This window comes from Microcaecilia unicolor, chromosome 11 (genome assembly GCF_901765095.1).
Source record: "Microcaecilia unicolor chromosome 11, aMicUni1.1, whole genome shotgun sequence".
NCBI classification, from domain to species: Eukaryota; Metazoa; Chordata; class Amphibia; order Gymnophiona; family Siphonopidae; genus Microcaecilia; species Microcaecilia unicolor.
Window position 1 is genome coordinate 31,377,848 of NC_044041.1, and position 144,179 is coordinate 31,522,026.

The 144,179-nt window shown below is 42.2% G+C and overlaps 2 protein-coding genes across 2 annotated transcripts; both read right to left on the reverse strand.

Moving 5' to 3' along the window:
- Positions 1 to 2,573: 2,573 nt before the first annotated feature.
- Positions 2,574 to 81,098, reverse strand: LOC115479556 (tyrosine-protein phosphatase non-receptor type 11-like). Its single transcript, XM_030217526.1, is given in 18 exon segments — positions 2,574 to 2,715; positions 4,727 to 4,827; positions 8,409 to 8,521; positions 8,919 to 8,932; positions 8,935 to 9,069; positions 18,785 to 18,852; positions 20,263 to 20,417; positions 31,084 to 31,215; positions 39,446 to 39,604; positions 39,830 to 39,909; positions 41,018 to 41,114; positions 57,657 to 57,770; positions 58,229 to 58,345; positions 64,097 to 64,289; positions 70,994 to 71,188; positions 75,100 to 75,222; positions 80,464 to 80,565; positions 81,004 to 81,098. Coding segments are annotated over 16 exon segments (1,779 nt in total). The 5' UTR covers positions 80,478 to 80,565; positions 81,004 to 81,098; the 3' UTR covers positions 2,574 to 2,715; positions 4,727 to 4,757.
- Positions 81,099 to 96,731: 15,633 nt separating this feature from the next.
- On the reverse strand, positions 96,732 to 116,254 carry LOC115479937 (60S ribosomal protein L6-like). The gene is made up of 6 exons (XM_030218271.1): positions 116,059 to 116,254; positions 115,872 to 115,967; positions 114,821 to 114,964; positions 114,197 to 114,245; positions 110,257 to 110,441; positions 96,732 to 96,932 (listed from the first exon to the last, which is right to left on the reverse strand). The coding sequence occupies exons 1-6, from the start codon at positions 116,233 to 116,235 to the stop codon at positions 96,780 to 96,782; spliced, it is 804 nt and encodes a 267-aa protein (XP_030074131.1). The 5' UTR covers positions 116,236 to 116,254; the 3' UTR covers positions 96,732 to 96,779.
- Positions 116,255 to 144,179: the final 27,925 nt, after the last annotated feature.

A 144,179-nucleotide genomic window follows, 5' to 3' on the forward strand; every position in this document is an offset into this window, starting at 1 on the left:
TCCTATAGGCCCTGCTGTAGATAACGGAGTTAAGCTTTAGTAAAAGACCCCCAATGAGTTCTTATTGAAAACTGCCTGTGACAGTTTTGTTAATGGTAAGAAAAGTGTTGGTGATTCAGCGTTTTAGAAAAAGGCTCAATGAAGGCTTGAATTGGACCTCTGGAATCAGTAGGAACCCTAGAAATAAATTAAAGGTGTAATAAATGACAGTACCATTATAGTTTCTCTTCCTTCTTGAGCCCTAGCATCCAGCCAGGTGTTAATACCCTCAATAAAACCAGTGGATAAGCCAAAATACTAGACTGCTCTGCTGCCAGAAGCAAGGTGAGTGAGTCCCTCAGAGTTTTCAACAAGAAATATAAAAAATAAAAAAAAGGCCACCTCCAAACAGGGAGGTAAATAGCAACCTCACTGGTCATTAGGGTTGACCACTGAGGCAAAACAGACATCCTGTAAAATGATTTGTAGTGTCCACTTTTACAGGATGTCTGTGGACACTACCAATCACATTCTACTGGCATCCAGAAGCAACTGAGCCTCAAAATACTTGTCCATTATTCACCGTACTGGTACAGGAAACACAGGACATTTTCTTCCTAACTACCAGTGGGATCTGCAATAAGAATGTACATAAAGCCCTTCTCTGTTGGAAATTAAAATATTTTTAACATGATTCTCATAAATTTATGAAATTGACATTAGTAAATACTGAATCTATTAATCTTCACACATCAAGGCATTCATGACAAACTTTATAAATGAGCGTTTCCCTATTCCCCCCAGGGACTGCTACCTTTTCTCTTAGAAGACATCACCCCCTCTAAAAGGTAGATCAATTTCAATTGATGTACCTTACTTTTCTAATCATTAATACTTGATCCAAATATGTATGGCTTAAAAACTGTCTGCATTTATAAACTATGAAAATATATCATTAACATGTTTTGCATATCATATAACAATTAGGCCTAAATATCCGCCTTTACTGATATTGCCAATTGACACTGGCAAAAAGACATGATCAAGACATCTAACAAAAAGACAAAAAATGTAAATCAAACAGTGGCAGCTAATAGTCAACCATTTTGATGTAACACTCATAACTAAATAGAGCTGTCCAACTCACACCTGTATATCTTCTAAGTAGCCCAGGCGTTTCAGGTAGAAAGAATAGGCAGGTCATATTGATTGTATGCTACAGTGAGGTTAGATGAATTGACTTAGGTAAAAGAAAAAAAAAACATGGTATATGGGTGGCAAAGAGTTCATCCTTAAACCACATGTCCAGAATTAAAAGTAGTGTTAATAAGTAAAACGGCATTGTGACAATGACCTGTAAAAAGTCAGGAGCAAACAATAAAAAAAAAGAAAAGTTGATGTAATCAAGCACCCACAAGAAAATTGCTGGAATTGTACTGTTCAGTGTGTAGACAGGACTCTCTAATGCTTTTGCAATGACCCTATTCTTGGTCTTCAGTATCATACGTGGCTCAAAATTGTATGTAATTAAGCAGATACTGCATGCCTCAATAGCTATAGTGACTGAATATAGATTGCAGGTAAACTGTGGCTCTAAAAAGGCACTTCAAAGTAGAACATCAGCAAAGGTTCTGCCCTATGAAACAGACAATATTTTGCTTACCGGCACAAAAGTGCAGAGCTGCTGTCTTGTAAACATAGTCCTTTGCAACAAGGCATTGCTAAGTGCTAGCAGAAAAGAAAGGATCGCATGTCCATAAGCAGCAGAAGATCACCTAGGTTAATATAAGGCCTTATTGTGAACCAAACAGCTGCTATAGCTATTGGCAAATGCGGATCGCACTAAAATAACGGGTAACTAAGGGGACTATATTAGTTTGTTGCCAGTAAAGATAGTATATTAAGCCAACAGCTTGCTGAAATGCTCTCTTTTGCTTATGTATGTCTAATTCCCTACTCAATGGATTAATATCGACACATAAAAATAGACAATCTCTAGAGGCAGCAGTACCTGCTACTTCTGTAAAGGGCTATTATTGGTTTCTTTACTACAGATTCTTAATTAGAATGTTTTTTATATTTCTTCTATATCCTTTTTAGCATCCTTGTGTAAAAAAAAACAAATCTCTTGGTTGATACCAAAAGAACATGTCCAGCTCCCCCGTCCCAAGTGGATATATCTACCACCACTATTTCAAACTGGTCAACCAAGCAGATCCTATCCTGTCTTCTTGGCTTTCCTTGAATTTTATTTAAAATCACCACATGTGAAAAATGTGGTCAATGTCCCACCTGTCCGCATAACAGATTTTAAAATTGTTCCCATTTGTTCTGTGAATCACTAGAACATACTCCGAAATATAACTACCCCTATGCTCAAAGAGAGCAAAAGAAAAGAAAAATCATCTCAGAAAAGAGAATGTTCTGAACACTAGAACATGAGATGCATTATCTGCAAAAATAGACAAGCCGTACTGCCAAGACTTTGGGTTTAAAATTAATTTCTACAAAATATTTGTCTACATTGTAGAAATGAATCTGACTTTATCTGCAAAATGAAATAAGCAATTGTAAATCAGGCTTTATAGAGAGATTATAGTGATTTTTATACGGTCTCAAATTCTGTTTATGATGGATCAGTTAAACGCCATACACAAAAAAGGTGCCAAGTCTTCAACATTCACTCTTCCTGTGAAACTTCACATCTTCTCCTTGACCTTTTTATAATATTCATTTCTGAAACAAAAAAGTTTAATTTTCAGACACGTACACAAGACACTTTAGAATGCTTGCTTGTGTATTCTGCTTCCATGGCAAAGTTTAAAGTTCAGAACAGAAAGACTAGAGCTACCCTGAGATACCCAGAGCTAAGCATCAAATGAAAAGTGCAAAGCAGAATGCCAGAATTTTTAAGAGATCCGCATCAAATACGTTTTCTATTCTATTGTTTTTATACATTTGATCCTGCCTTATCAATACTGATGAAATCCCTCAAAATGGCCCTACAATGAAACTGATAAAATGTAATTAAAATCTAAGGTGTGAATGAATTTCAAACTACAGCACATTAATACAATTCAAAAATCAAAATACAATTCATGAACAAAATTCAAAGCAAATCAAAAAACAATTTGTGAAATAAAAACAAAAAACTGAAATCCCATTACCTACTCTCACGAGTAACGAGAGCCAGTTAAGGTACAATAGTTTTACTAAACAGCATAAAATTTACAAAAACTACATTTAAAACACCCTGCCTATTTGCCTAAAGGTTCAAATTGAAAAAAAAATCCTAAAAGGTTCAATACATGCAGTACATTCTACTCCAACAGTCTTACAATGACTGCCTAAAATATGTCATAATTGATTTTTAAAAATATTGTAATTACAAAGATTTATGAACGCAAGTTGGTAGATAAAGTAATAAATCTTAAATAAAAAAAAAAAAGAATGGTGTAAGCATAAGACGAAAGATGTACTGCCCCCTAAACTGAAGTACAACTACTTTGTATTTATACAAGGATCTCACTTTACATGTCTCCTCTAGTGAGGAGTGAAGAGTAACATAGTAGATGACGGCAGAAAAAGACCTGCACGGTCCATCCAGTCTGCCCAGCAAGATAACTCATATGTGCTACTTTTTGTGTATACCTTACCTTGATTTGTATCTGTCTTTTTCAGGGCACAGACCATAAGTCTGCCCAGCACTAGCCCCAGCTCCCAACCACCAGCTCCTTGATTTATATCTGTCTTTTTCTACCTTGATTTGTATCTGTCATTTTCAAGGCACAGACTGTATAAGTCTGCCCAGCACTACCCCAGCTCCCAACCACCAGCCCCTTGATTTGTATCTGTCTTTTTCTACCTTGATTTGTAACTGTCATTTTCAGGGCACAGCCCATATAAGTCTGCCCACACTAGTCCCGCCTCCCAACCACCAGCCCCTTGATTTGTATCTGTCATTTTCAGGGCACAGACTGTATAAGTCTGCCCAGCACTAGCCCGCCTCCCAACCACCAGCCCCTTGATTTGTATCTGTCTTATTCTACCTTGATTTGTATCTGTCTTTTTCAGGGCACAGACCATATAAGTCTGCCCAGCACTAGCCCAGCTCCTTGATTTATATCTGTCATTTTCAGGGCACAGACTGTATAAGTCTGCCCAGCACTAGACCCGCCTCCCAACCACCAGCCCCTTGATTTGTATCTGTCTTATTCTACCTTGATTTGTATCTGTCTTTTTCAGGGCACAGACCATAAGTCTGCCCAGCACTAGCCCCAGCTCCTTGATTTGTATCTGTCATTTTCAGGGCACAGACTGTATAAGTCTGCCCAACACTAGCCCCGCCTCCCAACCACCAGCCCCTTGATTTGTATCTGTCATTTTCAGGGCACAGACTGTATAAGTCTGCCCAGCACTAGCCCCGCCTCCCAACCACCAGCCCCTTGATTTGTATCTGTCATTTTCAGGGCACAGACTGTATAAAGTCTGCCCAGCACTAGCCCCGCCTCCCAACCACCAGCCCCATGATTTGTATCTGTCATTTTCAGGGCACAGACTGTATAAGTCTGCCCAGCACTAGCCCCGCCTCCCAACCACCAGCCCCTTGATTTGTATCTGTCATTTTCAGGGCACAGACTGTATAAGTCTGCCCAGCACTAGCCCCGCCCCAACCACCAGGCCCTTGATTTGTATCTGTCTTTTTCAGAGAGAATTGTGCTTTACTTCAGAAATGGTAATACTGTACCTGCTTTTTAATAAAGGTCTTTTATCTCTTCTCATCTAAAACTTTTCTGCTGTTGCATCAATCCCACATTTTCATATACTCTAGCATTATCTTCTCTCATTCTGAAAAGAGACAAGTTGGTCCCCATTATGAATGTACTACTTATATGTAGATCACAGAAACGTCATACATTTCTAGGTAATTTTCAGAACATGCAGGAAGCTTGCAGGGCCTGAAAGTCAATTTTGAAAGAGAAACAATCTGCAAAGTGACTCTTGGAAAATCCAAATGACCACTGGGATTCTTTTTTTCTTAAAGCAACATACTTTGCAAATTCTAAGAGTATGGTTTAACCCATATGGTTTTTCCCAAGCCTGCTTTGCCTCTGCCCTAAAGAGGTGAAAGGACAATTTTCAAAGGGCATTTTCAACAGGAATCCCTTTGAAAATTGCTCTCTAAGGGCTCCTTTTACAAAGCTGCGCTACCAGCTCATGAGAATAGAATGGGCTTCTTCGCATTCAGTGCACTGCTAATCTGTAGCATAGCTTTGTAAAAGGAGCCCTAAGATCGTAAACTAGTCAACAGAAAGAAAAAAAGTATAGTATAAAATAGTTCATATAAGATGCATATTTTCTGTGTTTCAAAATAGGGCAGAGTATTCAGATTCCAATATATGGAAATCTTATGCCCATGCAGAAAAGAAAATTTTCAGAGTAGACTGTTGGACAATATTGCGTAGGATTCTCAAAGGACTGAACAGAAAATATTCTCTCCATCTCTCAAAGTGAAGTATTGGAAAGACTCTGCACTAAGGAAGCTTGCAGTTTCACCTGCAATGCGTGTCACTGCAGAGATCAGTGTACAGAACCAGTACAGCACAAGGAAGAAAAAAAAAGCAAAAGAAAAGGTTTACATTTTAGATACTTCACAGCTCTTCTTCAAATGTACCAGAAATGCTTGGAAAATCTTTTCAAATATAACTGATTACAGCAACTAACATGATTTTTTTTGTTATTCATTCACTTGGTTTCTCTTAGGCTACAAACGTCCAAAAGACAGCAATTTTCAAAAGGACATTTATGCAGGTATAAAGCAATTTCTATGTGCAAACTTACCACTCTGAAAATTGCTCTCCTTCAATATTGCTAAATGTTTGCATAGTGTTCTAAAACAGTGGTTTTCAACCCAATCCTCTGGGCCTACCTGACTGGGTTTCAGGCTATCCACAATGAATATGCATGAGATAGATTTGGTATGCAAATGTCTCATGCATATTCATTGTGGAAATCCTGAAAACCCAACTGGCTAGGTGGTCCCTGAAGACTGGGATGAAAACCACGGTTCTAAAATATATGTACTTTTACTGCCTCAAGGGGTGGGTGTTACTGGAGATGTCTTTAGTTCAGGGAAGACAAAACATACACAGATTGCATTTCCAAATATATGTGCATTACTTCCCCTGAAAAAAAGAACGTGCAGAAAAAGTGGAAACAAGACTATGCCAAATTTCAAAATGAAATTAAAGTTAAAAATACACTCACAGATTTGTTGGATTTAGCTTATACTTTTCACTGGTAACTTGAGATTTTAGGTACTGTAAGAATTTCCTTATCCCCAGGGGGGATTACAGTCTTAGGTAGGGGTGGGCAACCCGGACCCTGCAAGCAGATCTTCCCTTTCCGTTCTGGTCCCACAGGACCGAAGAAACATACTTGTCTCAGCCCAGCTGCAATTCCTCTATTTCCCTTCCTCCCCTTGGTTCCAAACATCGCCCCTGGTCTCTCTCTCCCTCACTCATCGAAAGGCTCGAGAAAAGTTCCTGTCTCAGCCCAGTACCAGGGATTAGCTTCAGTGCAGAGGAGCTTTGCCGCCACATGCATGAAGGTTCAGATTCATTTTATTTGATATACCGCTAATACAATGAAAATCTAAGCAGTTAACAATACATCTTTTAAAAAAAAAAGGGGGGGGGGAGGGGAAAAATACAAAATTTATCAAATGTACAGTAAACCTATGACTAGGCAGGAACAAAAGGAAGAAACATTTAGGAAAGAAGTACAAATTCTGAAAACAAAATGTAGGTAAACAAGGAAGGAAAGAACTAAAGGATAGGGTAAACAAACCTACTGGCTGAGGCAGTGACTTTTGCCCTAAGGTATTAACTGGATCATAATAGAGCCAGAAAATTAAATAACGGTTACTAGAATCAAGGAAAAGTAATTAAGCTTTTAACTGGGATTTAAAATTCTAGAAGGAACTTTGCAATCTAAGGTAAAAAGGAAAACCATTCCAAAAGGGGGGGTGACCAGTGGCGTAGCAAGGGGGGGGGGGGGGCGGGAGGGGTGGTCCGCCCCGGGTGTCAGCTCAGGGGGGGTGCTCCCTGCCAGCTCCCCCCGTCGGCAAATCAACACCCCCCCCCGACCAGCTCCTGCACCCTACCTTTAAAAAGAATATGGGGAGGCGAGGCGCAGCGCCTCGCGCCTGCCCTGCACGTAAAAGAAATGTGGACTGTCGGGTCTTCCCTCCCTCTATCTGTCCTGCCCTCCGCTGACGCAACTTCCTATTTCTGCAAGGGCGGGACAGACAGAGCGAGAGAGGCGACGGTCCACATTTCATTTACGTGCAGGGCAGGCACTGCGCCTCGCCTCCCGATATTCTTTTTAAAGGTAGGGTGCGGGAGCTGGTCGGGGAGGGGGGGAAGGGGGTGTCATCGTGCTGCACCCGGGGGGTGGGGGGGTGCAACGGCGAACCGCCCAGCCCCGGGTGGCAGCCCCCCCCCTGCTACGCCACTGGGGGTGACTACACTGAAAGCAGGTTGATATGGTAACATTATAAACAACTGACCAAAGAAGATATGCATAAAAGATGCTGGGGAAAGCGAAGTACTCTAGTGGTAAGATATGGAAAAGACTGGCCAAAAAAAAGAAGAAAGACCAGAGGATTTAATCTGATGACACATAATAAGGATTTAGTAGTGAATTGTACAGGAAACAGGAAGCCAATGTTCAACGATGAATTGTGCTGGTCCCACCCCCTCTGATGCATTCCGTATATGATGCTTATGCATCGGGGGGAGGGCCTAACCAGCCAGACCTTCACGTATGTGGCATCAAAGCTCTGAAGGAACTTTCACCCGGATCCTGAACGGAGAGGGAAGATCTGCTTGCGAACCTTACATTGAGTGAGGAAAAGCGCTGCAAGGGCAATGTTGGAATCAGGGGAGATAGAAAGAGGAACTGTGGCTGAGTTGAGAAAGGTTCTTTTCTGTGGCCCCACAGGACTGGAATGGAGAGGGGAGATCTGCTTGCGAAGCTTGTGGTAAGGGAGGGAGGGAGACACAAGGGGCAATGTTGGGATCAAATAGCAGAGACCATTGTGGTAATAAAATTATGTTCTTTTGGTCCTCACAGACAAAAGTTATATAAATTAGCCCTGGTAGTCAAACCCATGCAGAACATATCCGAAGGACATATATGGGTTTTATGTGTGAAGGGGTTTTATGTGTGCGGAGCCCTGGGACAGTGCTTTACACAACACAAATTACCCTTCCAGGGCACAGTGAAGGAGTCTGCACAGCAGATACTCTAAGGTCATCCTATTTATACTTCCAAGGATCTGCCTGCAGTGCACCAAGATACGACGTAGTCATGTCACACAAATAATATAAGAATGGTAATATAAAATTACTGTGAAGCCCACTTACTCTGAACAGGTTGGGGTTGGAGTACATGGTGGAAGGGGACTCTGATCCCCAGCTGTCTGGTCTGATAAAGAATATTTAATATTGGTATATTCGTGCCCTTTTCTCTTGCTTTTCTGAAAATCCAAAGAAAAAATTTAAAAGACTGTAAACATTTTAGAAAGATACATTTAAAATAATCATTTAATAAAATACAATTAAAGATTTTTTAAATGTTACACTTTTCTGAAGGGTCTGGGACATAACTATATGCACCACTGGCTCAAAATGAAAAGAGAAAAAAATACTGAAACTCCCAGGAAAAAAAAAAAAACAAACAGCCAGTGACTAACCTGCTACATAATTATGTTTAAACACGGATTTCCAGTTGTAAGTGTATACTAAGTTCAACATATTAAAACATCAGCAAATATTCCAAGGTTTCCAGACCATCTGCGTCCAAAAATTGACTTCAAATAATTCAGCAAGGAATATACCAACTCAAAGTTTGAGTTTTAACAGGACAAACTATACCTGCTCTTCTTCATTCTCCGTTGCAGTGTTTCGATGTAGTGCTGTACTGCCATATAAATAAACCTATACTGTGCTTCTGTCTGAACCATTCCTGACCGCTGGGATCTCACCATCTGGATGGTCTTGGGAACATCAATATCACAGTCTACACCTGAAAATACAAAAATTGTTGAAATAATTTAGCCAAAGATAAATATTGCTATTAAAGGTATAGAAGGTTAAACATTTCTGTTCTGCCTTGTGACACCAACTAATATTTCTGTGACCATAAAAAGAAGCCATAGCCATTCCTCAGGCAGAGGGATAAGTAATAACTAATGGGAAGAAGAAAGGGAGGAAAAATGTTTTTATATTAAGCTCGGGCCTTTTCATTGGTAAAGCAAAGTGAGTTATAAACAGTGTAATAAACACAGAGTCTGCCCTTACATGAGGAGGCCGCCAGAGGGTGCTCTCCCATGGAAAACCTAAAAATGCCCATTCTGGCCACTAGAGGGAGCCCAAGGGTATAGTCCATGGTAGTGACCAGAAGGAACAGAAAGGGGGTGCTCGTGGCATAGGACCTGTACTTCCCTGGGGAGGCCACCAGGGGGACTCTCTGAGTGGAAGCTGGAAAGGTGGAGAGAGTTCTGGGTGCAGACCTTTCTGGAAGCAGGGGGAGAGGCCTAAAGAGAGGTGGGATGGATTATTGGGCACCCTATAAAAGCCTCCTCTAAGCCTAGGGAGGAGAGAAGATGGGGGAACCTGCAACACCCAGAGCCTGAGGATTACTCGCAGGAAGACTGAGAAAAGAGGCCTGCTGAAGTAGAGCTCAAGAGAAAGGTTAGGAGAAGGTTCCCTCCAAACCCAATGAGGTACTTACCTGGTGGGGACCAGGCACTGGGTACTAGGGGTTCTCTCCTCCCTAGGCTTAGAGGAGGCTTTTATAGGGTGCCCAATAATCCATCCCACCTCTCTTTAGGCCTCTCCCCCTGCTTCCAGAAAGGTCTGCACCCAGAACTCTCTCCACCTTTCCAGCTTCCACTCAGAGAGTCCCCCTGGTGGCCTCCCCAGGGAAGTACAGGTCCTATGCCACGAGCACCCCCTTTCTGTTCCTTCTGGTCACTACCATGGACTATACCCTTGGGCTCCCTCTAGTGGCCAGAATGGGCATTTTTAGGTTTTCCATGGGAGAGCGCCCTCTGGCGGCCTCCTCATGTAAGGGCAGGCTCTGTGTTTATTACAACAGGGACAACAGGGTCTTTACCTGTCCCCAAAGGGCTTACAGTCTAAGGGGTCTACTTACTAAGCAATGATGTATGTCTCTCTGTTCCCTGTCTAGAGTCTAATACAGTGCGGAATATAACATTTTGTGGATAGATAAAGAAAGAAAGAAAGAAAGCTGCATTAGGGCAACAGCACATATTATTTGCCAGTTAATAAGCTGTGTTACTTGCCACTGATGTAGTTTAACAGAAAAATGTCCCTCTATAAACATGCATTAAATTAATAAGCCGCAAATCATGCAGAGAAGCTCATTATTATGCAAAAAGAGCAACGCAGTTTGCAGTGAACCTCAGCCTGCATTATTCATTGAAAGTTACCTCTGCCTCAGCACTGGCCCACTAACATGTAAGCTAATGTTCCCAGGGATGCACTCAAAGGGCCATCCCACGTACTTCCAAAAAAAAAAAAACTTCCCACCCCGATACTTCAAAACAAATGGAGGTTCTCCCCCACCAGACCTACCTCTGATAACTAGTTCTTTAAATAAATTGGAAGTCCGACCCTCCACCCCTACCCTGAATGCTACTATTACTACTACTACTATTAAACATTTCTATAGCGCTACTAGACTTACGCAGTGCTGTACAAATCAACATGAAAAAGACATTCCCTGCTCAACAGAGCTTACAATCTAAATTGGACAGACGAACAGACAGCTAGGGGTGGGGAAATTGCAGTGGTAGGGGTGATAAGTGAGGGTGTTGAGTAAGAGAGTCATGGTTAGGAGTCGAAAGCAGTAGAAAGGAGGTGGGCTTTAAGCCTAGACTTGAAGACAGCCAGAGACTGAGCCTGACGTACTGGCTCAGGGAGTCTATTCCAGGCATAGGGAGCAGCGAGATAGAAGGAACGGAGCCGGGAGTTAGCAGTGGGGGAGAAGGGGGACGACAGGAGACATTTACCCAGCGAACGGAGTTCACAGGGAGGAGTGTAGGGAGAGAGATGATGAGAGCGGAATGCTCCCCTCTTGATGTCACCTACACCTCTAGTGATAATCTCATGGCAGTCTGACTCTAGTGTAGTACCATAATATTACACATTGTGCTGCCTGGACACCTAGCTGTGAACATGGAGCCACCAAGGGCAGGAGAGTATGCCCAACCCTCCCCCCCCCCCCCCCCCCCACAGTGACAGGGATGGGATTTTGCATTAATTCAAAGGCCTGAGGATCGCAAGGGTGGGGAAGAATAGTATGTATGTTCCTTTCTGTTCTCCACCCAGAATTGTAGATGGCGCGGTCTAAAAATACTTTAAATAAATAAATAACAGTGATGTGAAAGTCCACTTTATTCAAAAGGATGTGGGGTTGGAATGTGGCCACCATGGGAACCTACATATGTTTTATTTCATTACACTTGTACCCTGCTAAATCTAAAACCTTTGTTCATGCAAATACACACACACACACAAGGAGAAATTAGATCTTACCTGCTAATTTGCTTTCCTTTAGTCCCTCCGGACCGGACCAGGATTGGACTGATGGGTTGTGCTCGCCTACCAGCAGGTGGAGACTGAGAAAAAACTCTGACTCTAGAGAGCCAATAGGAGCCCTGGCCATGTGACCTTAGCCTCAGTATTTGAATAACAAAGCAGGAAAGAAAGAAAGACCTTCTGTGCCGTATGGAATCCTAGCAGCCACAAAGCACTCGGCAATGCCAAGTATCAGAGCTCACCAGCAACTCTCACCAGAGAAGTGGTATGGCCCGATATGTATTACAGCTCACCAGCAACTCTCACCAGAGAAGTGGTATGGCTCACTTGTACTATAGCTCACCAGCAACTCTCACCAGAGAAGCGATATGGCTCACATGTAATATAGCTCACCAGCAACTCTCCCCAGAGAAGTGGTATGGCTCACGTATAATATAGCTCACTCGCAACTCACCAGAGAAGTGGTATGGCTCACTTGTCTTATAGCTCACCAGCAACTCTCACCAGAGAAGTGGTATGGCCCACTTAAGATTTTATTATATATTCCATCAACTGAGCTTACCAGCAACTCTCACCAGAAAAGTGGTAAATCATATTTAAGGTTTTATAGATATTCCAGCAACTGAGCTCAGCCACAACTCTCACCAGAGAAGTGGTATGGCGTATTTAAGGTTTTATAGATAGATTCCAGCAATTGAGCTCACCAGCAACCACCAGAGAAATGATATAGACCACGTAAAGTTCTGTATATATATAGTATTGTTCCACGAATCGTAAAGGAATGAATACACTTCCTACTGAATACACTACCTAATAAAAGAAGCTAAAGAGTAGAGAGAACATGGGAGGGGCCTGGTCCGGTCCGGAGGGACTAAAGGAAAGCAAATTAGCAGGTAAGATCTAATTTCTCCTTCCTTAGCGTCCCTCCGGACCGGACCAGGATTGGACTGATGGGAAGTACCAAAGCAGTAATCTGAAGGGAGGGACCCTATGAAAACTGCAGAGAAATGTTCATGCTGCATAGGCCACCTGGCGACAACTAACATGTAGTGTGTCCCAATGAGCAAAAAAAATGAAACTAGGACTAAGTTGCCAACTTACCAATGTGCACCGAGAGCACCAAAAATCGCCGTAGTAAGAATAGAGCCCGCTTCTGAAGTTGTGGAATATGTTGTAATACGCTGTGGAACTGCCCTCTCAGCAAGAAGAGAAATAGACATTCTCATTTCCTTGATCCTTCGCGATATAGGGGTTAGAAACAATGAAAAACTTTTACGCCTACTGGCTAGAAGGACAAAACCAATAAGAAAAAACCGATTGGGAAAGGTGAAAACTTTAAACTACAGCAGACCGAAAGAAGTTACCAACCGTAGAAGTATTCCACACATAGATCTACTTGCTGCAATGGTTACTAGGAAACACTGCTTGAAGAGGAAAACTTTATAGAAAAGTTATGGCTACTAGAAAACAGAACTTTAAGAGTCTGTTCACCTAGTTCACCTAGCTGGTGGACGAAGCGGGGGGTGCAGGACTCCTTTAAGAAACCGCTTTGACAGTGGATGCTGCATAAGCGTGCGGTTGTCAACAGTATCATGCATCACTGATAGAGCTGCCAAATGAACTCTAATGGATGAGTAAGACAGACAAGATTTCGCAAGATGCAGAAGACATTCCAAAACATGCAAAATGGGATACTGTTTGTGGAATGAAGTGGCGAGAGGAGCACCACAGAGTGAACTGTCACCACTTTGATTCATAGGACTTTAATGTAGATTTCTGTCTGGAAGCAATTAAAACTTGAAGTACTTCCTGCGAAAATATCAAAGATGTTGCGGACCCAGTAACCACGCCATAAGTTTGAGTGACTGGGGGTCCGGATGTAGAAGGGTGCCTTGGTTCTGCGTAAACACCTAGTGAGATGACGGAAGAAACGCATAAAGAAGGTTGAAAAACTCCTGCTGGACGTTGGCATCTGTCCCTGTCTCCGTCAAGACTGTTGCTGAACGGAAGAAGCAAGAAATGTTCGTGAGCCTGAAGGCAAAAGAGATAGCCCTGAAGTGTCGCAGTGAGGAAGTAAGGCTGAAAAAATGAGAGTCCATTCACCTAAATGCAGGGTGACACAACTAAGAAAAAATGAGTACAAACTCAAGAGTATACTCTTAACTCCTCCTTGGCGGATGACATAACCCATTGCCATGGCAAGGACCAACATAGCTCTCTCGCCTTGTTTGTCAGTAGGGAAAACAAATTCACCCGAAGGTAAAACAAATTGCTGAGGTCCCCCAGAAAAAAAAAAAATATATACAAACAAGCTTCTGCCAAAAAGTGTACTGCACGAAGCATCCCAATGACAGAACTAAGGTTCTTGAGATAACTAGATGACACTTAATAGCGCGATTGATGACCCTGAGATTCGCAATAGGATGAAGGAAAATTCCTTCTTGGGCATTAGAAAGTAAAATTGCATTCTGCAGAATAGAGCGAGGAAATGGCCGAAGGCCCAAGGTCACCAAGAAAAATATAAACTGGGATGTTTGCAGAGGAGACAAAAGACTGTGCGCCAACCTGACTAAACAAAGAGAAAATCAGAGATATCTGATGAGAGATCAAATGAGAGATCAAATGAGAGGGCTGGCTACAATCACCACCCAACCTAGAGACTGTAAGAAATGCACACCCGGTGCGTGACCTGAGAACTCTGCTGATAAGACTTTCTCCAATTAGGCAGTCGTCTAGGTAAGAATGAAATGACCCTAAGAGCGCAATGAACATCCTCTTAGATCTATAAAAGAACGGAAGAGAGAGTACTGCTGAAAATGACCGGTTAATGCTAAGCAAAAAACTAGCCATTCTCTGGATCCTGAGGAGAAGAGGAAGGGTGATCAAGGACACCAGTTAAATAGGGCTACAAACTCCAACCCTATCTCTATGGCGTTCCATAGTTGGGTAAGTTCTGAATATAGAAAGTTCTGAATATAGGAGTCCCCCAGCTATGGTAGTCGCTCCGGACAGAAAAAAAAAATTGTCCCAGTATGAACGTACTGATTCACCGGCCTGTAATTTCTTGGATCTCCCTAATCCACATACCACTAATCCACGTACCACGGTCATGCGTCCTCCCTCACTAAGATGTAGATTGTAAGCTCCTTTGAGCAGGGAAGTCCTTCTTTGTTATTTGTACAGCGCTGCGTAACCCTAGTAGCGCTCTAGAAATGTTAAGTAGTAGTAGTAGTAGTACCAGATTCACACCCCAATAGATATATGAATGTTGAGCTTGTTTCAGGTTAAAACACCGAACCTAGGCCCAGGGTCCCCAGTGTTCCTAGTGGTGAACAGCCATGGCAAATATTGTATGCGTTAGTTTGCAGAATTACTGCAAAGCCTTGCTTTTGGAGCAGATATTTCTGTTCGATACTCTCGTGCGAGGTTTTTTTTTTTTTTTTTTTTCTTTAATGCTGTTCTGGCTGTAGAAAGGTGGACATTTGAGCTTCCCCAGAATGGCAAAAACTTATGTACCTATGCCCATTAGATAAGAATGCTGGACTTGATGGACTTTAGGTCTTACCAGCATAACCATACTTATGTACCTATGGCATAAATACACAGGAAGTGAGTGAATCCCCTTCCAATTGAAAGAACACTCTGGAGTGAAGGCGCATAGAATGACAATGAAAAAGGACCAACTTGGAAATTACCTGTAACGAAAAAAGTGAAGTTGTGCCACAGCCACTTGGTGAAGGCAGTGTAGACAAGACCTGTATCTGAATTCAAGAAAGCTTGGATATAACCATCAGGTCTCTAAGGAAGAGGAAGAGATAGCAGATGGTATGTATAGGCATACTGGACCAAACCAGGATGTTTATAATCTGCCAATGCTGAACTGATAAGAGTAAAGACAAACACGAGTAGATGGTTGAGGACCGTCCACTATCTTTAGTGAAAGGATGACTTTATTCTCCAAGTGACCCTATGTCCTGTAAAAACCAGAAGAAAGCTAAAATGAAATATGAGAGGCTTCAAGGCAGTTGGAAAAGAAGGGAAGACATGAATAAAGCATGCCTGCTAAGGCAGCTGAGTGATTGGGAGCTTGGTAGACAGGACTGTCCCTCAGAGAATATGAAGAGCTGATATATCCCCATGGCATCTGAACAATATACTGTATGCCTCTAGAGAAGGCTTCTTAAAGTCGGAAAAAGAAAACACTGTATAACACTACAGCCATTGAGAGTGATTGTCTGTTAAGTTCTTAAAACACTATATAACATCATAGGCATGGAGTAAATGCTTGAAAGGAACTAAGATATTATGGTCAGAATTGCAAAGTATCAATCAATGACTCTTAGACAATGTAGTCCTATTCACCAGGGAATGAGAAAGACAGAAATTACTCTATGCCTATAGAGAAAGTTTCTAAAGTTCTTAAAACACTGTATAATACTACAGCTATGAGGAAATGCTTGAAATGAATTATGATATTATGATAAGATGTAGATTTTCCACCAGGCAATGAAAAATGACTGAGCACCAGAAAAACTAATGTTAACAGCCCCGTGATACATAGAAATTTAAAAGAAGAAAAGCTTGTTATATATCCATATATGAAAGGAGCCCCCCTTTCAACCAAATATTGCCTGCTGATGTGAAGAGCATTTTAGAATACGCCGTTCAGCACATACAAAAGTGTACACATCTTGGAGCCGAACTGCTCTATGAACTGCAGCCTACCTTCAGCAGAGAGATCCCTGACTGATAAGATGGAGGGAGAAACAAAATGGCCGCCGTTCGCGCCACTGGCCCCGTGGCGATCGTCGACAGCGCACCAGACACCTCCGAACAAGCGGAACCCAGTGGAACGGCGACGAAGAAACAACAGCCGGCGGAAAAAGGCCCCGAAAAAACGGAGGCAGCACCGGACACGAAGAAAACCTTGAAGGGAGAGCAAAATTACACGTTCCGGCTGCGTGAACTGCGCGACGCTGACCGACAGCAGCTGTTTGAACTTTTAAGCCATATCGGAAAAAAACAGGTGGCCGCGCTTACGCGGTTCGCACCTTTCTTTTTTTTTTTTTTTTCATTTGTTTAAACTGCCGCCGCCAAAACGCAAGAAAATGGAGGAAATTAAATCTGACGAGAAAAATCGCTGTTTAAAGTCACAGACACTGAATTATTTTCTTCTGTTTTTTTTTTTTTTTTTTATAACCCCTCAATCATAATAAAACACTGGAGCTGCCTGCTCGTTAGAAGTCTGGGGAAAGAAAGGCTGCTTCTTTGAATTTCCTTTTATTTGATTTATTTCTTTTAAAGCAGCTGCCTGTTAAAAGTGGCTGCCTCTCCCAAAGACGGTACACCTTTCCAGAGAAAGGGACGGCCCTTCCCTGCTAAGCCAGGGAGATGGGGAGGAAGGGGGGTGGACTCGAGACACCCGAGTTTAACACCCCCGAGGCTGTCAAAGAAAGAAGAGAAAGGAAACCCTGTCAAACCTCTAAATAAGATCCAGGCACAGAAGAATTATCAGAAATATCTGTAATATCTAAAGAGAAAAGGAGAGAGACTAATGGGCTCACTTCCTACCTGCTGGGAGACTGAGAAAATACTGAGGCTAAGGTCACATGGCCAGGGCTCCTATGGCTCTCTAGAGTCAGAGTTTTTTCTCAGTCTCCACCTGCTGGTAGGCGAGCACAAACCCATCAGTCCAATCCTGGTCCGGTCCGGAGGGACGCTAAGGAATATATATATTAAAAAATAATAATAATAAAACAAAAGCAAAAGCGAAAAAAAAAACCACCACTACAGGTAGACACAATCAGAACTACGATGCCTCTCTCCTTACATAGAGAAGGTAAAACTTATCCCAGTTGTGCATGCCATGGTAACAATAAGACTGGATTACTGCAATGCACTATTACAATGGTCTGACTACAAAGGGCCTGCACCAGCTCCAGTTGATTCAGGAATGCAGCAGCAAGACTCACAGAAGGTTGCAAGTGACGTGACCACATCACACCATTTTTTGCAAAAACTTCATTACCTACCAGTACAATACAGGGCTAAATTTAAAACTCTATGTCTGATCTTCAAGGCCCTGAAAGGAAATGGCCCCGAGTATCTGAAGAATAGAATGATCCTCCACACACCGCCAAGGACACTAAAGTCCTCCCAAGAACTTTCACTAACTACACTCTCTCCAAAGACATTACACGATGTGATACCCGCAAGCGAGCCTTCTCCGGAGTAGCCCCCACACTCTGGAATGCATTGCCTGAAAGGCTCCGCTTAACACAAGACTATCTCTACTTCAGGAAGCAGGTGAAATATGGCTCTTCAACCAAGCCTTTAATGGAAGAAGTAACTAACCTGTTAGTCTCACTCACACACACAAGGATTGACTCGGGCTGCACATACTGCAGCGGGACATGTTTATCCACTCCTAGACTGAGATAATATTTAACCATGTCTCTGACCTCATGTGCAACTTCAAATCAGTCACCTTACTTTCAAATTCTTCCTACCTTCTTACTCATCTATATGTTACAACTTTGCCTTACCCTTCATTACCAATTATGTCGTATTGTGTTGTCATTGCAAGTAGTATACCATGCCATATTTTGTATTGTTACTTGAATATTTTTACTGCTGTAATTGCCTATTGCTCATGTTTGATCTATTCTTACTGTACACGCCTTGAGTGAATCCTTCAAAAGGCGGTAAATAAATCCTAATAAATAAATATCATGCGATGAATGCCAGTGCAAATAAGTGACCTTCGACTGTCTTTCTGAATTTCATCATATTACCCTCAAGCCTAATAACCTCAACTGAAGGGGAATTCCATAAGAGTGATCTAGCAACTGAGCAAACAGGGAAAGGCGTTAATGATAAATGCAACACCTTCATTGAAGTCCACTATCTTGTGTTGCTGTGGCCAGGAAAGCATGGTGTTCTTGGCCACAGTGATGCAAAAAATTTACTGCAGGATTCCCTAACCTGTGGTACTGGCCTCGGTATTTTTAATATTCTGAACACGATAACTCTTATAAGATTTATGATACTGGCAGAGTAGACCTGAGAAACAGAACAGTTCTTCCTAAGAGCAAGAAGCACACAGTGAGCTACCCATGAGCTGCTTAGGTTTGTACATTTCATTAATGGTTACGACCACAGCCTGAGGAACTCACCTTTCTCTCTAATGATGTCTATTAGGATATCGATGACAATGAAAGTTCCCGTTCGTCCGATTCCAGCACTATTAAAAAAAATTGAAAGATCTATTCCTTGGTGGACAGAATATAGTAAACATGACAGCAGAATAAGCAAAGAAATTAATATTTAACAGCAAAATACTGCAGTAACTTCCAAGTCTTGATTGAAAAGGAATAACTTATTGTACTAAAGCAATATTTCAATGTCACTCATCAAAGCTGACAAGGCTAAAATTCTCCACCACTGATATAAAGCTTTATTATACCTTAAGGGTGTAATGCTATAAATCATTTTGCAGAAAATAGCTCTTGAAAATTGCATGTGGGGGTTATACTCCTAGAAGACATAAGTGCACAGAAAGAAGTGCCTCCTTTCACAGAATATGCACATAGACATTCCTGGGGGGATAGTTTGGGCAAAAGCTGACATGTATGTGTGCTTTATGAATCATCAAATATAAAACGTTACTAAATATCATAACCCCTTGATTCAGAACTTCCTTCCCACTGAAAATAGCTCCATTTTTGTTTATTTATACCTTTGAGGTATTTAATGTTTCTAACATATCCCTGCTATTTTGGTAGCCCTTCACTGAACATGCAGTGCCTCAGAATTTCTTCTGGTGATCTCTCCCCACCGTACACCCTAAAGTTCATCTGGCTCTGGCTACGGCTTTCTTATACCAATCTGCAACCTTTCCATTCTCAGAAAAGATGAGCCTGAGATCCCACTGTTGTTGGATTTACATTAGTACCTACAGGGCTTTTATCTGTAGACAAAATGAAGTGGAGCTGAAGTCAGGGATGGGACAGGTGGGCCTGGTGCAGGATCAAAAGGAGAAAGGGAAGGGTTTTGGGAGGGGATGGACAAGGGACTAAGGATGCAGCTACATGAGGAACACTGTGGGAGGGAGGAGGGGAGGTTGGGAATGACAGGGGGGGGGATAAAGTGAGGGGAGGGGGAAGGGGGGAAATAAAAGGAAAAATCAGATCAAGGGGGAGTTTATATGTTGATGTTACATCTTTTGTATATTACAAGAGGCTAAGACTCTCTGAATTTGTTATCTTGAGTTGCTAATAAAAGTATTTTACAAATGGAAAAAAAAAAGGAGAAAGGGAGGAGAGTGACTGTTCACTACTCTGGTCCAGGCTAACCCCCTCCCCTTTTCATCCCTGCAGGCTAATTGGCATACACTACCCCTGCTGCTCTAGCTCTGGAGTTTGGAAAGAAATAGCAGAACTGCGTTCCAGGTCACTCTACAAAGAAATTAAGTCCTGAACACTTAACCCCATTAATTACTGTTCTCTTAGATTTCTAAGCCCCATACACATGATTCTACAAAAGTAAAATATCATAAAACATTAAATAAGACTGTTCATTTTCTAGATTTTCTAGCCCCGGTCTGTTCTTTAAAATGGCACATATGTTGCAACTGCCAATGAAATGGAATTACCTGCAGTGTACCACAACAGGTCCCGGTTCATTGATGCTGTCCTGCTTATGATGAACCTCTTCCAAAAAATCCAGAACGCCACCAGGGTCGGTAGGTACACCATGATCTGGCCAGGTTTTAAAGTGGTATTGCCATACTGTTCTTTCAGTGTTGCCCTAATAAAAGGCAAATAGCATTAAATCAATACTCAAATTCTCCCACTTAGAATAAGCATCTCCGAGCATCTTACTCAGAATATGAGCTATTTGAAGACAATGGCATAACAGGAAGAATAACTATCTATCTACCCTTGATTATACAAAACCGATTAACAATCTGCATAGTATTTTTCAGGAGTGTACCATTGAGTTGTTGAGGGAAAACCCAGGATCAGAAATAAAACACAGGGCACCCCATATTTCTTTTTTATTTTTTTGTTACATTTGTACCCCGCGCTTTCCCACTCATGGCAGGCTCAATGCAGCTTACATGGGGCAATGGAGGGTTAAGTGACTTGCCCAGAGTCACAAGGAGTTGCCTGTGCCTGCAGTGGGAAATCAAACCCAGTTCCCCAGGACCAGAGTCCATCACCCTAACCACTAGGCCACTCCTCCACTGTTGCTATTATTTGAGATTCTACATAGAATGTTGTTATTCCACTAGCAACATTCCATGTCGAAGTCGGCCCTTGCAGATCACCAATGTGGCCGCGCAGGCTTCTGCTTCTGTGAGTCTGACGTCCTGCACGTACGTGCAGGACATCAGACTCACAGAAACAGCCTTCTACATGGAATGTTGCTAGTGGAATAGCAACATTCCATGTAGAATCTCCAATAGTAGCAACATTCCATGTAGAATCTCCAATAGTATCTATTTTATTTTTGTTACATTTATACCCTGCGCTTTCCCACTCATGGCAGGCTCAATGCGGCTTACATGGGGCAATGGAGGGTTAAGTGACTTGCCCAGAGTCACAAGGAGCTGCCTGTGCCTGAAGTGGGAATCGAACTCGGTTCCCCAGGATCAAAGTCCACCACCCTAACCACTAGGCCACTCCTCCACTGTTGCTACTATTTGAGATTCTACATGGAATGTTGCTATTCCACTAGCAACATTCCATGTCGAAGTCGGCCCTTGCAGATCACCAATGTGGCCGCGCAGGCTTCTGCTTCTGTGAGTCTGACGTCCTGCACGTACGTGCAGGACATCAGACTCACAGAAACAGAAGCCTGCACAGCCTTCTACATGGAATGTTGCTAGTGGAATAGCAACATTCCATGTAGAATCTCCAATAGTAGCAACATTCCATGTAGAATCTCCAATAGTAGCAACATTCCATGTAGAATCTCCAATAGTATCTATTTTATTTTTGTTACATTTGTACCCTGCGCTTTCCCACTCATGGCAGGCTCAATGCGGCTTACATGGGGCAATGGAGGGTTAAGTGACTTGCCCAGAGTCACAAGGAGCTGCCTGTGCCTGAAGTGGGAATCGAACTCGGTTCCCCAGGACCAGAGTCCATCACCCTAACCACTAGGCCACTCCTCCTCTCCATTTCAGTTGCTACTGTAACAAGCAGTATTTGAAGATCAATTATTTGTATGCATACAAATGATAAACATCAAAACAAAAAAATAAAAACACTAAGGTGCTCATTTTCAAAGCACACAGACTTAAAGGTACATAGCAACTTTGTAAGTCTATGTGCTCTGAAAATGAGCCTCTAAACAATTATATTCAAATATCCATGCATTATTTACATTTAGTTTTTTTGGATTTAGATTACACCTTTTTTTTCAGTATTAGCTCAAGATCAGCTACATTCAGGTACACTACAGTGCTCATTTTCAAAGAAGACGGACTTTTCAGAATGCCCCAAAAAACCAATTCATCTGCCAAAAACATCCAAACCTCGATATTCGAAAGGCAGAATTTTGACATCCTACACTGCATTCATCCAAATAGCAAGGAGGTATGTTTAGGGTGGGATTAGGGAGGGCTCAAATTTAAAATGTCTGACAGTGAAAATCGAATGGGAAGAAACGTCCAAGTCAAAAAAGAAGGCATCCTAAGTTAGACCTGTTTCAATCGCGCCTAAGGTATAAAATGTTGCTCTGACACTGGAGGGATAACGGTATGACCTCTTCTTTATCCTCCAGTGGTTACTACCCCCCTCCCTCACCACTGAAAGTAACACCAGAAAGGGAAACTAGGCTCCCTGACAACATCAGGTATTATAGGCATTCTGGACACAGCAGCACACAGGTCTGAAGGGTAGCCAAGCGGTCAGTGCAGTGGACTGTAAACCAGGGGACATGGTTGATCACCATATCTTACAAAGAATACTCGATAAAATTGGCATCAGAGGAAAGGTGCTTGAATGGTTCAATGGATTTCTGAATACCAGGTCCTACCAAGTAAAGATGAATTCCACAATCTCCTCTCCGTGGAAAGCTGATTGTGGGATCCCCCAGGGCTCACCATTCTCACCAATACTATTTAATCTAATGATGGCACCCCTTGCCCGATCACTGTCCAACCAAGACTACAACCCTTTCATCTATGCTGATGATGTGACAATATTCATCCCTTTTAAGAAGGATCAGAAATCACTACCAAGATCTCAGATAGCATAAATACCATGGAAACCTGGGCCTCAAGTGTTCAAACTAAAATTTAAACGAGGAAAAAAACATATTGCCTAATACTAACATCACCACACAATACTGAACGCTTCAGTATTGTGTGGTGGCAATGCTTCACAAACATCAACATCATGGGAACGCCCATCCCAACAGTAGACAAACTAAAAATTCAAGGAGTTACCATCGACAGCAATCTATCCTTCGATGACCTGGTTACAAACACCACTAAGAAAATGTTCCACACCATGTGGAAACTCAAGCACAGAAAAAAAAAAAACTACCTACCCAGAGACATATGCTACACACTTGTCCAAACCATGGTCCTCTCCCACGTAGACTACTGCAACAGAATCTACACAGGATGCACAGAACACACACTGACGAGACTACAAATGGCACAAAACAAAGCAGCTAGACATATTCAGAAACAATTTGAAAGAGCGAGTCCTCTACTCCAAAATTTACATTGGCTACCTATCAAAGCACGCATATCCTTCAAGATATGCACCCTAGTCCGCAGAATAATCTTCGGTCTCACTCTAGTATACATGACTGGCTTGATAGATCTACCAATATGCAACAAACAAGAACACAAGATCATATCTAACTCTTCATTATCCCAAATGTCGAGGCCTAAGATACAAATCTACACTTACAACCAGTTTCACATACGTCTGCACCAAAATCTGGAACTCTATACTGAAACACTTAAAAGGCATAAATAACCATCTCACATTCTAAAAACAAATGAAAGCTCATATCTTCAGGAAATTCCTTTCTGACGAAATCACATAGCCAAGGAGATCCCGGCCACCACAACACAGCACACGATCACAGACATAACTGAATCAGGCTTGCGTTGACCCTCATAACTTGATACCGGTCTACCTAAGTTAATTGTAAGCCACATTGAACTTATCACTAGGTTGGAAAATGTGGGGTAAGAATGCAGAAATAAAATAAAGATCTGTTTCATTCAAATCCAGCACCCCTCCCATCTCATCTCATATCAAACCAGCAGGTCCACAATAATCCAAACAGCCACCAACACAGCTGTTACTCACATGCAGCCCCCAGAGTCTCTGCGGGCTTTCTGGGCTGTATCCCAGCATCACTAATCCCAGCACACCAACCTAGGGGACATAGGTAACCTGCCAGATAGACTTGGCTATGGCTGCATTTGCATTTCCACTGGGATTTCTAGATTATTAGTGCAATGACAAAACCAATATCAAAAATGAGAGGAAAATTAATAGTCTCTGGGATAAATGCTGATATACCACATATACTAATAAAATCACCAGAGTTTAAACCAAACCAAACCATAAAAAACTGTTCACAAATAATGTTTATAATTTGTATGTGCTCATAATTTTTCAAGGGACATTCACAGACCCAACAGGTCTAAAAAACAGATCCTCATAGTTATAATCATCGCACATTTTCATTGTATATATCTATCACCCAAAGTGATCACAACATTTAAATCATCATAATAGTGTAAGACACATTTAACCTGAATAGCTCTTTTGGATCCTGACATGGACCTTGTTTTGCCACAAAGGCTGTGTCAAGGCATCCACTATTACTAGGCTTGGGCAGTGTGAACTCTCTTAATGGTGTTCTTCACACACTCATACAACAGGCCAGCGGTTTATGTACGAGTGTGTGAGCTAACTGAAATATGGATCAATTATAACACTAAACATTTATTTACTTCCTAAAAAGTACCTGGGGAGATCAGGACATATAGCTGCTCACTAGTTATCAAATATAACTGTTTTTACAGCACTTCAGCAAAGAGTTTTTCTCTCTTTTCCCCCAGGCTGAAACTGAAGCAACAGCCAGCAGTAATTTCAAACTCCAGGTCAATCAGAGCCCAGAACAACAACATTTGAAAAAAGCTGGTTACATCCCTGCAAGGCACTTCCTATTATCTGTGTTAACTAAAGAAGGAATCATTCACATCTGTAATAACTTTAGGCATAAACATGCACCACCTGCCAACTAGAGAAATGCACTTCAGAATTAATTTAGGCAGTTTATAGGCTTAAAACTCGCTGTTCTGTCACAGCTACTAACTGGGTTTCTGCAAGGTACCTGTGGTCTAGATTGGCCACTGTTTGGAAGCAGGATACTGGGCTAGATGGACCACTGCTCTGACCTGGTATGTCTGTTCTTATGACTGTGATAGTCAAGCCCAGTCTGAGGAATGCCAATAAGTCAGGTTTTCAGGATATCCCTAATAAATATACATAGAGCTCTATCATGCACATTCATTACGGATATCCTGAGCAATCTGACCTGTTGGTGGCCCTCGAGGATTGGGAGTGAAGACCAAGGCAATAGGTGTACTGATGTTCTAGGGCTCAATGCAGTAATTATGCTGCCACCTTCTCCTAGGTAGATCCTTCTTGGTGATGTCATGGAATAGTACATTTGTTCAATCCTGAGTGACTTCTGTAGGGCTTTGCATTACTTCACAACATGCCTGGTACTGGAGAAGGTTCATGTTGAGACGAAAGCAGAATCAGATTTTTTTTTTTTTTGTGAGTTCTATGGGGAAACGTCCTTTGCTCTACATCCATTGTTGGGTAACGGACACTTCTTTGGATGTAGAATATATGTTTGCATTTAACACCAAGACAGTCTAGTGTGCAGGGTTGGGTCTGTAGTTTTGGGCTGAGTATAAGCAACATTTACAAAAAGTTTTAATTTTTGCTAATATATAGTTTGGCAATATAAGTTACATTCTTTTTTCCTTTGGGATACTGTCTGACCAGTGTTACTAGTGAAGGGGCCTCCCCACATGGGGGAGGGGGAGGAACCATCGCATTCATCACCTCAGGCAGCATGAGGTGCGCACACTACTGTGTTTGCTTAGATTCACAATTATGAAGGTTAAAGGTCTTTCAAAGACTAGAAATCCCGAGGAAATTTTCATTTAAAAACAAAATCTTCTTTCTTTGCGATATTATGTTGTCCAGTGCATCTACCTGGTCTTCCTATTGTTGAGATACTGTTTGATCTACCCTTACAGTACTTTCATGATATGTTCACTTTCAAGGTAGATTATTTCAAACGTTGGCCCATCAAGTAACTGATACCTACATAAAATGTTTATTTTATCTTCCAGTTGAATTGTCTGAAAACTAGCAGACACGGCATCAAATATTTGTGGAGGCATGAGGATTTGCATGTCCTACTCTGTCCAGTCCCAGCATTCTTTCCCACCAGTGTTTCTCAGTCAGTCTCTGTCCTATTGTCGCTGCTTTCTGCCTGCCTTCCTCCCTCCTCTGTCGATCTGAACAGTCTGATGGTGTCGTCACAATTGTTTGCTCCATGTAGAGACTCATGTGGGTGCTACACCACCAAGGAGTCTGAATCTTCTGGCCAAATGGATTGGAACCACAGCCTGAACCTACTTGCAGGATCTGTGGCCGCTGGAACCACATGGGTGATCAGACTAGAGTGAACAAACCACTGGTGGTATGTCCTTTGCGATATTAGACATAGCCTCCTGAAGCAGGCTCTTTAGCTGAAACACAAAACCATGTCGAGTCTTGAATGTTCAAATTTTAGAATAAAGATTTCTTGTTTGCATGTATTCTCACTGCACCGTCGCCCATCGTTGAGTTGAGAACTGTCCTGTTGTATACATTACTCCTCTGCTTCTTATCTTATCTCATAGTGTTTGTTCTTCCACTTCGGCGGTTTCTCATCTATATATGTATAAAGTTACCCCATTATATTAGCTGTAATCTGCAAAACATTTGTGGCAGGTTGCATAAATGTGAATTTTTCAAAACATTTACTTCAGGTTCACCTATCTTTTAGAATGGCTGCCTCCTAGAGATGATCAAAGCCTTACCTAAATCTATTATATGGTGGCTATGCCGCTTGATAGTCCCACAAAAATATTTATGTACGAGTAGATCTGTGATAGTTTATTAGGATTTATTTACCGCCTTTTTGAAAGAATTCACTCAAGGCAGTGTACAGTAAGAATAAATCAAACAATAATCAATTACAGCAGTAAAAATATCCAAATAACAATACAAAGTATGGCATAGTACACTACTTACAATGTCAACACAGAACATAATAGAACATTTTAATAGATAGCTTAGGGTATAAGCAAAGAAGAAGCATTCAGCTAGGTAAGAGAGTAACAGAAGTTAGAAAATATGTCTAGGGAGGTGTCAAGGATATACATTATGTATAAAGACATCTCTCCCACCTTCACACACACAAATAATGTATCTATATCTAGAGAAAGACACACACACAGAGACAGTTACATATTTTATTTTTGTTTGGCTGGTGGCTTTCAAACTGAGTAACAGTTAATGAAAAAGCACAAAAATGTCATTTTGTGGTTACTTCCTCTTCATTACATATAAAGCAATCAACTGAAAGAAAATTGCTTAAACAAGTGGCTTTCTGCCTGTTTCAGTCTACAGTTGCTTTCTGAACAGCTGACTCACAGGTCAAGGAAAGGCTATTCTCAAAGCCATTCATCCAGGCAGAACACCTTAATAGGAGGTTGATCTTCTCTGTTTGGCTTCCATAACACATGTACTTTTAAGCTGGGTTAAGAAGAAGCATTCCTGGAAGCATGTTTAGGTCAGGAGAGGAAAATAGTCTGGCTAATATTCAAAGTGAGTTAACCAGCCGGTTGTGTCAGAAGAGCAAAGGCCCCAATGACATGGAAGGCTGCCTGTGAGAGTCCACGCGGGAGCAGATTACTAAACCAAGAAAGGAGGACTGCGAGGAGGAGCTACGTGCAGAACAGGAATATTCTATAACACTGCACATAAATTCTAGGAATGCCCACCACCCACCCATGCCCCTCCCTTGGCCACACCTCCTTCTCAGATCTGCATCTTAAAATTTATGCTCATCACATTATAGAATACACTTAGAAAGTTGTCCACGTAAATTCTAAGCCAATTAGTGGCAATAATTGCTTAAGTGGCAATTATCGGCACTGATTGGCTTGTTAAGCCAATTAAGTTGCACACGCAAAACAAATATGACCAGATTTCTATGTGCAACTTAGGTTGTACTACATAGAATTTGGCGGGTAACGCTCAGGGAGCTGTCACGGTTTGTAAAAACGCATATAATGCGCATGTTATATGCAAGAAAACATTTTCTCATTTTTATTTATTGTAAGGTGTATTTGTTATGGAGGTTGATTATATATGCTCATTGTAAACCACCTAGAACCTGGGTGAATGCATAGTCTAAAAATGTGCTAATTTAATTTTTTGAGAAGTAATAGTAACATGATGCTGGAAAAACAAGGAACAGTAAGTACGATGGGAAGGGATGTGGGGAACTGACAATTGGGAGACAATTGGAATCTCTGACAGCATAAATGGGAGGCAAACTGGTTTAAATTTATACAGGGGTATTTTAATGTTACAATGTTATTAATAAACCGACCTGGAGAGACTGGAGGGTTTTGACTCGGTGACACATGAGACTTTCTCCCCCATCCATCTATGTATATTTAATAGTGAACTACTAGTTCATTAAGTGTTGAATTGACTTTCGATAGATAGTATTCTTAGATTACACCTTGACATAGCCTGTTTGGCAAAAACTTTGGCCACAGTCGGTGTGAGTTACAAGTGGAAGGACAGTCATACAAGTGCAAACGTTAAAATTTGATTTTTTATATTAACGTCACGTTTTCTTGACCCATGAAAGCTGATTTCACTGGAGCTTTAGCAAATTGTTTTTCAAGGGGATTTTTATGTCTGTGAAGTTAAACTTACCCTCGTTAGTCCTACTACATTTTTTCTGACATACAGAAGTGGAAGGAGGGTTCTGAGGCAGCAGTTTGGTATTTGAAAGTATTGCAGGCTATGGTTTTGGAGTTAATATTGTGTTTAGTGTTTCTTTCTTCCTCTATTAAATAAATAAAATAAAGCATATTCTTTGCACTTACTTATTTTCAAAGGTTAATAGCACTTGTTGTTACCCTCTGAGATCTGACTTCAATGTGTGAAGGCTAAAAGTGCCCATGTATAGTGGAAACACACACTACTCACACTTGCCCGGTTATACTACTACTATCTATTTTACAGTGCTACCAGACATATGCAGCGCAGCACAATGATAAATATTCAAATACAATATTGTCCCTGCCCCAAAGAGTTTACAATCTAAATGAGTACCTGAGGCAATGGGAGATTGTTGACCTTGGCAAGGTCAAAGAGTGCTAGTGGCAGAAGCAGGATTTAAACCCTGACTTCCCTGGTTCTCATCCTAACCACTAAGCTATTTCCTCTGCCTTAGTGTGTGTCTTCATTATTGTAACCACCATCAATAATTTTTTAAAAATGAAGTATGTAGTACTATCCTCATTCTCCCAAAAGTACTAAACACTACACACTTTTGAGGCAGACAACAAATTTCCACTTACACCGAGAGTGCTGCCTTATCTTGTATACTTCTAGTCCACCTTCACCCAATCAAAGGTCCAAAGTGGATCATAAAAGAATAAAACCAGTCACTCAGAAGAAAACCCAGTTATTTAAAACACTTAAAATATTTAAAATATTTTAAAAAATCGTAAGTCTTGAATAAGATATTTGTGAAATAAGAAAGTCAAGCTGCCTACAAGGAAGTCTATAAAAGTATAACTGTCTAATACTCAAAGGTATAGAATTCCAAATAAAAGAAGGCCTAGTACGAGAAGGATTTTTCCAACGCTTGCTTATATCTCATACCCTTAGCAGAAGAGTATTTAAAATAGAACAAGGTCTGATATACAACACGTACAATTCAACTTTAGTATTTCTATAGTACTAGATAAATAATCAGCAGTATTGCCTTGCAGGGTTTTAATAAATCAAACACAGTTTTCAAAATCAACACAAGCTCTCACTGGCAGCCAATGCAAGGGTAACACTATCATACTTTTTTTTAAAACCAAATATCATCCTAAGAGCTATATTCTGTAAAAGCTGGATCTGTTTAAATAGCCTGTGCAGATTCCGTAATATATAACATGTTACAGTAAAATAAACCAAATGAGGGAGGATTAGCAGCTGTAATTAAAGCAAAACAATCACTAGAAAAGTGGAAGCAAATTAATCTTAACTGTTTAAAGGCTGAAAAACACCTTCTTTAAAAGGTTATTAACCTGATGTTCCACTGAAAAGGAGGAGTCCAACACTATCCCCAAAACTTTAGAACACTTTTCCACTGGCATTACTCAGCACAGTGGCGTAGCAGGGGGGGGGGGGCTGCCACCCAGGGCGGGGCGGTTCGCCATTGCACCCCCCCCCCCCCGGGTGCAGCACGATGACATCCCTCTCCCCCGACCAGCTCCCGCACCCTACCTTTAAAAAGAATATTGGGAGGCGCTGCGCCCTGCACATAAAAGAAATGTGGACTGTCGGGTCTTCCCTTGCTGTCTGTCCCACCCTTGCGGAAATAGGAAGTTGCGTCAGCGAAGGGCGGGACAGACAGCGAGGGAAGACCCGACAGTCCACATTTTTTTTATGTGCAGGGCGCAGCGCCTCCCAATATTATTTTTAAAGGTAGGGTGCAGGAGCTGGTCGGGGGGGGGAGGTGTCGATTCGCCGAGGGGGGGGAGCTGGCAGGGAGCACCCCCAAGAGCTGACACCCGGGGCGGACCGCCCCCCCCCCCCCCCCTTGCTACGCCACTGACTCAGCATGTCCCATTGGAATAGACACAGGTATACTGTTAGGAGAGCTGCTAAACCACAAAACCTAAAGTCTTCTTATTGTTCAATTTCAATGAATAGGAAGAAGCCCACCTGCTTACCTTTCCTATAAAGTTGTTTATGCACGTTATAGGTTTGATCTAAGGTTCTTGAAGAAGGAATTAAAACAAAGATATCTACACAGGAGAGGAAAACTTCACCCGATTGAAGTGACAAGGATCTCAAGGACTCTTAAGCAAGAAAACATGACCAGATATCATCAAGGGGAGCCCCTCGAAACCAAGAAAGATGATTTCCCCTATTGTTGACACTGTTTGGGAATTCTTGGGGGTTTCCACAAATTTTACTGGGCTAAAGCTAGAAAAGTAGATATAAATGTGTGTGGGTTTTTGGGGAGTTTTTATACCCTATTCTTCCAGCCTCTAAACTCCGCTACTTAAAAAACTATCACACAGGTTCTAGAAAGACAAAAAAGGCACTAAAGTACTTACTTGTCCAACTTTTGATAGCTTAAGTTCTCTTAGTATATAGTCATGAGTTGGCGTCTCTTTAACGTTCCTGACCCGCATCACTCCATATTCCTTTAGTGCTAATTCATCAGGCCAGTATTTAACACACTTACTCTGGGAAACAAAACAAAAATGAATTAATTCTAACAGTTTGTATCTTTTTCTAAGCTCTCTTTCTTAAGTGAAAATTAACATACAAATGCCACCGACAGTCATTTGTTCTTTTCATCTCGGTTTATTCTAATTAAAGAGCAAACTCTGTACATCTGTTTTTCACCTCACCTTCCCATCCAAAATACCCACCCTTTCCCTTCCTCCTCCCCCTACCTTGGGTCACAGCCAGTACAATTTGACAAATAACTGAACATCAAAAACAAAGTTCAAATTTAAGCAAAACAATATCATTGGGTCAGCAAGAGACTATTCACCTTGTGTGGCAAAAAATTCCAATAAACTTCCCATGTGAACTGGAACATAGTCCATTGCAGTTGCTGTGGTAATCTTGCAATCCTCCTTTCCATCATAGCTAGGTTAAAAAGAATTGCCCGCCATTGATCAACACTTGACAGGCTCGCAGATCATCAGTTATCCAGAATGAATTTGCAGACTAAGTGAAAGGCCTACCAGAGAATAGCATATTCCCTTTCTCAAGACAATTAACCTCAGAAAAATCATCAAACTGGACTTCCACTTCATTCGCTAGGGACCTGCCCACGTTCAGAATTGCACAACAGTAGGGCAAAACCAAAAAAAATAAGCCCCAAGAATACACAACCTTGCACACACTTCAAGCAACCTGCAACACATGTGAATCCAGCATTGAAAACTCCCTGTAGCGATATATAAGCTCCTAGTAAAAACTTATATGGTATTTCCTACAACAATCGTATATACAAGCTTCCAATTTAAATGAGAAACTCCAATCTCACAGCTCCAAGGCTGCAATTGTACTACTGCTTGCAATACACCTGATGTGACTCCACAGACACCACCCAGCTATTAGAAAGTGGAGAAAAAAGCCTCAGTGATACCACCCAGCCAACCTGAATACTCCAGCTATAAGGCATGGGCCCGGTAAACCATCATACAGCTCCAAAAACAACTCCACAAATTCTTATGCTGAAGCGTTTACTGAAGAGTCCGAGTAACAAACATGTGTACATGTGTAGATAGTCAATTCAATTCAATTTAATTCAGTTCAACGCTCTGTTCATTTCAATGTAAATATACAACTCAGGTGAGACAACCCTATAGCACTTATCTGAAGATCAGTTCCGTATCTGCTATTCATCCAGCGCTTCGGTGCCACTTCACCATCCGGTTGATTCATCCAAATAACCCAAAATGGTGTCCCCATCTCACAAAAAGCTGCATCAGGGGTTCTACTCCTGTGTCAGTTCTGCTGAGTTGAAAACCTTCAGATCTTCAGATAAGTGCTATAGGGCTGTCTCACCTGAGTTGTATATTTACATTGAAATGAACAGAGCGTTGAACTGAATTAAATTGAATTGACTATCTATATTCTGTGTTCTGTACATGTACACAGGTTTGTTACTCAGACTCTTCAGTAAACGCTTCAGCATAAGCATTTGTGGAGTTTTGGGGGGTTTTTGAGCTGTATGATGGTTTACCGGGCCCATGCCTTATAGCTGGAGTATTCAGGCTGGCTGAGTGGTATCACTGAGGCTTTTTTTCTCCACTTTCTGGGTGGTGTCTGTGGGTTGGAGTCACATCAGGTGTATTGCAAGCAGTAGTACAATTGCAGCCTTGGAGCTGCGAGATTGGATTTCCTACAACAAGACAGACAAACCCAAATAAAGAGACAAACTACCCGAACTGAAGTCAACGCCCAAAGTCGAACAAAGTAGAAATGGACCACACGTTTCCAAAAAAGGAGAGAAGAGGCACTAGAGGTAAAATGATGTAAAAAAAAAAAAAACAATAAAATGGCATAGTTTGCTTGGTTGCTTAATTCTCTAGTGGACTTTAAACAGCAGCTGGAAAACCACAAGCTTGACTGGAGTCCCTCACCAGAGAAAAAGGATCCAAGAGTTTCCCATTTATCCTAATTGCTGCCATTGGGTCTCAAAAAAAAAAAAAATTTTTACTCAAGTCATACCACACTACAGACAAAAATGACAATGCCACTCTTTCTCAGCCTCAAAACCCACAATAAGTGTAGGGGTTTCTGATAGCTGACAATATTCCAGAGAAACCTGTAGCTTTCTTAAATTTACCACAGCCTGCCTCCCTTCCCTCTGAGAAACCACATTTGCTCCTCTTCTACCAACCTGGCAGCTATTTAGCGAGATGGACATCCATTATCTTTGCCAACAGCTTCACACGGAGTCTCAACAAATAAATAGGTTGATATGACTCGGGGAATAAAGGACTCTTACTTGGCTTCAATAAGATAGTGATGACAGCCTGGTGGCTCTTAACAGGGACCACCTCATCACTTCTACAAATAGGATTCTAGTGACCTTGAGATACAGAACTGTATTATTAAAAACCTGCACTCAGGCCATCTGGGCCAGGGGCTTTATATGGTTTTTAAGCCCTTAATAGCAGCTTGAATTTCAGTTGGGGTAACAGGGGTATTCAGATCTTCCACCCCTTCACTTAAGAGCCTAGGCAGAAGTATATCATCTAAGAACTTATTAATTTCAACCTCAGGTCTGTGCTTTGGCAAATAGATGCCAGTGTAATAATTCCTAAAAATCATCAGTAAATTTCTTTTACAGTTGACACCTCGCTCCTCTGGATCTTGTAAAACTGGGATATACCTAGAACCATTGCCTCATCAAGTTGGCTAACATACACCCAGCCTTATTGCTGTAATTTTACTTTGTGCACATTTAATGCACTCTGTTTCCATGTTGTGAGCTCTGTTCACTCGGGAAGGCTGCGTGCAAACTGTCACTTGTCCCTCTGTGGCTAAGCCTCCAGTTTTAGGATGCTAGCACCCAGTTTTTTTTTCCTCCTGCTAATAGAAGCTGTGATCTCCCCTCTTTACACCACTTCTGTGGCCTCCCAGAGTAAAACTGAGGCATCTACATGTTCCCTGTTAGTGTGACAATAATCGTTCCATTTATTTATTAATTGGACTTGGAAATCTTCATCTAAGTATAAATATTCAGGGAAGCGCCAACAATGAATTTTCCCCAATCTCTGAAACCCCTCAAGGTCCAACCAGAAAGAAGTGTGATCCAAGATCTCTAGCGGACCAAACTGGGTATTAACCACCTGTGCAAAACAAATCCCATGTTTATGCCTATATTCAATGTGGGACACAGTGTCATGTGTCCGGGTTACACGGGTATAGACCCTCTCAATGGGGTATAACACTCGTTAGATACTCACCAAATCTAGATACTTACACAGGTATGAGACTCCTTTAAGCGACTCTCACTATAAGTGCACTGCAAGATCAGTCCACTGACAGGTTTATGACTGTACCTCCTACCATAATGAGGGTCCCACCCGCTCCACAATTATGCACCAATGTTTCTAAAAATGCTAACAGCCATTCAGGGCTTACACCGATGCTAATACACATTCTCTCCCCTGAATCATAGCCCTAACAAACAGGAATCTTCCTAAAAGATCTTTCATCATCTAGTGCATTGTTGCCATGTCTTAACTAGAACAGCGACCCCTGCCTTCCAGTCATGTGCTGGTACATAATAAACCTCTTTAACCTAGATACATTTCAACTTTAAGTGTTCCACCTCATTTAACTTGGTTTCCTGTAAGCATGCCATCTGTGCTTTAGAACATTTTAGGGCCTGCAATGTTTTATACCATTTCACAGGCATGCCTATAACTGAAACATTCCATGACACCAATTTGTCATCCACCTTTATAGATCCTGAAAACATCCTGCTCCAATAAATATCTTATAGCATTAGCCTAGCCTCTGTCTTGACTAGATTGCAAACACTGGTCCTAAAGCTCCTAATATCCTTTCTGTACCAATAACCCTGAATGCAACTTCATGACTCGCCCCCACCCAGCATCCCACCCACTCATCTGGCCACCCCTCCTTTCCTACCCTTCCTTCCCATATCAAGTACTCTCTTTTCCCCACCTAACCACACCTCCCCCATGGGCAAATGATCACACTTAAGATGTGCAGTAGCTTCCTCCCACCTGGTTCCTCCCCCTCCCCCAGTCTCCCAAATGCCCCCTCCTAAACACTTATAAAAAGGCCTTTGCATCACATCAACGCCACAATATAAGTGTGAGCAAAAATACTTGAAATTCTTAAATAGAAAGAGAAAAGAATAGCATTCAGTCATCCACTCTCTTAATCCTATGGCCCTTATGTCATTTACAACACAAGAAGGTCCCAGATTTTAGAAGATGGGAGAGAAGGACTGCTGCCAGGTGCACAGTACTTTGAGAACAGATGAAAGGCCTCCTCCAAACGATATTAGCCCGAGGTCACTGTTCCGGTTATGCAGTCAATATGGTCACAGCCTTGTGATCAGCGAAGACTTAAGTTTTCCGTTCATGTCACTTGTGATGAGAATTTTACTTTGTTAACCACCTGTCACTTGCACATGCTTGAAAATTCTCTTCATCACGTGGCCAACCTGGCGGAATAATCTCCGATTCTGGTATTCAGTTCCTGGTTGTAAGATACTGCTACAACACCGCCATTTTATGGGAGAAGTTCAGTAAGTGGGCTATTACCACATGAGGACTCGTGGAGCCTTCCACATGCTTGCCAATGCGACTGGCCCTTTCTATTCATAGTTCATCCTGTTTGTCCAAAATAAGCTCATCTGTCAGCCAGTGTGCTACACAACCCATCAGCTCTGCCTCCAATAAGGATTCAGGAAATGCTATACAGCGCAAATTGTTGCGACAGGATCTATTTTCTAGATTGTTCTCTTCATACTGATTACTTTAGGGCTGCCAGTTCTGATAAAGGTCTCCTTGTGTTTACATGCCATCACTTAACCTTGCTCATAAGGCTACCAATGCCCAGTACCACGTTAGACACTGTGGCTGTTCTGAAATTTTATCCAGCTTACCATGGCATCTGCTGGCATGCTCTCACCTGCTGCCATCTTTACCTCGGGAACTTGTGTGTTCTCTTCTTTCTTCTTAGATGACTTAGGTGATGTATCCAGGGAAGGTTTCACTATATAGCTTTCCATATTCTGCCACTTTCACCAATTCAACCAAGTATATTCAAAACAAAATAATTACAGCACCAGGGCACCCTGGAGCAGACAGAATATGCATCCTCCTCCACTCAGCACATCAAAAAAATCTCCCGCTCGGTTTGTCATCTTTAAGCTTTTAAATGCTGCCTACAGCATACATTCAGGCATTCTTTTCTCAGCACAGTAAGAGATGTATTAAGTCATGCTGTATTACATGGCAGCCTGGTAGGTAAATACAATGATCACATGTACAATTACCACCAAGAGCATGGGCAAAGGTTCATCAAATGTTTTGTTAAAGCAAATAATAGGCTGTTCATTTAAAACCACAGAAAGCAGAGAAATTTTATTCATACAACTAGATGACAGAAACAATGTAGAAAGCAGAAAGGACCCATAACACATTTGGAGAAAAAGGGGCTTTAGAATCACCACTTCTGCCATAAATACAGCACAGGAATATCTCATAAGGATTTACAGCTCACCTTGTGTAAGAAAAGCAACTTATAACATGAACTGAGTTCTTCAGGGCCAAAAGAGAAATTACATGCAGAATATGGATCACAAGACAGCTCTATCAAGCAAAATTTCAAGAATGCTCAACCTGAATTGATAATCATTCAAATGCACCTGCATTTTATTTTTTCCCCCTACTTTTCACTATCATTTCTCAGTCTAATGTACACCTTGAGGTGTATTTTCAAAGCTCTTAGTTACAAAGTCCCATAGTAGCCTATGGAACTTTGTAAGTCTAAGTGCTTTGAAAATAAGCCCCCTAGTTACTTCACCAGTTAAGCTGTCACAAATAGATTGTTAGGCTAGTTAAATGGCATCACCTGAAACTTGTTTGTTGACCTTCATTTTAAACAAACAGTTGCACTGTAAATTGAATGGTTTGGGGATATTTAAAAAAACAATCTAATTGACCAGGCATAATTGACCAGAGGCCACATGATACCTTCTGAAGATGTCATTGCATAGGACACTTACTCCACAGCTGCTCAATAAAGGTTTTACATTGCCAAGCGCTTAACAGCTGTTGCCTGCATCATCATTATAAGGATGGCAATATAGACAGCCTCTCTGTGGCCAGAAGAAGAATCAGAGCCAGAGAAAGGTATGTATTTGCAACCATGTTTATTGACGCTTTATAAGAGTTTTTACTGTAGAGTTGTCCAAAAATGAAGAAAAAGGATCACAGGTAAGTATAAACAAAAATGTAACAAGGTCAAATAAAACAGTCAAAGAGTCCAAGAGATAAAATCTGTGACCCGATTGAGGTCACAAATTTTCTCTCTTAGGCTCTTTAACTGTTTTATTTGACCTCACTACACTTATATGAATAAAAACTCTTAATATAGTTATTTTAAAACACACACTGTGAACTATACGAAGAAAAAAGTCTTCAGGCCTCTTTTACAAAGCTGCAGTAAAAGGGGCCCTGTGGTAGCATCAGTTCGTGGATCTGCCACGTGCCGAGGCCCCCTTTTACCGCAGTGGGTAACAGACTTTTTTTTTTTTTTTTTTTTAAGGAAATGATCGTGTGGTAAGTGACCCGCTTGCTGCACGGCCATTTTCCAGAGGAACCCTTATTGCCACCTATTTAGGAGGTGGTAAGGGCTCCAGCACTAACCCAGCAGTAAATAGACAGAGTGTGGGGCTGCCCGATTACCAACGGGTAAGCCCCCACAGCGCTAAAAGATAAAAAAATATTTTTAAGCACCAGAAACGGAGCACGCTGGGGTAGGCACTATCGCCGGGCTACCACAGTGCTGAAATGACACGAGGCAAAGCGGCAGTAAAAGGGGCCTCTTAGTGTATGCAGTCAGCTCTATACCATATCAACATTAGACTCTCCCTTTGAATGAGATCATATGAAGGTTAGAACTGAATATTTCACTTTCCTTTGCAAACCTTAAAACTGTTAATTAACACAATATTGAACATTTGTCACCTATTTCAGTTGAACTTCATTATGTTCCTAACAGTTTATTATTTTAAAAAACAACCCCTCTCCCACTTCCCGCTGTTCTGTAGTACAGCTATAAACCCACACTGCCAAGACATATTGGTTTGCCGATTTGCTCCTTTGAGAAACCTCCACTAAGTACAGCAAAAAGAGAACAAGGAAGCAAAGTACACAGTGGCATCGAGGTGCTATTTCACTGTTAAAAATAGACATCAGAAGTTAATGACTAGGCCCTGCTTTCATTCTCACTTTCTTTACAATGTGTTATTCACCTAAAATAAAAAGTTTCATCATCAGCCCCAATGTCTCATATTGTAGAGCTTCAACTACAGAACATAAAACAAGCCTGATCATGAATGCTGCAAAATGTCTTTTTTTTTTTTAACCACTTCCAGCACAGATCTGCCTTTCCGCCTGATTAAAACTATGGCTGTCAACCCAATTTTCACTTCTCTTGGAATAATATTTTCTCTCTCACTGGATCAATCTTAATCTCGAAGTAAAAAACAAAAGAATCACAGAACAATTCTTTAAAAGGTGCTTTCCTTTTTCTCAACACAAATTTCTTGGGAACCCCTGCTATCCAATTGCCAATTGCCTGTGTAGAATGCAGCGTTCACAGTGGACACAACATGTCAATACCATCTATTATAATAGTAGAACAGTGCCACATCTGGCTACAGCTGGTAATGCAATTTCTCCTCCCCATGTTACTGCCAGTTACACATAACTTAATTGTTAAATTAGATGTCAACTGGCACTAATTTACAGTTACACATGGAAGTCAGTATTCTATAACCATAGCAGGTAAATCTTTAAGAGCACAACTGATGGGGGAAGTGTGGATGTGGGAGGGGCATGGGCAGGTCAGGGGTCTGCCCAATACTAACACTACAAAGTTATAGAATACTGTCAGTTACATGTCTAACCAGCCATTGAGCCAGCATAAGGTGCTCATGTCTAATGTTGTGTGTGTAACTGCGGACTTGCACAAGTATTTTATAACAGCAATTAGGCGCCTAATTACCATTACAGAATTTGCGCTTAGCGCACACACTTCAGGTGCCTAACTTTAGGTGACCTTTGGAGAATTACTCCCTAAATGGGTCAGGAGATAATGTGTGCACAAAGCAAAAACATAAGTAATTAATTTTAGCAAAAAGCGCATCAGAGAGATAAGGAATAAAACATGCAGTACCTTTCCCCTTTCCACTTCTTTTGTGGTCATTACAATAACTCGAGAATTCTCCTGAAAAACCATTCTCCAGAAGTCATTTACTGTGGTCTGCAGGCAGCCCTGAGTAGCAATATAACGTTTTTTTGGCTTTGAATTGTTGCATTTACTTTCAAATTCAGGCTGAAATACAGAAGTAAAAAGGTGGTATCAGTAGACATCCTTTTCTTTGCCACACAGACTCTCATTTTGAGGTGTGTCCTTTCTCTCTATAAGACTTCCTTTATTGCACTGTAACTACTTAACTCCATTACTGCTCAGATTTCTATTTTTGACATGGTATGAATGCAATACTCTGCAGCAGATTTTATTTTTAAAGCTAAGAACACATATTAGCAGCTCACTTACCATAATTGTATTTGCATTAATATAATCTGAAACGGGTTCATTTGGATCACCATCATGTAAAACAACCCGAGTATGATCAACTAAAAAAAAGACAAATATGATGTTAATATCCTGTACACTTGGTAACCATCCAATTAAATCCTCAGTAAAGGACAAGAGTGTAGCCTGCACGGAGTCGCAGGGACAAGTACAGAGGGGTGGTTACCTGTATAGAACAGCACATACAACTCCAAATAAAGGCACAGCAAGTACAACTCTAGCCACCTTACCGGGCAGACTAGATGGATCATCATTTACTATGATACTATGTGGCCTTTAACTAAAGCTTAGCGCATGCTAACGGACATTAACACTCGCTAATTCTGCATCTCCTTTTTTTTTTTTTTATTTATGCTTCAAAAGAACAAGATCATGGAGAATAAATCTCCTATAGATATCTAAAACATCAACATTCAATCATTGTCAACATTCATTTTTCCCCCTCCCCTTTACTCCCCAACCCCAACTTCCCATCCCTCCTCCCTAGCCCTTCTTCTCCCCTCTCCCCCCCCCCCCCCAGCCCGTGACCCCCCTCTATTGCCATTCTGAATCTATATCTTGCATCTTCTATTTTATACCAATGGGCCAAGTGGAATTTAGGGCATTCCAATGTCTGTTCACGTGCACTAAGCTTCTTACAGGAACTGATATCACTCTCCTTACACTGTAAAATCCCTTTGTTTTAAATTTCCAATAATATCTGGTATGCCTTATCCCTGTCTAAATTATCCAGCAAACTATGATATGGTTTCCAAATAACCTTTGATACTTTGCTTTTGCAGTTCTGGGGTATTCAGTATACAGTGGAATTCAGATAGAATGACAAAAACTAGCAGATCAGATCCTCAGCATACTTGTGAACTGAGCACATAAGAAATAGAAAAACCATTACCAAAGCAAACTACACAGAAGTCTCAGATCACACCTACGTTATCACTTAACACCCACAACAGAAATCTCAGCTCAGCTCATTTTCCTATACTGAGCAGAGAAGCAGACCTGAATGGAAACCACTAAAAAGGGGGAGGAAAAACCTGGGGGGGGGGGTGACACTGCTCCACTAGAATAGCATGGGCACTGACACAGACTCTAGTGAACATCTCATGTCAGCAAGAAGGACAGAGGCACAAGAAAAAGTCTAATACTTACAGGGCAATATATTTTTGTATCGGTTTTTGTTTTTGTTCTCTTGTCGCTGTCCTTCTTTACGACTATACAGGAGTTTACATTCTTGCTGCTGTAAAGTCTAAGTGGGGAAAAAAATTGATCAAGAAAAAGATTCAATGGAACTTGTAACAACATCACAAACAGTTCATTAAACATGTTTATCCACTCCTGGCCTGGCTGAGATGACATTTAACCATCTCTCTGACCTCATGTGAAACTATCTTCAAATCAGTCACCATCTTGTCAAAATCTTCCTACTTTCTTACTCATCTATATGTTACAACTTTGCTTTACCCTTCACTACCAATTATGTCGTATTGTGTTGTCATTGCAAGTAGTATACCATGCCATATTTTGTATTGTTACTTGAATATTTTTACTGCTGTAATTGCCTATTGCTCATGTTTGATCTATTCTTACTGTACACCGCCTTGAGTGAATTCCTTCAAAAAGGTGGTAAATAAATCCTAATAAATAAATAAATAAATAAATAAATAAATAAATAGTCCAACGTGATAATTTAAAATTCTTAAGGCAGATAATTTTGTATCATGTAGAAAGTGAAAACAGACAAAGGGAAACAGGACTTGATATACCACCTTTCTGAGGTTTTTGCAACTACATTCAAAGCGGTTTACATATATATAGGTACTTATTTTGTACCAGGGGCAATGGAGGGTTAGGTGACTTGCCCAGGACCAAAGTCCACCACCCTAACCACTAGGCCACTCCTCCACGCCAGTCATTGAAGTGATCTTCTCTGACATGAGGTATGGTGCACCAGAGCAACCTCTGAGTCCCTGAAACTGTGGTCCCCAAGTCTGGCCACCAGATGTCACTACTTTGCAATGAAGGGGGCTGTAGGCACTGCTTCCGTAGTATCCCCAGGCCCATGAAATAATGACACAGCTTGGAAATGTAACCCAGGCAGCACATGACATTTAGCCAGCCCAAAATGCATGTCATTTTAAAATAATTTCAATGGTCTTATGGGATAAAAGTGTTAAAGCTACAGAATGACAAAAATTAAATAACTATTAGAATAATTTTCAAAGCCATTTACCCAACACCCTACTCAAAACTCTCTGCACTGTTTCACGGTTGTGGACACTTATCCATGAGAAAAAGGAGCAGATCCAAGAGTGGGTGGAAGACAGGCAATTTCAGCTACAGACTTTGTTCTGGTTACAAATCAAGTACAGTATCTGCAGGGGGAAATCCACAGGGAGTTTTCCTGAACATATACTTGAAATTCCACCCCCCCCCCCCCCCACACACATATATATACTTGAGATATCAAAATTACTTTCAATATGTTTCTAACCAAAGGCTCACAAGCACAAACTGTATTTACAATGAAAAAACAAGCAGTAATATATATGACCTGTAGATTATTTTCTACCAAGGGTCTCAGAAACAACCAAAGAATTGCTATTAAAAAAAAAATAATAATAATTCATGAGTAAGGATTAAGATTTACACACACATACTTATACTGGTGGCTACCGCTGGTCTCTGTCAGATGAATTGAAGCATAGGATGGCTGATTCTTTTATAGTGTCCACTGCTACACTGGCATCTCTGAGCTGTTCAAAAGGACCAGGTCTGCTTTCAGTCCCTTGGCACAGCTCCACTACACCCTGTGCTCTTTTCTAACAAGAGCGAGCAACCTTTAAAATAAGGGACATGTGACGTGAGAGTCTACGTTCAGTCTTCTGACTCTAGATATGGCCAGTCATCCATAAATGCAGTAAGAAAGAGAGCAGAAGCAGGACTTTCCATCCGTCTTCCCTTTACAGGAACCTTTTTAAAAGTACCATCTATGAGGTCCAAGTCCCTGTATAGGTAAATGACTCTGAGGGATTTTCCCTTTGGAGTTCTCTACGGTAGGTGGTGCACAACCAGAGCCTTTATGTAATGCAGAAATTCTCCACTGCCCACCAACCCGATCCTCACTGCTGCATTCATGGCTTATGTGAGGCCATAAGTGAACTGCAAGAAGTGACCAGGAACAGTCTGTATGAAGAAGCTATAGTTTTATCAACCAAAGTGCCAACACTGAGTCTTAACAGACAGAACTCTCTTTCTTTGAAGGAGAAAAGCTTCAGAAGAAAGAAGCACTTCCCTAATGTTTCGGAACAGCAGCAATTGATCTTGCTCTAAATCTCATTAAGTGATTGTGGAAAATTTCTGAGGACTCTTAACAAGGAATTTTCTACATGTGGCTGGTTGCTGCCTTCTCCTCTGGGGTATCCAACAGAGCCTGAATAATATAAGTATTTAAATGAGGAAATGTGGTGACTGAAGTTAGAGCAGGATTTTTTTGTTCTTTTTCCAGTTTGTGCTGCCTTTTTAATTTCAAATAATTGTATTTATTATCATAATGTCTGCCATGAGTGGGAAAGCGCGGGGTACAAATGTAACACAAAAAAATAATAACAACCAGAATAGCAGCAATGCAGCAGATCAAAAACTATATCAAATAATGATCATTGTAAAATGTACAAGCATTTTCAGGAAGGCTGCAAAATATAATCAATAACCAATTCCATATATAGGAACAAACAGTAACGGACAAAAGAAAGAGCAGGGCACGTGCAGGGCTACACACACTGGGACAATTATGGGATGAGGACAAAATGGTAGAATTTCCAGAATTGCAGGAGGAGTATGGGCTGCAGGCCAGAGATCAAGTATTTTACTGTTGTATTCGTAGCTATATGCTTAGTAAGGCACGAGAGGAATTGGAATTGGGGGAGACAGCTCTGGAAATTGCGTTAGGAAAGGGAGGGGGTAGAGGAAGTATATCACGTCTTTACCTAGCCTTGTTAAGTTGCGCTGACCCTCAGACAGTTTATGTTAATAGATGGGAGGCAGCCCTACAAACCACAATACCTAAAGAGAGCTTAGAAACCTATTAGATTGTAAGCTCTTTGAGCAGGGACTGTCTTTCTTCTATGTTTGTGCAGCACTGCGTATGCCTTGTAGCGCTATAGAAGTGATAAATAGTAGTAATAGTAGTCTCTTGTAACCAGAGCTAATATTGTGATGTCATAATGCCTCAGTCCACCAATAAGAGCCAACCTCATCAGTGATGTCACAATGGCTTGATTGTCCTATACTTGGCTCACTTTTATTACATGGCTCTTTGAGCAGGGACTGTCTTTCTTCTATGTTTGTGCAGCGCTGCGTACGCCTTGTAGCGCTATAGAAATGCTAAATAGTAGTAGTAGTAGTAGAGCTGGAAGAGAGGGTATTGTTATCTCTTCAAACCATCTCTGGCTCAGAGTGCAATTGAGAATGGCTATAAAATCTACTACTGGTGGTATTATACACCAGAGAGACTGCATCGCATTTACCCAGAGGTATCAGCAGAATGCTGGCGGACTTGTGGAGCAAGGTGAACATTTATGCACATTTGGTGGGACTGCCCCAAAATAACAGACTACTGGAGGGCAGTTACCTCACTGATAACTAAAGTGATTCAGCAGCCCTATCCCTGCAAGCCAGAAAATTGTTTGCTACACCTCAAGCCGGCATCAACGACAGGTCTGCAGCATAGGCTAGTGACGCAGTATCTGGTTGTAGCCAAAATAACAATAGCCAGAAACTGGAAACAGCAACAGCCTCCGGATATACAAAGAGTGCTGCAGAGACTGGACAGTATGTATCAAATGGCTAAATTGACAGCCATCAGAAGAGGGCGAGTGGGAGCCTTTGGCAAACTGTGGCAACCTTATGAACAATATCAGGAACAGCAAATAGCACCACCATGATACGGGGGGGGAGGGTTGGATGGGAGGATGGAATGGGAAGGGTTAGTTTTGGATTAAGATGTTAATGTGGCAAGCTGTAATGTGAAGTGTCATTGCAATGTATGATAAAATTATAATAATAAAAAAGAGTTTAAAAAAAACAAAACAAAAGAAAGAGCAGATAGAAGAAATATACTCCAAGTAAGAGAACCAGGTGGTCAGGAAGGGAAGCATAATCCACAAAACAATACAGGTATATGTTATAAAACATATAATGTGCAGTAAAAGAAAAATTTATACACAAATCCTATCAGTTGATGCCATCAATGGGCTAAGTTAAAGGAGTGTAAGAGCCTGAAAAAGAGGGGCCCAAAGAAAATAGGATCCCAGGGTTTGCGCTTCTGTAGCCAGACTACTCTTTCCAATGCGGAAATTCTTCAAACTTTATCTAACCAGAAACGTTTGGAGGGCAATGCTGGATCTTTCCATTTCTGTGCAATGCAAACTTTGGCAATAAGCAACAACTGTCTGATTAAATCTAAATGTTTATGAAAAGCTAAATGGACTCCATTTAGCTTTCCATAAGCATTTAGAATTAATCAGTTTGTGCTACAGTTTTCTTTTTTTTTTTTTTTTTTTTTTTAATTTTTATGAAGTCTTTATTGGTAAATAATACACAAATTGTGAAACAGGACATATCATTCGATTCATGATATAATCAATGAAATAGCACACAATTCCAATGCTTCATCAAACAAATATTAACATAATGGCGCTCTAGTTATAAACCAAATGAACGCCTCTTCCTACACTAACACACCTATTAAACTGTTCAGAGTAGCCAAACGAATACTTCAGTCTTTATCATTTTTGAATTGTCCCCCATTACACCCCCTCAGACCTCTCGAGACCCCCCCGTCCCACCCCTCCCTCCCTCCCCCCCAATCGAACAGCAGCTTAATCTATGGTGTCAATCAGATTATACATGAAGAATAAAAGGGTCCCAGATCAGGTGCCATCTACACAGCTGGTTGCGCCTTTCCGCTAGCAATCTTTCCATCTCACAAACATGCCTCAATTTTTGTATCCACCGATTTATCGGAGGGGTTGTGGGCTGCTTCCAGTGGGCTGCAATTACAATTCTAGCGGCACTAATAGCCTGCTTCAAGAAGATTTGCTGGGTATGAGGCCTACCCGCAGCACCCCCAGAGAATAGAAAAAAGGCCGGGCTCCATGGTATCTGGCTACCCGTCCATCTCTGCAGCCTGCTACGCACAGACCTCCAATAGGCACCAACCTTCCTGCATGCCCACCATATGTGACCCGCTGTGCCCTTTACGCCACAACCCCTCCAGCACAACCCCGTCATTGTGGGGTAGATGCGGCGAAGACGCTCAGGCGTCAAGTACCATCGGTACAGCACCTTCACCGCATTCTCCTTAAAGGGTACATGAGACGACACTCCCACCACAGCCCGCTCCAATCTCTCCCAAGTCGCGTCCTCTAGCTCCATGCCCAGCTCTCTCTGCCAGCTCTTCCAATGAAGTGTGTATTTCGGGGTCTGCCTATTTACAATTTGATAAAGGCGTGATATCAGTCCACTTGTCCCGGGTGGACCTGTGCAAATTACCTCTAGGGTTGATTGTTTGTGCTACCGTTTTCTTAGTCATTAAGGCCCCAATGCTCAGAAGCAAACGCAAGCGCTAGAGGCCATTAGCACCAGAGTAGCGCACGCATTAGTGAGTGCAGAATCCTCAGAGGCTCTAGCACAGAACGAGCACACCAAAGATTAGCGCAAATAGCATGCTAATGTAGTCAAACAGATTTTAATGAGGTTGTTTCCTATTCCCTTCCCTTCAGAGAACAGCACACTAAACAAAGCGACCCTTACCGCTGAAAAAATAACACCAGCTCAGAGCAGGCGTTATGGTGTTTAGAGAGGATTTCTCATGATTCTTTTAAAACTGCCGGTTTTTCTTTAATTTTGAAGCAGAAGGAAGCCCGTGCATGTCCCCCCCCCCCCCTTGCTTTCGCTTTAACAGCGTGCATATAATTTGCATACCATTTCGTTTACACATTGGCAAGCTATTTTCTGCGCTGTTCTGGCAGTATAGTTTCAGCGCTGTTGGCTTACAGCAGGAGTTCTGAGCATCAGGTCCTAAGGAGCCCTTTTACTAAAGCCTAGCATGCGCTAAATGCTGCGTCTCCTACTTTATATCTGCTGAATTGTATGTAATTCATCAAAAAGGTTAACCCCATCACCCTAGTCTTAAGAACAATGGCTTCATGGCTCATTACTAGGGGTGGGCAATGATTACAAATTTCAATCATAATCAATCGTGCAATTAATTGCGATTAATCATGGCATGCATTTTGGGCTTTTCTCTCACCCTTTCCTACTGGCTCAAAGAACACAACCATTTCTCTCTATTTCTTTCACCCTCTTTGTTTCTCTCTCTCATGCCCTCCCCCCCCCCCCCAGCCTTCACCCAGATTCTATGAGGTTTTCCCACTTGGAGTCTGCGAGAACATCCATGGTTCCGGACTGGGGTCTGAGGCTTTTCCTTCTATTCTTTAAAGTTTTATATTTCAACTTTTTTATTATGGAAAATCAAGGCAATACAATATAAACTTCAAGCATAATGTATACACAATTTGTCTCTCTTATTGCTCTATTTTAAATACAACATTTACATTTGACAATTTTAAGATAATTGATCCCCTTTTTTTCCCCCTACTTTCCCTCCCACCCACTGACCCCTCCTCCCTCCCTCCTCCCCCTCATCCCTATCTCTAGTCCCCCCCCTCCCCCCCAATTATCCGATGTTGTACTCCACACATTGTAGTTCTTGTCTATTATTCTATGATAAGGTATTGACAATGAGACTTCGACCTTTCTGGGTCATTTTATCTAAGTAGCATCCCCATATTTTAAGAAATCGAATTTTCCTTTTGCAGTGCCCTTTAGCCTCTTTTGCTTCCCATACCAGTAATTGATGTACCCGATTGCGCCAATGCCAAAAAGTCGGTGGATTGGCTATTCTTTAAAGTTTTATGACACCATTATATGCTTGTATGGTTCATTCACAATATTTTTTTTTTTGTTTTCCAGTTGTTAGTATAACCACAGTGTCTGTTTTTTTTCTGGAAGACTTTTTGGGGAGCCCTGTTTTTAAACTGACATCCCAATTCAGTGTGCTATTTGTTGTCCCTGATTCTACTCACTGAATCAGTGCTTCAAGTCCCATAATATACCAGGATAGGGCTGTCAGAAATCCAGGACTAGCCTAAAATTTCCCTGCTAGACCTGGGGCACTCAGAAGCTCTCCAGTTCTAACCATTAAGTCACTCCATTTGAAGCTTGTATCTACCTAGTGCCCTTGCATTGTCCCTTATATTTCCGGAGAGGTGAAATGTGTATGATGTGTGTGGTGGGGGGGAGCCATTAGAAGGAGGGCAAAGAAAATTAATTTGAAGTGGAAGTGGAGTTGGAGGTAGGGAAGAAACTAATACAGGAAAAGCCATCACAGTTTTAATCCAGCCCTGGTTAGGATTGTTTATTTATAACATTTATATCCCACTTTATCCCAGCAACCTGAGTTCAATGTGACTAACAAAACAGTGAAATCACATCATAAAGAACGCAAAGTAAACATACTACCAGACTATAATACATAGTAGATTGCAATAGAAAAAGAAAGTTTTAAAAAATCCAACAGAGAATGAAAACAAAGATTCAGTAAGGAAAAACTGACTAGGCAAGGAGATCAACATCTGCATCTAAAACGCTCCCAGAGGAAAGTTTTTAACATTTTACGGAATATCATGTAATCACACTGACCCCTTCCCCTAATTGACTTCGGCAAGGAGTTCCAACATTTCATGCCCTGATAAGTATTAGTAGATATACAAGGCTGGCCTAAAATACATGTTCTTCTACTCTACTGCCCTTCTCTAAATTTGGCAGAATGGGATCTTGTGTATCAAACTCTGGCAGATGCTATTGTTAAGTTTTGTAACTTGATTATATTGGCAGATTTCAATGTTCATGTTGATTTTTCAACTGACCTGCAATCTTTACATTTTCTTAACTTTCTCACTGACTTCAGCTTATCTCAGTTTGTTAGTGAACCAATGCACTCTGCAGGACATAACTAAATCTAGAGTATCTCCAATCTCATTACAATTCCATCTCTTGGAAAGTTTCGAACAGTCCCAATCTCATGGACTGACCATCATCTCCTCCTTTTTTCTCTCTCTCTCTTGGCACATCTGTCATCTTCACCCCCCCCCCCCCCCCCGACCAGGCCAGTGGAGAAGGAAATTGCATTCTATTGATCAGAGTTCCTTTCCAACTTTCTTGGACCTCTTTTCTGTGACTTTGCAAACCTATCCCTTAACCAATAACTGCAATTATAGAATTCTCATCTCCATGTTAATTTTAAATTGACAAGGTAGCCCCATTACATTCTGTAAAACTTCCCCAATCCTAACCATAAACCTTGGTTTCACCAAGGCCTCATTCTCCTCAAGCGCCAAGTGAGGAGAGCAGAAAGACTCTGGCATAAACACAAAATAACAGACACTTATCTTGCCTGCAAAAACCAACAGCATTATTACACAGCACAACTGCAAAATGTCAGAAGGAATTTACACACTAACTTGATCCAGAATATATTGGACTCTAATAAGAAACTGTTCTCAGTTTTCAATGACCTTACACAGCCACATTTAGAACCAGATTCATTTGCTGTTCCTACTGCTGATTCACTAGCTCAATTTTTTCTTTCAAAGCTCAGTTTCCTACAATCATCGTTTCCTATTGTAGATAGCTGTGACCCTATTCGGCTAACACCAACTCCAAGTTCTCAGTGGTTTTCCTTCAACATACCCTCTGAGGAGGCTGTGACCAAATCTATCTCTGTTTTAAATATTACATCAACCATTTTATATCCAATTCCTTCATCTTGGATTCCTAAGTTTGGCTGAAGGAATTGTCCCAGATTCTCTTAAGACTGCGATAATATGTCCAACCTTCAAAAAAAAAAAAAAAACAATCTGCAGATCCCTCTGTTCCACCCAACTATCACCTTATGTCAAATATTCCAATTTTGGCAAAGATCATTGAAAATACTGTTTTCCAGCAGTTACGATCACATCTTGAATCTGTATTAGCCTTACACCCTTGACATTCTGGGTTTCAGAATGGGCTGCAGTACGGAAACTGTCTTGGCAGCTCTTCTAAGTGAGATCTACAGTAAACTGGAAGGCTTCATCACAGCCAGTATCACTCAACCTATTTTCTGCCTTTGATGTCATTAACAGCATTTTTCTCTTTCAAAGGCTCACCTCTGTTGGTATAAACAACACAGTCTCTATAATTGTTTTGCATCTTTTTTTCAAAACCATTGGTTTAAGGTAGCCATGAAGGATAAATTATCAGCAGGATTATCATCCCTCATGTGGGGTCCCACATGAGGGATTATCACCAATTTTTAAAATCTTTTGCTCAGTCCCCTCGCTGTTCTAATTCAATCTTTAGGCTTTGGTGCATACTTTTATGCAGACAGCATTTTTATTATTCAATACACCGCTAATACAAACCTTGATCTTGGACCTCTGCAAGTCTGTCTACGTAAGGTTGCCAGCTGGTTGCATGAACATCATTTCATACTACACCCACAAAAAACAGTAGCATGCTGGATCATAGGTCATGCTTCCCCTCCTTCTGTGTTCCCATCTGTATTCACATTGACAGATGACAAATACTGTCCCCAATCCTTCTCAGAAGGAATCCCAGTTGTCACTAGCATTTCCAGGCACAGTAATATCAGCTTCTAGCAGCCTCAGGACAGCAGTCTCTGCGCCTTCAACCCTTAGCTCAGTGACAGAGAACTATACTTCCATCAAGGGCCATCATTTGCCAGCCCTCTCTTCTATACTCCAATCACACCCATTGACAACACTACACTCCTCTAGCTGTTTGCTTCCTCTCCTCCCTCCCATCCCAATTAGACGATTGGGGCACTTTGCTTTTCAAATCTGCTTACTTCCAGCAGATGACCCACCTTCATCCCTTACACAATCAGGATGAGAATGGATATCGTGTTGCTGCCAGTGCCCATGGGACATACAACAATTGTCATGGCTGCCATCAATATCATCACTATTGTCAGTACACCCAGCTTGTCCCTACCTCAGACATTAGGTTTCATAAAACAAACAAACGAATTGCACACTAAGGAAGTCGTAGGCGATATCTTTCTTAGACTAATTTAATATATGCAATACTAAATTTTATAGTTATTTAACTGCATTTTTTTCACCATTACAGCAATACTAAACAAACCTTTAAAAAGCCACCAACCACAAAATTCAGCAGTCAGCTCTGTAAATGAGGTGCAACTGTAGAATGAATTAATGGTGAACAAAGACAGTTCTTTATTAAGTACTTCTGCAGTGAAAGTATACATAAGTAGAATGAATATTTTCCATCATTACACTGAAGTGTTGATGGCTACCGTGGGGCTGGAGCATACACAGCAGTGCAGCACCAAGAAACGGTGACACACATTCATTTCTGCCAGTACGACAAATTGTTATTTTTATAGCATGACGATATATGCACAGAACTGGCCAGATACACATAAGAGATAATCCTAGACACTATGCATGTAACAAAAGAGCAAAAATGACAGAGAAAAAAAAAAACATTTAAATATGCAGAATAAGTAGCCTAACTCCCTGATAGTGGACAGAGGGCTGTCATACATGGCGCGTCCTTCCTCACCGTTTCCGTCAGACCTGACCTCATAGCTAGAGTGAATTTTGACGGCAGCTTCAAAGGTTGGGAAGACAATACCAGACAGACTTCTACAGTCTGGGTCCTGTAAATGGTAAAGACGGATCAGGATCAAGGCTGAGGTGGGCTTCAACAATAACATAGTAGGTGGCGGCAGAAAAAGACCTGCATGGTCCATCCACTCTGCCCAACAAGATAACTCATATTTGCTGCTTTTTGTGTATACCCTACTTTGATTTGTACCTGTGCTCTTCAGGGCACAGACCGTATAAGTCTGCCCAGCACTATCCCCGCCTCCCAACCACCAGCCCCGCCTCCCAACCACCGGCTCTGCCACAGACCGTATAAGTCTGCCCAGTACTATTCTCACCTCCCAACCACCAGCCCTGCCTCCCAACCACCGGCTCTGGCACAGACCGTACAAGTCTGTCCAGCACTATCCCCGCCTCCCAACCACCAGTCCCTGCTTCCCACCACGGCTCTGGCACAGACCGTATAAGTCTGCCCAGCACTATCCCCGCCTCCCAACCACCAGCCCCGCCTCCCGATCTTGACTAAGCTCCTGAGGATCCATTCCTTCAGCACAGGATTCCTTTATGCTTATCCCACGCAGTAACTCCCATACTTGGAAATTAGGACCAGCGCCGGGCAGACTTCTATGGTCTGTGCCCTATAATTGGCAGGGAGAGATAGAGTACCAATGTTTAACCATGAAGAAGTAGAACCTGTGCAGTGTGTCTGACACAACTCTAGACACCTTGGTGGGTAGACTGCATGGACTGTGCAGGTCTTCATCTGCCGACATCTGATATGTTAATATGTTACTATAACAGATACAACATGCATACTGTAACCTGCAGAGAGGACAAACTCATCGTAGTGATCCACAGTTTATGCAGGGCATGGCCCTGTAGGAAATGCATAGAAACACCAAAATCATTTTCCATTCGATTTCTTCCTTCAACATTCCCAAAGGATGGGCCACCACGAAGACAGCCTATGAAAGTGAAATCAATCACCACATTTTGCAAAAAGTCATGATAAATATGCTTTTGCCAATGTGACAAAGTGTGTAACCTAGCCAGAAGGGTATCGGAGAAAGTGGAGACCCCTGTGGCACTCCACATTCCGATAGCCATGGAGATGGCATGTTTGTAGGCCCTTTGACTTGGTAGGATCTTGTAGTGATGAAGCTTTTTATCCAGTTAATGATGTTGCCACTGTAGCCGGGTCACCCTTCCAGGACCCGACTGGGGCTGACCCTGCTTAGCTTCCTTCCAAGCACAGCGACTGTTCGGTCCCACACCTCAATGGACGTCTCTCCGATCTGGCCTCAAGCCCCAGGGAGTCCTCTGTTTGTCCAATTTCCTTCTTGTTCCTTTCACAAATGCTCACCCAAAAGCCAGTGTTCTTATAAAAAGTTTTTATTTTGTCTTTCTTTTCTCAATTCAACATAATACTCTTCCCTTTAATTCAAGCACAACCGGAAGCATTTACTTTGTGTCTTCTAATGAAACACTCTTCAGGCCCCAGAGCAGTTCATACAGCCTCTTTCATTTCCCTCCCCTTTCCCTTGCTGGGGATGTTCTCAAATGGTCACAGTTCAACACAGCAAACAAAAAACAGTTTTCCTCACATCCCCCCTCAATTCTGATACTTGAACCGGGCGGTCTTTCTTTCTAGTTTCAGAGGCAAGTGTACCTGTCATATTTTAAACAGAGTCCTTCCCTCAGTTTTTCTCCTCCAGTCTTCCAACACCGGAGGTTTCAGAAGAGATTTGAATGAATCCGGCACCGGATAGAGACGAATCATAGACTTAGTGGATCTAAAAGAGGAATATGGCACATTCCACTGATCCTGAATGATGTCTCTGATATCCTGGTGCATAGGAAAGGTCTTACCTGGCCTTTAAATGCTCTTCACTAGAAGATCCACCTTCCGTCCTTCTACAACAGGAGACTCCTCTTCCTCAAAACGTAAAGTAGTGGAAACGAAAGAGATTAGCTCCTGTAAATCCTCTTTGTGGAAAATTCTAACCACCAAAAGATACTCCCCCAGGAGGAGAAAGTCAGGACCTAAGTCTACCTGACTAGAGTCATCAGCTACATGTTCTTCACTTAAAAAAAATCTTGTCCCTCGAGAGAGAGCATGTTCTGGTCTGGCTCAGAACCCACATCCTCATCCATATCCCAGGATGCTTAGCAGAGACCATCGGACCTGCTATAGACCTTCTCAAAGAAGTTGAAGGAGGGTCTAATTTTTATAGGAGAAAAGCCTTGAACATTTGCAGGACGAATTCAGGAGGGAAACCCCCTTTTGACCCTGCAGGTAGAACAGGCTGCTGTGCCAAAAGAATGGGCAGAGAAACAGACTGCTCTGCTAACCCTGACGGAGCAGAGAAAATGGCGGCATTTCCCGCCAAAACCGGAGCCGTCGGCTTATCTTTATAAAAGCCCAAATCCATACCTCCCAAGACCACCGCCGAGACTGAAACAGCGGGACCTGTCTCCAGTAAAATTTCTGAAGCAGTGCAATATTTACAGCACTCACTCACTCCTAAATCTCACTGCTGACAATCCGCAGTGGCAGAGTTTTTCCGACATGACATTAAGAGGCACCAGCACGACCTCTTTTGTTTTGTTCCTCTTTTAAGTCAGTTATGTTTCTTTTAAAAACGGTAACTCCTGAAACGCTGAATCTGTCAATGTAACAACCGAGGCTAGCTGCCACAAACAGAGGAAAGGAAGCTGCCTTACTCGCTTGCACCTCACATAAACAGCTGTTCGATTTTTTTTTTTTTTACGTGGCTGCCTCTCCCTGCCTTGAACAGCTCTTCCCCAGAAGAAACTGAGGCAATTATAATTGAAAGAATAACCAGAGCATCTCGCTGACACTAGGGAGGACTTGGGGAGAGGGAGCCGGCCACCCAAGTATGACACCCCCCAAAGCTGAAAGAGACCCACGGGCCTCAGCCTCCACAACCAGGAAAACACCAGATGCACAGAAGAAGAACCATAAAACACAACTATATATATTTTTTGATATCAGCTAAATCAATCAAGAAAAAAAGAAAGAGAAAGCATTAAATAAGGAGACTGACGGGCTCACCATCTTCCACCTGCTGGAGACTGAGAATACTGAATCTGTCTCTAGCTGGCAGGGCTCTTATTGGCTCTCTCTAGAGTCTAAGTTCTCAGTCTGCACCTGCTGGAAGGCATGCCAGTCACATTCTGGGCTGGTCCGGAGGGACTCTAAGAAAATCTGTGTTGAAAACACCTGAAATTTTCATAGGTTGCTCACATTGGGTTCCAAGAGCACACTGAACGCTTCCCTTCCTTTATCGGCACTCCTTCTCTCATCACGTCTCCACCTCCTTTCATATCCTTTTCTTCACCTGTCTTCTTCTACCGGCACTCTTTCTCCTCTCATCACATGCTGGTAAAGAGAGGAGAGGCTCTGCATTCACAAATACCCTATCTTCCCCCCCCCCCCCCCCCCAGCAACAGGCACAAATCATAACTAGCACATTTTTTACATGGAAGTTACCTTGTCCCCTTAATCCTCCCCCCCCCAAGTCCAGCATCTCTCCTGTACCTCTTCCCTACATGTCCAGAACCTCTCCCTCCCTACTTCCGTTAGGGGGGTCCAGTGCCAGCATCTCTCCCCTCAGCTCCCACACGAGGCAGCTTCTCTCTCCCTTATCTTCCCTCAGCCCCACCACCACCTCTTCTGCCCTGAGCCGCCACCATCCCACACTCGCAATTCCAGCATCTCTGCCCTCTTCTGGTCTTAGACCCCCTGCAACTGCTGCACCTCTCCCTCTCCTTCCCTTAGCACCCCCCCCCCCCATAACGACTCCAGCACCTCACCCTCTTCTGCCCTCAGGCTCCCCCACTCCCCCGCAACTCCACTGCCTCTTCTTCACCAGCCCCATCATCCTGTCATCAAGCTGTCTTCGCCAGCTGCAACAGCCATAATGAATTTCCTGGGCCAATATGTAACTTTTCCTCTACAGCATCCCACCTGCACATAAACATGAAGTTGCAGCAGAGGGCAGGACACGGCAGAGGAAAGGATCGAGGTCGGCCCAGGCAGTTCATTATGGCTGCCGCTGCTAGTGAAGATATAAGGTTTGATGACCAGGGGAGGGGGCTGGTGAAATAGAGGCACTGGACTCATTGGAGGGAGGGGGTGAAGGCTGAGGGCAGAAGAGGAAGAGGCTCTATATTCACAGCAAATGGGAAGAGCAAGGAAAGGAAAGAGGAGAGACCACGTTGCAAAATTAAAAAAAAAAAATGCTTTATGTGCTGGCTCCCCAATGCACCTTTCAGGAGCTCAAAACACACACACCAATCAGGGCATATTTTTCTTTACAAAATAAGAAAATTATTACATGGGATTAAAGTTGATCTTGCCAGTTATTTTTCATTTAACAATTTTGACTCATTTGACTCTCCTATTTTGGTCTAGACATGAGAAAGAAGCTGTACCGCTTCTGTTACAACCCTAGCTGCAGTGGTATGGCCACATCAGGCTTTCAAGATGACTAAGAAGGCTGCGTAGAGCAACTGTGGTTAGCAGACAATCACCAACGAGTGGGGGCGCCAGGTGTTAGGACAGCAGCCTCAAAGGTCTTGATGGATGTTTGGATTATTGGAGAATGTGGGGGGGGGGGCAGGGGGCTAAATGTTGGACTTATGGGAATCAAAGAAGAATATGACAAAAGCCTATAGAAGAAGAGAAGCTGGCATAAACTGACGCATGGGAAATATTCAGGAGTGAATCCTATTTGGGTTGACTAGGTAGGCCAACTGGCCTTTTGCAGCCATCGTCTACTATGTTAACTTCTAGTTTCAAGTTTAACATTTATTTGATATACCGTCCAAAGGTAAACCCATCTAGGCAGTTTACAAAGGTGTCTAATTATTGGTACAACATATACTAGTACAGACAGAAAAAAAAAGATAAAGGAGAAATACAACTTAGGAAGATCAGCAATAATGCTTTCCTACTGTTGATTTTAAAGCCCAGGGTCGCCACTAACTCAAATCCTAAGAAGTGACTCAAAATGGAAAGCCTACAAAATAAAGTAAAAAAAAAAAAAGTATGCTTTGAGACAATTTTTTAAACTTCTGGAAATAAGTTTCTAATCTTAAATGTAATAGGAGAGAGTGGGACCAGTAACACTAAAGATGGAGCGACATAGGAACTGACAGCTTATATGGCTTATCCATACTATCTTTTCTTCTCCCTTAGAGATCCTTTGCGCTTGTCCCCAGTCTTCTTAAACGCAGATACATTCTTCATCTCTACTGGAAGACTGTTCTTTACGTAAAGAAGTATTTCCTTAGATTACTACTGAATCCATCCCCCTTCATCTTCAACCTATGTCCCCTTATTCCAGAGCTTCCTTTCAGATGACTCTATGCATTTATACCATAGAGGTATTTAAATGTCTATCAAATTTTCCATCCCATCTTTATTCCAATTACATCCAACCTAATGTGAAGAAAGGTAGGGATTACCAAAACGTTCTACTGAGAGAATCTGGTACATGCAAAAAAAGAGTAGGGGATTAGAAATTATGACAAAAGTTGTACCACATAGTAAGAGTGACAATTGGATAATCATAAAAACACAAGGCCACTCTTTTATGTTTAAATCTTTTTTATTGAGCAGTCACAGCGACAAGAACCAGAAACATACATAATGTAAACAACGCTGCTATAACAGTGGCTCTGAACGATCAGCTGAATCAAAAAAAACAGTTTTTGCCATAAACAATTTTATAACCCCCCCCCCTTCCCCAACCCTCCCCCCCCTACTACCCCAACTCTTATTCCTCACTTGTACACATCTCTACCCAAACAGTGATACCAACACAAGTGAAGTTGTACATCAATTCTGCATCCTACTCTACAACCCCCAATCCACCCTCTTCTAAAAGGCCACTCTTTTAATAGTAAAAGGGTCTCACAAAGCCTCATTCATATATTTTCACACAGAACATGAGATGCTTCAGCTGCCTTTCAAATGTCAACAAATATTAACTAGACCAACTTACCTCAAATTCTTCCCAAAAGCCTTGTTTTACTTTGTCTGTGGTCTCAGCCAATTTGCTGAGTTCTCTCACCCGGCTCTCAATCTCTGCTGCATTAATACGGGTTGTATTCAGAGGCTAGACAGGGCAAACAGCAAACCATTTTAAATATCAAGTCAGCAGAAAGTGTAAAAAAGGGAGTTAATGTATATCCAACAGATAAACAAGTTTTCTGTTATTCAAAATCCTAACCTATTATTTTGCCAAAAATTATATATTATCACTTATTAAAAATGCTTGAAAACTACAGATCCCTTTACTTGTATAAATTTCAATTCAATGATTATGCATCAGAAATCAATGCTGCTAAAGTGCTTTTCTGAACATCAGAACTACGTACAAGGAAAAAAGTATGCTAGACTTTTTAGAACAGACTTTCCTCAAAAATCACAATTCCGTTGTAGCTGGAGAGGAAATCATCTCTAAAATGCAAAGGACACCACCTTTGAAGCACATGGAAGACAAAGTAGTACTAATTCTCAACAATAATATGTTTAACAAGTCAATTCTTATGCTGAGACACTGCTTCCCCTTACCTGTTTCAACTGAAGTACTGTGCCCAATGTTTCCACCATTGGGTTTTTTTTATAATGTTCCACAAGATCTGTTAGAGAATCAAATTTCTCCCCTCCACCAACATCATATTTCAGATCCTTGCAAAGAAAAAGAGAGGGAAAAAAAGTGAGAACCCCAAGTGACACATGAGTCTCAGAGAGCAATTCTGTAGAATATTCAACATCCAAAACGGATATGTTAATAATCAATACTATAAATTTGTTCACTTCTACATTCCAACAAGTACAATGTATTCATATTTGTACTGATCAATGAAGCACTACCTTCTGTAATCACAACTCCCCTTGGTACAGGATTTAGTCATTATTCAAGGGTGACATCATAGAGGTTGGATTTAGGTCCCAGAAGGAACCCTGGTGCACAGCCCTTTGTTTCAGAGTTAAAAAAAAAGTATGTATATATATATATATATATATATATATATATATATATATATACTAAATGGAGCTGTGAACAGGAGCACAAAGGAATAGAGGATGACACAATGGTTTCCACACACAGAGTATCCACTTTAACAGTCTTTATTCAGGTACCAAGATGAGACACGACAGAGGGCAGTGTTTTGGCGGGCACAAAAGAACTGCCAGCGAACATATAACTGAAACACCAGGCACCACATACAATGCTGAGCTATCAAGAGTGTTTTATGTGACCCCCAAACCAGGCGGTTGTGACTGCCGAAACAGGGCCCTGTGTTGGGTCTCAACTTGGTGCCTGAATAAAGACATTTTAAGTGGCTACTCCATGTGTGGAAGTCATTGTGTCATCTTCTACTCCTTTGATACTCTTTGGAGTTTCGTGAGGTTGTTTCCTGGCTGTATTGAAGACCACCATGCTCAAAAAGGCATACCTTCCAGACTCAACCTAATCTTAATTATTGAAGACCACCATGCTCAAAAAGGCATACCTTCCAGACTCAACCTAATCTTAATTTTTTCTGTTTTCAGTAAAATCCATGGACCTTATTATCTTGTATTACCCTGTAATACCTTTTGTTATCTCTGTTGTTTTATATGATACCTATACGCTTAATAACCTACTATTACATTGTTCATTTATACTTTCTGAACTGTAGCCTACCCTACGGTTATGTGTAAGCCACACTGAGCCTACAACTAGTGGGAAAATGTGGAGGTATAAATGTATTAAATAAATAAATAAAACCATGCTGTATTACAGCTAAAGGTTAAAGGCGACAACAAACAGGAAACAGGAAAACAATGAGCCACTAGGTGGCATCAGCATAAAATTCAAATCTGTAACATCTCCCTTTTTTTTTTTTTTTAAATCTTTGAGCTATACACAACTTTCTATGATATATGTCTTACAGATCAAGTTGAGGTGGCTTTGAGTGCAGGGCTCTTCTGCACATGCAAATGCTGGTTCCTGCCTGGTATCACTGTGCTGCTGATAAGCATGGCAGGCAAACTTGGTACTTCTGACAGGTGTGCCCACTGGCTCAGGATTCTCATCACTGCCCTTCCTGCAGGTCCTGTGCTCTCTGTACTTGGGAACGTACTGAAGCATGGGGGCATGCTTAACCAATCTATTAACTGATGTGTGTGCGGCCCTTGTGAAATTGGTTGCTTAGCCACTCGCAGGTCCACATGATTATGATGATGGAGTTCTTTCAATGTCTACTAGACATAAGAATGGTGTGACCTTTTGCACGCAGGTATCCAAATGCCAATGGTTCATGCGGACTACAGGAAGTCCCTAATATTCAAATCATGCAAATCTCTTGAACCCTGTGTGATACAAGGTGTAATAAGAAAACCAACACAAGAGGCAAGTAACTTACTGGTTATTGACAGAGATGTCTTCGGTCTCCTTGACCTCAGACACTGTGCTGGGCTTCTATCCTTGCCCTTTTGTTTGTGTGTTCCTCCAATGCAGTATAGCTTTCCATGGGTCTTCACCATCCCATTATGCTTTCTTGCATAATCTCACCTCCTGATTTTCAAATAACTGTCAAGAAGATCAATTCTATCTTCATCTCCCATCAATCAGTGTTGGGCAGGAAGGGAATGGAACTACATTTTTCCTGTGAGAGGACCAAAAAATGGTTCCTGACAACACCTGCAACACTGAAATTCTCCTAGCTGAACATATAGCCACCAGAAATACCGCCTTCAATGTGACATTCTTCACATTCTCCTTAACGCACTCAAAGGGTGCTCACGCTAGAGCCAAAATAACCAAGTTCAAGTTCCATGGGGGTACAACCGGATGCCTCAAGAGCCACGACAGCTTCAAGCCCCTCATAAAAAAATTGTACCACATCTGGATACGACCACAAGGATCTCCTCTGCACCAAGCCCCAACACCTGCATCTTCTGGGAGGCAAGGCCAACCCCTTATCCATGCCATCCTGCAACAATAAAAAAAAAAGAAAGAAAAAACAGATTCTCTAGAATGGACAACTGCAAAGGGACCATCTGCCAGAATTAACACTATGCCTGTAAAATCCACCATACACAGATCTACACTAAGTAAGTTGAAGTCTTTCTGGAATGCAAAAGGGTGGCAATGATCCAAAAGGAATATCCTCATTTGCGAAACCTCTTCCTCTCAATAGCAAGGCCATTAAGACAAAACAGAGACAGGTCTTGCATCTGAACCAGCCAACACAGCCTCCTCGCTGCATAGGTCTAGGAAGTCCCTGACGTTCAACCTCATCAGATACTTGTACAAAGGTTTCCAATACCAATCCAGAGCTACTTGACACTCCCTCCCGGGGTTGCTCTTAATCCTTTGAAGAGCTGTCCAGCAACGGCCAAGGTGGAAACATGTATAGAAGACTGTCCTGCAACCATCGCTGATTCAGTGCATCTATACCCACCAACTGCCACTCTCGCCTGTGACTGAAGAACTGAGCTCTTGGCCGTGGCCATGAGATTCATAGATGGACTTCCACACCACCTCACAATGCACGTGAAGACCACCTCTGACAAACTCCATTCCTCAGGGTCTAGGTATTTCTGCTTAGGAAGTCCACCAAGATGTTCTCCACTCCTGCCACATGCACTTCAGACAGATCCAGAAAATGATGCTCCACCCAGGCAGTCTGCTCACTTCCTCCAATACTTGCCAACTAAGAGTGCCTCCCTGTCAATTTACATATGCCATTGCTATGACGTTACCCAAAAACACTTGAGAGCGTGGTCCTCCAAAATCTCACCAATAATATAATATAAACACTTTATAAAAGGTTCGTCTGCATCTCAACACAGAATAACCAAAGATGCAGCACCTATGATGTTTCAAAGCTCATGTAACATCATCTTTATTCTAGTCTCACAACCTACAGGGACACAAGTGATCCCTAACCATAAATAAACCTAGCCATAATCAACTTAAGAATAGTTGCCTTATAAGAGAATGAAGCTATTTCTTTAAAGCTAAATATAATCAACTGCATTGTAAGTCACTGTGCACTTCGAGGAGCCAGGCAAACACTGGACCCAACTTCTGGCCTCCTCTGTGACCCCCTAGCTAAGAAACAGAACTTTTGCATGTCACTCACTTTCCCCAGCCTATAAAGTACCTGATAGACTCTTCATGAGTCTCCTAGTGGCCAGTGCCCAACTAAATACACTAGGACACTCCAGGAGTCTGGTTTCTTAGTAATGGCCAACATAAGTGCATCCACCTTTGGCAAGTGCAGCTCTTCTTTTCTTCCAAGTAGATAGGATAAAACCTAGTCATGGAAAGTCCCATCTTAAACCTTGCGTCTGTGATGTCCCATTTGGCCACAATCATCTCCTTGACAGCCCTATGTATATGGAATTCCCTAGAAGACTTCTTAATTCCCTTTAAAAAAGGATCCTTTGATTCTTTGCTATCCTTTCACACACTCTTCCAAAATCTTGGGGGCCATGAGCAACATATCAAATTGGGTAGTTGATCCCAGTGAAAAATCTTCACCACTAAGACATCCCCCAAAGAAACCTCTTCCTCAGCAAGGAGCTCCCTCTTGCCAGACCACCTGGTCCTCTGAAGAGCCTCTGGCTTGATCCAGAGACCCTTCGGACACCACAGACATTATGCTCCTCCTTTGCGGTCCTAGGCTTCTTTTCTGGCATCTGACTGGCCTTAGAGGAAACCCCTGGATCCCCTGCATTCCGGCCACCTGCTACCAAGCCTCTCTTCATAAAAAATTATTAAAGCAATAAAAACACAAATTTGGGGGAAAAGTCTTTCAAGAATCCTGCCGCCAGAGCTTCTCAGTCATCCACCCCTGCAGAAAACTGCACCTCCATGAGATACAACTCAGTGAGGCCCTTCTACCAGCTGCTGGTACTGCTGCTGGAAGCAAAATGGATTTTGGTGAAAACTGTCGCAAATCCTCTACTTCTACCACATCTAAATAATCTCTAGGACCATGGTTCACATGTGCCACATGCATACTGTCACACCTAACACCGGCCCTGCTGGAACCAACCTGGCACAGCCTTCCTCGCAGCTGCAGCAACGCCTACCCACAGCTATGCTGGATGGATGGCTGCCACACTGAACATATAATAGTCAACTTCACTCTGCTGGGGCTGTCATAATCAGGGAACTGACTTCCTACTAGATGTGAACTGTGCACCTCAGACAACTGTAGCCCCTTACCCCTCCGCACTTGATCCTCTTCTGAGGACCTCTCCTGCTGCTGACTAGGCCTTCACCGGTCAAGTATCCTTAGTGTAGCTGTACGCAACTTAAGGAACTGGATTTGCAATTTTTAAAAAAAATGCTTGTCTGATAGATGGGTGCTCAAGCATTGGGGGAGAGAGACCAAGGTACAGGCACCCAGCCTCCTGCAGATGCTAGGAGAGTGTGTGGGGGGGGGGGGAGGCCACCCAGGGGTTGCACCCCCAGAACTACTGAAACAACACTGCAGTTTCTAGTCTCTTTTGCTCATGGGTTCCACAGAATTCTTCTTACTCAAACATCCCTTCATTTGTCCTTCTCACCCCACATCCAGGCTGCACAGGAGAGCTCACCTACCACCTGCTAGAGACTGAAAAAATACTGGCTGGCAGAGGGCTGCACAAGATACTTATAGGGTGGTGTCAGTCTCCAACTGCTGGAAGGAGAGCATATACCCATACGTCTAAACAACAAGGAAGTAACTTATTTAGCACATAATGATTATATGGAATGAACAGCCTATTTTAACTAAATTTCCCTCTAGTCATTCTGAATCACTATAAATTGGACATGTCCTCTCAAATTAATTGATTCCTGTTAAATGTTGTGCAATTATCACAGCTTCATACACTTTGCATAAAAGTATATAAAACTGATGTCTGCCAGTTAAGGGAAAAAATGCTCTTATATGTGAATTGGAAGGAACCTGATTCAACTCAGTGACTCAGGTGGCAAGTGCTGGGCACTGCCACATGGAAGGTCCCCAAAGTTGGGGTTTCCACTCCCTCAAACAGCTGTGGATGTTGTCATTCATGGAAGAACAAGGTAATAACTGGTGGCTGGATTCAGGACTCTAACACCCACTGTCATGACCAGGTTAGGTATGTTTTTTTGGTTTTTTTTTGTGGGGGGGGGGGGGGGGGGGGGGGAGAAGAAGAGGATATAAAAATAAGGAAAATTTTCATATAGCTGAAAATGAAGCTTTATGGTGTGAGAGTTACCAGACCTTGCTCTGATCTGTAAAAAAATAATTATTTATATATATATATATATTTTTTTTTTTTTTTTTTTTTTTAAAGTAGGAAGAAGGAACTACTGGGTCAGAAAACATTGCATTCTGTGCTTTGTGGTTCTTTAAGAACACTTACTTGCCATCTAACACAACAAAGAACTTGGTTTGTTGGCTTTACCTGGCACCGTATCATCACGTGTGTCACTTTTGATTTCCCTTCGTTGATTTCTCCCTTATCATCCCCTGTGCGAACTGAAAGAACAAAGTCCCCTGGTTGGCTCTGACTCTCCCGTACAAGAAAGCTTCCATGTTTTCCCTTTTCTGTCAACAGTTTTTCAGCCTCTTTTCCTGAGAGGTGCCCATGGAACCACCTTCAACGTGAAAGACAAATACAGTTTTCTATCAATGTCCCTTCTCATTCATAGTATCTTACTGTTTGCCCATTTGCCACGTCTGTAATCCTGAGAGATAACCAAAGGAGAATTAGCACAAACTAGAGACAAGAAGTCAAAGAATAATACCCTAAATTAGTACCTCTCATTGTTAAGCATGGAAAGCTTCAAGAAAAACTCTGCTGTGAATATTACCGCTATGAATATTATCACTGTGCTCCAGGGCTGGCCTACCACATGGAGGGACTTGAGTTTGATTCCCAGATCAAGTCTTTCATATACTGGGTTAACTGAGAATGCTGTTGGCAACACCTGGTAGCCAGGTTCAGAATGCCTGATATTGGGCTGAGTGAGGAGCCCTGGTGCATGGCTTGCAGCCTCAGGACTATTGCCACAATGATCAGACTAAGAACAGAGGGGGAATGCATCTATTAAAATAGGAAGAAATCCACAAACAGTTCTGAATGAAAGCTCATGGCTGTAGAACTCTATCATTAGTGTTGAGTGAGTAAAAGAGAAAAGGAAAAAGTACCTGGCCAAACCACTGTACTCTAATGTGGACGCAAAGCTGTTTAGTAGCACTCTGCATCCTGTAATTTGAAATTTTGAGGAGAAAATAATAATTACCACTTTAAGTTCTATGTCTCAGCACAGCACACCAAAAGAAGCAGCTTGTAATGCCTCAAAAGCTCATGTAACCGTAGCCATAAATAGCGCTAGTTATAAGCAACCTGTTATTTTATAAACAGAACAAAGCTATTTTTATGATCATCTGCATTTTTAAGTCACAGGCAGGATGATAATCAAAGGCATTACACAGATGTCATGGTATGCGCAAAAGTAATCCACATGGAGAAATTGCCCTTGTGACACAGTGAAAAAGGGGGTATATTCATTACTGCCCATCCCCAATGGAGGGCAAATTACCCGGCAAGAATTGTTGCAAACAAAGTGGGAACAAATTTCTACAGGTAAGCTGATTAATAAAACCCAAAAGAAATCAGATAAAAAGTCTTTACTACAATCATACTACCAAAATTAATTTTTAATTTACTAATATATTTCATGCCCAAACTCTAGTACCATCAACTGGAAACCATCTACTATACTGTAATTGCATCATTTGTGTAAATCAGCTTGTAGCATCAATAAATAATCAATAAGAGCAATCTAACTGCAAAACACGTTACAGGCTGGTTTATACTAATTATGTCATTACAGTATGGTAGATGGTTTCCAGTTGATGGTACTAGGGTTTGGGCATGAAATATATTAGTAAATTAAAAATTAATTTTGGTAGTATGATTGTAGTAAAGACTATTTTTATCTGATTTCTTTTGGGTTTTATTAATCATTGTGAATAAAATAGTAACTACTTAATATTTCAGGCACAGTGGGGGCACAAGTTACTGGAGTATCTCCCATTCAATAAATAGCTCCAAACACCTTTTTTTTTTGCTGTTTGCTATTTCTTATGCCTTTGGTTGACTCAAGCTTTCATCTGAAAAGTCAAAAACATTCTATATGTTATCTGGCCAAATTCATTATTTCTTCACTCTAAGGTTAAACTGACATCTATTAGCATGGAGGTCGTACACCTGAAAGGGGAGTTATAACAATTTGATTTTTGTTTACCTTGGCGCACTCTCATTTTTACTGAGATTACCTTTGTTATACTGGAACAGCAATACGCACAAAAATAAATTTATGGACATGATCCACCCTGTTCTTCCTTCTCTCATAACATAGTCCAGTCTGTGGTTTGGGTATGGGAGTGGGAACTTATTCTCAAATCCTTTCCTTTACTTTGGATCTCTGTCACACGTACAAAGGATTTCAAGACATGTATTTAGAAACCGAACTGCCAACCAGACACTGACTGAACTTAACTTTCATTATCTTTTAGAGCCACTTACAGAAGTTTGCTCAGTCCCCATGGGTACATACACATCGTCTGGTTATACTATTTCCTCTGGTATACAGTCTCAGGAGCTGAACACTTTAGGGATCATTTTATAAAGCATGTCCACATAGCCAGAACAACAACAAAAAAATCCTCAAAACAATGCCCCATGAAGAGGGAGTGTTCCACCAAGGGTTTATCCTGAGCTGATCTTTTGAAAGTGCTTTTGGTTTTTCCAATATGTATGCATAGAAGTACATATACCAACAAGAGCATGCCTGCTTTTATATGGAATGTACTGACGCGTTCCTGAGCGTAGTCTGCATTGAGTGATGCAAATGCATGCTTTAATCATGTAAATAGAATACATGTAGATGTAAATTCTTGGAAGAGAATTGTGCACTATTTGAGATTATTGTCTTATAAAAGCACACAGGCACCTATGTTGCTTTTGTAAAACGGGTATAAAACAGGTACACATAAGGATTTTTATAGAAATTGTTATAAAATTACCCCAGCAAGTCATTCTCTTTACCCCAATTCTAACCACCCCCTCTACATTCTCTCCTCCCAGATGTTGTTCCTGCTCCTTTGCCCTACTAGGCCTCACCAGACTCCAGAGTTCTCTCTATTCATCTCCTTGGGATTTATTACAGATTCTGATGTTTCCTTAGCTTCAAGCTGAACATATTGCCTTACACTGAAATGCATCTTAGCTAACTACAGCAACTGAAGTATAAAGGTAATTAAACATCATAATTGAGGCCTCAGCCAGTCAGAGGCTGCCATCAATGTGCCTATTAGATACTGGCTGAATGAAGATATCCATTGCTGAGATGGTCCCCTTTCCTACCAAAATCCAACAAGCAAGAGAGCAAGAAAAGAGCATCTTATATTACAATCCAGATAGATAAAAATGTTCAAACAGCCCTTCTACCCAGGTAAGCAGCTTTTGAAAACTGACCTCATAATAGAACTATAATAAATTGCCATGCAGAATATATGACTTCTCTACAAACCTTCCACCCAACCACCCATCTATGACTCATTGCTGCTAAATAACCCATAGAAAAGGCCTAGATAAATAAACATCCCTTAATTTTCCAATGCAATCCATCTCCTTGCTCAGTTCAAAAGATATTTTATTCCAAAACAACGGATTTACAAATGCAAATGCACCTGATCTGATGCTTTGCAACCTAGATCTTATCTGATACATACTCATGGCTCTCTAACATAAGGGAAAAGTGCACTAAGAGACTCTGAAAAAGAGAAGTCATGCAAAGTGAGACTGGGATAACCTTCCAAACAATGGACTGGGTTGGCAAAGCTTTACCTACCCCCACCCCAACCCAGAACAACTTGGCTTTCCCAGGATTGATCTTGAGCAAATTTTAACTTAACCAGAATTTTATACTGAAAAAAAAACAAAAACCAGAAAAAATTAAGTACCCTCCCCAAGATCCCCAACTAGTTCAATTTTTAAAACATGAGCTAATGACCAATAAGATAAAATACAGCTGACAAATCTACTTGCCTTACCAGGGTCTCATGGCTTTTGTATAAAATCCAGCAAAGAGCATAGGCGTAGACTGGGGGGGGCGAGGGGGGGCAATGCCCCCCCAAACGACGCGAGGCGCGCCGCACCATTAGTTTAAAAAAAAAAAAAACCACATGCAGGCACGCGCTCCTCTCGGTCCGCTTGGCTTCCCTGCCCTCTCTATCTGCGTCCCGCCTTCCTCTGACGTCATTTCCTTTCGGGCGGGACGCAGACAGAGAGGGCAGGGAAGCCAAGCGGACGGAGAGGAGCGTGTCCGTCTACCCCTCTCTCTTCCTCCCTCCCTCCGGCGCAGGCAGCAGTCTTCCAGCGTTCCTGGCAGCGGTAGCGTTGTACACGCTGCCTTTGGCTCTGCCCCGAAGCCTTCTCTTCAAGTTCCTGTTCCCGCATAGGTGGGAACAGGAACTTGAAGAGAAGGCTTCCGGGGCAGACCGAAGGCAGCGTGTACATCGCTACCGCTGCCAGGAACGCTGGAAAAGCTGAAGACTGTTGCCTGCACCGGAGGGAGGGAGGGAGGAAGCGAGGGGGTAAACGGAGTCACCATCTTGGACCTCGGGGGGGGGGGGGGGGGCAGAGGGAAGATGGAGGGGACTGGGAGGGGGGGGAAGCAGAGGGAAGGAGCAAGAGATGGATGGGACTGGGAGGGGTGGGAAGCAGAGGGAAGGAACAAGAAATGAATGGGACTGGGAGGGGTGGGAAGCAGAGGGAAGGAGCAAGAGATGGATGGGACTGGGAGGGGTGGGAAGCAGAGGGAAGGAGCAAGAGATGGATGGGACTGGGAGGGGTGGGAAGCAGAGGGAAGGAGCAAGAAATGAATGGGACTGGGAGGGGTGGGAAGCAGAGGGAAGGAGCAGGAGATGGATGGGACTGAGAGGGGTGGGAAGGAGCAGGAGATGGATGGGACTGGGAGGGGTGGGAAGGAGCAGGAGATGAATGGGACTGGGAGGGGTGGGGAGCAGAGGGAAGGAGCAGGAGATGGATGGGACTGGGTGGGGTGGGAAGCAGAGGGAAGGAGCAGGAGATGGATGGGACTGGGTGGGGTGGGAAGCAGAGGGAAGGAGCAGGAGATGAATGGGACTGGGAGGGGTGGGAAGCAGAGGGAAGGAGCAAGAGATGGATGGGACTGCGAGGGGTGGGGAGCAGAGGGATGGACCAGGAGATGGATGGGATTGGGAGAGGTCAGGCACAGCAGAGGGAAGGAGCAGAAGACGGATGGAACTGGGAGGGATGGTGAGCAGAGGGAAGGAACAGAAGATGGATGGAACTGGGAGGGTTGGGGAGCAGAGGGAAGGAGCAAGAGATGGATGGGACTGGGAGGGTGGGGAGCAGAGGGAAGCCTACTGGAAAGAAGACACTGCATAAAACAGAAGACACTGGGATCAAAGCGAATAGAAAAACTAAATGATCAGACAACAAAGGTAAATAAAAGTATTTTATTCATAATTTATTAATTGAAATGTGTCAGCTTTTTGAAATGTGCATCTGTGATATTTTGCCTGTAAATTTCATTTCCTTCCTCCATATTAGCATATTCATATATGCAAATGATATGCTAATATGCTCCGCCCATTCTTTGCCCCCCCCCCCCCCCCCCCCCCCCCCCCAAATGAAACAGTCAAACTACGCCTATGGCAAAGAGTATTAGATAGTAAAGTGGTCATCAATTCTTTGTACTAAAAGGGCTCCTAAAGGCAAACTTAGAAGAGCACAGGAGCTCAAAGTGTTTCAATGAGGACTGTAGAGGACTCAAAGCCTTTACTTTACGAACAGTAGGAAAATCTAACAGAGAAAGATTTCTAGTAACTTCCACGATTCCAACCCGGGGAGAGTCACATGACGCTATGAGAAGACGCTGATTTGCAGCTCTCCTACTCTCCCACCCCAAAAACCCTAATATTTCCCTAACCTATTAGTCCTCACGTTCAACCTCACCATAATCATACTTCTGTAATCCGGGCGGAGCAGATTTCAGCAGCGAGCACTTACTATGTCAGCGAAACCGGCAAGGAAAGGGCTTGAGAGGACCCGTCTGCAGAAGACAAAATGGCAGCAAGCCTGGCAGACTCTGCACAAAATTCGCTTTGGGTCTTGGAAGTGGTGGCCAAGTGGCAACATTAATGGAAACGCTTTTAGATAAACGTCTGGCCTCACTGGAGGGGAAAATTAGCCAAATTCATGCGGTAATAACAGAGCTTGGTAAAGCCACGGCCAATACTAGCAGTGGGTTGGTGATTTCGAGGAGCACATGGAAGCTGGTGAAACTATTAATGCCCAGCTACGACAAGAGCTCACTACTTGTCAAGACAAAATTCCCAAAGAAGCAACCTCCAGCTGCTGTGTATCCCTGAATCTGTAACGAGTGCTGAGCTCATGGGCGTTTTTGGGGCGCTGTTTACTAAAGAGTTGGGCCTTCCAGAACACCTGGGACCACTGTAGGTGGAACGCGCCCACAGACTGGACCCACGCAAACCAGACTCTGTTAGACCCCGGGTAGTCATACTGAAAATATTGAATTATCCACATAAAGTGGCAATCCTTCAAGCACTTCGAAAGGGGAGGAAAAAACTCCAATATCAGAACAAACGATTATTTTGCTTTCAGTACACAATGTAAAAGAGTTCATTCCACAGCTCTCAGGGAGTCTTACTCTCACTTCTCCAGCTATGGACTGGTATTAAGGTAGGATGTGGCACTTAGAAATAATAAGCTTGATGACCTAATCATAAGCCCCATTGTTTACTCACATTTGCAGGGAGCCGCAGTAAAACCTTTATCTCCTTCTAAGTTCCAACTATGGAGAATATATATTCCTGATTATCTATGCTTAATCTAGGCTCTGACACTTAATTCTCTGAAGTGAACAGATATATCGCTCAGGATGTGCGAGCCATCTGTTTTGCAGTAAACCAAATCTATTATGTTTTCTTGATAGGGCTGCAAAAACCTATGGAAAAAAGTCGAACTACATCAGTGCTTTGAAATATATGCTGTGTACACACTAAAAAAAAAAAAAAAAAAAAAAAATCAAACCTTTTATCTTAGTTATAGATATTACATTAAAACAAAAGTTTTGTAGAAAAGCATGATTTAAATCCAATCTACCCTACTCACTATAAAAAGAAAAACTGAGGAAGCCCTACAGCCAAATTATTTCCTCCTATCATTTGCAGATGTCATTACAACGTTGAGCTATTTAGTGGCATTTAGAAATATTTCACTAACCTCTCAGAGGTCGGGTCTGCACAGTTCAGCGGATACTTTAGCTCAATGACGTCTCCATTCTTCTCTTTCAGTTGTCCATGGTGTTCCATGTAATACTGGACTAACTCAGCCAATGTAGCAAACTTTTCACCTCCATACAAGTCATAATAATCCCCAGTGTTCTGTATCTTTATGTGTGTGACAGCTCCATTTCGCCTAAATTTAATATAGAAATTAAAAAAAAAAATTATATAGGTCAAATATTATAACTTTTACCCTCTGAAAATACTACACATCTCTTGGGGGTTGTGTTAGCGCCTATCTTTAATATTTTCTTAATGCCGTTGCTAGACCTTATACAATCATTAGAGTTAATTCCATATGCTTATGTGGATGACGTTCAAATATTACTTACTCTCTTGGATACTTCCATCATAGAATTACAATCACTTAACACTAAATTATCACATATGGTGCACTGGCTTGCTTCTCGTCAGCTTAAATTGAACCCTAAGTGCAAGGTGCTCTTATTTCATTGTACAGGGCACTGCCCGCTAACCATGCCTTTCTATTTCTGGTACTGCCTTTCCTCTGGTACAATCTAAAGGGGAAAGGGAACTTCACATACCACCTTTCTGTGGTTTTTGCAACTATATTCAAGGCAGTTTACATAGTATATACATGTACTTATTTGTACTGGGGCAATGGAGGGTTAAGTGACTTGCCCAGAGTCACAAGGAGCTACAGTGGGAATCAAACCCAGTTCCCCAAGATCAAAGTCCACTGCACTAACCACTGGACTACTCCTCTGGGGGTGATCTTTGATTCAACACTTTCATTTCATGATCATATTACTGTAGTTGTTAGATTTTGTTTTTATAAATTGCAACTGATTTATCCTGTTCGCCAAATTTTGACCCTGTCTGCTCTCTGGGTAGTCATTCATTCTTTAGTTATATCTCGGCTAGATTACTGCAATTCTCTTCTAGTTGGCACTCGGATAGTGGAACTTTGAAGACTTCAGTTTGCTTACGGGCAACTCTAAATATGAACATATGACTCCTAGTTACAGAGCAGAACACTGGCTTCCACTTCCTTCTAGACTCGTTTACAAAGTACTGCTTCTGATTTTTAAAATTCAAGTCCATAATATTCCAATTTGGCCCAATATTTGATTCCTTATGAACCTAGTCATTCTCTTAGATCATGGCAATCTTGTTTATTGGTAGCACCTACTCATGATTCTAACTATCTGTGCAATGCACTTACATAAACTCCCCCCCCCCCCCCCCCCCGAGTTGTTGGGCCTCAACTTTGGAATGAACTTCAACTGGCTCTTTGCTTAGAATCCTCTTTAACAAGATGATTGCCCAAAATGCGGACAAGTGGGAGCTTCTTTAGGACACATGTTCTGGTTTTGTGCGGTAGTAACCTCTTTTTGGACAAGATTAGGACAACAAGTCTCACAAATGTGGAAAGTGCAATGGCACCCAACACTGGGGCAGTTCTTTGATGTTTACAATGTCTGTGGCAAATCGCCGGAAGGACTAAAAGCTTTTTTGAAAACAGCAGTATTGATGGGTAAAAAGATCATACTACAGTTGTGGCTACAACCAGAACAACCTGGAGTGTCACAATGGCGAGGAGCCATGACGCAATGTTGTATGCTGGAAAAGAAGAAAGTGGGAGACCTGGCCTCAAGGAGAGGACTCCAGTTTTGCAAAACTTGGTTGCCTTTTTGGGACACCTTGACACCCGTAGCGAGAAGCAGGATTTTGAACTGTTAAACGGAATGGGCGGGGGGGAGGGTAGGGGAAAGAGGGCGAAAACGATGTAAAACTGATGACATTTATTATGTGATGTTCACCTACTGGCATGTCACAATGTGATGTGAGATATTGTTTGATGTATTGTGTGCATGTGTCATCAATAAAAACTGATTAAAAACAAAAAAGAATCCTCTTTAACAAAATGTAAGGAAGGATTCAAAACTTATTTACTTCAGTTTTTCAGCATTGACTGTCTGCTCGCTGCACAGGGTATGACTGTGCATGTATATGGTGGGGAGGGGGCGTATGATTTTTTTTAGTATAGAGTATGGGTTTTTTGTTGAATATTGTGTTTGCTGCTATTTCTTTGCTAATCCTTGTCTGTCCTATTTATTTTGTCGTTACTTTCTTTTCTTTTTTGTTTAAATTTGTTGTAAACCGCCCAGAAGGTGGTGCAGAATATCAAGACATACCCTTGGAAACTCTTGACTATTAGTTTTATTGGTTGCTATATGTATTACCAAACATCCACTGCCCTGAGCAGATGAAGCCATTGGCAAACTTTGCACATACTTTCTGTATCCACATGTGTAGGGAGAGCTCTGAGAGATGGTTTGCCAACGGTCAGCTTTGAAAAAAAACATAAAATAAAATAACCACATTTTACTTGAACTTCCAGAAAGTAGAAGGATGAGTAATATGTCTGAAAATGTTGCTGAGGTTAAAACCTCTATCTGCAGTTCTCTAGTCCTCGCCCTCCCACCCCACCCCCAGTGAGTGAACCTTCTCCGCCTTATTCTACTACAAATAGCAGCTGAGGCGTAGCTAGAATCCAGGTAATGGGAATGCAGCTATAGTCACAGAAGCGAGGATGTGATCTGGAGGAATTTCTGTATGTGGCAAGGTTTTTTTTTTTTTTTTTTGGAGGGGGTTAATGTCTTATGTCTCCCAACATATTTATATAGGAAAAGCAGTTCCAACAGTTGCAGCATACTACTACTACTACTACTACTATTTAGCATTTCTATAGCGCTACAAGGCATACGCAGCGCTGCACAAACATAGAAGAAAGACAGTCCCTGCTCAAAGAGCTTACAATCTAATAGACAAAAAATAAAGTAATCAAATCAATTATTGTGTACAGGAAGGAGGAGGGTAGGTGGAGGCAGGTGGTTACAAGTGGTTACGAGTCAAAAGCAACGTTAAAGAGGTGGGCTTTCAGTCTAGATTTAAAGGTGGCCAAGGAAGGGGAAAGACGTAGGGGCTCAGGAAGTTTATTCCAGGCGTAGGGTGCAGCGAGACAGAAGGCGCAAAGTCTGGAGTTGGCAGTAGTGGAGAAGGGAAACAGAGAAGAAGGATTTATACTACACTGATTCACTTTAACACAGCAATTCAAGAACTGACCCTTCAAATTGCTTTTCCCTTTCATCTCCTCTCCTGATCAGAGACGCATACCAACCTACAGACACACGCACCCACCAATCCTTCTCCCCACTACCAACATACACACACACATACATATATATGCAATTATAGGCAGAGGGCATTGGAAAGAATTCCATGAGCCATGATCTGTATGCTTTCTCCATTTGTTTTGTATTGTGGATAAACTCTTCAGTTGCCAAGGCAGTCACCAATCTAGCACCTTTCAGGAATGCTAAATACGTTTTGACATGAACCTTTTTTACAAAAAAGTTTTTAAGGCAAAATTTTGGAGAAACTCTTTCTGAAATCTGTGTAAGTGCTCAGACATTGTATTTCTTTGTGCTTTGCATATAAACAAACATTTCAGACCATCTCAACTTTAGGAAACTTGAATAGACTCTAAAGTTATGTCAAGCCTAGATCGTCTCTTATGTGTCTGTGTGTCTTGTACCACTACAGAAATCATTAGTAATAAAAACTGGTTTATTAGCCAAGATTAACAATTTTATTTATCAAACTTGATAGACCGTTTATGCCTACAAAAGCTACAATGCAATTTACAGCATAGTTAACAATAAAAATATTAAAACAACATACATTTTATGATTATTTGGAGAACTTACACCACCTTTTCTGGCAAACAGGTCAACGAAGTTAAATACTACAGCATTAGCTTTTGAAGCTATATGTATACAGACATTGTATGACAATCTTGAGATGAAAACAGAGTGAAAGGAGTATCTTTGTATTTTCATTAAACATCAACAATGCAATAGCCTTGAAACAAAGAGAGCTTTATATCCAACAGCCCAGTAAAAGAAGAGCATTGTTAAACAATAAATATGGCATAGCTCAAGAATTTAGTTACTGTACTGAACATGAGTTGGGAAAATATTTAAAAATACACATCGTTTCTTCTAATAACAAACTTACCGAACAGAAAGTGTGAAATCCCCTGGATTACTTTTACTTGGTCGAGCCAAAAAACTTCCATCAACACCTCTGGTCAGGAGCAGGTTTTCTGCCTCCACTCCAGTGATATTCGGATGAAACCACCTACACACATTTAGAAAAAAAAAAAAAACACAACAGAAGCATTATGAACCTCTGCAAGGGTAACTTCAGCTTCTGCTGCGCTTCATATAACAAAGCTGAGAACTAGGAACTGGACCTCAAGTAACTGCCAAGCAAAGCCTGGTATTAAAAATACTTTTTTTGTGCAATAAAACATTCTTGTGCCCATTTACTAAAGTGCACTGAATGAAAATGCCAAAAGAATGCAAAATTTAAAAACATAGATTTATGAATGCTTTTAGTGCAAAAACTCTAGAAATTTAGTTTAAGGGTAGCATCAATTAAAGTTTAGTTGAACCTATTGATATCTATAAGCCTGGAGTTGCTGAACGTAGTATGATGATTTTATAACAGCAAGGCAAGCGATCCGCAAACTCCAAGATGGAAGACAGAAAAGCAGATCAATAGTAGATATATATGAACTTTATTATTGATGTTTCATACACAAGTATTGCCTGACACAGGCCTCACCCCATGCTTGGAATAAACTCCCTGAGCCCATTCGCCAGGCCCCCTCCCTGCCCATCTTCAAATCCTTGCTCAAAGCCCACCTCCTCAATGTTGCCTTCAGCACCTAACCACCATACCTCTATTCAGGAAATCTGGACTGCCCCAACTTGACATTTTGTCCTTTAGATTGTAAGCTCCTTTGAGCAGGGACTGTCCTTCTTTGTTAAGCTGTACAGCGCGGCGTAATCCTTGTAGCGCTCTTGAAATGTTAAGTAGTAGTAGTTTCGCCCAGCAGGGATGCGTCAGGGGCTATTGAACTGTGGACTGTCTTGTGCCGTTTGCTGAAATTAAGGTCGCTCCTTATTAGTAGGATTACAATCAATGCTGGTTTTTTATGATTTTGGTGAAGTTATTCAACATCAAATTGTTGGAATAAACTACAATCCTTACACAAGCATTCCACAACTAAATAGCCCCTGACGCAGCCCTGCTGGGCAAAACACGGCCTGTGTCGGGCAATACTTGTGTATGAAACATCAATAATAAAGTTCATATATATCCATTATTGATCTGCTTTTCTGTCTTCCATTATGATTTTATAAGAAAGATGTATTTGCAGCTGTAGAATATCATGTGTTTTATTCCATACCAATGACCATTAAGTCTGCAAATTAGGGCAGCAGAAAATCATGTGTGAGAGTGAACTAATAACCGAAGAGCGAGACCAACATTTGTTAGAAATGCTGCCAGGTAATTCAGCAATTAGGCTCTGGGTATAAAGAGGATTGAACCAATGATACCGAGAGTGATGGATGGATAGATTTGGTCCAAAGCAGATTTCAGTTAATCCATTCAGCCTCAATGCCAAGATCACTTTCCCAGGTTTTTATCCATTAATAAAGTAGTAATTTTGCCAGAGAGCTATAGTAACTTGTAAATCTTAGATACAGTTTTAGATTCTCTAGTCATTTTTTACTTAATTGAGCTATGTCTGGCTTGGTAGATAGATGATGTCTTTAAGTGACTGTATAACACAATTTCAAATTTAAAGATGATTGATGTGAGAGGTTTAAGCTGTATGTAGAATGCAAATCATCAATGGTGTCAAGTTCCCTCATTATAGAAGAGTTGAAGATGCCTGCAGCTTGCCCATTCAAATATGACTTACTGACTTTAAATAAATAATTATCCCATAAAAACAGCTAAGGAGTTAGTCCATTTAAGGATTTTTTCACAATGATGATTTATAATACGAAAAAAAAATTTAATTATAGAAAATTTGTCAGGAAAAGAGTATCTATTCATTATAGGGAGAACATGAAGAGGGAACTTTAATGCCTCTAACGTGTAAAAAAAATAAAGGTATGCATTAAACGTAATTTTGGTGATTTATGCTCATAAATGAACTCTTGTCCATACGGTGGCACATACTTGATACAGGTGTGCTCAGGGGCAGAGCAATCTACATGCATATCGTATTGTAGGTACACCCATTTCCATCTGCTTTTGAGCAGCTATAGGGCTAGATTCTATACATAGTGCCTGAAAAATCTACGCGAAAAAAACTCCACCTAGGCATATTCCCTAAAGCAAGCCTATATTTTATAGAATAGACTTACATTTCCATGTAGTATATAGAATAAACCGAGCGTCTCTCCATGCAACTAAATTTAGTCACGGCCATTTACACCATGTTTTACTTGGTGTAAATCCTGATGCCTAAATTAGATGCAGATTGTGTGTATTCTATAATAATGCACATGGATTTTAGAAATGCTCAGGCCCCTTTTCAACTGTGCACCACTTTATAGAATACACGTGAGTTGTACACGTAAATCTCAATACCAATTAGTGCTAATTGCTTGTTAGCATCCAATTAACAGCACTGAATTTTTTTTTTTTGTTACATTTGTACCCCGCGCTTTCCCACTCATGGCAGGCTCAATGCAGCTTACATGGGGCAATGGAGGGTTAAGTGACTTGCCCAGAGTCACAAGGAGCTGCCTATGCCTGAAGTGGGAATTGAACTCAGTTCCTCAGTTCCCCAGGACCGAAGTCCACCACCCTAACCACTAGGCCACTTAACCAATTAAGTTATACACATTGTTATAGAATACGCTTTGATTTCTGTGTGGATTCTAGATGCCATATATCGAATCCAGGGGATAATGTCCATGCTTCTAATCTAGATGCGATTCCTGCAGGATTTGCAGTGTTTTATTAAGACACATGAGCATCTGTGCTTTTATTAAAGAGGCTCTAATTACTAATAAAGCTCATGCTAATATGGAAGCACAAGTTAGTTTATTGATTTATTGGGATTCATTAATCACGTTTATGAAGAGATTCACCCAAGACAGTGTACAGTTTGACATAAAACTTACAATTTTGATTAAACAGCATAACAGTGAAATGATCAAACATAAGCAAAAATACAATCAATGAGGTAAAGTTGGAGATGACAAATTGAATCCTTGATATGGATGAATCATGGTATAATACATTAGAACATTTATATAATAGAAATATAATAAATGTCAGAAGAGAAAAAAATGATAGATCATAACAGGCAGCATGGAAAGAACATTCATATAACATAGATATGATATAATGTCAGTACAATACAAATGAAAACGCATTAGAACAACAGATATAATGCTCATCATGAAACATACACTGAAACATGTTAATAGGCAGATCATACAGCTCCAGCTAATAACCTTCATCAGTTATGCCTGTTCCCAAATTAACATCAAAATACAAAAAAAATTCAGACTGCACCGCTATTCCAGTATGCTAAAAGTAGTTGCAAATTCAGTGCTTTGTTTTTGCACACGTCTAGCACCACAAAGATACTCTTATCCAGGTAAAAACACAATATTTTGCTTCAATATAAAAGTGACTTTACATCATAATCCTAAATGTACTACAAAATCATATCACTTAATTGTGGGGGGAGAGGTGGAATATTTTAACAATCTAAAAAAAAAATAAACCCGAAGTGGTGGGAACATCAATGTCTCACTCCATAACCCAGTAGCAACAGCTCCTGTCAGACTTGAGATAGCATCAGGTGCCAGGCCTCAAATTCTAGGCATCCTGACAACCTGATACCTGAAATGTTTCCAGTTCTGATTATTTTTATGGCACTCACTACTAAAATATCCATAATACCAAATTGTCTTGCAGTGAACAGTGCTGGTGGCAAACTAGCTAAGGAAATCTAATTTTCCTTTTGGACTAGCTCATCTGTCAGGGGATCTTCCAACTCACTTCATTTCATACATTTTAAATCAAGTCTACCTATCAAACTATTGCTTTGGCTGTACTGTTCCTTATTTCAGGTTTTTCATATTTCCTAAAGAGCCAATTGATTCACTAAAAAGTGATTCTTACAAGAATCTTAAAGGATTAAGAGAGGAACCCATGCATCAAAAATTGTGACCAATTAAACTCAACTCAATATTCAATGTGAATGCAAGTAATCAGTTAATAGCCTGCATACTTTGGGCATACAAGGGTGTTTCATCACATAAAAGCCATCAATTCAAGCTCAGAAAGATAATAAAAATTCTGTCAGCTTCACCTTGGCATTTTATCTCTGCCACATCATTAATGCAGCAGTAAACCCTTCATCCATAATTATTCCATTAATATTGGCTAACAAATTATTAAAATATAAATGTTTTATGAAAGGAGCAATACAATTCTACTCATGTCTTAAAAGTTGTTCATGAAAATTATAATTTGTGAAATTACTAAATTTTCAACTTGCACTTAAAACTTGTGAGAACTACAGCAATATACTTAACAAATAGCCTCCTATGTTAATGTTTTGTGCAATGTTATTGTCTGGACAAATAACAGGATTAACTAGGCTAGTCAAGAAGTTACAGAACAAATTGAGCTGCCAATTACTTTATTTACAAAATATACTATGGTCAAACCAGCCAGGAAAGTCAATTTTAACAGTGGCAACATAACCATTAGTTTCACTGGCTAATCACTGCTGGTATTTCCAGCCACAATACAGAATACAGAGAAAAGCCTAGCTGGTCTTAAACTTTTATCTGATTATGCAGTAAGGCTAAATATCTGTTTAAAATAGCATCATGAAAAGCACAGGCCAGGGATTGAAAGAAAACTAGCAACACTCCAAATAATTAGCTGCAATTAGAACACTATCTACACTACCAGTCTCATTAAAACCTATTAAAATCAAAGTTTTTGTGTCCCTAGCTCATCATTTAAACAATAACCCTCAATTTTGTATTTTGATTACATACAAGCACTGATAAGTGCTCTTTATAGCCTATGGACTGGATGCTATAAACTGAACTGAAAAATGTAAACGCTGAGTGCTATTGTATAAAGGATCTGCACCCTTTATTGAATAGCACTAAGCGCATAAATGGTGACTAACTTAAGGCACTAGCAATTATGCCTGCTAAACGCAGGTGTAAATGACCAACTAAATTGGGCACTGATGGGGGTGTCTATTCTGTAATTTTTATTACATTTGTACCCCGCACTTTCCCACTCATGGCAGGCTCAATGTGGCTTACATGGGGCACTGGAGGGTTAAGTGACTTGCCCAGAGTCACAAGGAGCTGCCTGTGCCTGAAGTGGGAATCCCTATATATGTACAAATAAGGATAGGGTGACCTCCTACATCCTCATGAAATGATGGTTATCATTTCCAAGTCCCATTTTAGTAAGAGCACCATCCTTTCAGATCAAAAGCAACTTTTAAGTCCAATTCATCAGCCTCACCTCCTCGACGTCATTTTTTTCCTCTATCTGTCCAGTCGCTCAATCCGCTTACACTTTATATTTTCCAGATCCTTTTCCTCTTGACTGGAACCACATCGAACCCTAAACCGATCGGACAGACACACAGAATGGTTTCACTCCACCAAGTATGCAAAGATAGTAACCAAGAGGCATATTTTCAAAGCACTTAGCCTTCCAAAGTTCCATAGAAACCTATGAAACCTTTGAAAGGCTAAGTGCTTTGAAAATATGCCTCCAAGTCATACCCATTTAACTGCCCTCACATGACGAGCACCCCTCTTCATACACATGGAGGGAGCAGGGAGTCCTCTACTTCTCTCTCTTCCAATCTCCCCGGTCCAGCATCTCTTGTTCTGTTCTCCCTCATCTGCGGGCCCGCTTCTTCCCTCCCACCTCTGCCCGCGGTACGGCATCTCTCCCTCCACTCTCCTTTCCCGGCCCAACATCTCTACTTCTATTCTCTTCCCGCCGGCCTGGGTTCTCTTTCTCATTCTTAACCTCTCCTCCGTCTTACCCTACCTTCAAACTTGCCTTCGAAGTTGCAGACAGCGGCAGCAATTCATACAAACTACCTGCAGCAACCACCAAGCATCCCTATTGCCGCGTCCCGCCCGCTCCGGCCCTGCCGGAAACAGGAAGTTGTGTCAAATGGGGGCGGGACGCGGCTGGGCAAGAAATTGCGTCAGAGGAGGCGGGATGCGCCATAGGGAAGTCTAGTCTACGGGCATGCGCAAAGAGGTTGGATAAAACAGGAGACGAAGTGAACCTATGTAGGCCACTGTAAGAGCTGAAGCCAGTACCCAGTAGGCGGAGCTTGCCGCGGGTTTAGTACACCCAAAACAAAAGCAAACGCTATTGATTAGAAATAAGGGACTGCATATGCGTGGTCTCTCAAGTCTAAAGCTCTTTCAGCTGGATAGGCAGTGCCTTAAAAGGTGGAGGAGAATTTTTTTTGTTTTGTTTTGTTTTTACTTATTGGACAGCGTTTCAATTTATTTGAAAGCTTCCCATATCTAGATATAAATATCATTAAATGCAAATTTAATATCAGCTTAAAAAAATATTGTAGCTGGTAGCAAAAGAAGTTATAAATTCTGTATTTTGTGCTCATTTTTCTACTACTACTTATCATTTCTATAGCGCTACAAGGCATACGCAGCGCTGTACGTCATACACAAAAAAGAGCTTACAATCTACATAAGACAGGTAAACAAACAGAACAATTAAGGGTAAGGGAATAAAGAGGTGAGGATAAAAGGACAGGGCAAGCGAGTAGGGTTAGGAGTCAAAAGCAATGGTAAAGAGGTGGGCTTTAAGTTTGGGCTTGAAAACGGCCAAAGACGGGGCTAGATGTACATGCTCGGGAAGTCTATTCCAGGCGTGAGGTGCAGCAAGATAAAAGGAACGAAGTCTGGAATTAGCAGTAGAGGAGAAGGGGACAGATAAGAGAGGTTTATCTACAGAACGGAATACTCGAGGGGGGGCGTAGGGAGAGACGAGTGGAGAGGCACTGGGGAGCGGCAGAGTGAATGCACTTATAGGTTAATAAGAGAAGTTTGAATTGAATGCGTAAACGGATAGGAAGCCAGTGAAGTGACTTAAGAAGATGGCTAATATGAGCATAGCAACTTTGGCGGAAAATTAGTCACACAGCAGAGTTTTGGACTGATTGAAGAGGAGAGAGATGGCTAAGAGGGAGGCAGGTTACAATAATCAAGACGAGAGGTGATAAGAGTGTGGATAAAGGTTCTGGTAGAGTGCTCAGAGATGAAGGGACGGATTTTGCTGATGTTATATAGAAAGAAACGACAGGTTTTGGCAATCTGCTGAATGTGAGTAGAGAAGGAGAGAGAGGAGTCAAAGATGACCCCAAGGTTACAAGCTGATGAGACAGGGAGAATGAGAGTGCCATCCACAGAAATAGAGAAAGAGGGGAGAGGAGAGGTAGGTTTAGGGGAAAGATGAGAAGCTCGGTTTTAGCCATGTTAAGTTTCAGATGACGTTGAGACATCCAGGTAGCGATTTCAGATAGGCAGGCTGAAACACTTGTCTGGATGCTGGATGAGATTTCGGAGGTGGAGAGGTAGATTTGAGAGTCATCAGCATAGAGATGGTATTGAAAGCCATGGGGTGATATCAGAGAGCCAAGGGAAGAAGTGTAGATGGAGAACAGGAGAGGACCGAGAACAGAACCCTGAGGTACACCGATTGGTAGAGGGATAGAAGTGGAAGAGGATCCACCAGAGTGTACACTAAAGGTGCGAAGCGAGAGGTAGGAGGAGAACCATGAAAGAACAGAGCCCTGGAATCCAAATGAAGACAGCATATCAAGGAGTAAACTGTGATCAACAATGTTAAAAGCGGCAAATAGATCGAGAAGGATGAGGATAGAATAGAGACCTTTGGATTTGGCCAATAACAGGTCGTTGGAAACTTTTGTAAGTGCGATTTCAGTTGAATGAAGAGGGTGAAAGCCAGATTGGAGTGGGTCAAGAACAGCTTGAGATGAGAGAAAGTCAAGACAGCAGCGGTGAACGGCACGTTCAAGTAACTTGGAAAGGAAGGGGAGAAGGGAGATGGGTCGATAGTTGGAAGGACAGGTAGGGTCAAGTGAAGGCTTCTTCAGGAGTGGTGTGACCACAGCATATTTGAAGGCATCAGGAACGGTTGCAGTGGAAAGAGAGAGATTGAGGATATGACAGATAAAAGGGGTGAGAGTAGGAGAGATGGTGTTAAGAAGGTGGATAGGAATGGGATCAGAGGAACAGGTAGTAATCTGCCTTGGGAAGCCTGGTAAAGATGGAATATATTGAAATTAAATGGAAGTAAAATTAAACCTACCTTTCATTGGGGCACATGGGGGCTTATTTTCAAAGCACTTAGCCTTCCAAAGTTCCATAGAAACCTATGGAAGTTTGGAAGGCTAAGTGCTTTGAAAATACACCTCATGGAATCACATCTTAATCTGTTTTGTAGAATTTGACATTCTAGATGCACAAATGAATTATTATGTTTTTAACATGTTTCAGAGGCAAGTTAAGTCAAAATAATAATAAATATTTTGTTTCATGCAGATCTCTTTTGTTTAAACATAACTAAATGGGCTAGAAGCCCCTAATGCAGTCCATTGGTTTTCTTGTATTTTGTTATTGAGACTACTTATACTGTGCTAAAACTACAAACTTTTATCTCTATCTGGTCTATAATAACAGGAGCTCATTGTGAACACTATCCACCCTAAAAGGTTGTTTTGTATCTGTACATGAGGAACTGTGATATTGAATAAATAAATGTATGCTTCTGTCCCTAGTCATGCATCCAAAGTTTATATAATCCTTTGTGAGAAGGGAGAGGCTGTCCTACCCTGGTTAGGCCCCTAGAGGGCGCTGGTCCCCTAAAATGTCCAGGGAGAAGGGCTGGGTGAGTCAGTAAGGGGATGTATAGCGGGAGGTCGCTAGGACCGGGGAGAGTCCTGGAGGTGGAAACAGGTGCAGCAGGTTATGGGCTGGGTCCTGTTTGACCATTAAACACTTAATACCCCACCTGAGTGGTGACGGGGAGAGGAGAGCTAGCAGCGGAAGAAGAGAGCTGGTAGCTGAAGCAGGAGGTCCCCATGTGAAGTACTGGCTGTGCCCTTTGGACTGGTGGTGAACTGGGTGCAAAACAAGGAAGTTGGCTGGGGTAAGAAGGCCCTAGAGTGCCAGGTATAAGAACTGTGTGTTACAAGGACGGACTGGGTGTCCGGGTTACAAGGAAGGACTGGGGTGTCCATGTTACAAGGAAGGACTGAGTGTCCAGGTGCTTAAGCTGGAAGATTGAACTGAGTAAGAAGAAAAGGTTTAAGCTGGAAGGACTGTTTAAGCTTGTAAAGGTGTTTTAAGCTGGAAGAAGTGTGCCCCAGGAAGGGGGAATAAAAGATTTGTATGAGAAATATCCTGTTGGTGAGACCTGACTGTGTTTGCCTTTTGAGAAGCAGGTCACCCTGAGCAGAAAGGGGTAGTAGAATAATTTGCATAAAATCTGCATACTGTGAACCAGCTCACCCTGAGTGAAAGAGGGACCTGGGATCCTGAGGTGGGAGCTTCATCTTCACATCTTTCAAAAAAGCCAGTTAATAGTTTAATTTATTAGTGGAACATAACCACAGAGATCACATGTTCAATATGGTAATAGTAGGGTCCAGGTAAGGAACAGGTTGCTGTTCACTGGATCAACTTGCTTTCTTTGTGCCATTACCATAGGCAGTGCCTTAAAAGGTGGAGGATAAAGGATTTATTTGTTTTAACATGTATATTATTATTTATTGTTTACCCTGTCCTTTATCCTCACCTCTTCATTCCCTTAATTCTGTCTGTTTACCTGTCTTATCTAGATTGTAAGCTCTTTGAGCAGGGATTGTCTTTTGTGTATGGTGTATAGCGCTGCGTATTCCTTGTAGCGCTATAGAAATGATAAGTAGTAGTAGAAGAAGTATTGCATTTGTATCCCACAATTTTCCCACCTATTTGCAGGCTCAGTGTGGCTTACATAGTTTGGTTTTGATGCTGTCGTTCCAGGATATCAGATACAATTATTGATGTGTAAAGAATAAGTAAGGGAGGAAGAAGGAAGTGATAGGGTGGGTAAGTTTAGAAGGTAGATTGTCATAGCTGGAAGGATCGGTGAGGTGGTTTGTTAGGGTTATGGATTCTCTTTGTAAGCCTTGTTGAAGAAATATGTCTTCAGAGATTTGCGAAAGTTAGTTATTTCTTCAATTGTTTTCAGGTCTGTGGGTAATGCATTCCATAATTGCATACTCCTGTAAGAGAAGGTAGTGGCATACACCAGCTTGTATTTTAGTCATTTACAGCTGGGGAAGTGTAGATTGAGAAATTTGCAGGACGATTTTGTCGTTTCTGGGAGGTAGATCCACAGGGTTTAGCATGTAGATTGGGGAGTCTGCATGAATGATTTTGTGTACAATCGTGCAGATCTTGAACGCAATGCATTCCTTAAGTGGGAGCCAGTGAAGTTTCTCTCTTAGGGGTTTTGCACTTTCATATTTAGTTTTTCCATATATGAGTCTGGCAGCAGTGTTCTGGGCTGTTTGGCGTTTTTTGATAGTCTGTTCTTTGCAGCCAGAATACAGTGCATTGCAGTAGTCCAGGTGGCTTATTACTATTGACTGTACCAGGGTTCGGAAGACGTGTCTCGGGGAAAAAAAGTTTTACTCTTTTGAGTTTCCACATAGAGTGGAACATCTTTTTCGTCATGTTCTTCACATGGGCATCGAGAGTAAGGTTTCGGTCAATGGTAACTCCAAGAATTTTAAAGTTTTGTGAAACAGGAAGAGCACAGTATGGTGTGTTTATGGTGGAGAAGTTTTTTGTCACACATTATCCCAAGCAAAGTCAGATTCAATGTGGCTTACATTTGAAAATATAGTGTGACAGAAAAATAGAATTCAGTTATATCATAGAAGCAAATAGATGGATGTCTGAAACATTTAACAAAGTGCAGATTAGCATATATACCCAACTGGGCATTTAAAAGTCTGTCCTTTAATGATGCCACATGTTCAGAAATCATACCCATATGTATAGACTTATTCAAATATGATCACATGCATACACCAGAACAGGCATCCATACACATATTACAAAATGTAAACAACTTCTACAGAGTACATCCAAAACTTAGGGTCCTGTTTACTAAGCAGTACTGAGGGTACACTTGTAGTTTTAGCGCATGCTAAACACCAGACACCCATAGGAATATATGGGTGTCTCTAGCGTTTAACATGCGCTAATTTTAGGCACGTGCTAAAAATGCTAGCGCATCTTAGTAAACAGAACCCTTAATTTTTTATTTTCTCATTTCCATTTTCCAAAAATTCCAGAGAGCAGATGTACAGATCAATAAGACCCAAAGCAGTCCAAGACAAGTAAAGTCAGAAACAACACAGTTTATACCAAATTGTTCCACCACCCTTAGGATTCACCTTTGAGTTTAAAAAGCAAAACTGTGATGGAATACTCACATAGCAAGCAGTCTGAGCCAACAGTTTTATTCTCCATTGACATAATTAACTTTGTATGAACTTGGCTGCTAATAGTGTGCTGAACTGGACAATGTTGGCACATTTTAATGCTGGTACCCAGATAACCAGCTGGCCAAGAAGGACCACATAAAATGTGGTTTTAACTATGTCTGCTTAGGTATTTGGATACTGCCACTGAATTTTGGCGCACCTAGGTGACTTCAAGGAGCTTGCCCATACCTGGATAAGGGCCCCACAAGGCTTCCCTATCCCCTGCCCGTTCCTCCAACCCCTTCCAACAGTCATAACAGTCTGATCACTAAAAACGTTTAACTCCTAACCCTTATTCACTGCTGCTGCACGTCTCATATTTCGCCAGAACCGATATACTCATATCACCCCTCTGCTCAGGTCACCTCACTGGCTTCCAATCAGATACCACATTCAATTCAAGCTTCTCCTTCTTACCTACAAATGCACTCAGTCTGCTGCCCCTCACTAGCTTTCTACCCTCATCTCCCCTTACGTTCCCGCCCGTAACCTCCGTTCACAGGACAAATCCCTCCTCTCAGTACCCTTCTCCACCACCGCCAACTCCAGGCTCCGCTCATTCTGCCTCGCCTCACCCTATGCTTGGAACAACCTTCATGAGCCCCTACGCCAAGCCCCCTCCCTGCCCATCTTCAAGTCTTTGCTTAAAACCCACCTCTTCAATGCTGCATTCGGCACCTAACCCTTACCATTCAGTGAATGCAGACTGCCCCTATTTTGACTGCCCCTATCGGTCCGACCGTTCACGTGTCTATTAGATTGTAAGCTCTTTGAGCAGGGCCTGTCTCTTTGTGAAATTGTACAGCGCTGCGTAACCCTGGTAACGCTTTAGAAATGTTAAGTAGTAGTAGTATTTAGACTGACTCTGGACTTTGCATGAAGGTAGCTCTGCTCTCATTATTCAATACTAGGAAAAAAGGCCCTTTTCTGAGCGCAATGAAACGGGCGCTAGCAAGGTTCTGTAATGGTAATTTTGTCCCCCCCCCCCCCCAGGGCCGTTGCTCAGTGCCCCACCCCCCGGAGGTTGACGGAGGCAGCGCTTTAAAGTAATACCAGCTGAGAGGAAGAGAAGCACAGTACAGCAGCCTGGCGCCAACTGCAACCCCTCACACCCACCCAAACACACACAGGGTCAATGCGCAGTAGCTCCCACACCCCCCACCAGGGCCGTCGCTCACTTGCCCCCCTCCCCCCCCGGAGGCTGCCACTCACCCCCCAAGGTCGACGGACGCACCGCTTTAAAGTAATGGCAGCTGAGAGGAAGAGAAGCAGAGTACAGCAGGCTCGCGTTCACCTTTCCCCTTCTCTCTCTGCATCCCGCCCTCATTTCCTGTTTCGCACAGAGAGAAGGGGAAAGCTGAACGCGAGCCTGCTTCACTTCCTCTCAGCTGACATTACTTTAAAGCGGTGCCTCCGTTGACCTCGGGGGGTGAGTGCCGGCCTCTGGGGGGGAGGGGGGGCAAGTGAGCGACGGCCCTGGGGGGGGGGGTGTGGGAGCGACTGTGCATTGACCCTGTGTTTGGGTGGGCAGGAGGGGTTGCAGTTGCCGGGGTTCTGTGAACTGTGAGGGAGTGTGGGATGCGGGTTCCATATATGAAATGGGCGGCAGGGGGAGATCGTGCGTCGTGGAGTGTCAGTGCTCCGCCCTCGTCATCACGTAGTGACGTGAGGGTGGGGCACACAGTCATGGGCAAAAAGGATATCTCGACGCCTCACACTTCCGGTTGAGGCTTCATTTAGAATGTTGGGGTTGCGAATTATGTGAGGAAGGGGCGTGGCTGAGGGCTGGTCTATGAGTGACAATGAGTGGTGCATGAGTGACAGTGAGTGGTGTTGACAGCCTAGACTGCAGAGCTTCAGTGTTTCCCTGCCACAGAGTGAGCTTCAGAATGTTGGAGGTGAGAATTATTTATATAGATATGTATTTTAAATAATAATAATAATAATAAAAATATAAAGTGCATTTTTATAATATACCACTGCAATCCACAAAACAAAAGGAGCAAGTTCCCACATGCCATCTTTTTCTTTTGATGTAGGCACAGGAAAAAAAATTTCAATGCTCCCAAGTTTCAACCTAATTCATGTCTAATGTGGGACATAACTGCCATAAATAAGTAAATTAATGGATAGAAAGGAGAAATTAGACCTTACCTGCTAATTTGCTTTCCTTTAATCCGTCCGGACCGGCCCAGTCTCCAACAAGCTGGAAGGCAGCACAACCCATCAGTCCAATCCTGGGCCGGTCCGGAGGGATGCTAAGGAACTACTGATTCTCATAACATGTCTGGTTTAGTGGCCCTTCACATGCTAGGATGTCCCTATAATCAGCCCCTCCAAATGACACACTGATTACAATTTATAACTTACTACTCTACCTATATTTATTTATTTGGATTTATTTACCGCCTTTTTGAAGGAATTCACTCAATGCGGTATAAAGCAAGAATAAATCAAACAGAAGCAATAATTACAGCAGTAAAAAAATTCAAATACAAAGTATGGCATAGTATGCTACATTATAATGCCAACACAATACACAATAAAACATTTTAATAGACAGCATACCTCAGGGTTCTGTTCTTGGTCCCCTCCTCTTTTCTATCTACACTTCTTCCCTTGGTTCATTAATCTCATCCCATGGCTTTTCCTATCATCTCTATGCTGATGACTCCCAAATCTACCTTTCTACCCCTGATATCTCACCTTGCATCCAAACCAAAGTTTCAGCGTGCTTGTCTGACATTGCTGTCTGGATGTCTCAACGGCACCTGAAATTAAATATGACCAAAACTGAGCTTCTCATTCCCCCCCCCCCCCAAGCCCACCTACCTGCTCCCCCCGTTTTCTATTTCTGTTGATGGCTCTCTCATTCTCCCTGTCTCCTCAGCTCGAAACCTTGGGTTATCTTTGACTCTTCTCTCTCCTTCTCTGCTCATATCCAGCAGATCGCCAAGACCTGCCGTTTCTTTCTTTACAACATCCGTAAAATCCACCCCTTTCTTTCTGAGCACTCTACCAAAACCCTCATCCACACCCGTCACCTCTCATTTGGACTACTGCAATCTGCGTCTTGCTGGCCTCCCACTTAGTCACCTCTCCCCTCTCCAGTCGGTTCAAAACTCTGCTGCCCGTCTCGTCTTCCGCCAGGGTCGCTTTACTCATACTACCCCTCTCCTCAAGTCGCTTCACTGGCTCCCTATCCATTTTCGCATCCTGTTCAAACTTCTTCTACTAACCTATAAATGTACTCACTCTGCTACTCCCCAGTATCTCTCCACACTCATCCTTCCCTACACCCCTTCCCGTGCACTCCGTTCCCTGGAAAAATACTTCTGTTCCCTTCTCCGCTACTGCCAACTCTAGACTTCGCTCCTTCTGTCTTGCTGCGCCCTACGCCTGGAATAGACTTCCTGAGCCCCTACGTCTTGCCCCATCCTTGACCATCTTTAAATCTAGATTGAAAGCCCACCTCTTTAACATTGCTTTTGACTCAACCACTTGTATCCACTCGCCTCCACCTACCCTCCTCTCCTCTTTCCTCTACACATTGATTTGTTTGCTTTATTTTTGTCTACTAGATTGTAAGCTCTTTGAGCAGGGACTGTATTTCTTCTATGTTTGTGCAACGCTGCGTAAGCTTTGTAGCGCTATAGAAATGCTAAATAGTAGTAGTAGCATAAGGAGTAAGCAAAAATGGAACATATAGATAAAACAAAGTAATTCCATCTTACTTCCTCTGTGTACATCCGTATGCTGCACAAGCTGAAATGTTTGAAAATATGAGATTAAATTAAAATGCTATCAACAATAAAAAAACAAAAACATGAATGCAGCAGCTCATAGGTTTGTTTGCTTTGTTTTGAGTGTATGGGGACGATAGCTGCACAGGCATTGGAAACAGAAATTACCCTAATTGGTTTCAACATGTTGACATCACTTCATCTCCTGTTTTATCCAACCTCCTTGGGTATGGAGTTTATTTGACTTACTGATGATGGTGATTAGCTGAAAGATATGTTGGGTATATCGGTTCATAAAGGTGCTTAATAAATCCCAATAAATATATTGAAAGGAAGCTCTGGAATGAGAGGGCATAGAATGAAGGTGAAAGGGGATAGACTCAGGAATAATATAAGAACATACTTCTTTACAGAAAGGGTGGTAGATGCATGGAATGGTTTCCTGGTGGAGTTGAAGACTGAATTCAAGAAAGCTTGGGACAAGCACATAGAATTTCTAAGGAAGAGGAAGGGACTGTAGCTGGTATGGATGGCCAGACTGGATAAGCCACATGATCTATATCTATTGCTACTTTTTAATAAACCTAAAATTTTTGTTTTGTAAAAGTTTTTTTTTCTTAGGTGCATATAGCCCCCAATCATTGTATTCTTGTTTTAAGGGTTTGGTTTACCAAAGTTCTTTATTTCTTATTTTGTGAGGAGGGTCAGGCCTTAAACCTTCTCTTGGCTGGTTTGCCTTGTTGTATTTTTAAATTTGATGTTGGACCAGTGTCAGTAACATTCTTAGGCAATTCTTAAAGAGCTTTTTGTGCATCGTAGTTGTCTTTCTAGGTGCCAGTTTTTCATCCTTGCTCATTAAAAAAAAACAGCATTCTGCTTCATTTTAATACTTTGCGTTTCTTACTCTTTTTAATGTTCAGAACAGGTTTGTCAAGAGGGAAGGTTCCCCGAGTGAGTTGTTTCCTACAACTAGCTAGACAAAGTGTCAGTGGAGAACACCAGATTGAAGAAACAATGCTTGCTTTCCCTTTACACCATCCTCCATCAGAATACTGGGAAATTCCACTGCAATAAGGAAGGAACCTATTCCGTTAGAAGTGGAAACACAAGACTCAAATTGTGACTTTGAGTGTACTTATCTGAGAGTATCATTGGATGAACTTGACAGGATTTTAAACAAAGGTTATGGGAGATTTCAAAATAGAGTTTCCCATCTGTGCAATCAGGTTATGGGGACCCATTACACCACTTCACTTGCAAACATGCTCATGAACTAAACCCAAAACAGAATGTTAAACTAATGAAAATTGGAAAAGCCTATAGCAGCACATTGGCTAATTAATCCTTTTTATACAACAAACATGTTTTCTTCAACATATATCAAAACATAATAAACATATTTTTTATTTTTGGTTATTAACTTTGCCATGGATTATTGTTACTGTTTCTTTTTGGTTGTTTTGTGTTATACTTGTAAAACCTTAATAAAAATATGAAAAACAAAACAAAACATAATAAACATATAATAGGAATAAACAGCATCCAGCAGTAAGAAATGCTTTTTAGCCTTGCTAGAAACAATCTAAAATGACCAGATTCAATTTGAAAGCGCCGCCGCCAAAACGCAAGAAAATGGAGGAAATTAAATCTGACGAGAAAAATCGCTGTTTAAAGTCACAGATACTGAATTATTTTCTTCTGTTTGTTTTTTTTTTTTTATAACCCCTCAATCATAATAAAACACTGGAGCTGCCTGCTCGTTAGAAGTCTGGGGAAAGAAAGGCTGCTTCTTTGAATTTCCTTTTATTTGATTTAATTCTTTTAAAGCAGCTACCTGTTAAAAGTGGCTGCCTCTCCCAAAGACGGTACACCTTTCCAGAGAAAGGGACGGCCCTTCCCTGCTAAGCCAGGGAGATGGGGAGGAAGGGGGGTGGACTCGAGACACCCGAGTTTAACACCCCCGAGGCTGTCAAAGAAAGAAGAGAAAGGAAACCCTGTCAAGCCTCTAAATAAGATTCCAGGCACAGAAGAATTATCACAAATATCTGTAATATCTAAAGAGAAAAGGAGAGAGACTAATGGGCTCACTTCCTACCTGCTGGGAGACTGAGAAAATACTGAGGCTAAGGTCACATGGCCAGGGCTCCTATTGGCTCTCTAGAGTCAGAGTTTTTTCTCAGTCTCCACCTGCTGGTAGGCGAGCACAACCCATCAGTCCAATCCTGGTCCGGTCCGGAGGGACGCTAAGGAATAGTCATTTGTATAGTAGGCCAGAAATCCAGCATTTTGTATATTAGGACATTGTGTTATCTGTCTTATGAATGAGTCAAAAACTAGGAATTTAGATAACTGGTATTTTAGCTCCAGCTTTGTACAGTACTTTGAGGTGCGTCAAGATAACCTTCAAAGCCTTCCGTTTCAATTGGAAAATAACACATTTCAGCACGAAATTATATATCGAGAAGGGAACAAGACTGGGAAGCCCTAAAATGTTCCATCCATGTGGATAGTGAGGAGGGTATTGGCTTCACCTCTTGTTAACTGGTTTAGCAATAACAGCACTGAAGTTATTGCACTTCAGGATCAAAAAGTTAGTGCATGTTGCTGATTTAAAAGCCAAGGTTCAAAGGAGGAATTGAGAACAAATGCTAGATGGATACATTTAATAATGTTCAAATCACCGCTGATCTATGTAATAACATAGTGCTTCTGAGCTCTTTACCATGAGAACCGATGTGCAGTAGGGCTGTGTCTTGGCACCTACTTCTTGCCCCCTCACTTTTCTTAGAAGCTAAGTAATAATTTGCAGTGAGTTGTGTCAGGGTACTGGCATTCAATATGAAGCTGGCAATTAACCTAGTAGATGACGGCAGAAAAAGACCTGCACGGTCCACCCAGTCTGCCCAACAAGATAAACTCACATGTGCCATTTTTTGTGTATACCTTACCTTGATTTGTACCTGTCGTTTTCAGGGCACAGACTGTATAAGTCTGCCCAGCACTATACCCACCTCCCAACCACCAGCCCTGCAATTGTTTTTAATATTTCCAAGTTTTAATGCTAGAAGTGATAAAAACATAGAAAATGTCAACCGCTTGTTTGGCCCACAGTCTGCCTCTTTGCACCTGCCTGCTGTTTTGTTGTGATCTCCCTCACTCTCCCACTATTGAAATGAGATAGGAAACATCAAGGACATTTTTCATATCATTTCCTGTAGTTTTTAAAACAAAGAATGACAGGATGATAATGAAATTTCAGGGTTTTCTTTTTTTCCTTGAGTCATAAATATTAAATAAAAAAAAAATCAAACAAATGAATTCCTCTTGGCCAATGTTGAGAACATATACATTAATAAAAGTCACCCACTCCCCCTGGCAGTTCCATTTAATCATTAAACACTCCCTTTTCCATCCTTCTCTGCCCCCCTCCAACTGAAACATAAAATCCATTCTAAACAACATAGGCACCCTGGCATCCTTAGCCCCATGGACATAGCCACTTGAGGGCCTGAAACCTCCACCCCACCCCCACTTTGGACTCAGGCCGCTAAGCTTGCAGCACCCCCTTAAAATGGCTGGCAGCGATGCTGAAAACGCGCCAAAGAAATGTGGTGCCAGACCTACTCCCCTCCTCCCTGCGCTGGTTCTGTAATGCAGAAGTCCACAGTGTTCCTCCTGCCACTGATGTAGGGACTTCATGCAAGAAATGAGCATACTTGGGGAGTCCTCGGCTGGCAGGGCTTCAGCATCTCCACCAGCAAAGGTATGTTTGGGGAGGGGGAAGAGAGGAAGAACATCACCCCCACCACACAAAAAAAGAGCTAGCTACATCCCTGCTTAGGTACCCCCCCCTCCTACTCCAATCACAATATATTCACCCATCTTCACTATATGTCAAAAGTTTCTTGTCCCAAGCCCTCAAATGTCTCGCCTGAAGTTAATTACATGCCATTTCATCATTTAAACCAGTGGCTCCTAAACCCATCCTGGAGAAAGTCAGGTTTTCTGGACATCCATGCTGAATATATGCATGAGAGAAATCTGCATGCAAATCATCTCATGAATACTTGGTACAGATATCCAGAAAACCTGACTTACTGGGATTGTCCCAGGACAGGTTTAGGAACCACTACCTTAAACACTAGGCTCATCTTTTTGCATGTAGGACAAGGGCTCTCAGCCAAGTCCTCGGGACACATCAAGCCAGTCAGGTTTTCAGGATACCCACAAAGAATGTGAATGACATAGATTTGTATACAAGGGAGGCAGTACATGCAAATTATCTCATGCTTTATTGTATCAAACACCATTCATCAGCAACTATGACCATATACAAAAACTTTATTACATATCATGAATCATCTAATACATTTTTTTTAACACATAACATTCATCTGGTACTACTGCTCATCCATATTGCACTTTCCTCTCAAATTGCGTCTTTTTGGCTTACCCGTTGCATCACGTGGAGCCTGATAGTTTCCCACTGCCAGTTTTGCAGAGTACTGACCCGATGACGCTTTTGTAGTGAAACACGGATTGTGTAGGGTCACGGCTTGATGACAGCATCAGAGCTCTATGGATTACTTAGATATAAAATGCTATTGCACCTGGTTGGATACAATTTTGAGAGACTATGAGTGTGTGATGATTCTGTGGACAGTTCTATGGGATTGTTTCAGCTGATCACAAGGGACAGCGATTCACCTTGAGGATTAGATGAACTGTGCAGTTGGCTGTGGATTTTATCTACAGGCTGTTCGCCAGAGGAAAGTGGGGAACCATATAGCTGACCTTGGATTTATTTGTTCAAGGCCTGCCAAAATAAGTACAGAGTCTTTTGAACTTTTGGTATTAGACTGGGTGCAGGCTATGTTAAAAAAAAAAAAAAGCAAAAATTAAGAGGCAAGAGATGTTTGAAAATTTAAAAGGAATGTGCAATATGGATGAGCAATAGTACCAGATGAACGTGTTTTAAAAAATATATTAGATTCATGATATGTAAAAGTTTTTGTATATGGTCATAGTTGCTAAAGATACAATTCATGCAACTATATTGGAATTGAAGTACTCAGTTATTTAGTTTTATGCTTTTTTATATGTGGATGTCTTGAAAACCTGACTGATATTGTGTGTCCCAAGGACTGAGATGAGAATCCTTAATGTAGGCCATTAATATTCCATGACCCACCATGGTCCTCAAGGGCCAGAACCTAGTTGTACTTCCAATATTTCTACAATGAATATTTAAGAGATTGATTTGCAACGTATGCAAATAGATCTCACACACATATTAATTGTGGAAATCTTGAAAACGCTACTGGGTTGTGGCCTTTGAGGACCACTGTGGCTAACCTGTGCACCAGATGCTTCCCCTCCCATCCCCAGCCTGCCCTGCAGTTAGTGCTCATTTCCCCTCCGTTCCCAGACTCCATCTTCCCCCCCCCCCCAATTTCTTCTTACATCTGAGTGATGTCCAACAATTTTGAGGGGGGAGGGTTCAAATTTTCCAAGCCAGACACTCTGAGCTTTTCTCAACTGGTGCTTAAAATTTCTAAAGTATATACATAATGAAAGTTCAAAAGGAAACCCCCAGAAACAATGGCAGACCCCCACAAACTATAACCCCCTCCCCTCCTCTTATCTGATTAACAGAATCTATTCGATCGTTCCCTCTCTTTTCTACCTCCCTTACCCATCACTCCTTTCTTAAGTCCAAATGATTCAACCATCAGTTTACTTCCTCAGGTGCTCTTCCATCCCTCAGACCTCCTCCACTGCCTTTCTACTATGATGCACTGATAAATCATTGATCTGTTCCACCATGGCACTATTCCAATGCAGTGGGTCCTCCCCTCAAGAACCCTGGTGAAACCACCACTAGAGGTTGTGGCCACCATTTTGAATCCGGAGTGGTATGGGGCTCGCTCCTGCCCACCTTACCACCAGGTATCCATTACAGTAAGCAAGGGGGATGGGGGAAAGAGTTGATTTGTTTCCTACCACTGGTCCCTTAAGATATGCTTCAGTCCTCAACATTCACACACTGATTCACACAAAAGCTTCATGCTCAACCTAGAAATGGCAAATATTTAAATCTAAAATCCAAATAAACTAATTAAAATGCAGGTCCTCCTGACAACAGGGCACAGCAGCCAAGAGCTAGAAACCTGGGTCATTTTATTTCAAATAATTTTTTTGATAATGGCTAGTAAACTGAAAAAGGTGGTGCCTAAAGCAGATAATTCCTATGTTAATTCAATCAAAATACACCAGTCTCCTCTTTTTTTTTTTTTCCCTGAACTAAATGGCAGATTATGGCCTCAATTTTTGTACATGTGCTATGCCATACTGCACTATCAGCATCACTCAAGGCATGTGAGAAAAATTAATTAACCCTCCACAGTAGCAGATTAAATAAGTGTCACTAGATATAAGGAAATACCATTTCCACACATTTTTAATAAGTTTGTTTTAAACTTTTAGAACACTAGTTTATGAGGATAAACTCCATTGGAAAGGGAGAATGAAGAACGGAGGTAACCACGAAGCTGGCCCACTTTCTTGATGAGAGGCAGGAGTTGAGAGTCCACGGCCTTCTGGTCTGCCTTGCGCTGCGCAGTTACCTCATATTTCTGAGGAAAAGAAAAATGGGAGCAGTCCAATATTAACAAAGTGTACCCAACATCAGTAACATACTTTGATCAGTAGTTATTGATAATACTATGGATCAAAAGCCCAAGGCATAGCTCACTTGTTAATAGAAAACCTGTCCATAAGACTTGTGTCCTTCACCTGAAGGTAAAGTGTTTCATAATGGAACAGCTTTATCCATTTAGCTAAATGTAACTTACAAAATCTGATAGCCATATTTAAAATTTATGTCTGCAAACCAGGCAACTTGGTTCAAATGGCAAGTCTATGTACCATTTAAGGAAGTCTGCGATGATGTAATTTCTTATGCTCCCAAAGACCCTCTTATCTGGAGTTTGGGAACGGATGATGTTTTATGGAGTGGTATAATATTGTGGTGGGGGGGAGGGGGGTACGTGTTTTGGTTGGATATGTTGTATATACATTTTTTTTTTTTTCTACTTTGGATTACACTTATTTCTGTAGTTCGGACCAGGTAAAAAGTGGACTAAAAATGCCAAATTTAATACAGAGTGCCTGAGCAGGATCCAAGGACTGGGTTAAGTACCACTGATTTGTAGCATCCAACTCAAAATTCAACATAGAGGGGAATAATCGAACGTCGCCGGTGATCTATTTTGGCGGCGGCGCAACAGCTGGCCGGAACCGTATTTTCAAAAAAGATGGCCGGCCATTTTTTTTCGATAATACGGTGTGGGCCGGCGAAATGCCTTGGATTTCGCCGGGTTTCAGATCGCCACTTTTGTTTCTCCGCGATAATGGAAAAAACTGCCAGCGATCTCAAACCCGGCGAAATCCAAGGCATTTGGCCGTGGAAGGAGCCAGCATTTGTAGTGCAATGGTCCCCCTCACATGCCAGGACACCAACCGGGCACCCTAGGGGGCACTTCAAACATCTTTTATAAACAACCAAATTAGCTTCCAAGTGCATAGCACCCTTCCCTTGTGTGCTGAGTCCCCCAAATTCCCGCCAAAACCCACTGCCCACAAGTGTGCACCATTACCCTAGCCCTAAGGGCTGAAGGGGGGCACCTACATGTGGGTACAGTGGGTTTTGGGAGGGCTCAACATTACCCACCACAAGTGGAACAAGTAGGGGGGGATGGGCCTGGCTCTGCCTTTCTGCAGTCCACTGCAACCAACAAAAACTGTTCCAGGGACCTGCATACTGCTGTCAGGGTGCTGGGTATGACATTTGAGGCTGGCATACAGGCTGGCAAAAAAGGTTTGTATTTTAATAATTTTAGTGTGGAAGGGGGTTGGCGACCACTGGGGCAGTAAGGGGAGGTCATCCCCCATTCCCTCCGGTTGTCATCTGGTCAGTTGGGGCACCTTTTTGAGGCTTGGTCGTGAAAATAAAAGGACCAAGTAAACCTGGCGAAATACTGCTTATCGCCGGGTTTTATTTTTCCATTATCTGCGAAAGCCGGCCATCTGGTAGCCACGCCCAAGCCTGCCCATGTCCCGCCTTCGCTTCGCCGCCAACACGCCCCTTTGAACTTTCGCCGGCGAGGCAAAGGGAAAGCGGCGAAGCTATCACAAATGTAGCTTTCGATTATACACTTTTCGCCGCTTTTGCGAAATTGCCGGCCATATCCCGATTTGTGTCGGGAAATAGCCGGCGATTACTTTCGATTATAAGCTGGATGGTCAACCAAGGGGTCTTATTAAAGTGTGGTTAACACCTTAACACAAACCACTGTGTAGAAAGTGCAAATGCTATACTCTTAACTGTTAGGGGCATTTCCATTATGCCCACTGGAGCTACCACACAGAAATGTTCTTCAGTGTGCATTAAATTTATTCACAGTTAGCGTAAGGAGAAACACGTGTATCAATGCAAACTGCACAAATGACAGAACACAGCAAGTACTGTGTACTAACTTTTCTGCCTATTACCCATCCCCTAGTGAGCAATGCAGTTAGCACACAATATTTAGTATGCTGGCCAGGGCTGTGCCTGGGGTCTCTGGCGCCCCCCTGCAGACTATCAGACCAATTGCCCCCCTGCAGACTATCAGACCAATTGCCCAACATAATTCCACCACTTCTATATTTATTTTATCAAACGAAGGAACATTCAGAACTGAACCCCCCCCCCCAAAAAAAATTAACCAACTGCAACAAAACCGCAGACAGTAAACCCGGGGGGGGGGGCCTCTGGATTGATCTGTTGGGACTAATGGAAAGAAAATGATCAGGTAAGAATTAAATTTTCCTTCCATGGCATCCCACAGATCAATCCAGAGACTTGTGGGATGTACCCAAGCAGTCCTCAAGTAGGACGGGACACCCCCAACCCGGCAGAAATCACCGACGAGCCAAACACCGCATCTTGACGAGCTGCCACATCCACCCGATAATGAAGAGTGAATGTATGGACTGAAGCACGTGTAGCTGCCCTGCAGATATCTTCCAGAGAAACCAAACGGGACTCTGCATAGGAGGAAGCTTGAGCTCACGTAGAACGAGCACGAACTTGCAAAGGGGCTTGCTTGCCCAATGCCACGTATGCCGAAGAGAAGGCCTCCCGCAACCAACAGGCTACGGTTTAGCTGGACGTCATATGACCCCTCTTACTGCCTCCAAAAAGGATAAAGAGATGGTCAGAAAGACGAAATACATTCGTCACCTCCAAATACCTGAGAAGAGTGTCTCACATCGAGGCAGCGAAGAGCCCGGAATTGCTCAAGGTAATCTTCCCGGCGGAAGGCCAGCAAATGCAGGGACTGCCCCAAGTGGAAACGAGAAGCCACCTTGGGCAAAAACGAAGGAACTGTCCTAATCGATATCCCCGCCTCCGTAAAACGCAGGAAGGGGTCTCTGAAAGAAAAGGCCTGCAACTCTGAAATTCTCTGAGCGGAAGTAATGGCTACTAGGAAAATCGCCTTCAAGGTGAGATCCTTAACTATAATCCCCAATAAGGGTTCAAAAGGAGAACACTGAACTGTTTTGGGGAACTAGATTAAAGCTTCCAGGATAGCAGAACTGGCACATGGGAAGGGCAAAATGATTTACGCCCTTCAAGAAATGAACCACATCCGGGTGGGAGGCGATGGACGCCCCCTGAAGCCGGCCTCTAAAACATGCCAGAGCTGGCACCTGCACCTTAAGAGAACTCAACAAGTGTGATTTTGTACAGCCTCCTGAAGAAACGCGAGGATAACAGATACTGAAACCGAAGCCGCTGACAATCCCGAACTCGCACACCCCGAATCAAAAGTACGCCACACCCTAGCATAAGCTATTGAGGTGGATCTTTTCCGAGGCTATAGCATCTTAGCGAGTCCAGATACCCTTTTCTTCTCAACCTCGCGCTTGCAAGGGCCAGGCCGTAAGACCAAAGGGGGAGGGATCCTCCATCATGACTGGCCCCTACAGCAGGAAACCATCCTGTGCCGGTAGCAGAAAAGGACCATCGAACAGAAGCCTGATCACATCTGCGTACTGGGGTCGTCTGAGCCAATCCGGGGCCACTAGGATCACTCAACCGGGATGACTGGCAATGTGAGTCTGTAACCTGCCCACCATTGGCCACGGGGGAAAGCATAGAGCAGGCCTCTGGGCCAAGGATGAAGAAGGGCATCGATGCCTTCTGAGCCCAGCTCTTGTCCCCCTGCTGAAGAAATGGGGAACCTTCGCATTGAATGCGGTGGCCATTAAATCCATCTCTGGCATCCCCCAATGGGCAGTTATCTGATTGAAAGCCAGAGGGAAGAGCGTCCACTCCCCTGGCTCCAACTGGTGGCGACTGAGGAAGTCCGCTTGTATATTCTGTGACCCTGCTATATGAGCCACTGTCAAGAACGAGAGATGAGTCCCTGCCCAACAGCAGATCAGAGCCTCCTGGTGCCCCCCTGACAGTTTACGTAGGCGAACGCCGTCGCATTCTCTGAAAGAACTCGAACTGGGAAACCGCAGAGAAGAGACAGAGACTCTCGAAGGGTCAGACGAATCACCCGTAACTCCAAGCAGTTGATGGACCATGACACCTCTATCGAAGTCCAAACGCCCGGGGCCTGCTGTTGCAGGCAATGAGCCCCCCAGCCAGACAGCGACACATCCATGGTTACAATCTTCCAGTCCAGGGTTGCCAGAGGAATGCCCGACACCAGATTCTTTTGAATGAACCACCAGTGCATGATTGTGTGAAGACGGGCCAAACATGGCACCCGAACCTTGTAATCCTCCAAGAGCAGAGACCAACGGCTCAGAAGGTGCCACTGGAGGGGGCGCATGTGAGCTCTGGCCCACTTTACCACGTCCAAGGTGGAGGCCATGGAACCTAGAACTTGTATATAGTCCCAAGCCCGCGTTTTCAGAGTTTGAAACACAGCTCGTACCCGAGCGTGTAACTGCTGTGCTCGAGCTGAAGGAAGAGAAACTATCCCTGTTCGGGTATCGAAGCACACCCCCAAGTATTCCAGTGTTTGGGAAGGCATTAGGCTGCACTTCGGGAAGCTGATCAACCAACCAAGCGACTGAAGCAAACCGACCACTTTGTCGGTTGCCCGCTAACTCTCCTCGAAAGAAGACACCTGCACAAGCCAGTCATCTAGATAGGGATGGACCTGAATCCCTTCCTTCCTGAGATAGGCTGCCACTACTACCAGGACCTTGGAAAAGGTCAGAGGCACTGTGGCTAAGCTGAAGGGCATCGCTTTTTTTTTTTTTAGTTTTTTATTTATATAATTTTCAGAACCATACAAAACAAAATTTAAGACTTTTCTGTCATATAACAGGATATCTTGAAGAACAGTTGCATATTACAGTAAATGGTCCTATCATAACTACCTCCTGTAGATCCCCCCCTCCCCTCTCCCCTCCCCCCCCCCCCCCCCCCCCCCACTGTCCCTTTAACAGTCCTGAAGTCTCTGTTACTGCGCTGCTGTTGCGGACCAAGTGTTGTATTGTTCCCATATCTTCCTATGTTGGGCTAAGCGCCCTTTACTCATCGCTGTCAGCTTAGACATTAAGTGGATGTAGTTCAGTTTTTCCAGCACCACTGAAATGTCCGGTAGGCTAGGTTTTTTCCAGGATGCCGCCAGCACCAGCCTGCCCGCCACAAACACCTGAGTGGCAAACTGGTGGACGTGTGACGGAATCACTGGTGGTTTAAGGTGAAGTAGACAGTGTTCCGCTTTCAGCTGGTATTGTGCGGTCGTCACTAAATTTACAAAGTCCACTATTTTCATCCAGAATCTAGATGCATATACACAGGACCACCATATATGGTACATATCACCTTCCTCTCCACAGTCCCGCCAGCATTGGGAGGAACCTGTCCCAAACATCCTGGCCAGGCGGCTTGGGGTATAGTACCAACCGTACAACATCTTATGCCCATTTTCTATCATAGCACTAGAGATCGATACCCTAAGCAAGGATTTGAGAGCCCTTCCCCACAGTGCGGGATCATATGTTGTCCCTATTGCCACCTCCCATTTATGTATGTAATATTCTACGGGATCTTCTCGGGCCAACAAAGCCTTATATATTCTTGAGATGCCCCCCCTGTTCCCCCCTTTTGTCATCCCTATCTCTAGCTGTGTCTCGGCTAGCTCCAGCTCCTCCCTTGCTTTATTTTTGATAAAGTGCTGTACTTGATAATAATAAAAGGATTGCAAGGGAGAGAGCCCGTGTATTTGGCATAGTTCCGAGTAGGGTGGGACCGCACCCTCCTCACACATTTGTCCTAATTCACAGAGTCCCCAAGCTTCCCATTCCTTATATACTTTATCTGATCTACCCGGCCCAAATTGGGGGGCGAATCTAAGAAATGTATGTTTGAAATATTTACGCTCTGGAAAAAACTGCTTCCTAACCTTGTACCAAATTGTTAGTGGCCACTGCAGGAGAAGGGGACTTCTTTTAATTAATGCCCAGAGTGTGGGGTTAGGTAACCATGGTATTGCACGAAGTGGGTAGGGCTCCAACCAGCTTTGTTCTACCTCTGTCCAGAGTTTCCCTGTATTCTGAAGCCAGATTGCTAAAATTCGTAAGTGGGCTGCAGTCTGATACATCTGGAATTGGGGAACCCCCATGCCTCCCCGATCTCTAAATTGATACATCATCTCTCGCTTTACCCGAGGTGGTCTCTTCTTCCATATAAATGAGAACACCCTGCCCTGTAAGCCTCTAAAAAAGGCAGCTGGTATTTCGATTGGGAGGGCCGTGAATAGGTACAGCAGCTTCGGGAGCATCATCATCTTGACAGCGTTAATTCTACCCACCCAGGATAGTGTCAATCCCTCCCAACGCTCTAGGTCCCTAAAGAGCTCTCGCACCTTACTTGGAAAGTTATATTCAAATACCTCCTCCATTCGGCGTGGTAAACTGACCCCAAGATATTTGACAAACTTTTAGCCCACCTATATGGGAATTGTGTCTTCAATGTTTCCAGGACTGTGTCAGGTAAGTTTATATCAAGTGCTTCGGATTTGGTAAAGTTAATTTTAAAGCCGGACACCGCCCCATATGCCTGTATTTCTTCCTCCAAAGCGGGGAATGCAACCAGGGGGTCCTTTAACAGAAGTAGGACATCGTCTGCAAACAATAGAATTTTCGTCTCAATACCCCCCCCCCCCATAAGACCCCTTATTCTCTCATGTGCTCTAATCCTCGATGCCAGGGGTTCCATTACTAGGGCAAACAGAAGTGGCGACAGTGCACAACCCTGTCTGGTGCCCCTCTGCAGGGGAAAGGAGTTAGTTAATGTCCCATTGATCCGCACCGCTGCCCTCGGATTCTCATATATAAGAGACAGCCATTCCACGTACCGTCCCCCCACCCCAAACTTCTCAAGCACTGCGAAGAGAAATGACCAGCCGACCCGATCAAAGGCCTTTTCTGCATCTAAGGACAAAATACAAAGGGGAGATGTAAGTATTTGGGCCCCCTGAATAACCTGTAGCGCTCTCCTAATGTTGTCAAAGGTCTGGCGCTCGCGTACAAAGCCCGCCTGGTCTTCATGTATAAGCTGTGGGAGGTATTTCTGGAGCCTAGTGGCCATAATTTTGGAAAATATTTTATAATCTACTCCCAACAAAGAGATAGGCCTATAGGAGCTACACAGCTGGGGATCTTTGCCTTGTTTAGGGAGAACCGTGATTGTAGCCAGATTCCATGTAGGTGGGATGCCCGTGGCCCTATCCAAAGAGTTAAACACCCGGAGCAGCAGAGGGACCAATTGTTTTTGAAAAGTTTTATAAAATTTATTTGTAAAGCCATCTGGCCCTGGAGCTTTATGCACAGAGAGCCCATGAATCGTCTGTTCTATCTCTTCTTGTGTTATGGGTTCCCCCAGTACCTGATTTGCTATGTCGGGGAGCCGCAGGAGCTCCACGCCCTCCAGATAATTACTAATCTCTTCAGTTGCACAGCTTGTTGTATCACTATATAAGGTCTTATAATATCCACTAAAGGCTGCATCTAGAAACTCGGGTTCTGAGTGCACCACTCCCCCTGCATCCCGTAGGCCCCCTATCAAGGTTCTGCTAGCATGTTGGGCCAGTTTATGGGCTAGTAGTCTGCTAGGTTTGTTACCAAATTCAAAATGTTGTTGGCGTACCCTCTGTAGTTTTTCTGCCAGATCTGCTAGTTCCAGTTCATGTATCTGAGTTCGGATTTTGTGTGCCTGCCCCCTCAGTTTCAGCGGATTTTGATCTATTCCTTCTTGCAACAGTGTCTCCGTCTGTAGGAGTTGTTGGCGTAATTCCTTTTCTCTAGCACATCTCTCCTTCCATCTCCTCGCCCGCAGTGCGATCAGATGGCCCCTTATTACTGCTTTAAAGCCCTCCCATAGCACAGTTGGGGAGACCTCACCATTATCATTGAATAGGATATAATCCTGGATGGCCGATTCTATCTGGGAAATATTAGATGGATCCGCCAATAAAGCATCGTCCAAGCGCCACTGCCGTTTTGTTTTATTAGGGTCTAACCCCTTGATTGTTAATAGCACCGGAGAGTGGTCCGACCATGTATGAGGTAGTATAGTGTGTTCCCCCACCACCCCTAACAGAGATGCATCCCCCATCCATAGGTCTATTCTAGAAGAGGACTGATGCACTGTGGAAAAATATGTATAAGCTCGCTGGGATGGATTGTCCCTTCGCCATAAATCTATAAGTTGCCATCGTGTTATAAACTCGTGGAGGTGTCGCCTGTCTTGTTTAGCGTAGTTCGCATTACGTGTCGTATTATCTAGTAGTGGATGCAGAGTGAGGTTGAAATCACCACCTATCAGGAGAGAACCCTCCAAATGCCGTAGCAGTATCTGATCTAGATCCGAGAGGAAGTCTCCCTGCTTAGTGTTAGGGCAATATATGTTCACCAGTGTGTAGGTCTTCCCCCCCATTGTTAAAACAATTAACAGATATCTCCCATTCTTATCCTTGATAACCTTTTGTACCTCCCAATTCTTGCCACTACAGAATGCTATCAGGACCCCTTTGCTTTTCGTATTATCTATATTGGAGGCGAAATATATGAGAGGGTATTTCTTATTAGCACATAGATATTCATGTCTGGGCTTTAAATGGGTTTCTTGTATCATCCCTATATCTACCCCAAGCCGCCTCAATTCCCGGAACAGTAACTGCCGTTTCCTAGGTATATTCAGCCCTCGGACATTGAGTGACATGCATTTAATATCTCCCATTACCTCTTACTATACATCCATCCTCCCTGCTTCAGCGCTTTTACTTTATTCATAACTTGTGTCCTATTTGCTGCTAGAGACATACATGGTTTGCTTCTATTTCTCATTACTCCCCTCTGTACTCCCCCCCCTCCCCACTTTCCCCCATACATTTTAGGCATCCCAAACAGAATCTCTATGGGTGCCTATTCAGAGAGGAAGGAACAGCTGGCCCTGCCCCGGGGCCCCACAACAAAAACACATCATAACTACCTCTTGTCCAAAAGCTGGAATTCTGCTCAACATTTTCAACATCCAGCAACAATTTTAAAGGTAATAACTTTCCCGAATATAAAGTTTGTGCCTCGTCAGGTGATCTTTGAGGCCGATTGTTGTCGTTGTAGTCTTTTCCGGCCGTTTCCCACTCGTTGCCATTTTGGTGGGAGGGAGCGGGAGTTTGGTCTTGCTCCCGAACTGGCCTCCCGCCTGTCACTCTCATCTGCGGACTCCGGGCATACTGCTCTGGCTTCCAAAAGAGACTGAATCTGATGTTGTTTGCCATCTTTATAGAATACCAAAGCGAAGGGGTGCCGCCATCTGTACTGGATCTTCTGCTCTCTAAGATATCTCGTGAATGGCCGCAAATCCCCTCTCCTTCTCAGCGTCGCCGCTGCCAGGTCCTGATATATTTCAACATGGTAGGAATCCCATTTAAAGTCTGAAGTTTGTCGCATCAGTTTCAGTATTTGTTCCTTTAGTTTGTAGCTACTGAAGCAGGCAATGATATCTTTGGGTCTATTACTTCTTACCGGTCCCAGTGCCCGGTGTGCCCTCTCCAATTGCACTGCCTCAGGTTCCATATTGGCCCCGTTCTGTGTGAACAGTTCTTGTATTATTTTTTGTACTACTTGCTCACTGTCCTGGTATAGAGGTGTGTCTGGTAGGCCTCGAAATCTCAAATTGTTGCGGCGTCCCCGATTCTCCAGATCTTCCAGTTTATCTTGTAATATTTGCTGTTCGCTCCGGAGTTCAGTGATATGTTGGTCCATCGAGCCAAGGGCCTCGCTGTGGGCTTCCACTTGGGCCTCCGTGTCCTCTAGCCGCACTCCCAGCTCTCTTATCTCGTCGCGCAAGTCTGTGCCCAACTTAGCTACCTCAGCTCGCAGTGCCTTGAGGTCAGCGCTGATGTTTTGCAGGCATAATTGCAGGCTGGGCTGCTCTTCTTCTGTGAGTTCTGTTACCGATCGCTGTTCCAGCGTTGGCTCCTGGGGTTTTGCTTTCTCTGTCAATTCTTTATTTTTCCGTGCGTCGGCCATTTTGTTTTTTATCGGGGTCGCGCCTCCGGCGAATGCAAACCTTGAAAGATCAGCCACAGTTCGGCGAAAATTCATGCGCTTTCGTGGTACGAGTTCCCGCTTTAGTGCTGCCGTCAATTTTAGCTTTCCAGCTTAGCTTTGGATCGCGAACGCGATCGTTTTTGCCGCGAGGCCACCGGAGCTAGCTTTTCAGGTGTCCATGCTGCCCGGTGACGTCACTTCCTCCCCTGAAGGGCATCGCTTTGAATTGAAAATGACGACCAAGCACTGTAAAGCGAAGAAAGCGCCTGTGGGGAGGCCAGACTGGAATGTGTAAATAGGCCTCTGAGATCGAGAGGTCAAAAACTCCCCTGGCTGTACCGCTGCAATCACCAATTGGAGGGTTTCCATGCGGAAAAGCCAAACCCGTAAGGACCTGTTGACGCACTTCAGATCTAAGACAGGTTGCCAAGAACCGCCCTTTTTTGGCACCACAAAATAAATGGAGTATCGACCGCACCCTCTTTCTGCTGGGGGTACAGGCTGTACGGCTCCCAGTTGTTGTAAGGTGAGGAGGGTGAAACAAACTGCCTGCACCTTGGCAGATTTGCAAGGAGATTCCAGAAACGAGTCTACTATCGGACGAACCAATTCCAACTTGTAGCTGTCTCTGATAACTCCAAAACCCATCCGTCGGATGTTACCCTGGTCCACTCCACCAGGAATAGGGATAGCCTGCTCCCAATAACCGGCTAGAGATGGACCAGGGCCCCATCATTGGGCGGACCTAGCTGCGGGCTGGTTTCTTTTACTGGAAAGGAAGGCCCGCCTGTCACCTCAAAAGTGCTGAGGTCTCTGAAAAGACCTTCCTCTCTGAAAAGAGGCCCCGCGACCTGGACGGTAACGATGTGTATCCCTAACCTGAGGTCTAGGTCCCGTCAGTCGTACAAACTTGAACCTGTCCTCCGGGAGGCGCCAGCCCTTGAGTCAACGAGGTCCTTCACAATCTGTTCTAAGTCTGTCCCAAACAAAAGCTTTCCCCTAAAAGGAAGACTTGCTAAACGTGACAGAGGCCATGTCTGCAGCCCAATGCCGCAACCACAGCCAGTGACGCGGGTTGACCGCTAGGGAAACCTTTTTCGCCGAAGCACTCAAAAGATCATAAAGAAGACCCGCAAGGAAGGCTAAACCGGACTCCAAGGCCGGCAAAGCAACCACAAGATCTTCCGGAGAGGAGGCTTTCAGTACCCACGATAAGCATGCCCGTGCCGCATAGGAGCCACAAACTGAGGCCTGCATGGAAAGGGCAGCTACTTCAAAGGACAGCTTCATGCAAATCTTCAACTTACGATCCTGAGGGTCCTTGAGCGCCGTGCCCCCCTCCACAGGGAGACTGGTTTTCTTAGTGACCGCTGTGATTAGGGGAATCCACCGTAGGGACCTTCAGCAAGTCTAAGTCAGGAGCAGGTAGTGCGTAAAGACGCAACATAGCTCTAAGCAACCTTAAGCCCACTGTCCAGCGTATCCCACTGCGCCAAAATAAGGATCTTCATGGCCTCATGCACATGAAAGGAACGAGGTGGGCATTTGGTGCCAGACACAATAGAGGGCACCGGACCTGTTCCCCCTGACGATTCAGGGGAGAAATGGACCAAACCTCAAAAGCCCTAACAATCAGGGAGAGAAACTCTTCCCTGCTAAAAAAGGGCGGACAGCCTTCAGATCATCCAACTACTCAGAGAGTAGGGTGACCTCATCTGCCAAATCCAAAGATTCTGAGGGAGAGCCCGGAGACAAAACCGGGCCATCTGTGTCAGATAGCTCCTTGGGATCCAAAATATCCATCTGGGGACATTTTGGCAGGGAAGACTGAAGCAAGCAAAGTTTGCTGAGGAAGAGACAGGGCTACCTGAAGAGAAGCTCCTGACTTCTTCAAAAGAATGGCATTGTGCATTAATAAAACAAAATCCGGGGAAAAAGGAACTGCAAAGGACTCCCCTGCTCCCTGTACATCACTTCCCTCCATCGGAGCCGGTGCCACAGAAGCACGCTGCGCCTCTTGTCTATCAACCTCCACGTGCGGAGCGGGTCACACCTGAGAGGAAAAATGGTGCCCGCCGACACACGCTGCACTAACTGCCCCGAGGAAACCGTCGAAACTATCCCCTGTGCTTCCAACTCACCGGACACCTAAGGACTCACTCCCCCGATGCTGCTCTCCGGCCCCCACACCGGGAGCAGCGCTTAGCCGCCTCAGAAGGCACAGACATGCTCCACAAATGCCTGCCCCAAAACTGATTCAGCAGAACATCTAGTTCCTCCGTATGATTAAACAAAAACAAAGTCCCTTACCTTTTCTTTTTAGTCAGGAGAGAAAGGAAACACCCGATCAGGCCAACAGCCCCGGGCAATGGAGGAAAGGAGGGGGTGACCGGGAGGGAACTGGCACCACCAGGTGTACACCGCAAGCTGCAAACAGCCACTCAACCCCTGTCTGTGCTAAACTAGCTCAAAGGACACCAGTAGCCAGATCAAACCAGAGTTGCACAGAGATGTCCCTACAACTGCTAGATAGAGAAAATACTGAGGTTCAGTTGGCTGCACAGGTCCACATATAGCAGACCTCGGAGGTTCTCTTTATCTCCACCTGCTGGTAGAGGGACACAACCCACAAGTCTCTGGATTGATCTGTGGGATGCCATGGAATTTTTGTTGTATTAGTTTTTGCTTGGTCATTTTTGGAAATGGGAGTGTCCTTTCCCTCCCCTCCTCCACCAGGAGATGGACAGGAAGAGTAGATGAACGAAGGAGCAAACGTTTTTTCTGCTCTTTCATTATGGCTGTTGAGCTCCCTTCCCCTCCTATCCTCTGCAACTTTGCCCAGTTGTTGTGGAAACAGAAGAGAGGGACCAAGATATGGGGGACCATCCAACAGAGTAAGGCATAGATTCAAAAAGATAATTCTGGGGGTACCAGTACTATAGCACAGGAAGGAATTTCCCAAGAAATATCTGGTTGAAAAGCACTGTCCTAGAGGAACTTGGCCACCTGAGGTAGCGCTCTGCTAGCATAAAGAGAAACGGGGGGGGGGGGGAAGCCTACACATAAAACTTACAAATAAAAGCTACAAGAAAAAAATTATATCCCTGGAGGTCTTAAAACAAAAAACTGACAAGCTTTACTAAACACTTTCCCAACCCTGCTCATAACTACAAAAAATTCAGAAGGCCTGTCTGAAGCATTTGATTTCTGCACATCGTGTGACTTTTTAAAATCTTGAAACAACGTCCTTAATATAATATAAATCTTTGTTTTACGGTGTCATGACGTTTGAAAGATTTAAAGAAAACCCAGAGTATTTATACTTACTTCCTTCTGTGTGTCAAAGATTTCTCCCTCTTGATGTTTGGGTTTGCGCAGCTTCTTCTTCTTGAAGTAGGAATCAGTCAGATGCTTTGGTATTTTTACACTAGACACATCAAGTTTGGTAGACGTGGCAATGACAAATTTCTGATGTGCTCTGCGTAGAGGGACACGATTGATGGTCAGAGGCCCTGATAACAAAACAAAAAGTGGATTCATTTCAAGTAGCATTCTCACCTTTAGAAAGAAAAAGAAAAAAAAAAAGGGCAGCTGTTAAGGCTCAAATGTGTGACAACCCACCCCACAATCTGATTCATATCATTTAACTAGTGGGCCAATCTCCAGCCCCCAAAATTGAAACTATCACATTGGCAAAATGTGTACACACCTACAGCTAGAATGTGATCGCTAACTCCCTTTATTTAGGGAAGAGAGGAAAGACTATCATCCTCCTATGTACACAATCCCAACTTGAGATTTTTGTCCCATACCTGTTAATCATATCTGATATTATTTGATGACTCTGTGCAAAGTCTCTACTGTTCTACAACAGCACAAAGTAAAAGATTCAGCAATATATTTGCATAAAGCTCTACACTACTTAATATGCACTAAAAAGCTAATTTTTTACACAAGAGTTTAAGATAGTAGACGACAGGAAAAAAAAGCCAGCTGGACCATTCAGTTTGCTCTTATTCCTACACATGCTGCAGATAGAGGTGTAAAAATAATTTAACACATTGCACATTTCAATTGGTAATTAACGTTTAACTATTTAAAGGTTAAATTAGCAGTTAGGCTCCTGAGCCCCCACTGCTTTCTCCAAACATGCTCACTGCATGAGCTGGCTACAGTAACCTAGCCTGGCCCACCACAGGGGTGGTCCATGAGAACTGAGCTGCCCACAAACACTGAAAACAACCACAGGCAGATTCACTCCCTTGGAATGCTCTCCCGCGGCAGGTGGTGGAGATGAAAACCGTAACAGAATTCAAAAATGCGTGGGATAAACATGCAGGAATCCTATTTAGAAGGAATCGATCCAAAGAAGCTTAGCGGAAACTCGGTGGCAACACTGGTAATTGTGAAGCAAAGCCAGCACTAGGCGGACTTCTATGGTCTGTGCCCTGACCGTGGTCTGGATAGATATGGATTGGCTGGACAGGAGCTTTTCAAGGGCTTCAACTACACATTCAGAAGTTTTAGAACAAGGACAATGGCGGGAAGACCTCTACAGTCTATGCCCTTAAAATGGAATGAACAAATCAAGATCAGGTATACACATGTTGTATCACATCATACCTTTATGAAATGAATTTATCTACTCAAGTAGACTAGATGGATCACACAGATTTTTCTGCCGTCATCTACTACGTTACACCTACAGTCAGACTAACTATTTAGTATTTCATACCCCCAAATGCAGGGATACACAGGAGAGGTGAGGTTTTTGTTTTGTTTTTTTTGTCGCCTCTGATTCACAAGTAGACAGCAGCTAACAGACCTCAGGACCTCTTTCATTCCAAGTAACTATGTAACTCTTGCACTGCCGCCTTTTCAAATGCTACCAGTTCCATTGCACACAACATGACTGGCACTACTGAAAATACAGATAATTAAAGATGTTGACCCAAAAAGGATTCACATTTTTAAAGTAAAAATTTAATCTACAACATAGGTGGGCAAACCACAGCTCACATCTGAGTATTAGGAGCTTTTTATATGATTGTAACTGACTTTGGTACCAGCAACACTATGGGAAAATGCAGTGTTTGCTTCCTCCAGTTGTTTTGGTGAAGCTGGAGCACACAACTCCTTGCTGAATTTTTAAAAGGCAGGTGAATGCGATTCCCTATGTCCCAAAAGCATAATAACAACAAACACCCATAATCCACAGTGGATATTTAATGTTAAAGACATTTATAACACCGACAATGTATTTGTATTACCTTCAGCAAGACATACTCTCATCAAATACAAATTTTCCAAGCCAGACACTCTGAGCTTTTCTCAACAGCTGCTTAAAATTTCTAAAGTATACATAATGAAAGTTCAAGAGGAAACCCCAGAAACAAAACACTTGATACTGTTGTCCTTCCCCATATAGTCTTTGTGGGAACACCTAGCCAATTGGGTTTATTGGATCCATGAGACAAATGTACACACATTGGAAGCAGTGTATGCTAATATATATGTTCACTGTAGATACCTTGGAAAAGCTACCTGGGTTGAGATCCTTTAAATCTGTCCTCCATTTCTTGCTGCAGGGCAAGTGGAAACTGGATAACTCATTTATCAAGAGAGACAATGGCACAGGTAGAAAGAATCCGCACAACTTAATAAATGATTACTATGTTTAAATTCTTCTTCAGACCATCAGTTAGACCCAAACTAAATTAGTAGTCACCATAACACTTATGTATGGTAATAGGGTTCTTGTCTTTCTCCTCATTGATCAGATGGTATATATTTTTTTCTATGTAACTCTATATTGCTTTTCCATACTTTTCTAATTTCTATATCCATGAAGAGCTAGTATAAGGAGAAATTAGACCTTACCTGCTAATTTGCTTTCCTTTAGTCCCGTGCACAACCCATCAGTCCAATCCTGGGCCGGGCCGGAGGGACGCTAAGGAAAATCTTTTACTTAGCTTTTTAAAGATTTATATCAGCTGGACGCTAGGGTTGCGCTTCTTCTGAAGTTAAACACCGACACGTGTTTCGCCACATAAGCTTCCTCAAGGTATGTACCTATAAAGAAACAAACTGATCAATTTATGAATTTGAAAACATTCTTCTGTATAAATTACATGATTGTCAGCTACCTTTACTTCTTAAACCAAGTATCCACTTTTCAAAACCCCAGCTGCCCACATGGCCGCGGCATTTAGAGCTATTTAAAGGTATTGTCACATGACTCACCCAGCCAATAGCAAGACCTGTCAGATCAGGGATTGCCATTCAATTTCTCTGTTGAGCTCATAAGGCTCAACTGTGTTCAATCTAAAGATGCAGCCTTGTTCCTTGTAATTTAAAACCTGATCGATGTTCCCTCCCTGCACATTCTTAATAACAGTATCAATAAAACTCCAGCGTAGGTCAGCTATAGTGTGCTGCAACTGTGTCCAATGTTGGACTAAAGGCGCCTCATCAGCTTGTGTGGTGATTTTAGATTTATGTTCAGTAATCCGAACTTTCACCAGTCTGCTACTTCTACCTACGTATTTCTCTACCAACAGAGAAACTGAATGGTAATCCCTGATCTGACAGGTCTTGCTATTGGCTGGGTGAGTCATGTGACGATACCTTTAAATAGCTCTAAATAAACGCCGCGCCCATATTGGCAGCCGAGGTTTTGAAAAGTGGATACTCGATTTGAGACGTAAAGGTAGCTGACCATCATGTAATTATACAGAAAAATGTTTTCAAGTTCGTAAATTGATCGGTTTCTTTATAGGTACATACCTTGAGGAAGCTTATGTGGCGAAACACGTGTCGGTATGTAGCCTTATCCGTTTAACTTCAGAAGAAACACAACCCCAGCGTCCAGCTGATATCAATCTTTAAAAAGCTAAGTAAAAGATTTTATACTAGCTCTTCATGGACACAGAAATTAGAAAAGTATGAAAAATCAATATTGAGTTAGATAGAAAAAAATATATATACCATCTGACCGATGAGGAGAAATACAAGAACCCTATTACCATACATAAGGAGTGTTATGGTGACTACTAATTGAGTTTGGGTCTAACTCTGATGGTCTGAAGAAGAATTTAAACACAGTAATCATGTATTAAGTTGTGCGTTTTTCACAAAGATAGTATTACTGATAATATGCTATATAAACTTATGGGCATTGTGACTCTTTGGACAGGTAGAAAGAAGAATGCCATAAATCAAAATAGACAAAATGATTTATGTTCGAAGAGCTGTATAAATCTCTTACCTGTCACGAGAAGCAAGCCAGTTGGAAGATGCTTCAAGAAGACCACATGCTGTTAACGGGGGAAGAAAACCAAACTCTTAAATTTATTACCAACTTATTACAAGTAGTAAGATAGATAACCATGTGATTTTTGTAGTTTGCAGATAAGGAAAGTAAAAGAAGTAACCTGTGATCTTCAATTCATTGTTGCTTCATGACAAACATATCTACTGTTTTCAAGTTTACCTCATGCATTGTATTTATGTTTATTCTTGGTTATTTTACTATTGTTATGCTGTTAACAAAACTTAAGTTTTATGTTACTACTGTACACCACCTTGGGTGCATGTCTTCATGAAGGCGGTTAATAAAGCCCAATAAATAAGTGATAGGGCAAATTAAAAATGTCATTGTCATGTAGAACTGGGTCCAAACAGAACATTGGTTTGAATTCACTAGATAACTGTGGGTTCCATTTTTTTGCTTACTTTCATGCATAGGATACGCTGACTACTGGATATATTATTAATTTTTATACTTCATACATAGCAACACAACTGTTTTGATTCCAAAATGCAATATTCAAAAAAGTTATTTTTAAACATAACAAAAGCTTGGCAACAAGTTAATAGCGATGAGCCTTGCCTTTCCCCTGTGACGACCATTGAGGAGGATCAGAACTGTTCCAGGTGTGATAGAGGGACGCAGTCTCCGTTTATGTTGGGAAAAGGGCTTTTTGCCATGACTCAGCAGTTTACGAGGAACATCTTCTGTTGGATAGTAGCGTGGCTGAAAAACAAAAAAAAAATTACTCATCCCAGCAGCTTAATGGCAAAAAAGTATATTTCAGCTTTTTGTTGATATCTAGAAACAATAGTCACATGTTCTAACCATTCCCCCCCCCCCCCCCCCCCAAAAAAAAAAAAAAAAAAACTAGGGTCTTTAGCCTAGGATATTATCCTTTGAGTTGAAGAGTTGAAATTACTGTGTTGTATAGGTACATAATGCAACTTATCAGTTTCAACTCTAATACTTTGAGATTTTAGTTTACCCTTCAGGGGGAATATAGGAAATGTCTTAGTCTCATGGTCATAATGGGGGTTCCCCTGAAAATCCACGGAACTGGGGACATCCACTTAATCAATGCAGTCACTTCTGGCTGTACACTGTCTAAAGGAAAGAAGGGCAACGAAAATGGTAAAGGGGATGGAATGACTTCCCTATGAGGAAAAGCTAAAGTGACTAGGGCTCTTCAGCTTGGTAGAGACACAACCGAGGGGAGATCTGGAATTTGTTGCCAGAGAACCTGGTAAAAGTAGTTAGCTTTGTAGAGGTTTAAAAAAAGGTTTGGATAATTTCCTAAAAGAAAAAAGTCCATAAGCCATTAAGTTGGACGCCTGCTTATTTCTAGGACAAGCAGCATAACATCTGTTTTACTCTTTTGGAATCTTGCCAGGTACTTGTGACCTGGATTGGACACTACTGGAAACAGGATGCTGGGCTTGATGGGCCTTCAGTCTGTCCCAGTATGGTAACGCTTATGTTCTTAAACGACCCAGATATAAAACTGCCGCACTTTCTCCTAGAACAAAAGTACTACTAACAATGCTTCATGTTTACAAATAAACCTTTCCTAGCATATTGAATGAGACCTCAATAAAACTCCCCATACAAGGGATGGACCTAGTTCTCTTACCATTTTACGAAGTTTAACCACACGACTGCCTCCATTTTTATCACCACCCACTGGTTTTGTTACAGTGGCACGTACTCTCCCTTTCTTCTTTTCAATCTAGAAGCCATCAAAAGAAAGGGACATAGAGCTTTCAGAATACCACATGCAGGATAAGGTAGAAGTGGAAAATTCTTTGGAGCTGCTATACCTTGGTTTTTTGAGCCTTGTTCTTGCGCTTGTACAAAGCTTTTCTAGCATACATTGCAGAACGGGAGTATTTCCCTATTCCTTTAGCCAGCACAGGATTACGGCTGGCATGATGCTTTTTAACCTTTTTAACCTTTTTAACTGTTTTAACCTTCTTAGCCTTCTTCTCATCAGGCATCTGCAAAAATTAAAATGACTAATGTCAAGTCAATCCTAAAATAAAACAATAAACCAGTTTTCAGCATTCTTTATTGATGGCGAGCAATTAAACAACTTGTTGAATAAAACTCATAAATCCACTTTTTTTTTTTTAGGTCTTATCCTTCCCGCTTTGTATAACACGAATATTAAAGCAATAGGGCCTTCCATTAGCATTCTTCAGAATCTGGTACTCATGTATTCTGAATCCCATTCAAACATGTCACTGTCATACAATAACTTTTGTAACACTGCCTCTACCTCTACCAACTCAGTGGAAAAGTAGGTAGGTCCAGGTGCAGAACCCAAGTTGCCAATACAATAAACAAATACCATTAACTATAATACAATCAAACAAAAAAAAATATTTAAGCTGAGATAAAGTATCAAAATGGTAAAAAAAAAAAAAGTTGAACAAAAATAAAATACATGTTATAAATGAGCTGACATGGTTTGTGCTACCAAAAAAAACCCACACACAATTTAAATTAAGCTAGAACAAATTGCAAATAAAAATATATATTTTTTAATCGCAACAACTCGTTCTAACGACAGTTCCCAACACGCAAAAGCCTGAACAAAACAAAAAAAAAAACGCAGCTCTTTCAATAACAGACAATCCATATAGAAATGATGAACAGTAGTAGTATCCCTTTTAAGGTTGGGATTTTGAAGAATGGCACATTTAGCCATGGTACCCAATGCTTAGGGCCCCGGGAAACAAGGGAGACCTCCAGCACACTTCCGGACAGTTGTCGATCTTCCTATACCCCGTTTTCCACTGCAGATAGCATAAGAAATACCAACTAGCCTAAGGGAAAGCGCGAAACTAGTGGATAGAACATGGGCCCAGTAACGTAAAAGATTTGATTCTAAACGGGCTGTTTGTGTAAAAAAAGAAACTAAAATACAGGAACAAACAAACAGCAACTTCAGTTAAACATATCTGAACCACGCTTCTACGCTGAAAAAAAACATTTTTGAAGGCGGATTACGATGGATTTTAACTTGGCGGGTTCCAAGTTAGACCAAAAATTCTGCCCACCTTACCTTTGCAGAATAGAAAAGGACTCACATCCGGGTCACTCACGTATAAAAGCTTCAGGTCATAGGCACCACGAAAAGTTGCATGCTGGGAAATGTAGTTCAAATTAGGATTACGTCCACAGGAAAGCATAATGAAATTGTGGCTAAACTACATTTCCCAACATGCAATGTATTGGCAGTGACGTTAAAAAATAAATAAATAAATGTAAAAGCTCAATGTACGTCCCGGATATAAAATCATTTCCCATGGCGTAAAGTTAAAAATGGCTGAATAAGAGTGTGGGAGTTCTGTATTTCTATGTTATTCTTTAGTATGGGGTTTTTTTGCTGTATGATTTATTATTATCAAAGATATTTAGTCTTTATCTGTATCTTAGAATAGTTCTCAGGAGCCTTTGTTCCCGAACGCTATTATTAGCTTTTTGATTCACACTCTCTTTTAGTATGAAGCTGTCCACTTAATTCCACCTTATTGGCGTTCCCACGGCCTGAAATTTCCTGTGGGCATGCAAGTAAAAATAAATTGTTTTGCTGGATGCGGCTTCAGTTTTCATGAGGTTATTGTTCCTGGGTTAGAGTATTTTTTTTTCCCTCATTGAAGTACCCCAGTTCCGTAGTGGTCCGCTCCTAAACAAAAACAACAACGTGTGATGGGTTCATAGGAGGAGCAAACTTATCAAAATTATTGGGAGTGCTAAACCTAATGGAAATTACATCTTCCTAGACACAATCAAGGAGTTTGTTCAATATTGGGGATTCTCAAGCACCCATAGCACCCACAGAGCTGGCTCCTATGGATGGGTTAGTAGCCCGGTGTTCTATTGCCCCACTTCTCGCACTCAAATTCCAAAAAGGTGGGTTTTTCAAAGTCCTCCCCATCATCTTTAAAATATAAATGCTATGTATTAGCCCAGAGTCACCCAAAACATCCTTAATTCCATTAGGGGACTAGAGAGATCCTTACGTATTCCTAATCTGCCATCCAGTCTGGCCATAATATACCTCTATTAGGTTGTTAGTAAATGTAGGACAATTTGACCACGTTACAGTCTGTCATAAAATTCTTATGCTTACCCAGAAGATGCTCCATACAGGGCACCTCCCTAATGTCTATCACTAATTACATTTACACCTTGGGCACTTCACTTTGTATACAAACATCACCTCTCCCATAAGTATATTCTCCTTTTGACTCAGCTTGAAAGAAGGCATCCTTTTCCCTGCCTCCTCCCCCCCCCCCCCCCCCCCCCCCTTGGCAACAAAAAAATTGTGGAATTCGATTCTTAGAGACAAAATCATCTTCCTTTGTTCAAATCTGTGCTAAAAATACACCTTTCCCAGGCATTACCAGGCTAATCGGGTGCATCAAGGATTAGTTTGATGATGTTTCAATCCAAATATAGTCTCTACTAACTACATCATTTTCTTCTGTCTCTTTCCTGTCTGATAATTGTAGTTCTTTTCCTACTTTTCTTTTTCTTTTAAACCATTTTGCTTGTACCCACCAAAAGGCAGTTTAATAAGTACCAAATAAACATAAACATATTTGAAAATGTTGTTACTGGCTTTATAGTGATTCCAAGACAGTGGCCTCTGTTTCTTAATGGATTAAAGACTTTTTGAGATGGCTTGGGGCTCAGGCCTAGGATTTGTGCTTTAAAAAGTGGGAAAGGTATAGTTTTCTTTTTGTTTTGTTTTGTTTTTATTTAAAAACTGTTGGCAGAAGTATTGGCCATTAGTCTACTGTGGATTTAGGAACCCATACACAGCTACTTCTCCCCCCTGCCAAGATGATAGCCTTCATTTCATATATTCTGTTTTTTTAGCTGCCCTTACAAATAAGTCCAAGGTGGGATTCATAAAAACATACATAAAATACCAAACACCACTGTGCTTGAGAGAACAGTATGGCCTACATCTCTTAAAAACCAAGCCTTTACTTCTTCCCCTGAAAATGTATGTTTTAACTGTCCTGAACCCCAGAAGATCATCTAAAAATACAAAGTCACAAATGAAGAAATGAGTGCATTAGGCCCTATTGCTTAGTCTAACCGAATGATACAGTTTAGCTCCTGGAAGCCCAGACAATCTTAAGTCTTGAGAACCCATCACTCGGTAGGCAAACACCTCTGCAAATTAGTTGACAAATAGGCCAGGAAAGAGTCTGGACCCAGCACCATTTTTTTAGAAGGGGAAATCAAGGCATGGGGTCCTACATTTTCAAAATCTTTAGCCTCAATGCAGGGCTTGGAATGGGGGCACTGGGCCCTCTCTAGGGATTCAAGGACCTATAGGAAACCTCGCACATGTGTCCAGTGGTCCCTTTAAAAGCTGACTATTGTAATGGGAAATGTTATTCTCAGCGAAGTATATTTCACTTCTTTAGCAAAAAAAAAAAAAAACAGGTTAGTGAAGCTTTTCACTGTCAGTTTTTGCAAAATTCCACTTTAATTAACTGCTTTGCAAGATTTTGCTTTGGAGAAACTCATTACTACAAACTTTAAACTTTCACATCTATTGAACAATGTGTAAAAGTTTACGACTGTGAAACACACTTCTGCAAAGTGACTGCAAAAGTGGACATTGTGAGGAAAATAGGACAAAATACCTAGATTTTGGAGTGATTGTGCTGTTTTACATACAAAGTTACATTGTACTTTAGGGCATCCACCTCATAGTGTGCTATTCTCTAGCTTTACGCACCACCTTTTTTACATTTATTTTTTTCTTGATATTCTCCTTGTGGTGTGTTATTAAAAGTGAAACTCAAGAAAGGCACTTAGGGGTGAATTCTATAAATGGTGCCTAAAACAATTGTCACCAAAACCCCCCACTTAAGCGGTATTCTATAAACCGTGCCTAAAGTTCGGCATGGTTTATAGAATAATTCTTAAGCGGAGAAGTTGCATGTAAATTTAGGCACCACTGCTTGTACCAATGAAAATGTGCAAATGCCCACACCGAAATTTATGCACAGAGTACCCATATTCTATAATCATGTGCATAACTCAAAACCATGCCCCTGATCTGCCCCAAAACACCCCATGGCCCTCCCATTTTTTGCCCCCTTTTTTGGGCCATGTATACATTTTAGGCATGTAAGTTCCAATTAAATCTAATTAGTGCAAATAATTACTTTGTTAAGCCAATTATTGGCACTAATTGGCTTGTTATTAAATTGCACATGCAAATCAAGCATGCATATAAATTTGCGCACACAATTTTTGGTGACTTTTATAGAATCAGGGGGTTAGTGACCAACAAATCCATCAACAGTTGCCTCTATCATTGTTTTCAGTTACTCTCTTGTGATACACTTACCCCTCAGACAGGAGTCAAGCTAAAACATGATCACATTGGTTACTTCCTAATCTGGATATTATTACTTTTATTTTGCTGTTTATTTCTATTAAGGTATTTCTTCTGTATCGCCTTTATCTTCTCATTATTGCAGGTATTTGTTTATTGTGTAGGAATCCTGGATTCAGTTCCTGGACCCAGCTTCTGTTCATTGGATTGGTAGGGACAGAGGGAGTATTCACGGCCATCTTGAGGCTAATGGAATACTGGCCATTGCACAACAGTGATACCATTGGTGGGATTTGGGTTACATGCCTACCAGATTCTGAAGGAGACAGCGTGCTTGCATTTAATTAACTCTGGTCTTACTCAGCATGGCTTGTTCTGATGTGGTTGTATCAGTTTAACAAGCTGCACTATGCTCTCCAGCAGTAAAACAAAAAAATGCTGAATGTTGTGCTTCTTAGAATGGAAAGTTTGGTTTATTTTCTTTTAAGATTGACTTGCTGAAGGGCTGGTGTTAGACATGCTGGGGCTCAGGGCAGAAATTAAGGAGGGGTCCTCTTCCCATCCCCTCTCCTCTCTACCCTGTTCCCCAATCTCCCCACCCACCATTACTATCACACATAAAACAACTTTATAAAGCAGGATGGGTCTTTATGCCCCATTGAGGAAATTCAAAGAGAGGTGGGGAAGATTGGACTACAGCTTTTGCACATAAGCAGTTAGTTCATTATTGGGCTCATTTTCGAAAGACAAGGATGTCCATCTTTCGACATAAATCAGAAGATAGACGTCCTTATCACAGAGACGTCCAAATCAGTATAATCAAAACCCGATTTTGGTTTGTCTCCAACTGCAGTCTGTCGCAAGGATGTGCAAAGTTCAAGGGGGCATGTTGGAGGCGTAGCGAAGGCGGGACTTGGGTGTGCCTAACACTTGGACGTCTTTGACCCATAATCGAAAAAAACAAGAACATCCCTGACGAACACTTGGACGTTTTCACCCGGACATGCTTTTATTATGAATAAGGCACAAAAAGGTGCCCAAAATTATGACCACTGGAGAGAATCGGGGATGACCTCCCGTTACTCCCTCAGTGGTCACTAACCCCCTCCCACCCTCAAAAAACATATTTAAAAATATGTCATGCCAGCCTTTATGCCAGCCTCAGATGTCATACTCAGGTCTATGACAGCGCATGCAGGTCCCTGGAGCAGTTTTACTGGGTACTGCAGTGCACTTCAGACAGGCAGATCCAGGCCCATAACCCCCCTACCTGTTACATTTGTGGAGGAAACAGTGAGCTCTCCAAAACCCACCACAAACCCACTGTACCCATATATAGGTGCCCCCCTTCACCCATAAGGGCTATGGTAGTGGTGTACAATTGTGGGTTTTGGGGGGGGGGGGGGTTGGGGAGCTCAACACACAAGGTAAGAGAGCTATGTTCCTGGGAGCATTTTATGAAGTCCACTGCAGTGCCCCCTAGGGTGCCCAGTTGGTGTCCTGGCATGTCAGGGGGACCAGTGTACTACAAATGCTGGCTCCTCCCACACCCAAATGGCTTGCATTTGGACGTTTTTGACATGGATGTCTTTGGTTTCGAAAATCGCCGATAGAAACATCCATGTCTAGGGATGTACAAACCTAGGGACGTACAAAATTAAGGATTTGGATGTCTCTGGCGTTATTTTCAAAACGAAAGATGGACGTCCATCTTGTTTCGAAAATACAGGTTTCTCCGCCCCTGGATTTTGCAACTTGGACGTTTCTTTTGAAAATTCCCCTCTATGTGTCTACCCTACGGGAAGACGACTTTTTGGTGGGTCTAGCTATACAGTGCTCAGATTTCTTCCAGGTTGAGGCTCCATAGGCCTATCTATTTCTGTACTCCATAAAGAGTTGTATAAGCTTCTTCCATCGAAGGATTATAAAGTTGCCCTCAGATCTTGGGACATGGAATTGGGTATTAGATTAACAAAGAGCTTTGAGACAGACACCATCGCTTACCTGCTGTGCCAGCTTACGTGAATGCCATGTTCGCATCTTTATGAGAGCTTATTTTTCAGAATTACAAGCCTACAGAGCAGGGGTTGCTCTAAGTGTGGGTTGGCAGAGGGTTTGTTGGCCCATGCTTTATGGAGCTGTTCAAAGATACAACAATTCTGGTTTCAGTTAGTTCGCTGTTTAGCTGCTCTGATGGGAAGACATATTGCATTGTCCCCACTGTGTTTGTTATTTGGAAAAGCAGCAGAGTGTGGTCCTTTGAACAAAGGGGAAAGAATTCACTTAAATAAAGCGAGTGTTATAGCAAAGTGCTGTATTATGGAATGCTGGTTAGGGAATAATCTTCCTTCACACTGGCAAGGGAGAAATGTATTTTATACATTAATGACGCTGCAAGCTAGCGATGCTCGCCTCACCCTTAAGAGAAATAAATTGTCTTTGTTTGGGAGGCATACATCCAGTCCTTGTCAACTAGGGCGAGAAGTACGATTTTGAATTATCCCTATAGACCTACCTAATGGTTTGGGTTTTTTTTTTTTTTGGGGGGGGGGGGGTTAGGTACCAAATATGGGGAGAGGGAGGAAAAGGATGGTAAAAGGGAGGACATTTGGGGATTATTGTTGCATAAGCTGTTGTTAATCAAGAACAATTTTCTCTTATGAGATTGCTAGATGCTGGTTATTCATGGTTTATTTGTGTAAGTTGAGTATTTGTTCAATGAAGAGAAATTTAAACAAAAAAACAAACTTTAAATTACTTATTCACATACACATAGACAAAACGACAAACTTTCACCAAATACAGAACAAGGGATCACAAATTTGAAATTGAAATATGAAGACTTAAGTAGAGAGGTGTGGTAGCCGTGTTAGTCCACTCTTAAAGGTTATCAATAGAAATCAAACAAAATAAAACATGGAAAAAAAATAAGATGATACCTTTTTTATTGGACATAACTTAATACATTTCTTGATTAGCTTTCGAAGGTTGCCCTTCTTCTTCAGATCGGAAATAAGCAAATGTGGTAGCAGATAGTATATATGAGAGAAATATCAAAGCATTACTTTGACAGTCTGACAGAGTGGGAGGGTGGGGGTATGCATGGGGACATCAAAGCATTGCATTGATATTCTAACAGAATGGGTGTTGGTAGGTGAGAGGAGGGTAATAAACAGAGAAATAAACAGAGAAATACAGCTTTATGTTTTATAATGAGTTAGAAAACCCAGATCCTTATTAAGTCCTGTTTGTTGGGTGTCAAAATATTCAATCATTCTTATTTCAAAGGTCTCATGTTCCTGTATTGTTTTAAAATTACCTTTCAGTATTCTTACTGTGAAATCACTGGTGCAGTGTTGGCCCACAGGGGTGGGGGCCTGACTGGCACCGGCTATTTTCACGTGATGTCTGTGCAGATTGAATCTTGTCTTAAGCATCTGGCCTGTTTCTCCAATATAGCATCCTTCGTTACATTTTTTACACTGAATGATATATACCACATTGGAAGATGAGCATGTAAAATAGTCCTTTATGTTGAATATTTTTCCTTTGTGAATGACTGTGGGGTCTTGTGAAATGTTTTGGCATAGTTTGCAGCTGGCTGTGTTACACGGAAACGTGCCCTTTTCTTTTTCCGTCTGTGTTGGAAGTTTACTTCTGATCAGCTTGTGTTTTAAATTTGGTGGCTGTCGGAAGGCCAGCACTGGTGGAGATGGGAATATCTCTTTCAGTAATTCATCTTCCTGAAGTAGCCACTACAAGCTGATCAGAAGTAAACTTCCAACACAGACGGAAAAAGAAAAGGGCACGTTTCCGTGTAACACAGCCAGCTGCAAACTATGCCAAAACATTTCACAAGACCCCACAGTCATTCACAAAGGAAAAATATTCAACATAAAGGACTATTTTACATGCTCACCTTCCAATGTGGTATATATCATTCAGTGTAAAAAATGTAACGAAGGATGCTATATTGGAGAAACAGGCCAGATGCTTAAGACAAGATTCAATCTGCACAGACATCACATGAAAATTGCCGGTGCCAGTTAGGCCCCCACCCCTGTGGGCCAACACTTCACAAGACCAGAACACTGTACCAGTGATTTCACAGTAAGAATACTGAAAGGTAATTTTAAAACAATACAGGAACGTAAGACCTTTGAAATAAGAATGATTGAATATTTTGACACCCAACAAACAGGACTTAATAAGGATCTGGGTTTTCTAACTCATTATAAAACATAAAGCTGTATTTCTCTGTTTATTTCTCTGTTTATTACCCTCCTCTCACCTACCAACACCCAATCTGTTAGAATATCAATTAAATGCTTTGATGTCCCCATGCATACCCCCACCCTCCCACTCTGTCAGACTGTCAAAGTAATGCTTTGATGTTTCTCTCATATATACTATCTGCTACTACATTTGCTTATTTACAATCTGAGGAAGAAGGGCAACCTTCGAAAGCTAATCAAGAAATGTATTAAGTTATAATGGGACAGAGTCAGCATGGGCTCAGCCAAGAGAAGTCTTGCCGCACCAATTTGCTTAATTTCTTTGAAGGCATGAATAAACATATGGATAAAGGTGAGCTGGTTTTGATGTAGTGTATCTAGATTTTCAGGAAGCTTCTGACAAAGTTCCTCATGAGAGACTCCTGAGAAAATTAAAGAGTCGTGGGATAGGAGGCAATGTTCTGATGTGGATCAGGAATTGGTTATTGGACAGAAACAGAGAGTAGGGTTAAATGGCCACTTGTCTCAATAGAGGAGAGTGAATAATAGAGTGCCACAGGGTTCAATACTGGAACCAGTGCTATTTAACATATTTATAAATGATATGGATATTGGAAAGTGAGGTGATTAAATTTGCAGATGACACAAAACATGTGGACTATTCTTATGTTCTTATATCTGTCTTAATAAACTTGAAATTTGAAATAAACTTATGTTAATTCTCTTTCCAGTGGCTGTTGTGCATTTATCTTTTCTCCTTTCTTGTTTCATTCCTTCACTACACCTGTCTCTAACACATTGTTCTTTCCTTTTCAGCTCTTTTCTTTTTTTTCTGCCTCTCTGTCCACTACGATTTCCCATCTCACTCCTTCCCTCACCTGCTATTCCCTTCTATCTTTCATCTACTCTCCAATACCACATTTCTACCTCTATACTCACTATCCTCCTCTCACTTATCTCCTTGCTACCTCCCTTGGCTTCTCCCACATAGTTCCACCATTTCCATTATCTCCCTTTCTCCTCCCTCCACTCTTGTAACCTTGCATCTCCTCTTCCTCTCCCCCCCCCCCAACCCACTTTCATGGCCTGACATCCCCTTAAGAACATAAGTGTTGCCGTACTGGGACAGACCGAAGGTCCATCAAGCCCAGCATCCTGTTTCCAACAGTGGCCAATCCAGATTACAAGTACCTGGCAAGATCCCAAAACAGTACAATACATTTGATCCTGCCACTGCTTGTCCCAGGGATCTTTCGTATTTTCACTTTTTTTAATATGAGTTTTGCTGCTGTGTTTTGGATGGTTTGCAGTAGTCTAGTTGTGATAGTATCATCGATTGTACCATTATCCAGAATGATTGTCTGGGAAAGTAGTCTCTTATCCTTCTTAGCTTCCATAGTGTTCTGAAGCATTTTGATTTTACTGCTGATATTTGGTTGTCCAGTGATAGATGTTTATCTTGAATAATTCCTAGCATTTTCAGTTGTGATTTGATTTGGTATGTTTGATTGTTGATTGTGACATTTTGGTGATCTGTGGGGTTATGCGGGCTGGATAGCACCAGGAATTTGTTTTTGTCTCTGTTTAGTTTGAGTTTGAAAATTGTTGCCCGGTCTTCCATGAGGTCCAGGCCTGTTTTGACTTTGTCCAATATATCTGTGATGCTGTTGTTAAAAGGTATATATATGGTGATGTCATCTGCATAAATGAATGGGTTGAAGCCCATTGCTTCCAATTTTTTTCCGAGTGGTGCCTTCATTACATTGAACAGTATTGGTAATATTGGAGATCCCTGTGGTACTCCACATTCTGGGATCCAAGAAGCAGATATCTGGTTTTACATCTTTACAATGTAGGATCTGGACCTTAGAAATCTGTTGAACCATGCTGCCACTTCTCCGCATATTCCTATGTTGTTAAGTAGGGCCATTAGAGTTGAGTGGTCTACTAGGTCAAACACGCTTGACATATCGAATTGTAGTAATAATATGTTCTGTCCTTGGCTTATTAGGCTTCTGAATTTCATTATCATGGTGGTTATGACCATTTTAGTGCTGTGTTGTGGTCTGAAACCTGGTTGGGAGTTGTGAAGGATTGAGAATTGTGTCAGGTATTCCATTATTTGCTGTGCTACCAGACCCTCCATTGCTTTGGTCGGTAGTGGTATTGAGGCCACTGGTCTGTAGTTTGTTTGTTTGTTTTTAACCATTTATTTTATTATTTTCATATATAAACATACCAGAGCATAGAACATTTCTAATACAACCATATTGCTAATCACATTTCCAGAACTGTTTCACATTATTAGTTTCACTCTTTCTTTACAAGAACCCCTCCTCCCCTCCCCCCTCCCCTATCGCTTTAGCCCACTCATTATTGTCATATACTTTACTATCCTTTATTGTGCCGGGAGGATAACCATTGTTCATAAAGCTTCCAAATCTTTTGATGTTGCACTAGACGACCAGTCCGTAGTGTTGTAAGTTTTGACATGAGGCAGATATAGTCCAATTTCTGCAAGACTGTCTGAAGGCCCGGCAGTGACGGTTGTTTCCAAGCCGCTGCTAACACCAGCTTGCCTGCTACAAACAATTGTCCAGCAAACTGATGTATTGGGTTTTGGACTCCTTTAGGTTTAAAGTGTAGCAAACAATAGTCCATCTTCATTGGGTAGGTCACCCCAGTGACCTCAAACAGAAATTTCAAAAGCGCAGCCCAGTATGTCTGGGCGTGTGCGCAGGCCCACCAAATGGGGAACATGTCTCCTATAGCATCGCACTGTCACCAGCATGTAGCTGAGCTTCCTCTAAACATCTTTGCAATGCGATGTGGGGTGTAATACCAGCAGTATAATATTTTATGTCCATTCTCGATCATGGAGCTAGAAATTGAGACTTTAAGCAAAGATTTAAATGCTAATTTCCACTGCTGGAAGGTGTATGTTTCCCCCAAAGTTTCATTCCATATAGCTAAATAGTGTTCTACTGGGTTGGAATATAAAAGCAGTGCTTCATAAAGTCTTGATATACTGCCCTTACCTCCCCCTCTCATCATGCCCAGTTCTATCTTAGTTTCTGATAGACTAAGCTCATCCTTTGCCCTTCGCTTTATAAAGTCTTGCACCTGGTAATATTGGAAGGCTTGTAGAGGGGATAGTCCATGCTCTTTGCAAAGCTCCTCAAAAGTTATCGTCTTACTCTCCTCCCACATTTGGCCTAACGTACATAATCCCATATCCTACCAACTACAATAGGCCTTGGTGTGCCTTCCTGGTGTAAAGTGAGGAGCAAATCTAAGATACATGTGCCGAAAAAAACCTACGCCCTGGGAAAAACTGTTCTCGAACCTTACTCCAGGTATGTAAAGGCCACTGCATCAATGGCGGACATCCCTTGATGAGCTCATCCAACTCCTGTTTAGCTAGCCATGGTATTGCCCTAAGTGGGAAGGGGCCCATCCAACCCTGCTCAATCTTTATACTTAATTTCTCTGTGTCTGTAAACCAAGCAGCTAGTGTTCTAAGATGTGCTGCCTGGTAATACAAAATGACAGAAGGGACCCCCATCCCTCCTCGCTCTCTTGGTTGATACATAACGTCCCTTCTAACTCGTGGGGGTCTTTTTTTTCCAAATAAATGAGAAGATATCCCTCTGGAGGCCCCGTAAGAAGCTATCTGGGATGGAAATCGGTAATGCCATAAAAAGATGTAATATTCTTGGGAGTACTACCATCTTTACTGCACTTATCCTCCCAACCCAAGACAGCTGGAGACCCTCCCGCCTCTGCAAATCTCGAAGCAACCGTTATTGGTCTGTAGTTTGTGATGTCGCTGATCTTGCTGGTTGTGTTTTTGGGGATTAGGGCGAGTGCGAGTTCAACTTTGTCTGTTGGGAATTGCCCTTTTGAAAACATGTATTCGATGTGTTTGGTGAGGTATTTGTCTAGCAGGCAGTGTGCCTGTGCATATATATTTTTTAAATATTTATTTATAACTAGTAAAAAAGGCCCGTTTCGTAAAGAAATTAAACGGGCGCTAGCAAGGCTATAGAGAGAGTGAGAGTGTGTATATGTATGTATGTGTGTGTGTGTGTGTCTCTCTCTCTATGTAAAAGAGAGTGTGCACAGGTAGGGTGAAAATGAAGAGACAGCAGTGAAATTTTACATAGGCCAGCTGAACCATTTGAGGCGTGTCTGTGTGAGAGAGTGTGCATATGTGTGTGGGTGCGTGTGTATGTGAGATAGAGACAGTGTAAGTGTGTGTGTGCGTGCGTCTGTGTGAAAGAGAGTGTGAAAGGGTAGGGTCAAAATGAAGTGACAGCATTATAATTGTACATAGCAACAGCACAAACATTTGAGGCAGTTCTTGCCTTATCTCCCCTGCCGCCCCCGCCATACCCAATGATTCGTTCCTTGTCTTCCATCCCCTCTGTGTCCCGTGTGTGAGAGAGAGTGAGAGAGAGAGGTGCTAGCAGTCCCTGTGATAGTAGCAGGTCATTTGCTCATTATAGCTAGTTAAGAGTGAGAGTGTGTGTGTATGTGCTGGGTTTTTTCCTTCCCTCCTATGCCCTCCGTGTCCGTTGTTTGTGTGGAGAGCAGAGATCTATATGGTCCTTTTAGCGTTGCTGTTAACGTCGCGTAGCAACTGTGTGCTGCTGGTTTTCATTGTTCTGCGATGTGTCTTATGTCACATTCCGTCGCTTAGTAACGGGTTCGCGATGCGATTGGTTGAGTGTCATTGGTCCGCCCTCGACGTCATGACGTTTGACCCCCCCCCGGGGGCGGGGCCAGCACTCATGGGCAAATTCCGGGTTTCACCACCATGCATTTAGAACGTTGGGACTTGTGGAGGCTTCAGAACGTTGGAGGTGCGTTTTATATAGAGAGATTTTAATACATTTTTAACAAGGATAAACCTTGTAAGAGAAATACAGGCAAAAATTAATATAAAAGAATAATGTTCCATTCATTCTAACAAAGTATTTAACACTCTAAAGAAAAATATCTATTGGTGCATTTAAACTAAATAATATTTTACAGCCTTTCTTAGACCACAATAATGATGTGAGAGAGAAAAGAATTAGAGAAGATAAAAAAAAAAAAGAATAATCTCATAGGTTAACCAGTGCTTCATTACTTTTCACTTCACTTTCTTTATCTCTATAAACACTTTTAGCTGTTCCAGTGAAAAGAATGTATATTTTGTTTGAGCCAGCTTGACCACGCATTTGCATGGATATGCAAGGAAAAAGGAAGCTCCAATATCAATTGTATTTTGTTTTAAAGAAAGAAATTGCTTCCTTTTTTGCTGAGTTGACTTAGTAACATCAGGGTATACCCAAACCTTAGCACCATAAAATTGGGACTTAAGGTTTTTAAAGTAGAGTCTTAAAATAGTATTATAATCTTGTTCAAAAACGAGCGATACAATGACTTTAGCTCTGTTCACTATTATGTCCGAGGATTGTTCTAAAATATCAGAGATATTTTGCAAATCAAGATTATCTTTAACAGGACCTTGACCCCCATTTCTAACAGGAATGTAGTAAATCTTGTTTAGCGGAGGTATAGCCTCTGAAGGAATATTCAAAACTTCCATCAAGTATTTCCGAAAGCCTGTGCATATTTTGTCCTTTCCTATGCCTTGATTTCTGCTCTCTGATCAGGCCTTCCCTCCTGGTCCTGCAGCAACTAAGTAGCACTGTGGAGGACAACAAGGAAAAGGCAGGAGTAGGGAGCTCAAACTGGAACTCCCTGGTCCAGCATCTCCTCTCTTGTCTGCCTCCTCCCCCTCAAGAGGGGAAGGAAGGGCTGGAATGGATACAGACCTGGAGTCTGTGATACTCATCTGGTAGGGGTGGAGCGAGGAGTTGCCCAGAGCTCCAGTCCGGTGAGAATGGCTTGTGAAGAGGCTGAATGCTTGAGAGAGAGCAGTGTGTAAGGTGGTGAATGTTGGGAGAGGTAAGGAAGTGTGTGAATACTTGGAAGAGGAGAGAACAAGATGCCAACTCCTTATTATGCTCCATTGCTCTTGCCAGTGGGGGTTGAGAAAGGATGGGAAGGACAAGCCAGTTCATATCAGGAAGTGGGGGTGGGGAGCAGATTGAGCATACCAGGGATCATGGCATGGGGTTTGTGGGGAGAGGACCAACCCTAGGATAGGAGGACAGGATAGAAGGGAGGGGTAGGTTATACAGGTGAATAGGGTTACCATATTTGAGAGAGAAAAAAAAAGCAACAACAACAAAATAAAAATGGTTTCTACCTTTACTAAATAAAAAATTTATTGTAGCAAATATGTAAATGGATTTTGGTTAATGAACACACATCAAACAGAGGCTGACTTACAGTACAGCAGCAGATCAGTTTTTCAAAAACTTATAGATTTGAGTTTGACTGAGTCTGAACCCAAGCGTACTTAGCAGAATAGTAGATATGCCTCAACAACTTTGGCTGGCTTCTGAGATACATGTGAAACTCTTTGCATGACATATGCTTACAATTGTGCTACATGAACAAAATTTATTTGACAGATTCAACCACCATAGTAACATAGTAGATGACGGCAGAAAAAGACCTGCACGGTCCATCCAGTCTGCCCAACAAGATAACTCATATGTGCTACTTTTTGTGTATTCCTTCCCTTGATTTGTATCTGTCTTTTTCAGGGCACAGACCGTAGAAGTCTGCCCAGCACTAGCCCCGCCTCCCACCACCGGCTCTGCCATCCAATCTCTGCTAAGGGAAACAGAGAGGAAATGAGCAATGCTTTTCTCTCTCTTTAGCACCCCCATGTGTCCAGACTGACAGGCCAGAGATGGTTTCTCTCATTATGTGGGTAGGTGTGTTGGTCATAGGCACATGAAAGAAAAAGAGGATATTTTCCTCAAAATTAAAAAAGAAAAAAAACCCTGTAGGACACTGGGGGGCGGGGATAGTGCTGGGCAGACTTATACGGTCTGTGCCCTGAAAAAGACAGGTACAAATCAAGGTAAGGTATACACAAAATGTGGCACATATGAGTTATCTTGTTGGGCAGACTGGATGGACCGTGCAGGTCTTTTTCTGCCATCATCTACTATGTTACTATGCATATCACTTAGTGACATATCTGAAGAAACCCAAAAGGAAGATATGTCCTCTTAAAAAAAGGAATGACAACCCTACAGAAGAGGGGGAAGGAGCCTGGACTAAGGTAGAAAGATCCCTGGGAAAGGGATAGGGTGATGGAGGGGGAGATGGGGAATTTGGTATTTGCAAGAAGGAAAGAGAGAATGGCTAGTGAATGTGGAGAAAAAGAGGACTGGAAAATGGGAACAGAGAGAGAGAAAAAAAATTACTAATATTTATTTATTTATTTACAGAGGTGGATGCATAGAACAGCCTCCAGTGAGAGGTGTTGGAGACAAGAATAGTATCGGAATTCAAAAACATGTGGGATAAGTACTGAGGGGAGAGTACAGGATTGTAGACACTGGGTTGTTGGTGTGGATAGGCAGCCCCCCCCCCCATGTATAGTCTTTATCTACCATCATGTTTGTTTTATTTATTTAAAACAACCATCAATTCAATTACAATTTCTATAAGCAGTGTACAATTCAACCAACATATATCTGAAAACAAACACGAAAGATAAAGAGTGCAAGTAAAACAAAAGTAACTGTATTTCACAGTAAGTGGTTTTTAATAATTCCAATCTGGTCTGCTTACAGTATTCATAAAAGTGAGGGGAGAATAAGAAATTGGACTAGAGAAGGGCAGGTGTGGTCCCTCGCCACAAAAGTGGAAGTAAGGAGGAAGTTGGGAACTACACGCCAGTTAGTCTTACCTAAGTGTAAATTAATGGAAACGCTTCTAAAACAGGGGATAAAGACGTTTCTGGAGTCAAATGGATTGCAGGACCCTAGGCAGCATGGTTTTACTGCTGATTAAGGCTGTCTCACTATACTTGGCCCAGCCCAACAGACTGAAGAAAAATAACTGAAGCTACTGACACCGTTTCAGAAAACAATTCGATATCAGAAGATTTTCGGCTCTCTATTCCCTGTACTTGGAGTTACAACATGGAACTCTTTACCTATTGCTATTACAACAGATGTTAGCTTCCAGAAGAAGCTAAAAACCTTTCTCTTCCCAAAGACTGCTTCATAACAATCCTTGATGACTTCTGCCTCCTCCTGTCAGCTATTAGACTTTCCTATAATGCTTTTTGGTCTCATGCATTACTCTAACAGTCTTTGATTTTGTCTCATACATCACTGTAACAGTTTCTGCCTTTAGCACACCTAGAAAGAAAAATGCACTGAAACACAGAAAGGGGATATTAGTAGTATACAAGAATTGATATGATTTGATACTAGAGGAAGGTTTTGTCAGACTAATCTGCCCAACTTCTATGACTGGGTGACCAAACAGTTGGATTTAGGGGGAGCACTAGATGTGGTTTACTTCGATTTCAGTAAAGCCTTTGATATGGTTCCACGTAGGCTTGACTGAATGCCCTCAGTCTGGACCGAAAAGTCACTAACTGGATTAGAAACTGGTGAAGTAGAAAAAGACAGAGCAGGGGCATAGCCAGACACCCAATTTTGGGTGGGCCTGGGCCCAAGATGGGTGGGCAGAAGAACCTCGCCCCGTCCCACAGGTGATTTGGTCTCGCCTTCTCTCGCCTGCATGCCATATGGTCTCTCAAACATCCCCCCCCTCCCGTATACCTTTTAAATAACAGATTTTCACCAGCAGCGAGCAGCAACTAATACACACTGCTCATGTTGGCCCCACATCCTTCCCTCTGTTGCAACTACCTGTTTCCGCCTAGGCAGAAATACATCAGAGGGAAGGCTGTGGGGCCGGTGCGAGCAGTGTGTATATCACTGCTCACTGCAGGCGAAGATCTTCTACTTACAAGGTATGTAGGAGGGACACTTGTTGGGGGTTTTCGGCTGGTTGGGCTTGGGGATCCCTGCCAGCCACATCATAGGTATGTTGCTACTGGGTGGGCCTGAACCCAAAATGGGTGGGCCTGGGTCCACCCAAGCCCACCCCTGGCTACGCCACTGAGACAGAGAGTGGTGGTAAATGGAGTTCAGTCTGAGGAAAAGGATGTTACCAGTGGTGTATCACAAAGATCAATCCTTGGCCTGGCTCTTTTTAACATCTTTGTGAGTGATAGATGGATTGGGGAAGTGGATTAGGTGTGGTATTATATATTTTACTATAGATTTTGTGAGGGGGTGGAGGGTTATCTTGCTCCTATTTGTGGAAACGTTATGGGGTCATAAGAGTACAGGTCTTACTGTCATCTTGACTCATTATATTAATGTTTCTTTCATGACTCACTTGAATAGGTTAGGAAGGTTTGGGATTGGGAAGTTCTTGTTGAACAAAGGAAACTTGACTCCTAAGTTGATTTTATTTATTTCTTTTAAAAATGTCACTAACAATAATTTAAATAACATCTTTGTGAGTAATATTGCGGAAAGGCTGTTGGGTAAGATTTGCTTATTTGCGGATAATACAAAACTCTGTAATAGGGTAGATACCCCTGATGGTGTGGAAAGCATGAGGAGGTATCTAGCAAAGCTAGAAAAATAGTCCAGCAATTGGCAACTAAGATTTAATGCTAAAAAATGCAGGGTCATGCACATGAGCTACAGAAACCCGAGGGAGCAGTACCATTTAGGAGGAGAAGTACCTCTATGCTCAAAAGAAGGGGTGATAGTTTCTGACAATCTTAAGGTGGCCAAACAGGTAGAAAGGGTGACGGCCAAAGACAGAAAGATGCTTGGGTGCATAAGAAGAGGAATGGCCAGCAGGAAAAAGGAGGTGATAGTGCCTCTGTATAAGTCTCTGGTGAGGCCCCATTTAGACCACACCTTCAAAATAATATAACCAGGATGGAGTCGGTCCTTATATATACTTTGGAAGAAAGATGAGAGAGAAGAGATATCTTCATGGCATAAATGCACAGGAGGCAGGTCTCTTTCAACTGAAAGGAAGCTCTGGAATGAGAGGGCATAAGATGAAGTTGAGGGGGGAGGAGGGAGGGGTAAAACCCTTGTGTGTGGTAAATAACAGAAAAAAAGGCGTCAAGTGTGTTTTGACTAATTTGAAGAATAAGTATTTCTAGTCTTTGGATGTAAATATGGACAATGTACGCGCTCAGTTGAATGTGGGGAAGCAGTGTAGTGTTGGGATGTTATGAATCATTTTTGTTCTATACACCAATGACTCAATAAAGATATAAAAAAAAAGATGAAGTTGAAGGAGGATAGATTGAAAAGTAATCTAAGGAAATACTTCTTTATGGAAAGGATGGTGAATGTGTGGAACAACTTCCTAGTGGAGGTGGTGGAGACAAGGATTGTATCTGAATTCAATAAATCAAAGGACAGAAATGTCGGATCTCTTAGGGGGAGGAATAGATAGATTATATGGATGGGCAGACTGGATAGGCCATATGTCCTTTATCTGTCAACATTTTATATGTTTATAAAACCTGTCATCCTCAGTCTATTTAAAGTAAACTGCTACACGAAGGTTTGCCTTATCTAAGTGCTTCATAGGCAGTGGTACAGGGTAGGCTACAGGGGCCATGGTCCTACCAAATGTTTTGTACCACCCAGCATCGGGGGGGGGGGGGGGGGGGGGGTTCAGGGACAGTGCTTGGTTTGATCTACCACAAGATTCCTCAGACTTGTGGTACATCAAACCAAACTGCACAATCCTCATATCTGCGCCCTCTCATCGACAGAGGATGAGCAACGCTTTTTAACCTGTGTGCTTCGCTTTGATTGTACCACAGAAAAACAGTATATTAAAACCCATTACCTCCCCTCCCCCCAAGCAAAAATATGCTCCACTGCTCCTCAAGTGTGTTAGTCTCGAACTTGTCATGCTTCTATGAGAATGCTAGATAAGGGAGAGGGAAAAGACAAGAAGAGAGGATATTAGATAGATGGAGAGGGAGAAAAGGGGTAAGGGGGAGAGGGAACCATGGATTTGGGGAAGGGAGATGGCTATAATTCCTGGGAGAAAATAGAGGAGAAAGGGGATGAGAAGCTGAGAAAAGAGAACAAGCTTCTTAGATGACTTATCCAGAAATCTGATAACCTTATTCTACCTCCCATCTTCCTACTGACAGGGTGAAAGCAACATCTCTTACCTGTGTACATTTCTGCCAGGTTCATTCTGACATTTTAATGCATGGAGCTCTGTAATTTTACAGAATCTCTTTGCCCTATGTGTTAAAACATCAGCTGAAACCTATAGAAGGTAAGGGGAGGGGGGTAAAGGGATTTAATATACCGCCTTTCTGTGGTACAATCAAAGCGATGCACACAGGTTTAAAAAATGCTGCTCATCTCCTGTTGATTAGAGAGAGAGCAGAGATGAGGCTTGTGCAGTTTGGTCTAGCATACCACAAGTCTAAGGAAACTTGAATTTGTGCCACAAAATAATACAAATTTGAGCAGTACTTCTCCAAGGCCCAGACTGGCTACAGTAGTGGCAGCTCTCCTCCAGCCTGGGATGGCTCTGCTTGGACCGGCATCAAGCAGAAGTTGTTACAAAATCAGCTGCCCAGGCATTTTTCACCCAAGTTATGAGCATTTGCTGACCTCAGAAGTACAATGTCTCACTTTAAACCCTGAATGAAACAGTTACCGTTTGTTTTCTTAGTGACAGTGTGAAATTTGGTTTGAGTTGGACAGGATGGATTTGACAAACATCACCTTAAATATTCAGACACGGTAGAAAATTAAGGAAAGATGCTTTGAGGCTCAAAGCACATAGACATATAAAGTTACTATGGAACTTTGTAAGTCTATGTACTTTGAAAGTAAGACCCTTTACCATGCATTTAATTAATGTAGTTAATTCTGAGTCTAGTTTATTAAATATTCAGTTATATCCAAACTTTTTCTGGTCCTTTGTCAAGGTTGCTCTTTTCATGTCAGTGCTCAAATAAATGTGCTCACACTCAGAAATATTGCTGAATAAAGTAATTTTTTGTTGTAAGAAAATGTCACTTCAGCTGTTTAGGGATACTTATCTCAACCATGCTAAGAAAACTACTGAAGTAACACTCGTAACTACTAAGTGGAGGTCATTAGGAAAGTTGGGTACATATTGTTTATACTAGTCTGGTTCCATTTTTCTTTTCCACAGAAATATGAGGTAACTGCGCAGCGCAAGGCAGCCCAGAAGGCCGTGGACTCTCAACTCCTGCCTCTCATCAAGAAAGTGGCCCAGCTTTGTGGTTACCTGCGTTCTTCATTATCCCTTTCCAATGGAATTTATCCTCATAAACTAGTATTCTGAAAGGTTTTAGTTTTGTAAAAAACAAAACAAAGTAATTCAAAACGTTGAGAAGCTGGCATTTTTGAACTTTACTTTTAGTGCCACTGTTTTAATTAGGATAAATGCATATTTTATCCCTACGTTTGACTACATTCATCAAGTGAGTGCATTGCTGTTCAGCTTATGCCAGTGGTTCTCAAACTTTTTCAGTTCATGGCACCCTTTGTGTCTGAACAAGTTTTCGCAGCACCGCCCCCCCCCCCAACTTCTGCCCCCCCGCCACGCAGGTCTCCATCTTTTTATTTGCACAAATATATCAGTGCTAGGGTGTCCCTTTAGCCAGCCCCTCCAAATAACACACTGATTAAAATTTATAACAAATTACTATTCTACCTATGAAAAGTTATTCCATTATTATAATTCCTTTTTTTACATCTATATGCTGCACAAGCCAGCATGTTTAAAAATATAAGCGAGATTAAATAAAAAATGCTACTAACAATAAATAAGGACAGCCTCGGATGCAGCAGCTCATAGGTTTGCTTGCAGTTCAGCCCTGAGAGCCAGTGGGTCCAACTCCCCTTCTCCTAGGGTTTTAAATCACTCCAAACTGTAAGTATGCAAATTGTTATGATTGTGGTCATAACCCTTCTCAAACTTACCTTTTTCCTGGTGGTCAGCTTAGCTGGCTTCTGTTTCGTTTGTCTATCCTGTCTGAGCTGTCTCTCTCTCTCTGTGCTGGCAGCTTCCAGCAGCATGACTCTAATTGTCTCACTTTACTACAGCTGTGTGTGTGGACTGAGTTGCTCTACCTGTCTTTGGGTGTACTGGCTTCAAGTGCTTCACTGTGCTGCATTGGTGTGGGTTGGGCCTCTATGGGTTTCAGTGTGCTACCTGGGTTTAGGGAGTGTGACATCATCAGGGAGGGCCTTGATAAGGAAGTGGTGTTCTTTCCTTCAGAGCCTTTGCAATGGTTGTGTTTGCTTTAGGTAGGGTGGTGCAGTGTGCACTTCTGACTTTGTGTCTAGTTTCCCTGCTTGCTTTTGCTAAGGTCCAGGTTAGTGTTAGTGCAGTGTGCACTGGTGTTTGTGTTTTTAGCTTTCCTGCTTTTCCCTTGTGGTTCCCCTGCTTTTCCCTCTTGGTTTTGGAAGCACCTTGATAGTTTTGTGTCTAGTTTGCTAGGGTAGTGCTTAGGAAGCACCTTGATAGTTTGTGTCTAGCTTGCTGGAGTAGGGCTTAGGAAGCTTGTTAGTTTTGTGTTTAGCTTGTTAGTATAGGGCTTAGGAAGTCCTTTTGTTAGTGTAGGCCTAGGAGTGCCCTGGTTAGTCCAGTTCCTTGGAGCACTGCTGTCTCTTCTGTTTCCAGTCCTGGTCCTTGTGTCATCCGGTATCCGGTAAGTCCTGCCGGCCACTCGAACCCAAGGGCTCAACCCTTGGGGGGGGGGGGTGGCCAAGTGCAGGTGAAGCTGTACGGACCAGTCCAGTGTGCTCCAGTCCAGTGTGTTCTGGTACGGTGTGTGTTCCAGTCTGGTGTGCTCCACTCCAGTGTGTTCCAGTCCAGTGTGGGTTCCAGTCCTGTGTCCTCCAGTCCGGGGGATTGCAGTCCCGTGTTCCAGTCCTGTGTCCTCCAGTCCGGGAGATTCCAGTCTGTGTGTTCCGGCTCGCTGGGCGGTGCCTGCAGTCCCTGCCAGTGTGCTTGCCCAGCGTTGGTGGGTGGGTTTTGCCTGCTGCTGTTGCTCCTCGGCAGCAGCCCAAGGGCTCACGTTTGCTCCAGAGCCCGGCCCTGCGGGCTCTGAACCTGAGAACCTGACACAAATACACATGCAGATCACTATTCCAGTCAATGTTTTTTTTTTTTTTTTTATCATTTATCATTTTTATTAGTTTTTTCAATGCACTTAAACAGATACAAATCTGATAAGTAAAATACAGCCATAGAAACAATATTATTACATAACCAATTCATATCCATACCTAATACTGGCTTCATTAGACCTCAATACAATGAGGGGGGTTAGGAATTGGTGAAGACTTAATAAATTTCAGTTTTAACTTGAAGAAAATATGGCACCTTACTTCTCATTTACTGTTTTCTCTCTCTCGTTGTTTTGAGTCTAGAAAAGACTGGAGCTGATCAGGCATATAAAAAACATATTTTAACTGATTTAACCTTACAATACATTTACATGGATATGCCAAGAGGAAGGATCCACCTAATTCTATTGTCTTTAACTTCATTGACAGAAACATTTTCCTTCTTTGTTGAGTAACTTTTGTCACGTCAGGATAGAGCCAAATTTTTTCTCCTCCGAAAACATGGTTCGCTGATTTAAAGTATAATCTCATTATTGAGTTTAAATCTTGCTGAAACACAAAGGAAACTATCAGCGTCGCCCTTTCAGTGACATTGTCCAAAGTCTGTTCCAATATAGCAGTAATATTATCCACATTTATTTCGTTACCATTTCTTTCTCCATCTGCTTTTTTAATTGTATTAGGTATAAAGTAGATTTTGTTTAAGAGTGGAGTTATCTCTTGGGGATAATTCAGATTTTCCCTCAAAAATCTAATAAACATTTCTACTGGGGGAACCCCAAAAAGTTTAGGAAAATTAAGCAGGCGGAGATTTAATCTCCTATTATAGTTCTCTATTTGTTCAACTTTTCTTCTTATTTCTGCATTGTCCTTTATTACTGCCACTTTAAATTCACTCAACTGCTTCATCTCCATTTGCAAAGACTCCGTTTTTTGTGAGAAATCCTGCTTCACTATTTCTATTAAATCCTTCAGTTCTTGGACTTTAGAGTTCACAATTTTAACCTCACCTGAGGATTGTTGTAAGGTTCTTTCCATATCAAGTAACTTCAGCCATATCTTCCCTAGGCTTACCTCCGATTCTATCCCCGAGGCCATAGATGGTAATGCTGAGCCGGTCACCCCACGAGGTTCACCAACATCCACCATTCTGGAGTCTGTTGGTTTCACTACCCGGCTCGCTGACAGAGCGGGGCACGGAGGTATTGAGAGCGGTGGGGGAGACAATGATGTTTCTCCTTCCAGCGGGGAGGCGCTTCACCGGCTCCACCCGCTAAGGAATCTGCCCCACTTACTGCAGGAGAAAGAGCGGGGAAGTAGCGCTCCAGCCCTGGTCTCACTGGCGTGGACGTCCCAGTAGGTGGGGGAGCTAGTCGGACAGTCCCTTTCCTTTTAGAATGAGGCATTTTCGATTCCAAGAAAAAAGGTTTTAGCGAGATGTGCTGGAGCGAACTTACAACATGTCCACTCTGGGCGCCATCTTAACCCCTTTCCAGTCAATGTTATTTCTTCCACATTTTCTTTTCTCACACTACTAATCCACTCCCCGCCTTTCAGGACTGGGTTAGTCTGTCCCTGCACCTCCCAATTAATCTCTACCCTGGACTACAACCACCCCAGCAGGGTTCCCAGGGGTCTACCCTGAGTAAAATGGGAATGGGCTACACCCAGGTGGTCTTCCTATAGGTAATTGGAGATGTTATTTCTTGGTTGGTAGATCTGCTTTCTAGTAATGAGATATATACCTTGTCATAAATATAAATTAATAACTATGTATGTTGATCACACTGATAAAATTATTGATTGTACTATTCTGCCAAGCAATAATAATATTAAGATAAGGAGTGTATATAAAATGTGGGAAAAAGCCTTAGTGAATCAGGAACTTAGTGGAATAAAACCTGTTTTAGATTGCCCTTTTTGTAATTTAATGCAAGATTTTACTAAAATCAGAGAAAAGAAATCCAAGCTGAACAAAAAAACACAGACTTAGTGTGAAAATCAGCATAGCGTATAGCAGCTATCTAATGTTTAACTGCATCCACTAGGGATTAATTAATTTTTGCTAGAGATTTGATGGAAAATATTGTTATTAAAAGTCAGCATTAAACAAAATGCTATGGCAATGTATATCAGCAAAATTCCAATATCTGTAATAAGCCGATAATAACAGTGAACTTTTGGATGATATTTAAATAAGACCCACAACCCACCCTACCTCTCCACCATCTAGAGATTTTAAAAGTGAATTATGTGGGACAGAGAAATGTGGCAAGAGAGAATAAAGTGTGAAGAAGGAAGTTCATGCAGTTCCATTTTAAAATGTTATGTACCCCTCCCCTAAATAAAACACCAAGATGTGTAAACAGTGAAAGAAAATAGTGGTGAAGTTATTCATACATTTTTCTTGCAGTGTTTGCTACTATGTTATATCTATCCTGTGCTCTCACTCTTTGGCCATTCTGTGCTAAAAATGACCTTTGCAGTACCTGACAGAGGATATTCTGCATTGCAAATCAAATAAAATAGCATTTCAAGCCTCTTTGTGTCAACTATACTGGAATGCTCTCAGGCACATAAATATACCATAAAAACCTAGCATTCCAGACTCTTCCAGAAACAAACAAAACACTCTCTAATTTCAGGATTATTTTGTCCAGAAGCGTATCTGTCTCTGGGGCCCTTTTACTATGTCACACTAAAAAGTGGCCCACGCTATTTTTAGTGCATGGGTTTCCTGCATGACAAAGCCACTTTTAGTGTGGTTGTAAAATGGTTGCAATTTTTACAAAAATGAATGACCATACACTCATTTCACAATTAGCATATGGGCATTAGTGCGTGAGTCCTTATCAACACCTACTTACTAGGAGTTAAGAGCTCCTGCACTAACAGGCAGCTTGCGGTGATTTGCTGATTAGTACAGGGCACACCTACTCTCTGCCCCTAAACATGCGCTGATTCCAGATCTACCATGGGACGCGTAGATACATTCTGCCATAGTGCTTTTTCGTGTGTGGCAAGCACACATTAGTGCTTACCGCCACTTAGTAAAAGGGCCCTTCTGTATTTTGAAACGGTTCTAGATTGGACCCAGGCTGTAGCATTGCTCAGACATATTGTCTGATGAACAGACAAAAAAAATGCTTGTATGGCTATATTTAAATGTTGCTGTAATAAGTCTAGGGTAACAAATAAAAGAAGGCAACAGTGATCAATATCAGGGTGAGGAATTGTCCTGCTATATACAGGGCAGTCCTACCCTAAGTAAACACGCACACAATATCCCATTTTGCAATCTGGCTATTTATGGAAAAAGATATTTGTTTTAAATTTGTAAAAAGGGGGTGCAGGTGATATGTGTTGCATCATCATTTCCCTACTGAAGGGTTCTTAACCTTTTTTTGGTTCCCGCACCCCCTTCAGCTGATCAATTAAATCCTTGCACCCTCTTTCTGAACCAGGTGTCCACTAGTGACTACTGGCAGCTACATGTGTCACTGTTAGCTGCTAACAGTGCTTAACTGCTAGCCTGTTGCTAAAATTACAATAGTACACAGTTATACTACCAAATAAGTCACACTTAAAGATATAATACTACATAACTTGTACATAATGTTAATTTCCAACATTTTTTATTAATGACACTTCAATAAAGTACAAACTTGACCATATGCATACAACTTCATTGGTACAGATGTTCATAAAGAAACTTTTTTGTTAAGTTAATACAGAGTGCCAAACATTTATCTCATTTTATCCCCCTTCCCCTTCTTGATAGGAAGGATGTCCCCATGTTGTGTACACTGTGCTTTAGTGTTAACTGAATATAGAATTCTCATACAGATGATGGATTTGAACCTCAGGCAAATATTTGAAGTTTTCGTACAATCAATACAAGAGGCTCCATACAATCAACAATTGTGTGGCAATGATCTTTATCTGCTCACTATTAGATGGATAGTATATAATCAATATATCCTGATACCTACGAAATTGTATTTTATATAATCTTTAAACTTTCATTTAGTAAGTTTATTGCGACTCTATGATTAAACAAACAGGAGGTCTAATAGCCAGTTATTCTTCAGTCTATGCGTTGTGCTGTTTCTACCTGTATGCCGTCAAATTACATTCAATTTGAGTATGCATCAACCTTTAGCCTTATTGATTATGACAGCAATGATTGTCAACCTTAATGAACGTGATATGCTGCGCGCAGCTTAATGTTCTCATCATCCAATTAGACCAATATTCAAAGGAACTTTATTAACAAATTAGCAAACTAACACTCCTTGCAATGCTCTTACCCCCCCCCCCTATCCCTTTATCCCCCCCCCCCTTTATCCCCTCCCTCATAGATTCTCCTCGAATGTGTGCTTCTAAAAATAAGGTCATACATAAGAATTCTCGACTGCTTCTCAGTTATAATGTATTAAGTATAAGACTCCGTCCTTTTTGAGTTAATATATCTAACAATGGCCCCCAAAGCTTTAGAAACCGTGCCTTGCGGCGGCATGAACCTTTAGCCTCCCTTGCTTCCCATGTCATCAGTTGATGTGTCTGGTTTCGCCAATGCCAATAGTCTGGAGGTTTATCTGAAGTCCAAGATTGTAATATGCATTTTTTTGCTACCAGACATAACTTTCGACATAGAAGTGTCTCATCTGCTGTTAAACCCCGGAATGCACCTGGGCAATCCAATAGCAACTGCTGAGGAGTACCTACTATTCTACGCGATATCAGTGAAATCATAAAATGTACTATCTTCCGCCAATAGCTCTGGATCTTTAAACATTCCCAAAATGCGTGGTAAAAAGTGTTCTCCACAAGATTACATTTCAAGCATTTTGGTGTAAGGATTCCTCCCATTCGGGACAATTGAGCTTGTGTGATATAGGCTCTGTGTAACACCCTGAATGCACATTCTCTATAATTAGCTCCACTTACCAGCCGGGGAATACTTTTTATGTAGGCTTCAACATCCCAGTTAGATAAGTCTTCTCCTATATCTGCCTCCCACCGTTGACGGAGCTGAGTCAACCCCTCTCGCGGTGTCAGGGTCCACAATGTCCTCTGTAGCTGCGAGATTGATGGGGCTTCTTCAGAGATATCATCAAAAAATTTTTGGATTTTCTCCCCTAAATGAAGTTTTAACGCCTCTTTATCCAGGGATTGAATGTAATGCTTCATCTGCTTATAGCTAAAAATATACCTCCAAT

Coding starts and splice junctions, on each gene's coding strand:
- LOC115479937 (XM_030218271.1), bottom strand. CDS start 116,235: ATGCCTGATGAGAAGAAGGCTAAGAAGGTTAAAACAGTTAAAAAGGTT. Junction 114,965..115,871: donor TGGTTAAACTTCGTAAAATG/GTAAGAGAACTA, acceptor TTTGTTTTTCAG/CCACGCTACTATCCAACAGA. Junction 96,933..110,256: donor TCTTTGACACACAGAAGGAA/GTAAGTATAAAT, acceptor TCTTTTCCTCAG/AAATATGAGGTAACTGCGCA.